The sequence below is a fragment of the Colletes latitarsis genome, chromosome 6 (genome assembly GCF_051014445.1).
Source record: "Colletes latitarsis isolate SP2378_abdomen chromosome 6, iyColLati1, whole genome shotgun sequence".
Lineage (NCBI taxonomy): Eukaryota > Metazoa > Arthropoda > Insecta > Hymenoptera > Colletidae > Colletes > Colletes latitarsis.
Window position 1 is genome coordinate 15,440,295 of NC_135139.1, and position 144,179 is coordinate 15,584,473.

Sequence of the window (144,179 nt, forward strand, 5' to 3'; positions counted from 1 at the left end):
AACCGTGGAGTGTTTGTTTGTTTGAATGAGTTTTGCAATTTTTTAAATATAGGGTTAGGTAGGTAGGTAACTTCCTTTCTGGTATGTGTGCTAAATCTAAGTAGGTAGGGTCAGGGCAGGGCTGCCACATTAGTTACTCGGGTAGGCGCGTTTTCGCGTGGCAGTTTTGTTTCTGTAGTTACGATTTCGAGGGTAGAAATCTTGCGGATTCAAACGGTGTATGCTGTTTGTTTCAGCTTTATTTTCGACTTCTCGAATCGCGCGACTTTTAAAGTCGCTCTCTCGCGTTCGCGGTCGTGATTAGATCCCTTACGAAACGCTCGTCCCGCTCGAAATTCACCACGTATGCTCGACCAACAATTCGTATATTGTTGGAAGACTACGTATTGCACAAAATCTCGAGCCAAGTCTTAAGTAAGTTTCAGGCATCGGCAGGACCGCCGAAGAAAGAAAAGGCTCTCAATGAGCTGAAGAGGCCCTGACAATCTATCTCAAGAATGGGCTACAACAAATGGCTTTTCATCTTCATCTTTGGATGAGGATGGAAAGTCATTCCTGTTACTACCTTGTCACTTAACTCGTCTGTAGTTGTAGTTAGTTTATTTTTCTGGCTGGCTCACGTATACATGTACTTCGTACATGATTGCACCATACATGCCAGCCATCCCTCCCCTGTATTCTGTTGGCTGGTTCACGTATGCATGTACCTGGTACATGATTGCACCATACATGCCAGCCATCAGGGCAACTCGCGTTTATGATATACATAGAGTTGCGAATATGCAATAATCGCGTTTTCTTGTAGAGTTGCGAATTCCTATTTTTCGCGTTTTATTTTCAGGGTAGTGTCGCGACTTGACATGATACGCGATTGGTTTTCTGCAAACTTAGGTACTAAATGTTTGCTTTAAAAATAGCGTTGCGAATTATTGATAAACGCGATTGCGAATTAGAGTTGCGAAATGCTATTTTTCGCGTTTGCTTTTCAGGGTAGTGTTGCGAACAATCACGATTCGCGTTGCTATTTTACTTTTATATATATATATAATGGATGTCAACCGCGTTTGTAATTTTCATGTTATAAATTAGCGTTGCGATCTTGATTAATCGTGCGATTTTTTATTTAGCGTTGCGATACTTTAAATGCCCAAATTCTACCCCAATTGTAGTACTAGTAGTAGTTAGTTTATTTTGTGGCCAGTACATGTGTATGTACATGTACCAAAAGTTCCTGATTAAAGTTAGAGTTGCGAATAACATACAATGTTCGCGTTTGCTCGTAGAGTTGCGAACAAATACTTATCGCGTTGATGTGTTAGTGTTGCGACTAAACACGATTCGCGATTGATTTTATGCAAACCTAGGAACCGGGAGTTTGCTTTAAAAATAGTGTTGCGAATTATTAGTAAACGCGATTGCGAATTTGAGTTGCGAATTACTATTTTTCGCGTTTGCTTTTCAGGGTAGTGTTGCGATTAATTACCATTCGCGATTGCTTTTATTATTACAAGTCGCGTTTGGAATTTTTCTATTATAAATTAGCGTTGCGATTGTTGATTTATCGCGTTGTTGCCCCGTAGTATTGCGATATTTAAAACGTCTAACTTCATCCCCATATGTGCCACTCTATTGTAGTTTGAAGTAGCTTGAAGTAGTTAGTTTATTTCGTGCATGTATGTTGTAGCTACAATTGAAGACGCCAGCACCCGATCCAGCATTTTTGGGCAACGCGATTTGCATTAGCGTTGCGAAGCATAAATATATTTCCATTAAAAATAGATTTGCGAATATACAATAATCGCGTTTGCTTGTAGAGTTGCGAATTCCTATTTTTCGCGTTTCCTTTTCAGATTAGCGTTGCGAATTCCATACGCGATTGCTTTTATTGTTATTTAAGAATAGCATTGCGAATTAACTGATCGGTTTGCCCTTAGCGTTGCGAATTATTGTTTTTCGCGTTTACTTTTCAGGGTAGTGTTGCGAATAATCACCATTCGCGGTTGGTTTTATTGTTATAAATCGCGTTTGGAATTTTTATATTATAAATTAGCGTTGCGATCTTGACTTGTCGCGTATTTTATTAATTAGAGTTGCGATTCAATGCCCAAAAGCTGCCCAAAACGCTGGCCACTGCACCAGGATCATCAAGAAGCAAGCTGGGATTCTGCAAAGCCTCGAATGGCTCAACATCATTATTAAAATTAGTGTTGCGCATAATTGAATATGGGTGCACGCGATTTAATTAATAAAGGAACCCTGCGTGGTTCATTTTACGAATAATAAGCACCACTCGCGTATAGTTTTTTATTTGATAAATTAGCGTTGCGAAAGAAAGAATGGTCCACTCACGGGTTGTTTGAATTTAAGACAAGTGGACGTTTATTCCAACTATCTGAAATATATCTTTTCTTTATATATTTCCAAAAAGAAATACTGCTTAAAAGTACTGTTGTAAATAGATCAATTGTTTTATTCTCCTTAACTTGTACAAATTTATAACTTTTATGTATACATTATTATTACAGATTTGTGATGCATTTAAAAATGCTATATTATGATTAATTTTATTGTAGATTGAATTTATGATTCCAATATATATATATATATATATATATCTATATCACTAATTATTCATTATTAGAGTTGGTAATTTTTACGGGATATAATAACCTTTGCAACTCAATTGTTATTTTTAAATAGTGAATTTTTTTATAAATATTCTGTATTCTTTGCATAAATCAAAGTTTGTTCGCGATTATTGTTTTAATTGATGGAAAATAGAATGCTTGCATCAAAAGGATATGCAAATTGCAATTCGATATTTCATATTGAGAGTTAATTTCTGCGTAGAATCGACATTTTCGCTCGTTATTACTTTTTCTGTACGAACCTAATTTAGTTTTCAATACAGTAAAATGTAATTATTGCAATGTATACGTCTTAAAAAATTTTTTATTTGATAAACGAAACGAAAAATAAAATCTACGGTAACAAATGAATAAAATTTTCAGTCTATTTCGTATTTATCTTAACACTGAGACGAATTTAACTTTTCATTCGATTTCACGTAATATTTATGTTTTTAAACTTTTTAATATCAATATTTACTCGTAGAAGCTTTAGCTCAAATATTAATTTCATATTTTTCATTCATTCGCATATAATTATTTTTTTCTGTGTCCATTAATACACTTTCATTTCAGCTATTAATCCTTTGAACAAGTTCTTGTTACAGAATATATAATCATTGAAGAATGGAATTGGAAATGGTACTCGGATTCCATCTTGATCGTTCTTAGAGATATATTTTATACAATTCTATTTATTGTTTGAGTTTATGTTTCAGGGAAACATCGTGGGATTAACCAAAACACAAAGAAGAAAATATTTCCTCATATTTCTTTGTTTTATACGAGTTATATTTATTGGATATGAGTTTTTGTTTTAGAAAAACATCGTGGGATTGATGAAGACACCAAGAAGAAAATATTTCCTCGTATTTCTTCGTTTTATATCGGTTCTATTTATTGTATATGAGTGTATGTTTTAGAAAACATTGTGGGATTGATGAAGACACCAAGAAGAAAATATTTCCTCGTATTTCTTCGTTTTATATCGGTTCTATTTATTGTATATGAGTGTATGTTTTAGAAAAATATCGTGGGATTGATGAAGACACCAAGAAGAAAATATTTCCTCGTATTTCTTCGTTTCCACAGATTGCGTTAGAATATAAGTACAAATGTATATAGATATAGAAGCGTTCTCTTGCGTTTTATTAAATACTACTGGAAACGTGTGCGTAAATTTAAGTGGGAATTATTAGTATTAAGGTATATATTAGTATTCTAATATGCAAGGTCCATACGTGCAGTTGCACATTTCTGGTTGGATCTTCAGGAACAATTAATAATAAAGTACATATTGGTACTTTAATAATCAGGATTCGTACGTGCAGTTGCACATTCCAATTTTATTTCTAAAAAACATGTGATGGATTATCTCACATGTATCAACATGTTGTTAGGTTTTTGATCTCTTCATCAGAGTTCGTACGTGCGGCTGCACGTTCCAATTTCGTTTCTAGAAAACATGTGATGAATTATCTCACATGTATCAACATTTTGTTAGGTTTTTGATCTCTTCATCAGAGTTCGTACGTGCGGCTGCACGTTTCAATTTCGTTTCTAAAAAACATGTGATGGATTATCTCATATGTATCAACATTTTATTAGGTTTTTGATCTATTCATCAGTCAGAGTACGTACGTGCAGTTGCACATTTCAATTTCGTTTCTAGAAAACATGTGTATCATCTCACATGTATTGACATTTTGTTAGGTTTTTCATTTCTTCGTTGAGCAGTTCTTTTAAGAACTCTGTCTTTGTAGCTCATTTCGAACTTTTCGATAGCTTCTCTCTTAGATAGGTATTCGTATTCCTCGCCAAAGGAAGGGTGGTTGGGGCGAGGCTAGGGTGGATCTCCATTCGCAGCAACCTTCACGTGGTGAGACCTGGGGATTATTATTTACTATGTAATTAATAATTGTATTAATAATATGAGTTGATGGCTGCGTTCTTCTTATAGTTTCACATATCTTCTTCGATTTCGAGTCACAAATACGTTTTTACCGAGTTATTTTTTAAATAAATGATATATTACAATTTAAAATAAAAATCTTAATCGATTGGTTACTCCAATGAAATTAATCGATTTATGCTCAATTCTGGATCGTACAGCTTTCATTCCGTTAAAAAATACTAAAATTTCTGTAATTTAATTTTCTGTCTTACTTCCTCTTGTGTTCACTTCTAAATCTGTTGGTAACGTTGCGAGTGAAACTGAAATGGTAATAGGGCTCTAGAGCCCCAGAAAAATCGTCTGTGATCACGGTAATTTTGTCACGAAAATAATTGAGACGCTCTAATCTAAATCGTTGAAATCGTTAAATAGTAATTTCCATTGAATGACCGGTCCATCATATATCTTATTTGTGTTGTTACCTTCTTCAAATAAAGAAACATTTCAAATCCATATAGTATCATCTGATGATACATGGATTCAGACAAGCTGCATTACCGGTAACGTAAAATAAACGATGTCATTGAAATCATGGTTGATTCCAGTACTATTTATCAGTCTTGTTTTAGTGCAGATGTTCGTAATTTATCAGGCGAAATTTGGATAAAAATAAGTCAAATTTTTGTTTACGAAGAAAGTATGCGGTTCATTAGGTAAATGTAAAGATACTATCTCCACAGACCAGGTATACGAGTAGACCTTTCACCTAATGTATTTTTTCGGCCCGTTTCTCTGGGACTCTAGAACCCCATTATCATTTCCGTGTCACTTGCAACGTTACCAACAGATTTAGAAATGAACACAAGAGGAAGTGAGACAGAAAATTAAATTACAGAAATTTTATTATTTGTTAATTTCTATTTAAATTTCTTATTAAAATACCTAAGGATGTATCTCATTGATACGTACATCGCAACTCACATGTATTCACATATGGACAGCTTCGGGAATTCAAGAAAGAAGGCGAATGTGAGTCTTTCTTTCTTGCTTTCACAACAGCTGAAATCCGATTTGTGTCAACCTGCATACGATTTTGAGTCTCAACTGGCCAGGCATTTTTATTTTTCAACCCACGTATACCTATTACACATAAATGAGGTAAAGAATAGACCTATCGTTAGTGGGATGAACTCTATCGCTGTACCACGAGTGTCTTATAACATAAGATACACTCTTCGAAAGTGAAACAAAATGTTAAAAAGATCATGTATCAAATTGTAAGGGGATCCTCGTAAGAAGGCTTCAATCTTCGACTTGGTCGTGGTTTTAATGGGTCGTTGGTTATTCGCTGGTCAACAACGATTAGGTAATGGTCATCGATGGTCAACAGTGAGACTGATATCAAGATCAAAGGTCCAGGAATCCAAAAGGTAGGGCCAACCGAAATAGTTGTTCGGTAGACCAAACTGTCTTTAACTGTCAACTTGGTCTCCGTCTCCCCACTCTTCCACCTTAGAAAGAGGTATAGAGGGTCACTGCTAGCGTACTCACTCAGTACCCCTGGGTCTCCCAGGGGGATCGGGTCTCGCGAATTCGGGGGCCTACCTCTGGCCATTAGTGAACTGAGCTGACTAGGACTGACCAGGAGTGACCAGGAGTGACCAGGACTGACCAGGAGTGACCAATGCTGACCAATGCCGGGCCGTGGTGAGTAACAGTCAGAATCGGTGAGTTGAATATGATTTTTATGGAAACGTCCTAACCGACATGGGTGACTGGTTGTGTACGTGTTCTCTTTGGCAAGTGTAATGACCGCGTGAGTAGTAACACATGTATATTGTTTTATCTTCGGATCTTTTGCTTAAAATTCGAATCTTCTTGCATACCGCGATTTTTGAGATGACAAATGCCATAGTAGATTCAATTATTTGAAATTTGACACTTATTTTAAAATGAATATATAACGAGTACATACATCAGTTTCTCTCGTTCGCTTGTTCTCTGGTTCTCGCTTTCCGAGATTATGTCTCGACTGAAAGGACCAGAGAGTTTTGCTCGATCACCTCTGTTTAATGGAATGAAACACGTGATCACCTGTGTAGTAGGTCTGATAACTCTAACCGCTTCAACCCCGGTGCAGCTTGGTTCAGCTTAAGTGGGGCCTTGGCGGAGGGATTATTCTCCTCTTTATCCGGAAAAGAGCATAACCGACGTCGAGAGGTCTTGATTCAGGTCCTTTCTCAGTACTAAGTCGGGTCCTTTTGTAATCGTGTGTTCTCTAGGACCCGGCGGTGTACGTAGAGAAGTAGAGTGACCAGTTTCAACCGTGACTTGCTTTTCTGATAATCAAGGCCGGGGGGGATCAATTTGATACCCACACTCACTGCACGCTATGAGCACGCGTCGCGTCGCGTCGCGTTTTATTTAAGCGTGCGATGTTTTTGCACGCCACGATTTTTAGAATGACAAATATTGTACCGTCGATCGAAAGTAGAGTCATGATTCTAATATCTTTTACTTGTAATTATATTCATCTTGAAATTAGTGTCAAATTTGTAGTTTCCGATTGTTCTTTATATTTCTCAGTAATTAAATTCACTTTCATGATTAATTTGACGACTTTGGGTACCTTCGATATCGAAGATAACCAAAGTCTTTCTTTACTTATTAAAATATATCATTACATTTACGTGCAAGAAGATATTTCGCGACGAATACATTGTAGAATCAAAGTAACATATATTATGTACTATTTTCACTTTGTCATTGCACTTGCCTGTAGTTGTAGTATCTGTAGTTTTACGAATGTCAAATTTTTGTTTGTTCTATTTCTAATCTATTAAATAAATTTCTGTTACAGAGCATATTCCTATGGAAGTTCTAGGTTCACAGAAGTAAAAATTAAGAATTGTTACTATTTTGTTTCATATTGTTTTGTTTGTGTTTCAGGAAATCATCGTGGGATAAACACAAGATATAACAGAAACATCAAAGATGTACATATTTTAATGTATTTTGTTAAATAATCAGATAGGTAGGATGTATATTAATTTAGATTTATAGTTAGGCAGGAGTTTAGTTGTCTGTATTAACTATTCTATAGGCAGGCTATATTTTGTTGTTTCGTTGATGGACATTTACAGGCAAATTCTTTCTCAGAAAACTCTTTTGTTGGTTGTTTCCTTCGTTGGTTGGATTTCCGTTTATTGCTTCTTCGACCAACGTTATCTATGTATATTAACTTATTATGTCAGGCAGGGTTCTATTTGAATACAAACTCTCGTTTTGATTCAAATACTCTCTTCGTTGGTTGTGCACCTTTCATTGGTTGCACTTTCGTTTGTTGCTTCCTCGACCAACGATCGTTGGTCACAGAAGCTCTTTATTAATGGAGGGTGGATGGGATTCGGTTAGGGTGGGTCTCCATTCGCAGCAACCTCCACGTGGTGAGATCTGGGTAATATTATTTAGCGTTTAATTAATAATCGTATTACTCTTAGCTGGATAATGCAATTATTAATTAAAAACTAAATAATATTAGCAAATTGGCTGCGATCCGCCTTGCATAGGTCATCATGAATATAGAGCTTCTTCGCTAGGTTAGTTTTGATTCTCATTGATTCATCAAAGATTCTAGAGTATTGTCTCAAACGAGGTATACGAGTAAATCTTTCACCCAATGTATTTTTTCGGTCCATTTTTATGGGGTCTTGAAACCCCATTATCATTTTCGTGTCATTCGCAACGTTACCAACAGATTCAGAAATGAATTTTAATCTCTTCCATAGTCAACTCACATGTATTTACGCAACACTATAGCTGTTTGCCTATCAATATTAATTCAGTGAATAGTTTCTCAACTGACCGCCATCCATGAGAAGGGGACACTAAAATCACCTCCGAATTTTCAGGTCGGTATGGCAGTCAGATTGTGAAAGGTCTACTCGTATACCTTGTCTGTGCTATCTCCTTCAGGTTTTGTTTCGTACGATACAGGGTATACTTTCTAATAAACATACATAATTCGTAGGTATGAAATTTCTCTTTATTCACTGTACAATTTCCTACATACAAACGTGCAATGCTTTCAAACAGTGGCTGCATTCAGAGCAGTAATTGACTTTGACACGCGTAGAAGGAATTCGTCTTTGCGCACGAACGCCTCACAATTATGTACACGATAATAAAATAATTCCATTTTTTACAACTTGTAATATTATATACAGTCTGTAGAATTAAATTCACATGGACATTAATCATAATATAACAATCGTTCCGAATAGAATTGCTGTGCATTGTACTGTATACTATCAAACAACATTATACAACACCCGACGTTCTAACTACGGTTAAATAGAGGAAAATCTACACAAAGCTAGACATTTGTAGGCAATTGTTGACAGGCAATCATCGACGAGTACGAACGAGAAAGTCAGATAACATTTTCATCCTCTCGTGGATCACACAGTACGCGTTTTAAATCGCAAACCATAAAGTAAATTACAAGAGAGGATAATCAATGAAATCCGAGTACGACTTCGTCCTAGCACCGCTTTGTATCGACGATCGAATTGACAATAATTATAATATTAGCACCTACAAACTAACTCATATTTTTACAACGCAATTCTACACGATCCTTTCGTCTTTATACATTGTTTTTCGCGTTAAGGTTTTCACTATATTACATTTTACATAACTGTTTGTCGTGGACAAATTATGTTGAGTTTAAATTTGGACAATATAGAGTAAAATTGTCAAGTCGCTTGATTGATGTTACATGTTTCGTTATTGTTTAAAGTACGAAATTTCCAAGATTTGAACTCAACATAGATTGCCTCTGAGGTACAAATACATTGTCTTTATAATTACAGAATCGTTAAACGAAGAAACATGAAATCACATCGATGTAAGTCGTACGATTAGCTCGCAGGAACGTTTTTAATGACGCAATCATAACTCAGTATGTTACTTTTCTTTCGGCGAGGTTATCGAGGCCGGCTCGAAGTTCTTGGCGATTTCTAACGCGAAGTATTGCGAACTGTCGCGATCGAAACGACGTTTACGAGATTAGTGCCGAGTTTCCTGTCGTTTCGCAATGATGCATTTGATTTTAATCGATAGTTACGAGGATTTTAATTACGCAAAGAGATACCAGTGTTCTTAAGAGATTTAGTGGACATTCACAAGAACATTTGAAATATACACGATTAAACATAAATTTGGAGCCCAATTTCATAATACTTTGTTCGAAGAGTTTCACGATTATTGTTGCTTTACAAACGTTCAGTGATATCGCTAAATTAAAACGCTATTGTCTCAACACCAATATCTTACACTTAGTAAATCAGGAACCCAATACTATCACACATCGTTCAAGGTCGTCAATGACTATTTCTTTTCCATAAAGTTTCGGTATCGCTACTATACATATTGTATACATTTACCAGATTTTTGTTATCAAACACAGGTACAGCTATCCTAATCATTTATCAGATAATTAGGATCACAATCATGCTTTATCCAAGTCTTCCTATGAACATTGTTTTCTTCGCCATAGCGTAGGCACCATTATACGCATATCTTGATTAGGGATTGCAATACCGATAAATAGCGAAACGTTTTTATAGATAATTCACCGCGTGAATAGCGTACTCGAGGTGGACAACGGTACTAGTAGAAACAGCGGTCAACGAACAGACCTGTCAGCCAATTCACTCTGTCTGTCCGTGGACAAATAATAAAAATCCTTGCGATCGGAGACGATACAACTAATTTGATTTTGAACCTATGCAAGAAAGGTTTAAACGCGCCAATTTTCGTAACGCGTATCGACGTGAACGTTATCCTTATTCCCTCCAGGCGTTTTCTCTTAGCGAGGATTCATTATCACGGCACGCGGTGCACCAGAAGCGGCCAGGAACAATCCAACCGCCGGTGGGGGCTTCATTCCGCGGGCATTTTTCCGCTGTGGGAACGCCGCGGGCAACGAGTAACGTGGTGCCGCCGGGATTTCACCGGTAATTCGAAAAATGCATAGGAATTAGCGGGAGTGGTATGCGTGAGTGCGGGATAAGGACGTTTCGGTGGCAGCAGCGACAAAGGTATTCGCCATAGGCACGTTGATGCGTGAGTTTATGCGTGCAGAGAGAGAGAAGGACGCGAAAGAATGAGCAGGAAGAGGGAAAGAACGACAAGGTGTGTGCGGGTCGCCAACACATCTCTCGATATCTCACGGTTCGATCTTTCTCGGTCCGGCCGCCCGTATATTTACATGTATAATTTATATATCCCGTGGCAAGAACGAGAAGGTGGTGTGTGCTCAGTCAGGGCGGGTCCTAACATCCTAACGGCCGCATCCTTCGGACGCATCCTCGCGGCGAGAGCGCTCTTTCTCTCTAAATCGCCATCGCGCAGGGTTTCTCGTGAATCGAGAAATTCGCGGGAATCCAACCAGCTGAATTCCCACGATCCTCCTATAATGTCGATTCTTTTGCTTCGCGATCGTGATCGAGAATAAATCTTCGAAGCAGCGTTTCCTGTAAACATGATCGCATGTGTGTTTTCCAAGAGAATAAAGATTTTTCTGAAAGATTTCGAAGCTAACGGTGACTCGGTGTTCTTCACCATTTACAAAGCTTGGCAACGAGTCGAATGAATTTTTATTTGCATAGTTTCATTACTGTATATTATTTTATCAAGTGTGGAGCTTAAAAAGGTTAAGCGCCACTGTTCTAGAGTTTTAAGTTAGCTATTTTTAATAAGTGTTTCTATACGTCTGATTATTCTCTTAGAGTTCTCCTACTATCCTTTCGTGCAAATTTTCCAGCGCAGCTGCAAAACGGGCGTCTGACCGATACAGGCCAATCTCACAAATGCGGAAGACGCTCCGGGTAGTTCGAGGCGGGCCTTAATTAAACGCGGGTACCAACGAATTCCATAATACGTTCCCGTTCGCGTAACACGGCCACGATAAGAACCACTCGTCCGACGCGGCGGCGCATTCGTGGGATTTTTTTTCGGCGAAATAATGCGCCAGCACCAAGCGCAGACCGGCTCTCCCTATCGCCATTGTGGCCGCGAGGGCGCAATTAATTATTGCGTGCCCGCGAGCGAGCGCATTGTTGCATCTGTTGTTGCACGCTCCACGATTCCTTGTTTGTATAGTTAACCGGGAGAGCTGTGAATGATTCTGCGCCGCGAAACGGTTTTCGGCGAACGTACGCGATTCTTTGTGCCCCACGATCGGGGCCTCCGGTTATTTATGAGCTCACGGTAGCTCCGTGCAATTTACTTCGACTCGCCGTCGTACGAGTACAATTAAGAGAAAAATGCGTGAGTTCGAATTGGATTGTTTTTGTTTAGTTTTTGGTGTACCATGCCGTCGTGTTTGTTTGATGTTGAAAAAGGAGAAAATGGGCTCGAGATAGATGCATGTTGGATTTAGAGTACGCTTAAACATTGGATTTAACCAGTCAGCTGTGTTTGACGGCTATATCCATCATGCGTAAAATTAGTTACTATTTGCTATTTAATCCCTTGTTAACGACGAGTCTGACTCGTTACAAGTTCTTGATTTCAAGTTTCACTCGTCATCGAATCTTATATGTATATTAAAATCAATACATTTTTACATTCACCAGGTATTCGTAAATCTATTTTTTTTTCGTGGGCATTCCTTGTACGAACAAAGTTAAATAAAATTAAATAGTACACATTTGAAAAATTATTTGAAATTAAATCGTTCGTCAAGGGGTTAACATTGTAATTTTAGCGAAAATTAAAATATATTCGTAAATTTCGATATGTTTAGATCTTTGGAGGTCGAAACGAAATAAAACAAACGCGCTCTGAAAAGAGGTCGCCACAGTTGACTGGTTAAAATGAGTCTAAGAATTTACAATATCCTCAGTGTGTTTAAATTGGCCCGAAAAATAAACACTTGGCAAGGATTTGGTCGAGAGTTTAAAACGAATGTGCTCGATACGAAGTGTTACCGTGGTCCGAAGGTGTGCGATGCTTGGGCGTCGACAGACAGGCGCAGGTGAAACACAAATGAAAGACGTAAACGCGGGCGCAGCGGAGAATCTTAAGGTTGAACGTCTCCTCGAGTTCGTGTTTTGTCGAAGGAACAATCGGGACTGTCCGAGGGAAGGTAATTAAGAGAACACGACGGCGACGATTAAACGAGTCCTGCCGAATCAGGTGAAACGAATTAATTCCACCATCGAACGAGGGTCGAAGATAAACGATTGGGGGCCTGATGGAGGCCGAGGATTCTGTTTAACGATTCAGTGACGAATACTTTCGCGCGACGCTGCGAAACGATCTTCCCTCTGTTGAAATAAAACTTGCCATGCGTCGTTTAACTCAAAGAAATAGATGCATATGCGATTGTATCCAAGTCAATTCTAGATTAACAATTTACTTCGGTTTATTGTTCTCAATAATTTAACATCGATAATAGATTGGACACAAACTAAAAGTTTAAGTTGACGACGTGACTATAGTTTTCACGTAACGAAATCGTAAACGTAATGTGAATATGACGTGTTCTAGTGAGTTCAATACGTGGAAGTATCTTTACCGGTAAAATTCACACGATACAGTAGAATTTCTTGGAACACGTCTGACACGAAAAATTCCCCAAAAATTGCGAAACACCAAACGCGATCACGAGAACAAAAACGACGTATTAACAGAGGAAGGACTGGTGCACCGCGTGCCGTTTGCTCGAAATGCAAAAGCAGAGCGGATGTTGCCGTAGGCACCGACTGGAAGCCCTCGAACGTCAAATTACGAAACACCTGTTCCTCGAAACGACTTCATTCCAAACGGTTTCGTGCACTTTCATTAGTAGCGTTCTCTTTGCTTCCGCGGGAACACCTTCTTACTTCGCGTTCGCGAACGAACCCTGGCTGACCGATTAAAGGCCGCAGAGAGCAAGTAATGCTCCGTGAATCCATTGTTTAGGCGTTCCTGGTTCTACCTCTGCGTCAGAGTAATAAGAACAATGCTCATTACGCGATACACGAGAGCGATACGTTGGTGAATTAATAGGCCCGGAGAGATTATAGTCCGATCAAAATCAATCGGCCGTTCGAGGTTACTTCCCCGACTGTGAATCGTGTGAAACGCGAATTCTAGTTTTGCATTGATTGCTTGGTCGTTGAAAAGGTTACGAGGTCGTGTGTCTGCAGATTTTAGGAAATCGATGAAAGATAAAAGGATGCGTTGTCGAATGGCCAGTCGATTTTGTTCGTACGATAATTCTACGCGGACACTCCATTCTCTGAGAAGAGAATAATAACTGCGAGGCTTGTACATGCGGTTTTCTGTTCGAAAGTCGAATTATTGCGTAATCTTTGCTGACAAATACATAATAACGACTCGTTTCGCAGGGAACGATATGTACGATGGAAACTTGGCCTTTATTCGCGGTACGCGAGAATGGCTGCACGGTAGCCTCGATGTTGGCGATTCTGGTCCCTGTAATTTCGACGTGATACTGTTCATTTAGGGTCATTACGCGTCGAGAGTTTTAAGATTCCCCGCATTACGTGGCGAAGCGAAACCGTTTCGAGTGAAACACAATCGTTTGTTCGCAAAACGAATGACGAACAGCGAGCTGAAAATACTTATGGCACTGTTGAAGAAGACGCGAAAGTTTACAACTCGTGGTCACTGATCGTATTCAATCATTCATCGTGAACTCGACTCGCTTTCATATTCGTTCTTTGTTACAGTGTCAAAGAAAGTGTAGAGTTCTCCAGCGTTAACGATTTACTTACTTTCGAGCCCTACTATCTTAACCCCACAGCGAACACTTAGGAATGTTAGGCACTCTTAACGGCTGATTGACTGTCGCCGCCTTTTCCATGAGCTCTCTTAAGCTACCTGGTTTGTACAAAAATATTCCTGAGTCTTGACCGTCGTTAAAAGCTTCAGTCTTCGAAAGCTCATGTGGCGTCACCTCCCACACTCGCCACCAGAGGGGTCGCGCTCTCACCGGCGCTCGACCGACCCCTCCGTTGCTATACTCCTTTCGTTTAGCGTTTTCAAACGTCATCAAGCACTCTTAAACTTGCTCAAACTTCGGTCGAAACACGTTTCCGCACGTACTATCTAACAGCTGTTGTCTTTGCGTCGCAAGGAACAGAAACACTCGTTCCGTCAAACTTTTCACCCAGTTTGAATCATTCGATTTCGTGTTAGATGTAGTCCGACGGCACCGAACTTTCGTTTATCGCCGCCAACCGATATTGTGGCGTCTCTAGGCCCTGCGGATTCAGATGGAGGTTCGTGTTGTTGTTGGACGATGCAGCCGCTGGCATCTGTTGATTCGCCGAGTTGGAGCTCAGATCGCTGTAGTAGGCGCTGCTCGGCGCGCTGCTCAGCGTCGGCCCGTCCGGTTCAGCATCGCTTCCGGTGTACGCTGTGTTTTGGTACGACGGATGCTCACCGTTCCTGCTGCCGATCCGCAAGTCCTGGTGATGATGGTGATGATTGTGGTGATGATGGTGGTGATGGTGGTGCTGCATCTGACCTGGCGGCACCGGCGTCGACGGCCCATTCTCGTACATCTCGTAATCCGGTTCTTGTAACCTGAAAAATATCGGATTACGGGACGTTAGCCAGTGTCAGCGATCGATTGGATCGTCCTACGAGTTTACGCCTCGTTCGTGGCGACGTTAGTGACAGATAAGGCTTTGGACGTCGTTTCCTGTTCCATGGTGGCGCCAAATGACTCGACACTTGTCCTTCTGTCTTAGAATTTGGTTCCGGGAAAGGTCCAGGTAGCTGGACCTTGAGATTACCCGAAGCTCGAAGACGAGGATCAGTGTCAAGTCAAACGGGCACTTTATCGATTCTAAGACTCGTAATCGAGAAGAGCAAAGTCACGTCTCTGGTATTCGTCGAACAGGTTGCATGTAATTAATGGAACGCGTTTGCAGTAACACTTGCTAATGTTTAACCGAGTCGCCGTGCTAGCGTATAATTGTCTATTTCCTTTAATGAATCTTTGATTGACTCTAAGAAATGCACTTTGACTGGATAATTATTATGCACGGTCTCGCAACGGTACATTTTAATAAGACGCGTTTACTCGTAATACGATGTTGTTATGCGACTGTCCGTCCTTCGAAAAGCGTAAAAGCGTGTGAAACTGACTTGGAAAGTTTGCCTCGAAACTGGTTCTGACAGTGACGTTACTCAAGGTGTTGCTCCATATTTTTTTTGCTTATTTGGAAAGGAATATTTCAGACAGGTAAAACGGTAGAGTAATTTCTAAAAGACTGAACAAAGTGTGTGCTTCATGATCGAGAAGTAAAAATTGAAAACAAAATTTTTTTCATGTTTTAAAAGTTTGAAATTTATTGCATAAAAGAATCGAGAATCAAAATTATGGTTTGTCCCTCGAAGCGACACAATCTAGTTTCTTCCATAAACGAGATCGTTAAGTGCGTTATCTTGTGCAAGGAGTCGTACAGCGAAAAATTTAATTACGAGGACTAATTTACCTTTTACTGTGCCGTGTACGAAGCGTGTCCCTCTGCAATGATCCGTCCTCGTTGCCAGCGCCGTAATGACGATGTAACCTCGCGGCGTCCAGCTCGTGGTATTCGTCGTCCTGTCCGCCGGAAGTTGTACCGTACGTCGAGCTTCCTCTCATTTGTAGTTGAAGATCGCTCGCGTAGCTCGCGGCTTGCGAGTCCAGTTCTGCGTAGAGCGCCTCGTCGGTCTGCATGTGGGTGTAGTGGTTCTCCACAGGGAGATTCATGGCCCGTCTATGTTGCGGAAGAGACAGAGGCGTCGTGACGACTCCTGGCGTACCACCGCCGCGTCGCGAGCCTAACCACGACCACACATTGTGCCCTTGAATCAAATCCCATGAATCGATAGGATCGCACGGTTCTCGGCGACTTGTATCGCGTACAATATAACCCGTATTTCAATCGCGAGAGTCTCTCTAACCCGTTCCCCATTGCGTTGGTCATCCATGACAGACACCGTACTGTCATCAATGACTTACAGGTAAATGAATGTATCAACGATCATATTCTATTTTAATCTTGTAACGAGCGAGTGAAATAAAGTTTCGATGTTATTATGTGTTAACCCTTAAGTGGACTCTCAATCTTAGTTTAGTTGTTGGGTCCATGTGAATTCATAAAGTTATCTCTCTCTTCCACTTACCATGCAATAGATTTTTTAAAATGCCAATTGTTTTATAGTGGAATAAGTTTAGTGAATAAATTATAAGTAAATTTGAAAGCTAAAGTAGGTGAGATTAACTTTCCTTTAAACATTTAAATAATAACGAGTTAATGGAGGATCACATAAATTTTCAAATATTACATTGACATATATTAAACAATTATTAGTTTAAACTTGCGGAGGGCCGCAGTGGCCCCAATAATCCACTTAAGGGTTAAAAGTCTAAATACATGAATATTGTAATAGATAAGGTATGGGTCCAAAAAGACCGGGATCAAGTGTTATTCTTTGAATGAAAATGGATCCAGATAAATGGATCATATTCAACACATTTGTTGTTGCGAATCTCTAAGACTTAACTCAAGATTTAAAGTGAGCGTCTTATATTTGTATCATATAACGTAAATAAAGAAAGTTACATACACTTAAAAGTAATTTCTACATGTGAAAAGTAACATTGAGTACATTTCTATTAAGAGAGACTCAGACAAATTTCTATTTTTAATAAAGATTCAAATCACTCAAAATTTTCAAGCAATATCATTTCGTGGACTATTAAAAAACGCAGACCAGAGGTTGAGAAACACTGATCTGGTACACCCAGAGACTTTCGTTTAAATTCGAATACGATCGTTGATACGAGAATTTCGACCAGTTTGATATCTACAATTCCCCCTAGGTCTATACTGGAACTCTGTCAATCGGTATATCAAAGTCTGGTTCCGTAATTCTCCCCAAGTTTACGTATCGGAGTTCTGTCAATCAGACTTATCTCGCCCCAATAACGACGAATACACATTGGAATATTTAGTTAACGATACGTACCAGGACTAGGCGCAACATCGTGATAAGGAGGCAGTTTGTCCAATTCGAGGGGTGGTCGGTCGGGTATAACGGACACGCCACCGCCAGCCCCGCCTCCGCCACCTGGGCCGCCGGCTTCCTGAACGTTCGAGTCCTCGACGCCGACGCTGCAGCAGCCCGCTGGAACAGAAACAAAAAAGGCAGGTCTTGAGGCTTGTTCCTTCGGAAAATCCGTTGGCGGGATCGTACGAGCGAATCGCGCTCGAGTTTCATCGTTGAAGGGTCGAGGACCCACGAATCGAAACGAAGCTGGTGAAGTGCCAGGTGAGCTTTTGGCCCCGGGAATCCTGTTACGTTGCGAGAGGCCCGGCGTACGCACGGAGCCTACGAGAATCCCGCGTATAGATATTTCTATATCGGTATATTTTACACGCACGTACACACGCGAACCCGGATCGCCGCATTATGACACGAGCTCGGTTTATGGGGAGCAAGAGAGAGATAGAGGAGAGAAAAAAAACGGCTGTTTTCTGTATGGCTTCATTGTGCGGCTGTCATCGCGCCGTCATAGCCCTCATAGAAACGCGGCAGGGTTCGGGGTGGTAAGAGGGCAGAGGTGGAGGAATCGAGGCAGAAGGAGAAAGGTACGAAGGGCAAGACGCAGGAGCGGTCGAAAATACAAAAAAAAAAAGAATTTGGAATTCATAGATCAGAAGCACCGCCACTCGGTAAGTAGGCATGAGAATGCTGCAGTGAAAAAACGAGATTATGGGAATCCCATGGTCGTGTCTCTCTCTTTCTCTCTGGTTCACGTCGGTGTACCTCATAACCTACGCACGTACGAGTCTCTCCTCGTGGTTTGTCGTCCTCGTCCTTCTGGTCTCTCGACGATGGTTTTCGTCGTCCTGTTCGGCGAGGCTGCGACGCGCCTTGGCGGCTGTCACTTGCCAGGAGATAGAGAGACTGGTTCTCGTTTATCGCGGTGCCCTTACACCAGCGGCACGCACGCGTGTGTGCCCGGCGCAACGAGGCACAATCTCCTTTCCTACCTGCGCCTCGTCTAGACGCTATTTTCTTCTTCTTCCGAGAAGCTCGCGAGGATAATTGCTGATGCGCCTCTGACGTTCCAGAATGAAAAGCAGGGTGACGTACCCGAGGAGAAATTTAATTCTGCCTCACGGAACCTCGCCGTTCCCGGTGTATTTATAACAAGACGTTACACCGCAATTTACATAATTAGGATCTATGCAATGTCCGCAGGATCGTCGGGTAATGGGAGGACACGAACGTCCAACGTCGCTCGAGAGAACTCTTTTGACGTATCGATTAGCGTATCTTAACGACGGCTAGCTGTTATCAGATGCATCGAAACTCTCAGAGTTTCAATACTACGAACGCTGTTCGTTCCTCTTTCGACAAAGATATTCGAACCTGTTCGAGATCGAAGACCAATTAGCAACCAATTACCAGTTTCCAACGCGTTTCGAAGGATTCAATTGCACGCCGCGCACTTTCTGCCTCCAATCAACCTTTCTATTCATTCGGAGCCACCCTGGGGTACCGGCGTGCTCCGCGACTGACTTAGAAATCCGAGAGCAATCGATTATGTCCACGAGCCGTGGTGTAATCATGTTATTTATTCGCGTACTCGCGGGTCTTAGCCATTCAGTACGAGCACGCTTGAACCGCGACCAGCGATTTAGCATTCCGTAGCAAACGTTAAGATCGTAAATAAAGACGGTTTCGATTTATCGACGAGCTGGTTCGTACCATACCCACAATTTCTCATAGAACTTATTTTTACAGACTCGTTAAAATTCTAAAGTATCTAGATTTATTTTCTTTAACGTTCAATTTTGAGAATTTATCTTCTTTGGCTCCTCAGTGAAAAGTCATGTCATCCATATGTGGAGAATTGAAAAAATCGAAGAATTCTCTTATTCTCGAATTTTGAAGCTTTAACATTTAAAAAAATGACAAAGTTATCGAACATGGATGTTCGTCAGAACCACGTCGATCATTAATCTCTGCTTGAAAAAATTATATATCGAATATATTCCTTTGTGTGTAATTCCTAGGGAATTCGGACAATTAGTTTGGTCGGTCCACGAATAAATTCTAGTCCAACGTGCGGCGTGGCGCACGATCGTTTCCACCGCGATTACGCCATCGTTCCCACCTATTGGACGAGGCGAGAGGTAATAGGATCCGTTCCTTTTCCAGCCTGTCGCTTCGCCTCGCACTTCCGTGGACGCGTTACACCGCGTGATTTACCGTATTAGATGGTTCGAATATTAATTGGAGGGCGAACGGGACGCGTGAAAATCGTGCCGTGTCGTGACAGCGGGGGGCAAAATGGTCGTCGTTCGAAGTAGATGATTCGAGGGCCCGGATTCTATTTCCTTGAGCAGCTTCGCGTGACCGCAGGGCCCGTTATGGGGAGCTATGAACGCGGCCGACCCCGATTCATTTTCGAGCATCGTTACGTCAAAAAGATTTTCGGTGAAGCGAGAAAATTGTACGTTAGGGCTTTGGCTTTTTGTGAAACCTCATGACGGCTGAACGTGTTCCCGCGTCGACCAGGATTCCGGTAATTATCTACCGTGCTAACGACCTCATCGATTTTAATTTTATAATAGGTTCAGTGGAACTTTACTTTCTCATATTTATAGCTTTCGTGAGGAGTCAGATCAATGTGTTAATAATAATTATGCATATTCGTATTTTAATGGCTTCGATCTATTTGAGACGGAACTATTTCATTCTACGTGTACAATGTTTAACCCTTAAGTGAACTCTCAATCTCAATTGAATTATTTTACTCAATGTTGATTCTTATCAAATTGGTAAATGGAAATCAACTTTCCTTTAAAGCATTTAAAAAACAATGGACTAATGGGGGATTACATACATTTTCAAATAATTACATTGATATATGTTAAACAATTATTATTTTAAACTTGCCACAATAATACACTTAAGGGTTAAACTAGTTATGTATGTTATTCTTGCTTTGGAGTCGATAACATGGTAAATAATTATAGAGTGATAAGTGCAACAAAATTCCGACTGGGGTAGACAATGAGGACAGGTATCAGGAAGGAGTGGGAAAGTGTATTTTAGAATTTTCAAGATGGAATAGAGTCAGACAGCTATGCACTGGGTTCATTTAAGAGAGTAGAAGTGATAAGAATAAAATGTACAGGGATTATAGGAGAAGAGGGAGGGAAAAGAGAAGCATTAGAGTATACAATACAAAATGGTGTATTATACAGAGGGCATAAGGTATTCGTAGAAACGAAATAGAGGACTGGTAAAGATTAAAGCATGCATCGTGAATAGTATATCCCGGACTACTAAAGAACGTACTAAAGAACGCCACAATACTATAGAATAACCATAACGGTCTAAATAATCAAGAATCAGGGCCCAGTCAGCGACACTTCTTTCGCAAATTATTGTACGCTAAGTGTCTTATAGTGTCCAGTGTAAAATCGAAATGTGTAAAAACCGGTCAAGAATACGCGAGCTTTCAACGAATCGTGCAAGATCCTGTCGTTGACTCTTTCAGGGCGCAGCAGCTGATTCGGCGTATCGGCCGGGGGGAACGCGCGATAAGCCGATTAACGCATTCGATTCACCTATTCTACCCGGCTCTCGAATCGCTATTGTGTCCCGTCGATCGTACGGGAACCAAACGTGTACGGGCACTCGTCGTTTTTTTTTCCACAACGGCCTCTTTCAGCCGTCCATTAACGCCTCTCTTGTCCGTTGGCATTCGCGCGGCGATTCTTAACGCCGATGGTCGTACAATTCGAACCGAGTTCCATTAATTCGTCCTTTTTCTGCGAGCTATGAAATTGCTCGACGCGCTCAATGCGCAACATCACCGTGTTGCTTATTTAACGAACTTGCCGCCCTTGTACTTTCCAAGGAGAATTCCAATTACATCCGTACGCGAGTACAGCTATAATTTCACCGCTGACAAGTTTACATACACGCCGGATAAATAAACCCACGGTGAACACGGTAAGCCCGCGACAGTGGTTATTGCGGTTGTGATGTAATTGATAGAAACTAAGAAGAAACGGAAGGGTTTAAATCTTCGCGACTCTTTCTGCGTACGAAGAGAAAACGACGATGCGGCGTTTAAAACCTTCTCGTTGCGTGGATTCGGAACGCGATCCTTTCGTGTACCGGATTCTGTAGAATGATTTAGATGCCCCGCGGATAAAGACTTTGATCAAGCTAGACCCTATTAGCCTTTCCGAAAGTGTAATTATGTCTTTGATAGAAAATAGTTCCTCAAATGTTAACGATGTAAAATTCTAAATGTCATTTTCCTAGGTTATTCAAATTAACATTTCGCTCGACCCTTATAAATTGTGTCTCCAATTAGTAGCACGTTGAAATGTTAGCTTCGCACGCTACACTTAACCCCGGCGATTGGCAGGGAATCGGTGTCTGGGCAAATAATTCCACCTATTAAACCTCTCTATGGTGCGGCGTGCAGACGTCGTCTACTAAATAGACGCCTCTGGCGCCTGCTCTCTGTAGCCATCGTCGGTAGTGGTCACGACATTTCGGTGTGAAAGGCACTTAAGAGGCAAATCGTGGATCGGTGGAGATCGACGACAGAGTCCAGGGAGGTTCGGTAAAACGAGTGTTGGATAATTAATTCGGGTGACCCTTGTATCCCGGGCCGCTAGTAACCTGCCCTTACTCCCTCCTCTTCAGCCCTTCTTCCCATCCTCGTTCGGTCCTCGGCCAGCCTCGTTCCTGTCTCCGTTACCCCGGTTCGTTGATCGTATCGTGCCGCGGGTGATTTTAAATCAGAAAGTTAATTAGACGCGTTTCACTGTCCTTTATGTCGCCCGTCCGTCGCGTCGCTCCGGTACCCTTTACGTGCACGAGAGCAACAGTAGCACGGCTGGATATACCGCCGTGAGCGGCTTTCATTATGCGAACTAATTAAACTCCAATCGAAGCTGACACTCGACGCCACGGCTCTACTATGCTTCTCGTTTGCACCAATCGACGCCGTACGTCGCGCGGCTGTGTGAGGCCCATGTGTCTTTCCTGCGGCGCAAGGAGAGCCCTGTGTTGGCAGAACGTCGCGGGAACGACATCCGGATACGTCTTCGAACCTCGGGACTCCGGTACGTGTCGGTCTCCCTTCTATTTCCTTCTTTCGACACGTACCGGAGTACACGTACGTAACCCTCTTCGTTCAGGGGAATCAAATCGATTCGTTTGTTACGTTTCTAGGGAGGATCGTTCCATTCGTCCACTTTGTAGGTGTTTGATTTGCTCAACCGGAGGCGGTCTCCAGTTGTTCTTGGTTCACTTGTTATCCAAGTGTCTTTAAACCTGTCTTGCTCCTCGGTTATACGTTTTTCATGCTTCCAATTAGGTTACGACAACTCTGGTGCTACATTAGTTACTTGCGTATTGTTATCCCAATTCGTTTGGCATCTTTAAACTTTGAAAGATCTACGTTCGTTAGGATATTTAATGAAATTTCAGAAAAGGTTACTAGAGTCTCTCTATTTATTTGTACGAGGCAAAACTACCAAAGTAGTCGAAATGATTCATTCGTAATTTCTAATAAAAATTGACAGAACAGATTGTAGGAAAATATGTGCTACCGAATAATGGGTACAGCATAATTTTCCAACAAAAATTTGTTCTTTCATCATTTCGGTGTCAACACACGTGGCCTTTTGAATACAAATAAGGTTTCAGGGAGCATTCACAATGGCGTCTTAAAAAGGAATTATTAGGAGGCGGATATCATATTTTAACGAGCAGTTAGGGAACCGTAGAATAGGTTGGGACTGCGAACCGATATCCCGGCAGGGAACTGGTATAATTATGAACGATTTCGAACATGACCTGTCAGCGCTATTGCTACGGGCCCGACACGCTTCGATTGACATACCTATTGTACCAATTTCGCATAATTGGAGCGTAATTATTCCAACTATACGTCATACTGGTCGCGCAGGTTTTGCATTTTTCAACTTCAAAAATTGCTCGGTAATTCTCGATCGCGCTCCATTCGACGACGACACGATAACGTTCGAACTAATATTCTCGAGTGGATTGGCATAATTTCAGGTGGATAATTTTCTAAACAGCGCTTGATTTTAAGCCAATCGTTAGCACGGCGTAATTTATTATATTACGAAAATGTAACAGACAGAAATTGTAAATCGTACCGATAGAGGACTGTAATAATAACTGGACGGAATGCATGGCTACATTAACCGTAACTTCGATAAGCAGCTTAAATATAATCCTATCAGCCGTATTAATAAATGCAACTCGAAACAACTGGTGAACCATAAGAACACCGGATTTATAATAATCCCAGAAGCTTTCTTTACCTCTGCCACCGGCGCTCTTCATTCTGAAACAGAAAATACAAACGGATCTATTAGACATTGAATATATATTGCCAGGTAGTCGTACAATATCAGAGAAATTATGGATCTTAAAGACTATTTATAATTTCAACTACAAGTGGATTAATTTCTTTCGTACCATTGACGAGTTGTTCATTCTGACCCAACATAAGTGGAACGTTAAAGCAGAATATGTACTTTTTTCAACGTTAATGATACATTATACTACAGTGTCGCGATTAGAGATACTAGCCGGATAAAACTGTTTCTTTATGTGTATTGAGGCGTAGTATCATTAAAAAAAATCTAAAAAACTTGATCAAAATTATATAATCAATTGACAGTTTTAATTTGGATAAATGTACGTACTTTCGCGATAAGTTTCAATTATAAATCTTTGATTTGGAATATTACAAAGCAGTTGTACAAACTATTTTAATAGTATTTGCTGCTATTCGCTGTAAACAATACGTTTCAAACGTTCTATTACCAAGTATGTAAATTGCCTTATCTAATAGAAGAATATTTGAATCCTGTGAAGTAAAACGAGTTTTATCGACATTAAGGGCAGATAAATATCGATATTCCTATTATCTAAAGAGTACTTTATATGGCGAGTCTCAATTTTTTACGAAATTAAGTCATAAGTTTTGTCCGGCTAATTAGCCATAATCACGACACTGTGCGTTGTTAAGTTCTCCAGTTATAGAAAAAAACAACTTTGAATATCCTTTGTATATTATTTAAGAATACTTGAATACAGTATTACCTAAAAAGTTGTACTATAATGACTTTCAAGAAATAGTGATCCCTCGGTAATGTTGAGATACTATTCCCAGAATTATTAACTGTTATTCACATTTGTCTGAAAGCTCGATCGTATTACGATTACTAGGACAAAGGTATCGCGTGTCTTTGAACCGCATCCTAACCAACAGGCTATTAAAATTGCGATGCAGGGCGCAAAATACACGATAAAAGTTCGCGTTAATCGCTTTACGAACGCGAGTCTTTGTCTCGATCGTCGGAGGAAGTGGATCGCTATAAAGATCGTCGATTTCTCGTCACGGTGGAACGAAGGGCTGACCGTAGTTACGGCTGTCCTTCGGCGTTGCGCCGCCGCCGCGGCTTTTTTCATTGTTTCCTCTCCAACTTTTTTGCCCTGTCGCACCACGGATTCAAATCGACCGATCTAGTTAGCAACCGGTTCCACCCTTCTTATTATGGTTCGGTTCCCTCGATTTTGATGCATTGCAGGGAGGTGGTAATTTAAGGGGGAATCGATCGGGGCAACCGGCCGCGAGAGAAGCGAGCTCTTGGCTAAACCGCGATCGTTTCGCGGATCTGGCTGATCGTCGATCCGTATCGAGATGCATCGCTGGCTTCTTCCTCTTTGTATAGATTTCGAAAGCAATCTCTCTCACGGAAACCGACCGCGTGCAGCTGTTTACGTTCTCATATTTCGATTCGAGATTCCGCGATCGAACGGATAAATTCCCTATCGAGCCGCGAGATTGAATCCGACGGAATCGCCGCGCTGACCGTTCGCTAAAACTACAATTACGGAATCGTACTGACCTCCGACAGTGTAGAAGCGTCACCATCACGACTGCACCGATTCCCGCCGACACTAGGGACACTATCACTAAGGTGAGCACCCATCCTAGTTCTCCGGGAGCTTCTGTAAACAAACCAAAATATACCATGTTAAACGTGAAGATGCGTCGTTTAGAAATTTAGGTGCAAATATGATTGCAAGCACATAGATTGAAAGCACCAAATTGCATTGCTTTCATATGTATGAAATACTGTGATTGTATTATAATATTGTATTATCATTTTCATCGGTAAAAATTTCATCAATTCAAATAAGAGAGATTCGCCTTGTCATCAGGAACAAAATTGAGTCACATAGCGAGGGACTACTGTCCGATTCACAGTAGCAAACGAAACATAAAAATATGCAAAACACCGTGTCGTGCAAAGCGTGCATTAACACGAAGACCCGACAGCGAACACTTTACGAAGTTGGAAAAAATGAATTGGCCGTTCAAGGCTACCGAAGATGAGTCATCTCCAACATAACGTTTCGTTAGTCTCCTTCTTCGAGCCAGCTGGTTTCGCACGAACCGCGCAGCGTGCAGAACCTCAATGAAGTCGCGTTAATTTGTCGTCGGTAACCATCCCCGACGATAATCTTTTTTCTTACCGGTCGACCATTCAACGGAGAATGAGAAACTTCACGTGACCACTACGATCTCTCGCAAACGCGATCGGACTACTTCCGAACGTTTCCATGACCCACCCGCTGGGACAAATTCCCGGGGGACGGTCCTGGATAAATTGACTCAGGGGTGCTCGCATGTAGCGTCGGAGCTCGCGCGAGGACTGCACGGTAATTGGGCCGCGGTTGCACTCGCCGCGTCCGGTTTCCGCACAGCGGGACGCGTCGCAGCTTTATTACGCGAGCTCCGGTATTATCTCTGCGCCGCGCCTACCGAAAGACTCCCTTCGGTTCCCTCCTTTTCGCCGTGGAACCTTTCTGATCTCGTGCAACGAGACACGAAATTATCGCTCGCGTGGACCGTGCGTCGGGTCCAAACATACGCGACTAGCAGTCGTTTCTTGACCAGACGATGCACATAGTATTTCACTTACAGAGGAAAAGTATAGAAATTGAATGGTTTTATTATTATATTTTGCATTCCTCCAATTCATCGCGAATATTTAGCTATTCAAGTGTGCAATATAGAAAATCTTGCATAAAAGTAAAATAAAATATATTTTTATTTCTCAAGCTCTTAATGTTTGTAATTTTTGTCGAAAATCAATAACTAGGATATATCATTAATGCTAAAACTACCGGATTTTTAAAAATTTACCGTAGTTCCGTATGAGGGAATGAATAAACGTTTATTTCCTTTGCATTATACATTTCTTCGAGAATCTTTTTAATTTCTTTTATACAAATAAATACACCGTAATTGCCTGGTAGTTGTACTGTTAATTTTGAATTCCACTGTTCAAAACATGCATTTTCAAGTGATTTAACTCGCAATATTTCGCAACGCGTCCAGGTAGAAATGTCCGTGGTTAATAGGGCGAGTTGTTCGCGAATGGCTTGAAAGTCGCTCGGAAGTCATGCTGCCTCGCGACTTGAACCAAATAATTTTCCATGCTTCCCTATCAAGGGAACACTGCCATTTAACCAGTTCTCGGTTCGTTCGTCCCCGCAATTCTCACAGTTCGTGATTCGCTTCTCTCGCTCGCGCCGCGGTCGATGTACGAGCTCGCGACGATTATTCCGTTCGTAGCGCTCATTAGCGAGCAGCTTCTGGCGATTCCCGGGGATATCTTAATCCTTTAATGAAACGTTTCTGCTTGATCCCTAATTTAGCGGCTTAATCGCGAGCGTTTTTCGCGGAACGAGTCCCCGTGGTCAACTTTTACTGCTCCCGCGATCATAAATAGACGGGAAGATGTAATTTAGTTAGGCGAGTCGTGGCCAAATAGCCGAGAGGAGACAGAAAGGAGCCTTACTTCGTTTTACAGTAGCACAAAGAATTCGCATTTACGGTAATCAATCGGTAAACGTACAGTCGAACAGTTGGACTTGTTCTTATCTATGTTAAATGTACAACATTATTACGTGCTATTAGGGTTACCTCGCATATGAATAAATAACAAATCTTCTTTTTGTTACCTTCTGTTAGCTTCTTTTGACTTAGAGTAACAGTATACATGGTTCGTGTTAACCTTCGAAGACTTGTATTCATTGAAACAAATAATAATAAAATTTAATCAGTAGATTCGAATCATCATTCATGATCGTTTAGGTTCATTGGACACCTAGGTTCACAATTTGAGAGACAGGGCAAAGTTTCAGATACAGTTCGTGGAATCATTCTGGCGTACTCTCGTATCAGACTTCGTAGGTGCCCCCGTGACGACGGCTAAAAGCGTTATTGTGCTCTGTTTATTGTATTTGTCGCCTGGTGCAGAAACGCACGCGTGTTTGAATTCGTCGATGTTCCGATTGTTCGCGACAGAGAGAACACGAAAGGGTTCGTTCGAGAGGAAAAGAGGGGCGCTTATAATCCGGCGCTCGACCCTGAGAATTCACCGCTAGACCCAGTCGCTCGTGACCGCGGACTGACCGGACAACGTTAGAGTCGTGCTCCATTCACGTCGGTGTTTGGAAGCTGCTCTCTAACAACTCTAGCTCTTTGTTCGATACTCGATCTGGTTTCTTTCGAAGTCTCTCAAAGGGTGACGTTGAAACAAGTTGGGCGAATTAAGTGTGTAGCCATCCATTGGAATTCTTTCCTCTAACCTAGTCTTTAGATTGTCACAAGCCATTACAAACAGTAAAGTCTAGCAAGGTTAAGATGTCTCTCATCTAAAGTGATAAATAATTCGATGAGTCCAATCAACAAAACGTGTGAATCCTTCGTTTCTATTTTCATTCTCTTGTACTCGGATTTGGATCTAGCCCTAGCGAGCGAAAACACTGACTCCTCGACGCTCTGGTTTCCGTTTCATTAACCGGTGCCGGGACAATCGTGTGAAAAGGGACGGGTTAGAGAGACACGACGGAAGAGTATCGAACAGAGGAAAAAAGAGATTTTTGACACGCCGGGCCTGTAAGTTTGAATTAACGGCAACAGGTCGCGTGGAAGTACACCGACAGAGGAAGAAACGAGCTCGAGAGACGGTACGACAGTGTAATAGAAAGGAGAGAGAAGAGAGCGGGCCCCGTCTATCAGCGTCACGTTTCTGACGTGAACATAACAACGTGCACGCCACGGCTGATAACGCCTTACAAGAGAGTTATCAATCATCTCCCGCGGGGACCGGCCACCTAGGATAATTCGTGTTAACTCCGAGGCGCGCGAACAGCCTCGCTATGCGTCAGGTTACAACGTTGTTTCGACGAGGAAGCGAAAGAAAAAAAGAAAGTACAACACCTCGATTTTTGGGAACGTCCCTCCATCTCGGATTCCCTGTCAGAAACGAACCAAGCGTACAAAAAGGGACACGTTTTCTGCGGTGTTCGGCCCTTTGTACGCCTGTCGATTTTGCGTCGACCGTACGAAACCATTCGACCATCGAGCTTTAGGATTCCACCGACCTCTGGATTTTGTATATTGTTACCTACCCGTCGTTCCCACTACCGTAAATCAATTTCTCGATCCTCGCTACTCGCGCAAAACGCTGTCTAACAGTCCACCAGCAGAGGACTGAGGAACCTCGAAATTAGCTTTCTTTATCCCAGATGGTGGTTATTTATTATTACATGTACATTCGATATCTCTTCTAATCACTGATAAAACGTCAAACCGTGGACATCGTCATACACATTTTATAATTACAAGCAATTTTTACTGTTTACTCGAAAAAACTATAACAATTTGCAGCAGTATTGAAACACGATGGGTAGGACAAGTAAAATAAAATAACCTTTTTTGCTTGTCACAGTCTCACGATCTAAAAATAATATTACAAGTCGCTTTTTTTGTTTGCGTTTCTTCGATGTCTCGAATGAATTTTCCACGCCGTGGATCGGGGCTTGCGAAAGAACAGTTCCTCTTAGACGATCCGTCGTTCGAGCTCCTCGTAAAGCGACTCATTTCCTTGGTTGCAAAAATAAGTCTGAGCTGGTCGATGGTTCATCGTGGCGGCAATAAACCGCAACGACTGCCGCGATGTTTGTCCCGGCGTTCGATCGTTCGATCGTGCTTTAACGCGCGATCGTTTCGTCGTTTTGCCATTTTCAGCTCGGCCGACGATCGGCCATTAACTACTGTAACATCGAAGCGACGCAGGATCTCTGCTTGGATATTCCGCGGTCGTTTGATGTCGCTGGTCGCGTTACTGACGCTCTATTGCGCGATTCCGCAATGCCGCTCGAGATATTAATAATAATTTACTCGGATCCTTCGAATTAATATAGATTACTATCATAAATATAACATATGACGCACTCTGGTAATCCGTAATTATTTCAAGATGTATGAATAGTCTTTAAAAGGCGAAAGTGGATGGAACTTTTTTTTCGCGTATTTGCACTACTTTGCAACCATAAAACGGAATATCAACAGTTAAGAAAATATATTGATCTAAGACTTTTCAATGCTCCGTTCGTGTACTGAATTTCATCAAAGCGGGAGATTGATGTTTCTGGTTAGACCAGCCACGTATTTCGTAACTCAGAACCCCGATTATTGGGACCACGAATAAATGCGTTCCTTTCGTCCCCTCTTTTCGTCTCCGTTCGTCCCGTGGTCCAGCAGAGTCTAAATAGTTTTTGATTTGTAAGCGTCCGTGGGGGGTCGACGCGTACGACGACGTGAACGCCATCGCTACACGCATTCCCCGACCCGATTTTACACGTGTTTACTGCCACCGGCGACGTTCACGCACGACACGCAACGAGTTCGCACTTATGCTTCGCAGAATTTATGCGAATATCGGCCATTTCGCGGGACACGGTCGCGAACAGGTGCGAAGGAACGCGATGAAAGGCGCACGATGTACGACCACCCTGAAGGTTGGATTCTTAAGAGCACTTTTCGGTCAAATCGTGTGTGAAAAAGCTTATTATCTTACATTGTTTCAGTTTAATACTTTGACTGCCACGTCACTGTAAATAGGTGACAGGATTTACCACTATGAAACTAGAAAAATTCATTCTCTAGTTGAGATCTCGAGGGGAATAAATTTAGATTTGTGAATTGTAGCAAGATTGCAAATCCAAATTTTAGTCTTGCAGAATATTATACGGTTTTGATCTGGCAGTGAACGCGTTAAGTTTGTATATCTTCACTCAAGGCTGAATCGGTCGAGATCACTTGTTAATTTGACGCTCGATCATCGAACACGAAAGCGTTGAATGGGAACGAACGAAAGATATTTCGAAATCTATTACGCAAATCTATTAATTTTAAGATGAATTCTGGTGCCCCTCTCGTACTCGAGAATTCGATTTGACGTTGTGGGCAAGTATCATCGAAACATTAATCATCAATGTCATCTAGATACGTATCGAGCCTATGACTGCCTGTATAGAAGCACTTTTATAGATTATCCAATATATGCTTTCCAAGGCCGTTCTCTCCAGCTGATTCCTCGCGGTAGAAATACAATAAAGCATAGGATTGCTATTAACAAACGATCCGCGGGATGTTTACAAATAAGTTCCTCAAGAAACGATTGTTGAGATACGAAAAACAAACTGAATATACGACGTCTCATCTTAAGATTATTTCAAAACAGTACATTTTGCCATTTAAATTTTAATATAACTATATTCACATTGTTTTTTAAAACGTACAATTCTATTCTAAAAGGAAACGTTTAATGGTACCAACGTCTGCTAAAAATAGCAAAGACGGTAGCTCGTTCCTTCGTCGTATCCTCGCTTAATCGTCGTTCTACCTCATTAGGTTCATCTTTCATTTTACAAAAAACGCGTGCACCCAGGCGCGTTGCTTATTTCGTACGCCAAAAATCCTAACTGGATTCATTAATTTTTCACGTTCCACCTTTGGCACGGTAAATCCACGCAGGGACTGTTTCGTTCCATCTTTGTTGGGAAATTACGCCGCGGTTCAATATGCGTAATTACAGCGACTTGTCATTATCTTTCCTCGGGAACATCCTTCGCGTCACGGACACGTTTCGCGCGAAAAAACGGACGCCCTAAGACCGCGCCACGATAATTAGAGATTTACCGTAACTTCGCTCGTTTCCCTTACCCTTCCACGGATACACGCGCGGACTTTTTCCTTCGCCAAAAACCGTGCCGACGGACTCCTCGAGCGACGGTTCTTAAAACACACTCACGGAACGCTGGTCGTCGTACCACCCAAGTTTCTTTCGCCCGCATTCCTCTGTACTTTTTCTAAAAACGACCACCCCATAACCGCGGTAATAGCGCGCACAATTATTCTCAACGTTTTCTGATGCCGATACGGTGGCCATCGTCAAAAGTTTCTTCTTGATAAATTCTTGGGGTTTGAGTTTTCGTGTTCTAATTGGGATCTGAACACACTATCAAAACTGGTGGTTATGTAAATGATCTCCATAGAAGAATGATATTTTATGGCAAAAAGCAAACGCAGGACTAGGAAAACAAATCAAAGAATCACTACTAGAGCTGTTCACTTTCAACTGGCTGAGTCTACTCTTTTCATTTTTCCTTTATAGTTAATTTACTTAATTATTTCTTTTTAACGACACATCTATGAGTCTTGGAAAATACTTTTATTTTAATTTGGTATATTTCTTTACAAAATTCGACAGGATTCCGTAAACATTTGTTTCAATCGATCGCATTCTAATAATTAATGCAAAAACTGTGAAGTTTCCGGATCACGATGAGCAAGATTGGCCGGTAATTCGATTATAACTTTATGCAGTAGCAATCTCATTTTGTTAGATCAATGATCGTTGTTATTCCGAGGCAGGGATTTATCCAATCGAGTTACCGTCTCACACCGCACTGTCAATTTCCACATAGCGGTCTCGAACTTCGCTGTTACCGATGATTGCACGCTATTCACCGCGCTTCCGCTTTAATGCCATTCAATCGACCAGGTACGAAGACCCCTCGCGCTTCGTACCATCCATCCTCCATATTTCACGCAACGTTTAATTACGGAGCGTTTATCGTGTCGTCGTCCGCGACGAAGTAAAAAAGTACGTTCACCGCTGTCGTTGCATTGTCGATGATTACGCGAGTCGCTGATGTCGCGGGACGAGGCCTACGGTGGTTTGGTATTCAGTCAGTGACAAAATAATTAAGTACCGGTAAGCATTCAAAGGCCAGGCGTGCTTCCACGACCACGATCGTTGAGTTACGACTGTGTTAGCTAATTACCGAGAGATGTTACGCAATGACAGAACTGTCCGCGTGCGTTCATTAATCATCATTAAGGAACGATTCGCGTGTCCTGATAACGTTTTGCCAGAACCGGCCTCTCGAGCGTCGTGAGATTTCGCGTCTTAAAAGGAGAACGCACGCAGTGCCTCGTCCAGGAGGATTTCACGGGATATTTTTTTCGCTTATCCCGTACGTACGGTCTTTGTTAAAGTTGCGAGCCAGTCGCGGGATGGTTCGTCAAAGGAAATGACGTAAACATTTATCGCGGGTATTTCGACGGCTTGATGATATATAAATAGCTCAGGATTAGTCTCCGAAGAAGGCGGTATGACTGACAAAAGTTGTCCAACTCTGTCATTTTTACTCTTAAAAATTTTCAAACTTTAATCCCACGATTGGGATTAAAAACATGATTTTTTGTACTGTTTGCCCATTTACTTTCTCTTGTTTTCTTTTCACGATACAGTTTTAATTATTTCGATAGATTGATCATCGATCAACTTCAGCAGTAAGTTCAATTATAATTGCTGTAAGTAATTGATTCTCTCGATTAAGACAGTTAGTTATCAATTTCAACAACGATCGACAACCAATCGATATAGCTGCTGCAATCATTTGATTTTCGCAATAGAAAAAGTTAATAACGAATTGCAATTAATAATCAACGTGTTTTCGACCGTAATGGTCAATTACCAGTTTAATTGCATTTCGCCAACATTGCTGTGGAGGCAGAAACGTAGCAGCGGCCAAATTAGCATTGGAATTCCCGGCAGATCTCTTTCGAAGTTCTTCCACGAGCGTATTTCGGCTTCGTTGGGACCGCTTACCGAACAATGCCACCCCGTACTAATTAAAAACCGTCCTCTCCGGGCTTTTAATTACACGATTTCGTGACAAACGAGACCCGCGGAAGGAAAAAAAGGCGAACCGGCCGCGCTTTTTACGCGCCCACGCGCAACCGATCGCGTCTCGAATCGCGAAATTTTGTCTCGTGCCGCGAACAACGGAGCACAAAGCGGCAATTACTCTTCGCGCGCCTCTCAATCGGTTTTATTTGCGATTTTCTGGTCGCTCGGGGCACCTCTCGTTCGATTAATCAGTCTCGAAGGGACCCACAGGAGACCTCTCGATAGGGAGGGAGGGATAAAACAAAGAAAAACACGACCACCGGATCTCGACCGAGAAAAATAGGCGGTCCAAGTGGGGAAAGAAGGAGAGAGAGAGAGGGAGGACGGAGGATCGGGCTTGCCTTGAATCTGCAAATTATACCGACCGATACGCCGTTGCTTCCCGGTATCTATCGGCGTAACGTCAATAAATATATCATTAACAACAATAATTTATCCGAGAAGACGGGCGCCGCTGGTCGCTCCGGGGCCCCGATCTTTTACCGATCGCGTCGCGTTCCATTGCGCCGCGTTTACACGCACGTCTGTCCGCGCAGGCGCGACGAGTCTGCGCGTTGGCGATAATTGAGCCGTCTCCCGCCGCCGCGGCAATTTTAATCGGTCTCGGTTTTTGACACCGCGGGCGAAATCCGTGATCCGCTGCTGGCCTCCTTTCGCTTCGACCGAACGTTCTTATCTCTGTCGATTAAACTCCTCTTTCTAGCCTCGGGTCAAAAGTACCTTCTGCAGACTCTCCGTTCGCTCCCTCTACCCCCGTCGTGTTCTTTCTTCTGCCTACCCTCTCGCATTCGTGCTATTTGTTACTCTTCACCGATTCTCGGTTTGCTCGTTTTTACTGTTAATCGTGTGCTTTGTAACTGTCCAAGGTCGGCGTGCTCGCGAACACCGGCACGGTCAATAAGGAAAGGGAAGCCGACAATTACGCGCTCTTAAGGATATCTCATCGGTTCGTTTTTCGGTCCGTGGCGCGGACTTCCTTTAATGAGCCTTTCGAACAGTTCGAACGGTCTATTCGGTCGAAGCAAGTTGTTGGAGTTTAGAGATTTCTCATCTACAAAGTGTCATGTTTGTGTCGAAAAATTAAAATTGTGTCGTTCAGCTTAATAAACATTCTACTTGAACTCCTAGATTATTTTCTTGCGTTCATTACGGGAAGATCAGAGTTCATTTTCCAAACTATTGGTGGGTAATGATTGCATAGCCTCTTCTGTGACAACTAATAAAGAAAATAAAGAAAAGATATTGTCGTGGATACGGAAGCTGCGTTTGACAGTTGATTTAGCGGTTACTTTCATCTTGAGTTTAGATGAAAATTCAACAACAGTTAACACATTCGTCGTTCGGGATTACCTTTCTCTCGTTCACAGGAAACGCTTCTTTGTCGTTGGAGCGTTCGAGCCCGCCTCGCCTTAAAAGGTGACACTAAATTTCGCGCGATTACTCAAGAAATTAGTCGGTTGGTCGGTCGTAAATAAACTGTCGTGCGATCGAGAATTTTAGGAGCGCCGTTCTCGATAGGCTGTCTCGTCTACCTGATGGCTCAATATACTTGCGGCATCGCCCAATTCATTATATATTCACGGCTTTATCCTCGTTTACTCTCTCGCTACCAGCTGAAAATAGTCACACGGAATAAATCACGGAAACCGCAAGCACGGCTGAGCAATTAAGCGACCACGTAAAGTCGGGAATGTCTTAATAGCGATGCGGTCGGTGTTATTTCCTGGAACAGTGATTCATAAAGAGAAACCCGTTCGACAATTCCATTGGGACTGTTAATTGATCATGCGTATTTTTCACTGCGATATAAAATTCACGTATTCGAGAAATATGTGTTAATTAACTACGACTCTTGTCTTTCTCAAGGATCCCGCACTTATCCTTTTCCTTTGTTCATTTTTTCCCCTGCAACTCTAAAATATTTCACGAGTTACAGATTTATTAAACCGTTTCGAATTTATCGGTAGTTCTGTAAGCGTTAATTACTGCAGGGATAGCTTCATCCCCCCAAACACCATTATGAAATTTTTTTTACAGATGCAGAAACGACGATGCCTTTTAAGAATGGATGCGTCCTGACAGCAAATCACTTTTACTTGTACTTTATGGGTCCCGAGCGGTCCACTGTCAGTGCAAAGATGTCCAAAGGGTCGATGGGATGCTCCCTTGTACCGCACACCCGGCTATTCGGACGTCAAAAGATATTTAAGCCCGGTGCTCGGTTCCTAAATGCTCATGTAAACAGATCGTGTTCCAAAAGCGACTGACGAATGTCGCTCAGAATTTACGGCACCGGTCTTTCAACGACAACTTATGGCCCTTTTGCGTCAGCTTTCCTCGTGCGTCCAAGTATTTTCGACCTGTTCATCTGTCGTCACCTTGTTCTTTAACTTACGACGTTCTTAATGGGGACACTATTACTTAAGTAGATTCTAAACTACCACCATTGAATTTAAACTAGCCTTTGCACCATTAATTCGTTTCATTTAATGCTGATGCATTTTATATATTTCGTTTCAAGACCCGTTGAAAAATAGAACTTGTGAAATAGCCATGAATTGAATTTCCAAAAGAACTCGTAGAAATCGAATTTAGCGCTATCGGACTGTCATAAATCGACGCATGTTTATCAAGGTCTATGTGTTCGCTAGCAAATGGGAATTAAGGGAACAGCATTTAAATACGAAATTCGTAAAAGATGCTCGAACCACTCTTACGAAGTAAACTCGACGTAGTTAATTACCAAAATACGTTCCATTCGCTGGCAGACGCGGGCCATTAACTCGCGACTTTATTGCGTCGTTCCAGGGTCTTCGATAATATTTCCGACAATACGACCGGTCCAGTAGGCATTTCGAGAAATTAGAAGTCACCGTTTCGGTGCGATCGTCTCCACTTTGGTGCAAGAGGCACGCTTCTCTTCGACACGTCGTAATTCACTCGCGAGACTTTCACCGCTAATCGTTCTGGCTCTGTCTTGTACGCTGAGCCCACGATAATGGCGTGTAAATCACCTCCCTGCGTCGATTGTTGCCCCGAATACGATTAGGCGACGCGTGTTCGACCAGTTGCCTCCCTAATTCAGTCAACGACCGTAACGAGTCAATCGAGGAAAGAAGCCAGATAGATGGATGCAAGACGAGTCAGAATCTTGCGTTCGTGTTTCGTGTTCGGTGGTGATCGGTCATTGTTTTACGAGCTATGGGAACGCGAGAATTCTAACGGAATTTTTCTACGTGGGAAATTTCGTCGATTGAGTTATTCGGGACTGAACATTTTTGTGATAATCTAGGTGTCCATTCCGATGATATATTCCAATGCACGGTACAGTAATGGTTCTTAAAATGAATCCAAACGTGATTCGTAAGTTGAATATTTCTGATTACTCCGAAGTGTATCGTACTTTAAGGCTCTCTATTGCTGTTAGAGATCGAACGAGCAAAAGTGTTAGTAATATTTTTCAAGCTCGCAGGAACGAACTACCTGGACATTACATTACGTCATATTAATCTACAATCAACGTCCGCGTTAATGGCGCAGCAATCGTGTCATTACTGTATCGCTGCGCGGTCATTATACCATCCGGACGGTCGGCGATGGAATTATATTGCTTTTACGGCCGCCTCAATTGCCATCTCCAAACTATAATCGAGATAAAGCCGTACAACGCTGGATCGTAGATTGTGATTGAAAATATGTGTAAGGTGTACAACGCGGCGCGTCCGGGACGAAGCGGACTCGGGGAAAAGAATAAAGGAACAGTCGAGAACAGATCCATCACTGGCCGGACGATCGATCGGTCGATTTATCCGTCATCCCATCTAAAGTTTGCCAGCCGTCGCTAACCGCTGCTTCCATGCGCGCCTTTGTCCGTCTATCTGTCTACGGAGGCGTGGCTGAGAAGGCAACCGAATTGTCGAACGTTTAGCATCCTCGAAGAATATAGAGTGTCCCTACTATTTTCAAACGATAACAATTTTATCCGACGCGGCGAATCGATCGAGTCCTTTGAATTTTTTGGTAATTGCAATTGCTGAGAGGATCTATCGGAACGATTTTGCCCAGACACGCATCTAGCCGTGTGCAAGCGACGAGTAAGAGGAACCATCATCCATAGTTGAACGCATCTTGTGCATCAAGAAAGCCTTCTTATGCGATAACGTACAATATGTTGTATAACCACGATAAATTACCCGCATTAAAGCGATGCGTCAGAGATCTATTTGTGGAGGGTGCATTAACGTCCTGGCACGACCATGTAGCGCTATCGGAATAGCTTTTCAGGCATACGTCGCGGTAACGAAGAGGTGAAGGACCCAACGTCGTTGAAAACGACCTGAGATTGCGAGAATGAAATCATGTCTTTCTGCAAAGTCTTCCTCTTATCGACTGGTATCTCGGTTGACGGGCTTGCTCGATTGATCATCGAACATGGTATTAGAGATCGCATCGATCGATTGGGAAGGCTAAATCTGCTCATGGGGAACACGTCGCGCGTCGATCTTGATCCGCTCCGGGAGTAGTCTCTCCACAGACGAGGTATACGAGTAGGCATTACAACTTATGGACTTTCGTGCCCAATCTGATTGCAATACCGATCTAAAATTCGGAGATGATTGAATACCTACAAAAAAGTATTAAACAACTTCTCCGTAGAGCATCAAACAAATTTAAAAAAAAAATCGACAGCCAATTAGAAACATTGTTGGTTAATACACATATTCCCGAAATCCTACGCAGAAGGATTTTAATGTTTCAAAATGGAAACAACGCGCATGTACAGCTTTCACTCCGTTAAAAAACAATAGAATTTCTATAATTTCATTTTCTGTCTCACTACCTCTTGTGTTCATTTCTAAATGGGGTAATGGGGGGTAATGGGAGCTCAATACCCCATAAAAATGGACCGAAAAAATACATTTGACGAAAGATCTACTCCTATACCTCGTCTCGACGACTGGAACCACTTGGACACGATTCCTCGGAAGAATCCAAAATTCTCAAGGAAGTACCTCCGTCTCGGAGCACCCTTCAATGTTTCCTGAGAAATAACCAGCGAGCTGTCCGAGCCGACATCGAGTTAACGGAATCATTCATACTCTACGTCAACTGTACGCGAACCCACGAGATCCGCACGAAGGCACTTGGTGCACGTCAACGTCAAATTCCCGTACTTGCCGCGGTAAAAGTGTAGGAATCGAGTCGAGTGGATAGGTTACCCTCATCCTCGTTTCGACTCGCGGTTTAGAGAGAGCAATGGATACTTCTTCTCGTCCGTACGCTATACACGCGTTCGAGAATGCTCGAGAGGCCACACGAGTAATCAGCAATGGTCGCACGAAAAGGGGCTGGGACGAAAACAAAGACTGCATTGTAGTTGTACGTGGAACTCGAACGCTTGTAGCGACTTCAACAGTTCAAGGAGCAATTATGATTTGATGGCTCTATTGCCTCGGTGTCTGCGCTCTACGGAGGGTCGATCGCGTGCGTCACTCGTGTTTCATGAGTGAAAACGTGAAAGAGTCTTTGGTTTATCCAACGACCGATCTTGGAAACGTTCAAGAGGTGAGAACCTAATTCGAGCTTGTTCCGAATGAACTCCTGGAGGTGGAAAGTACAGCTGATGCAACGTCATGGGAGCGAGCGAACGAATGTCATCAAATTCTTGGAATTACGAACGTTGTTCGGTAAATGAAGACTTAATTACGCGAGTTAAGAGACTATAACAAGGTTCTCTTACTCTTATAACAAAAGGTTTTTAAGTATTTCAAACCATTCGCATCTTCAAGAGTATAAGGGATGCAGTTTATGTTTACCTTTGTTCATTCGACGATCCTCGTATCTACGACGGCAGCCATTTGGGGTATCCGAAAAAGCGTCTACCTGTAGGCTGAACAGCTCAATCAGTCGGGGCACCCGATTATATTCCTCTCTGCGACATCATAAAGAGGAAGAATTCAGGGAAACGAAGCACGATGGTTGCTTGGGTGGTCACCGGGGACAAATGGCGCATCACGGTGGCTTTTAGCTAACGAGTGGCGCGTTACGAGAAATAGAAACGCAGGATCGTCGCGTATCGCCGTTTCGACGAACCGTGGTCAGTAGTCCGTGGCCCGTCGATTTGCCACGAGCATTTCTATCGCTTCTAATGTAGCGATACACGCCCCGGCTGTTAACAACTCTTTCCTTCTGCCTGTGAGCGCGTCCGTCGCGTGAAACAAGATAAGGCGAAAAAACGGTGGATAAATAACGAAGGCTACTTCTCGGCCATCCTTCCAGGGGACAGGAATTCCTAAACGACCGGCGGTATGTCACACATCGTGCGACGAAGAAAAGAGACGGGGCGCGAAAGAGAGAGAGAGTGAGTGAAACGCGGATGTTTCCGGAACCCGGAGGATGGTCCGTGTTTCGGAGATAAGGCGCCTAAGTTCGGGCATAGTTCGGTAAGTGGCGAAGATAAGAGGGCCGCCGGGACGACTCTGTGTGTTCGCTGACCGGGGTAAAACACGCGACAGCCTGTCTCCGGGTAATCGACGCGGCTTGTAATCTTAATTACTCGAAATACCGCGAGAGAATCGCGTAGGTCGGCGTGTATCGATACACGGCTGTCGTCTAGCTTCAAGCGAACGAGAAAACTTGTCGAGCGCGAGCTCCGTGAGAAATTTCAGTGTGTGCCGCCATAGTATTATCGGGAATGGGTTGATTCGACGATGGGACAGGTACACCTGCGTCCTTCTAGTTTCGAGACCTACAAATTGCCTGATATTAGGGACTTTTTTCTCGGAGAAAATTATTGGACGCATTAATTTCACGATACGAGTATCGCTAATTGGCTAGTCGAGGAAAATGGACGTCTTAGCTGAGCACGGAAACATTTTTTAAATACATGTTTAATTACTAAATGTCACTTAACATATAAAATTATGGGAAAAGAAATATTTGCTCCAATGGAATTTGGACACGATTAAGAAAGTCAGGTGTCTGTTGCATCACGATTGCTTTTATTGGAATAGTATTCAAATGAAATGTGCTTTAACGTTTTCGAATAAAATCATTCACCCTTTTTCCTCGGTTACTTGGAAGATTTCAATTTTAAATTGCAGCTTCTCGGGAGGAATAGCCTGCAAAGTGCTGCACGCTATTACGTATCGCAAATGACTTGATAGTAGGAAACAGGACGCATCTGCGTTAAGGATGGAAGGAATATTATCTTCGAGACAACCTTTCCATTCGACTTCTCATTCAAGGAACACGTAAACACGTAGCTCGAAATCTATTAACTCATACGAATATCATATTTACGGTCCCGAGGGAGTACAATTTTACGATAGACAATCATGAAGCGAATCGTTAGGCGTGGCCGGGTCGACTGTCGCTTGAGAAATTGTCCTCCCGTTCCTTAATGAACGCAACGTTGCTCGTGTACGCTAATTATCGTGTCCCAGTTATCTTACGCTTGAATTTATAGCAACACTTCTCTCCGGCTATGATTTACAGCCGTTGTTGTAAAGTAAACTTTGCGTAATTTACGCCTCGAGTAATTCGTTCTGCGAGCACTGTCAACGCGATAACTCGAGGGAAGCAAATAATTAATTTCGTTCCAATCATCGTTAGACTCACGAGAGCAATTATTGCGAAATCGGTTCGCTCCTTCGTCTCTACAGGCGCGATAGGTGCAGTAATAGACGTATCACGGTAGTGTTTACCGATCCATGTGTTTTATATCCAACGCCAAACGCGCTATTATACCAGTTATTTCTGTGCGTATTAAATGATTCACGCTTTCGTCCGAAAGCTGTTCATTTGCATAATATTAGCGCGAGCTGGCTCGACGGTTAATTAATCGCACAGCGGTCGGTGCGGCGGAATTCAAATTCGTTTCAATTCATCGTGCAAACAATTTTGCAATTTCACGCCGTTTTTACAACGTGCAATTTTACTGTCAACAGCGCGTTCGTTCCGAGATCATCAAAACATCAATTTCACGCAGGATGATTCGCCAGTAGTATTTTACGCGATAGACTCGCGATATACAGTATATCATTTTTTCTTGTTAAATACTCAATACTGAGTTCAGTTTATAAAAGACAGAATCGTCGTATAATCGCGTGTCGTTGCGGCGGAAAGGGTTAAAATCGACGCAGCATTTTTTCGTGCAATTTATTCGCATACTTTGGCCGAATCGAGGAGAAAACAATTCCTCGGCGTGGCGTGGATTAGCCGCGAGCGGGTCGATAAATACGAGCCGCGTGTAACGAATCGGGGGTACACGCAATCAAAGAGACGCACACAGGCTTACGGTAGCCCTACAGCGCGCAAGAACTGCTGCCAATAAATCTACGTGGGCGAGATCGCCTCTAAGATTAAAAGTACGCGGCTCGGGAGCATATAAAAGCCCGGGCCCTCGGGAGGGGCCTACGAAAAATTTTCGGTCGCACGAAAGGGCCCCGAGAGGAGACTCCGCTCTCGTTTGCATCCTTCCGGAGCTCGCACTTTACGGGGCGTGAACCTGCTTGTTCCTTTTTCGCGGAGAACATGCGACATCGTGGCTCCACGAAAAAGAACCACGAGGGAAGATGGATCCTTCGATTAGATGCAGAGCTCAATTAAAGAGAGGACTTTCCGAGACGTCCTTTGCGATGATTTACCGCCATAACTCGTTCGAAAGAATTCGTAAAACCTGCGAATTACAGAATTTCGATACTAGAAAAGTGTCAGATATTGTAATGAGTCTTCAAAGGTCATTAGATTATAGTGTTAAATACCTTGTCTGTTATCATAAGTAGAACAAATTTCTAACATTGTGGGGAAGAAGAACGTAGAACATTGCAGACTGTTTATTTTTGAAGTCATTGGCCTAGCAGTCTTGGTGGTTGATAACAGAGTGTTTCGTGCTATGGAGAAAGATTAATTGAACGAAGCAAAAAACAGTAACGAACAACGAGTAGGCGTCGACTGTCTGACAATTAACTAGAAAGACTGTTAGCTGCTCGCTGGCAGTGACATCACGGTATTAGATGAGATAATAGGAGGTAAACAAGCGGAAATAACCTGACGGGAATGCCAGATAAACGATATAGAAGAAAGCAGGCGCACGATCTATACAAATACTGTAATGGAAATCAATTTCTTTGATCAGAATCTTTGCACTGTGAAATTAAATATATCCGAGTGATAAATTCATTACGTGTTGCAACTTCTATTTGACTTATCCTACCGATATTATCGACGTATCGTGCGTCTATCAATAAGTTATCGATAGCTTATCGATAATCGTTAGTAGCATCACCGACACGAGGGCGATTGTCTGCGTCCTGAAAGGTGCGACATCGTAACTTCGCAGAGACAGGGGGTGGGGACCGAACGAAGCAACGAGGACGATCCTGGCGCGAGGGAAGGAGGGCTGTTGGGACGAGAAAAAGAGAAGAAGAAGCCTCGTTACGTGGTCCGGGATCCCGGGCGTATACGCAATGAGATAACATCGGCCCAATACGAATATACGTGGCCGCGGGCGCGTAACGCGAATTAAAAGGATGACTCAGGTGAGGACGGCGCTGGTTTTCAAGACGCAAGGATATCCTAACGAGCGGTCGATTAAACGACAAAGTCACGGACCGTTCGCCGGCCGATAAATGCCGCTCGCCGCGAGGAAATGAAGTTGTCCGCTCAGTTTTGCGTACAGGGAGTCTCTCATCCTCGACGAAACGACGACCAGACGCAGCCATTGCGTTCTAATTGACGCTTTGCAATCGTTTCATAAAGGGGGACCATTATTATTCGAAAAGAGAAAAAGGCTTGGGAGTTTCTTTTTAATACGTGGAATGTCCGATGTAAATTCTTTATAAATACATCGAATGTTCATAAAAAATCTGTATAGAAAATATAAACATCCTTGTTATACGTTTGCTAGTTTCCAATTATCTAAAAACAAAGTTTCGTTTTCGTGGACAATTTGAGGGATTCGATCTAGCAGTCAACGTGTTAGAAAGTTACAGGCAAATATTGACTGTTTGAAACATTGTTTGAAGTAGTATTTATGTGATATTTCTTGTCAGGAAACAATTCCTTGAGTCTAACGATCACAGTAATTGGTTTTCAGTCATCGTATACATCAGTATCGTGTACAGTAACGTATACAATTATTTTCTCGTTTTCACTTGTAGTTTATGCTTGGACAAAAATGGAAATACTTTGTATAACGATGGAGACTCGGAGATTCTGATCACGTACGGGACGCCGCGTAGATGCTTCGATCGTGTCAGCTCTGCTTTTCGCGGCAATCGATGTTACAGCGCGCACTTACTTCCGAGAGCGTGCGTGATGTTGCGCTGTCGATCATCGATGGTAAAAATGATGGTGATTTCTGATGGTAATTCACAGCCTCCGGGCAATTTTGTCTGCTTAGCATCCTGCGGGTTGCTTCTCGTGATATTTCGTGCTGATTACAGGAACTGTCGTTCTCGATACGATGATGTTCCTTCATAACGGAGACCTCATTAACTTGATTACGAAGTATACAGTTACATGACGTATGCAAACACGTTCTGTATGGATTACTACAGTGGAATTCGAATTTTTAATCTTTTTTTTGACCTCTGACGTTGCTGGAATTTTTCTGAATCTCCTTACAATACAAATTGGACTTGATAAAATCGTTCCAATACCACCTCGTACAATTATAATAGCTCCATGATTGTACACTATTTAGCTACTCCCGGACTCGAAGTTTAAAATAACAGTGCATTACCCCTCTTTTAAAAACGATGGATTATTTCTGGACCATCCCCCCAGGCAAACTTCACTTCACACCTTGGGAAATAAAAGAAGCGCTCGAAATGGTCGTCCGTCGAGGATGCACGCAGACAGTTTTTGCTGTCCAGCAGCAAATGCCACCCACGCGAGTCGCATAGGTGCTTGGCAACGAATCTCGAGCGGAAGCTAGCAGTCCAGGCCCCGTTGAAGTCACGACGATTCGCACGGGACGGAGACGTTGCCGCATCACGAAAGCAGCTCGAGAGCTCGAATTAAGTTCTCTCTGTCCCTTGCGTTTCGTCTGTTCGTTCCTCGCTTTCCGCCTCCTCGTTCGGCTCGCAGGCTCACGCTGGTACCACGGTCCGTGAGTCGGAGGCGCGATCTCATAATTATTACGTCGCGGAAGATGCGAAGTGACGCGATGATTGCCCCATCGCGAGGCTCCTTTAAAGAGCCCACCATCTCGCGGCGTTCCCTCCGCCCCTTCCCACCCCTTCAATTTATCCTCGCATTTCGCAGCGTAATTGCGTCGGTTTCGGCGAGACAATGGCGTTTCGCCGCGAATCAAGGAACGATCTTATCTGTACATGAAACGCGTCGTTCCCCTCCGTACACCGACCCCCCCTTCTTCTCTACCAATCGATGATTTATCGCTTTAATAACAGTATCGAAAGCGGCCGCATAGCTTATTACCGATCGTTCATCATTCGCGGGAGGATCTTTCGATTGCTGGAAATAAATTTCAATTTTGTTTTTCTCCGCGCGTCCGTTCGACGGTTTTCATCGTCGTCTCGGTCTTTCTGGATTCGCGTGTCAGGATTTGGTCATCAACGCGGTGTAACGACGTCGATGAAGGGCGGAATGAATCTCCTAGCGAATAAAAACACTGTGGAAACGAAGCCTTCGCCATTCATCGATGTAATTAACGGAATTTGATCGCACAATAGTCGAGACGAGAGTCTGTATGGAGCACTCTTCGACTCGGTAAAGTAGGCGGGGTGGCATTGCTTCTTATTGGCTACCGTTGAGACATCAAAGTCTTTGGAAAATCGCTTGTACGCCCAATAATAGATTTGTTCTTGCACGTAAATGAAGAAAGATATGAGATAGATATGTTTTCATTTGAAGTATATGTGGAAAGACTCGACAACTTTTGTGTTCCCTGATGTACGACGACACGTCGAGGGTATGGGCACCAGAAGAAAAAGAGGCGAGGGCTAAGGGGAGCGTCCTCCTCGTTGCACGGTAGAATGCGCCGGTCCGCCATTTTCGTGGCGGCGCAACAGAGGCGTAATAACTGCTGGAATTCATGGTAATGGCGATAATGCGTGCCTGGAACGATGGAGCCCGCAGGGGCTGAAACGAGGAGGAGGGCGAAACGAAGAGGCCCAAGACAGAGGTGGGGCACCCTGCCACGTAGCGGAAACTTACGTATGCCCTCGCGTACGTGTGAACTTGGACTCACCACGAGAGAACTGCTCCTCTGATTGGACGAATTCTTTCGACCGGATGTGGAGCTTGGCCTCTGACAACCGAAGGGGCCCTTTCGATCGTTTGTGGTTCGATTTCCTCGGAATTGAAACAACGAAACTTGATATTTTTGTTAGCCTTCACGCGGTCTCTTCGAAAATTGATGCAAACGTTGCTGTTAAAGTGTGTTGTTATTTTTATTTTGCTTTAAAATACCTGTATTTTTATTACATAGATTCCTCCATAGAATGTTTTCGGGATGAAGAGTGGGGGATTTTTCGAATCGATTCTTCTTCAAGCATGACGACACAACTTTGACCTCATCAATCATCAAATGAACAATATGTATTTACGGATTCTTTGAGCGAATAAAGATTTCACGTTGCGCACGATTGTCCAACGATTGTCGACGAGTTAAGAAGAAAAGAAATGGATCACGAGAACGATAGCCGAGGGGAGAAGCATAGGAGTGGTCCGCATCTGGGGCTACGATTGGTCGAAACACCCGGGCCGGATGTGGAGGTCGGGCTAAAACGAACCCTTGAATTATCCGTCTTAATTTGTCCGTCACGAGAATTAGCGCGAATCGAATGAAGGACAAGCAGAGCGAGAGAGACGAAGAGATGTTTTACAGGCACGAAGAGCTCGTGGGGCCTCCTATGGCGAGCCCAACTGCTGACCTTCGACCCGGAGGAACCAGCACGCTGAAAGACGCACACCTTGCGTGTTCGTTTCTTTTTTGCGTTTCGACCAGTTCCGTCGTATCGATTATGACATCGTCAACAGCTCCGAGAAACACGACGTTAATGTTCCACGCGACGATACACATTAGCGAGGCGAACGTTCGTTGCGTGTTCTTTTTTCGAAGGCGGCGAGCGAGGCTCGAGGATTGATCGATCGTTTCGCCGGCTCGTTCGCGATCGGGGGATAGTCAGCTTTTCGTTATTTAGTATTTGCTTTAGGGATACGTATCTTAACGTTCTATTACCTGTCATCAAAAGCTAATGGGCTGACTCGGCCTGCTCACCTCGTTTGCCCGTAATGGCCGCCCGGTTCGTAACGCCGTCGACTGTATCCCCAGCTGCCTAACCACCGACTTTGAGGCTCTCGTTGTAATGAAATCGCTAACCCTTTTCGTGTGTAAAAAGAGAAGAACGAGAGAGGTATCCCAGGATGGAACACCAACCGCCTGATAATAGGCATCGTTTCCTCAGTTGTACATCGTTACATCGTGTAATAAACTGATGCAAAAACGCGCAAGCTGCAATTTCCGACGGAGATCTCCAAAACACACAATCTCCAGAGGCGTAAGAAAAATTTACGAGTTTTGCACGAAACACGAGATCTCCCCGGTGCATCGTCACGATGGACCCGGGCGTCGACTACTCCGAAGTATCCACCGGACTAGAAAAGCTGTTTGGCGAGCAAACACGCCACAAATACGGTCTAGTGTGTACAGAAGGAATAACCTGGTCCCTAATGTCGCTACCAGCAGCCAGTTTCTCAACCCTTTTCGAGAGTGGTCCGGTTGAAGTGCTTGCAAGGGAAACGTCTTCGAGAAAAAATAATGTCACAAAAGCTGTTAATTTCGAGGAAGGAAAAATCGTCGAGTCGTTTGCTTAGGCGGGCACGTAGCGTGTTTGAGTTATCGTGCGCGAATGTGACGTTGGAAACGATAAACGCGGAGGCGATGATTACTGCATCGAATCAGAAAAAAACATGGACGCGGTGGTAAACACTTACCGAGAGTGCCGTCGAAGGGAAAGGGATGCCTGTCGTTCCTCCACGCCCACGAACATAAATCACAGGTGGTTAGTCCGTCGGTGGTGACACCCTCCTCGGGTAAATAAGGTGGTCTAGGCGGCGGTGGCACGAAGCTTCCTATCACAGCCCAAAGCGAGTCCACGTCGTTCCCGACGCCCGTGTAATACAGCAGTTCTTCCTCGGCTACGCCGGCGAACCAGTCCATGTCGTTAACACTGGGATGAACCGTGTTTGTGCTTGGTGTGCTCGTGCTGGCGACTGTCACCTGCAACGCAAACATTTTTATGAATCGAGGGATAGGGAGAAATGTATTCAATTTAAACGTTATGTTCGTCACACCACATTACTCAGATACATCGCACAGCATCGCGTATTCAACGTTTTGTCTACGGTTTCTTATTCTGTTCGAAAATTTGATCACGTTGATCAGGAAGTAGCCGATTTTGGAAAAGAGATGCCTAACGAGGTTACGTTTCCGTGGGGTACAAACACGCGAACGGTTCCAAATAAACACGGTTAATGGAGCAAACCGTGGAAACACTGGTGTTCTCAATTGGAAGTGCTCGAGCGTCCAGGAAGACAAACTGATGATCGCCTTCCGGCCGTGTTTCGTGAAATGTCGGTTCAAATAGTGTCGAGAACTGAAAAGTATACCGTTCGACTCGTTCCGTTCTTCGAAGCGGCGCTTTGTGAAGACGGCTCCGTTGTCCTAACTCCTACGACAAACAGTCGAAAACGGTGCGGGCGGCCGCAAACAAATCTTCCGTCCCTCCCCTCCGGGTTCCCTCGTCCCTTTTTCTCTCGCCACTCGGAAGTTTTACGCGCCGGATAAACCTCGATAAACAGTGACAATGCATTCGGTGCATCGTCGACTGAATAACTCGACGAAGCGCGTCCTTGAAGGTGTTGCTTGTAATTGGGGCAGCGTACAAAAGAACAATGACGCTGCAGCTTCGAAAATATTCTTTGCAGAGGCTTGCCAAACGCGTCATTCTTGCTGCATCGCGATTCATGGGCGGAAGACGCGATCGTTTGGCTCTTTTTCGTCGATTTTTTTCGAGCAACGAGAATGGATCTGGTCAGGCATTTGGGTATCAGCTTTGTTGTTTCACAAAATTAAATATGGAAATCAGTGATTTTCGATAGCTAAATACTCTTGTAAATTTATTTTGTTTTCAATTTCTGGTATTAAATAGAATTACAAATGTATTTGTAACCGTTTTGAAACAGTGACTATTTCAATTCAGATTTATAGAGTAGACTTTCATCGACATTTAGGTATGTCAGGTATTTTGCTACGGTATCTGTGCGTCCTAAGGCAACCGATGAAACTACCTGTAATACCGAAAAATAGCTGGGAATATTTTTCAAGAGGGCACCTCTTATTCTCTGTAAGCCTCGAGCATTATTAAGTGCAACAAATTGAGACACAGAAATCCCCGAGGGCTCCCATTCGATAATGGATAACCTTGCGCAAGTTACCGAGATGCATCGTGCGGATGATTATAACGTGATTTTATCCGATTAATGCAGACAACATTGTTGTGCCCCTATACGCAAAACGAACCACCCAGCGAGCACGCTTTAGGGAAGAACGATTTTGTGCGATTTTCTGCTATTGCTACCTACCCACGGAACTGAAATTGCTTCGAAATAGGTACCGGGGATCTTGCATTAGACTGTGCACGCCGTGAGCTATAAATTTCACACACGATTTCCCCTAAGTCGAAGAAACGTTCGATGCATAGCGAAGGATTATCTATGTCACGGTTGTTGTTGCTGTTGAAACGTACAAAATATGGGTCTCCGGGGAATCTAGTAATGAGGAATGAGCCCATACTATGCGTTTCCATAATTTTCATAACGTTTCTTATGATCATGGAGACCTGGAAAAATTTGTTTCGAAAAGAAACTCATAATTTCACTGTTGAATTGCATTTCATTACACCAAAATTGGTTTATTCAAAATAATAAGATGGTTTAATTTAAAGTAAAAGAGACCAATTAAATTTTTTAAATTTTGTTATATATCTGTGAGAAATATATGCTTTTGAACGATTACGCGGTTGTAAATTCGGTAGTGGATATATTTGTTTAATTTCTGATGATTAAATATCTCAAGAAGCATTCGATTAATTTTTTACATTGCATAAACGTCTCTTTATATCATAAAGATAATAAACATCTTTTAAAAAAGAAAGGGTCACCTTGAAGGATATACGTAAAAATATTTGATACCTAATTGTCCTAAAATATTGGACCTTCCGTCACAGTCGCTGGATTTAAACCTTTCTGGTCGACGGACACCATACACGTTATAAAAATCACGTATTTCATGAAACAGATATCCAAAGCTACAGGCGTGTAGCATCGAAGGTTTATGACACCTACCTAGTATCAGATACAACAGAACCACTCCTTTATTACCAAGGACTGAATGGGTCGAAAGAAAAATGTAAGCTTCGAGTTTTAATGACTTATAATGCTATCAATATTATCCAATTATCTGTTGAATGAGATTTCTACAATTTACTGTCAAAACATTACGCATGTCAAACCTAATAATAAGTATATTCACCTCGTGTAAAATATATAAGGGTGTCAAAAGTAGAAAATCGTAACTAAAATAGAATCTCCATACCACTGATGGTAGGATAGTCGAATAATTATTTACAATACCATGAACATAAAAATTTGTCGTTGAACACGAATTAAAATAAAAAATTTCTATTGTCGCAACAGGTTCACTTCGTAATAATAAACTCGACTAGCGATTACTAGTACAAGTAATTATCTTGGCATGAACGCGATAATTGCAAGGGGTGACTGGAGTCTCAACGTAAATTCTGCCCCAAGAATTGTACGAAACTGACATCGGTTGCAGTCACTCATGCAATCCGGTCTGGAAAATACCAGAGTGCTGGGTATATCTCGGTGTCCCACAGGACGGGGTGCTTTTGTGTCGAACGAAAGGGGTCCGTGGCCATGATTATGGATGGGCCTTAAGAGCCGATGGGGCCCCGCAATCGTCGTACAATGGCACGCATTGATCGGCTTAATTACCGTGATATCGGCGTAATTAAAGCCCCGTTGTGTCAGGACCCTTCTCTCGAAGGCGTCGACGAAACCCGTGACTGGACTCCTGGCGTCAGACTCGCGTTCTCCGTCGCCTTTACCTCCGCGTCCTTTTCTTCGTCGCGTCATCGCCGGTCTGTGACCGCTCTGTCACTTTCTCGCGCGGCTTGGCAACGCTCTGTTAATAAGCCATTATCCGCGGGACGACGCGCCTTCGACGAATCGCTGCGTATTCCACGCTTCGGTCGTCTTGAATCGCGTCGAGTTCAAAAAACGCGCGACTCGTCCCTCGGCCATGGTCACACCGGTCGCAGGAAAAATTTCGATGGAATTTTTAGCGGTCCTCGCCGCATGCTGTGAACACCTCTTTCAAGGTGCGAGACTGTTGCGAATTAGGAAAGGAGACGAAACTTTTTTTTTACTGGTTTTATTTGTACCAGGTATAGAACGAAACACCCGAAAGTCTGTCTTGAATAGCTTTGTTAATGATGCCTTACACAGATTTTCTAGCACTTTAGAGATTGCAATTCTAATATTCTGATAGCTCAATATTTCGAAAATTTGTAGTTTATTCTTCAAGATTAGACACATGATTAATTAACCCCCTGCTGAACAATGACGAGTCTGGGTTGCAACAAGTTCTTGATGTCAAGTTTAACAATTATGAGGCAATTATTTGTCATCAAGTCTTATACAGGGTGTTCGGCCACTCCTGGGAAAAATTTTAATGGGTGATTCTAGAGGCCAAAATAAAACAAAAATCAAGAATACTAATTTGTTGATGGAGGCTTCATTAAAAAGTTATTAACAATTAAATGAAAAAATTTCAAATCGTTCTGGAAAAATTATTTTCGGTTGCGGGGGTTAATTACAATCATTTTTGGTCATTACACATACCCCCGAAATCCTACTCAGTTTCGAGAAAAAAATTCCTTACCGAAAATATCATGTGTGACCAGAAATGTCTGCCCGAATTTTCATGCGAATCTTTAAAACGTCATAACTTTTGAACGGATTGGACGATTTTAATGTTTAAAAAAGCAAACTACGCGTATTTTGATGGAGAATATGTACAAATCGCAAAAATATTCGAAAAGTTGGTCCCTGACCCCGCAAAATGAGAAAAACTCCATAATAATGGTCCAATTTTCAAACAGCCATAACATCTACAATTGTGAATATATTTCAATGAAACTTGTTTCTGAAGTAGAGCTCATGGGTACCTACAGAAAAGTATTAGACGACTTTTCTGTACGGCGTCAAACAAAATTACTAAAAATAAAAAACGAATTTTTAAGAAAAATCGACAAGGGGGTAGGTGCCTAAATTTTTCGACGAAAAAAAAATTTTCCAAATCGTTCTAAAAAAATTATTCTTAGCTAGGGGGGTCAATTACAATCATTTTTGGTGAATAGACATATCCCCGAAATCTTGCGCATTTTCGAGAAAAAAATTCAGTAAGGATGGAACTTTGAACATTACTAACTTTTTAACGAAGCCTCGATCAACAAATTGATATTCTTGATTTTCGTCTTATTTTGGCCTCTAGAATCCCCTATTAAAATTTTTCCCAGGGATGGCCGAACACCGTGTATATTAAAATCAACACATTTTTATATTCACGAGATATTCGTAAAACAAAGGTTAATGTCCGTTATCAAAGTTTTACTATTTAAATTAGATTCAGAATGAAGGTAGCAGCTTCTTCAGTTACTGTAGAATCCAATTACGTAAGAAACGAATGAATTCTCCGATCGGCCCAAAGATTGTAAACACGTCGAATAATCGAACATCGTCATCCGCCATTTTTTACACGGGACGGTGTTACGTTGGTTTCGAAGTTCTAGAAAATTAATCGAGTTTCCGTCGCCCTTTATAGTGTCAGATCTTCTATAAATCTACCTTAAGAAATTAACGTTGTTCCATGGGATCGATCGCAGAATCATTTCGTACGCAAGAATAAAGAAGATCGATACTGTCCGGAAACCTAACCCAAATTCTCGTATCATCTTAATCTGAAGTTCGTGAACATCGTTCCGGTAAGTGAACGTAACATTTACCCGGCGTTCCGAATATGCGTGCGTAGATTGCTCGATTAAACCGTAAGTTTTTGAAATTACCGGAGTAGAACCGCCGACACGCGTCAGTCGATAAACCCGTTTAGAAAACGAGAGAAGTTGATTGATTTGCGATTCTATACTATCGTCGTAACGAGCCGCTCGAAAGTGCTAAACCTGCGAGTCACGGCTTTCCGATCTCGTCTTCGGTTTGCTCGTTACGTTCGAACGAAGCGTATCGTTATAATTACGAGGCGTTGGCGTTTACGAGCGAAGGGATGATGCCTCGTACCTGTTAACCCCAACATTCTCTTCGACGGTTCGATCGTTCTCAGGTCAGCTCGCGCGGCACCGAGTCGTTAAAAGATTCGTTAGCTTTGCGTACAATCAGCCAGCGTCGTATTCCCTTACTCTGTTGCTGACTTGAAATTACATCTTTAACGTGGCGATCAAGTCGCATCGAAATTGCGTGCAAACATTATATACTCTGTTCAAATAACAGTACGAAACGTTCGGTATACAAGATACTTCTTCTGTTTCTCTATCGTGCGACGACACCTTCTGGTAACTCGTTTTTTAAGGGACAAAGGATCCCTCGTAAAATCGAGCCTTTTCCACCGGTCCACGGGACCAGCGCGTCGTCCTTTTCCGAAACTCTTCTCCCCCGACGCGGGATAAATTCCTCGCTCCCAGCTCGAATCCATCTCCGAGAATTACACGGTGGAATTCGCGCCCTCTTTTCGCCGGCCGCTAGCTCCCTGTGTTTCGTCGGGTGCCGCGCTATCCATTTGCAATTCTGACACACTTCGCGGCGCGGCTATAGAGGCGATCGTCCCTGTGTATCGGTGGCTCTCCGACGACCGGAGGAATCTGTCCGCAGTTTGAAGGAGGAAGGTGCCGCGGTAGTGGCGGTAGCGTTGGAATACCAAACGATTCCCGGAAACCGCTTCTGCTCTGGTTCGATTCGCAGCCGGTCTACCCTTCCCTTCAATTTCGTCTTGTTCGTCGTTCGTGTCGTCGTCGTCGTCGTCGTCTTCGACGTGAAGAGGTCCCCGGGGCCCCGACGAAAGAGTTTTCGGCGCGATGCACAGCCAGAGGAGGAGGGGGCTGGACTGTGGCGAGGTTTAAGGGGTCGTTAAGAATGGGTTCGAGGGCCAGGGCCGTATATAACGGATAATTGACAGCCGTTCCGAGGCCGCCGTTTACTTTGCATGGACATTGAATCCGCGCGGCAACGGGACGAATGGATGAGCGAACGGACGGACGGACGGATGGACGAAACGAGACGAGAGAGAGACTCGACGTGGGGCCACGAAATTTGGCCGGCATCGACGGAACGCGAGGCAAGAGAAGACCGGACGGAGGAGATACGAGGAAGCCCGGGGAACGGTTAAGGGAGGCGCGGTGAAAAGGCAAATGTTCGCTCGGTCGGCCTCGTAAATTCTTCAATTCCGATGCTCGGAAAGGCACAAACGCGACCGTGACATGCTACCCTTCCTCCCGGTCCTGCGACCACGGAGTACCGATTCGGCCTTAATTGTCGGCCGCTGGAAAAACGTCCCGAAACCTTCTTGTGCCGGCATCGAAGTCTCCGGGCGTTGCGAGCTCGCTGCCGCTGGAATTGGAATTTTGTTGCGCCGCGGTCGCTCGTTGGGACGACCAACGGGATTTTTTCTGTTAATTGGCGCGCGCGACGCAGTTTCCGGATACTTGAGAATCTTTCGAGATCATCCATCGTTCGAATTATTTCACTCTTGACACGCTACACTTCGATAACACTTCAATATCACTCTCGTTTAGAATAGAATATATTCTCTCTCATTATTTCAATGAATATCGTATTTGGGAATTTCAATTAGTTCCTAATTAATTAACACTAAACCTACAACGACAGATTAAATAACCGTTTTTTAAATTTCTTGACGACTTGATAACTTTTTATATAGTATACGTAGAACGAATTATTCAATATTCACTTCTATTCTTATTGTTTGTTTGCTGAGAAAAATATGTAGTTTGTCTTGTCTAACACGACCGGGCATCTGAATATTAGGATTTATATTTGTTTGTAAAACACTGGACAAAATTTAGTATAAAATTCTGGTTAGATTCCGATGTAAATAGAAAATATACATATAGCGAAGATGACAGGAGTGTTAGAACAGTCTAATAACACGTATTAAAAATAATCAAACTTTTACTACTACTAGTATTACTATTATTACAAAACTACTAGTGTTTTCTCCATAATTGAGCCATTGTTAGAAATAGCAAGGCTTTCCCTTTGAAATGCGTTTTGGTTTATCTTGCACGTGAATCGTGACAGACGTGACCGAGTGGCGTAATGTTCACTATTTACTATTTACTTTCTAAGTAGGTCAATGGCTTCGCGCGCCGATGTCAACACTGAAAAGTAAACAAACACTTCGAACCCTTATATCTCCGGAACTAATTAGGCTACCGACTTGTACAAACACTCATTTTAAAGGGCATTTCACCCCCTATCCGATGAACATAACTACTGTTACAATTTATGCTATCTTCTACATTTATTTTGAGATTTACTTTGACGCTACATACCTACATAAGTTTCAGCAATTCCTATTGATTATACGATTAGTGTTCGACAAAACTAGGTTATAAAGTATTTATTTAATTGGAAATAAATTTAAATTTGTATACAGGATGTAACTGAATAATTGTTTTCTCCAGAATTAATTACGGTATTTATTTGAAACAAAATTCATGTTCAAGGGTGTCTTATCTTCTATCCGATGAAAATTAAAAAATGTGAACATAGTTTGTAAAGTTTCTGTACGAAGTTACTAAGTGTGCACATGCAGAGTAAGACATTATACAAGTCGCAAATACATGATACATCACTTACGATTAATATAACGAGTTTTGACAGAACCTACGTGTTCGTGATTTATACACTAAGCGACGTAGCAGGTGTTTTCGGGCAAATAAATACTACTTGCGTCGTGGTTGAGAATGGGATTTATATACCGTGAAGAAAAAAGATTGACGAACTCGCGCGCACCGTGACATTACTCGAATACGTGTTCCGCATTACATACTTGCGTCACGTATAATAAATAAGAATGTACAGTTACAGGAATGACAAGTAGAGCGGTCGCAATGTCCGTGAAAGTACGAAGTCTTCTTCAAATTACGTTGCAAATTACAATCTCCCGCTGTTCGCTATGCGAGACCCCACGCGTGCCTTGATGTACGTAGCGCCGAGCAACTCCCTCGCATTAAGGAGAAGTTGATGAAGTCTTTCGTGCGCGTTTCTACCAAGCGCCTTTTTTCCCCCCTTCGGCGCGTTTCTCACCGTTACGAACGAGCCAATCTGCGCCCCGGAGAAATTCTTTCGCGGCTGGTTCGTTTCGACGCGTCTGACGTACATTGTCGAGCGTGAACCTGCTTAAGGGGATATTACTATACTGACAGTTTTAAGAAATCGACTTTTTTTTGCCGATTCTAAAAACATACACGACGGTTTCGAAACAGATGGTCCAACTTTTTCTACTCGATGGAGAAAGGTCATATACTCCCATCAATGAGCGTTTGGACACCTGACAAACTCAGATAAATAGTGTAAGGTAGATGTTCGAATAATCGGACACTTGGCATGGTTTTGTTTAATATTTAGAAAACAGATTGCATTTGGCGATGTCTGTGAGTTTTATAGGATAATATAATAATTCCATGCTTGGCTTTCGTTTCCAAGCATTTCTAGAGCCGATGACTAAAACTCAAAAAGAAATGACTGCGAATCCTTTTATTACGAATTCACAAATACAGTGACGCAAAAATTCAATTAGAAATCTTAACACGAAGTAAAAATATTTTGATTCGATTCGAGGATTAAAACACAAGTTGAATGGATTTCGTGTGCCGCGTTAATTGCCGATTTCGACTGGGCGTTGGTATAATTCTTTCCACCGATGTTCGAACGAGATCAAAGGTGAATAAATTCGGAAACGCCGCAGGATATCTGCACTTGCCTCCACGGCTCTGGACGGGGGACAAAGAAAAAAGACGGGAAAATAAACGACCGGTAACGGGACGACACGCGATCTACCAGAAATATGCATTTCACCGCGGTGTCCGTGGGTTGGACAATATGTTAGCAAGATTGGTATCAGCCAGCAGCGATGGAACCGATTCCGCGAAAGAAGGTTGCCCCGGAGTCAGCCAAAGTGACTTGTCAAAAGATTTCTGGCGCTCTTCGAGAGCCAGGTAATCGATCGCGTGGCTTCGGGCAAGGATTTTTCGGATCCACGATCCCCCGGGTACCTGTAGTTTCTCCGTTCGTTTGTATTTGTCGCCCGGGTCTTTCGATCTTCCTTTCTCTATCGAGGCGAGGACTTGTCAGCTCGTTTGGCTTACACCGGCTTGGAGGCTGAGATAAAATCCAGTGGCGGCTTAGTCTCATAATAGCATCGGCGTGGAACTCGTCGATGGATCGGGACCGAATGTCATAATATTGTGGTACACTCTCGCGTGCAACGATGTAGATCTATCGAGACAATAGCTATATTCGTTGTATCAAGGTATTAAATATACGGGCTCTTATACGTTGCAATTTTTGGTATCAGCAGTTGTAAACAAAGTTGCAACGAGGATAATCACAATACGACCTTAGCAAAAATCGTACCGTGTATTACTGTGTTTTAGACGTGCGATCTTAACTTATATCGCACGATCACGCTTAACTTGGTAATACCATAAATTAGTTTCCGACTGTGGTAATGCATTACACGCAAAAGGAATAGAACTCATTAGCACGTTGCGTGCAACGTGTTGATCTTTATTGCCAACAGATAAAACAACCAAATACTACAGAATTTGATTATCACAGGCGATAATAAAGGCGTGTAATTCACGAGCTTCATCGGTTACAACTAGTTATAAAAGTTGTCAACCAACGTTCGCGTAATAGGACGGGTTGCGGCCACTGTGCTTCCTCAAAATAAAAACAAGAAACGAGGAAGGTTCATTTTCATCGTCGCCGATGCAAAAATAGAAATCGATCAAACTTTATAGCGCCCACTTACTTTTCCTTAACCAACATCGATATATTTTGCAATAAATAACGGTTAATTGCTCGAAAAAACATCGATACCCTTCGTCTCGACGAACCGACCGACCAGTCTCCTTCCGGCCGCGGTCGCGCCTCGAAAACCCACCAAACCCGTTAATAAATTTCCCCGTAACGAGTTCGACCGTTTTATCAACGTCCAAGAAAAAAAAGAGGAACAGGAGGCGATCAATTCCGCAGAAACGCGAACGACCGACCGGCTCGGAGAATTAGCTAACGCGATCGAGAAAGGATCCTTCGTCCTTCTTCGACGATCGGCCTCCTCGCCGTAGTCAAACTTGATGAACGCACTATAAACCAGTTCCGCTGTGCCTGACTATGAACGGTCGAACGAAGAGCGCACAGGGGAACGCGGAGACGGGCTGGAATAGGAAGAGGTGGACGATGAAGTGGACGAAGAAGAATAGGGACGAGGAAAGGATGAGTGCAGCGTATAGTAAGCACCGCGACTACTTTGTCCGTCTGTATACGTTGAATCATCCGGTCGGTTTCCTTTCACGAGCCGATGGCAGCCGTTCCCGCATCAAGCCCTGTGGTCTCCTCGGAGCAAGCATAATGACTCAATCCGCGATCCACCTTGCCCCCACCCTCTCCACCCAACCACGGGGGAAGAGATCTTCCTTTCACTCTCCTCCCCGCCTCTTTCTTCCGATCCCATGGTCTTTATCTTTCTCCCTCGCGCCAATATTATACGCCCGTTCGCGTTCCCTGCGAAACTTGGAGACCCTGGACCTGCGGTTTCTCTCGTCACCCTATCCTTTTCACCCCCCTCTTCCTCTCGCTTTTCACTGCCAGCGACCCTCTTCATTTTCGCCATTCAGCTTCCGTACAGTGGTCCCTCGCTAATCCCTCGATAACGTTCGCGTTAGTGAGGGATCACTGTGTACATTCTTTGCTACTTCGTTTCTGGTGAACGTTATAGTCGAAGATTCGATGCTAACTAGACGAGCCGAAGTCCGGTAGAACCTGCGGTTTCTCTCTTCACTGTCTTCTTCTGGACGTGGACGATCTTTCTTCGTTTCGATCTTCAACGTCTTGCTCTCCCTTGGCGGTGGGATACCAGTTGATGAAATCATCAATTTTGTTTGCTTTTGTCTTCATTGCCTACTCTTCTTCTTCTTCTTCTTCTTTTACGTTGTATCGACATCTGGGTCATTAGCGGCGTTTAACGGTGCTTCTCCTACATTTGTATCGTTAAATTTTGTGCCATAGATTTGAATCGTTGACGGATTTCAAGATGTTTCTTATATGGTCCTTAATTATTAGAGCGATATCTAACCTGATGCCATAAGCCTGTCTGCTGATCGATTACCAGTAGATGAAATCATCAATTTTGTTTGTATCTTCATTCCTCACTCTTCTTGTCTCTCTATTCTTTTTATTCAGTTTCTACCATTGGATTCATCAGTAATTAACGATTTTATTTATTTTTCCTCCAGTTCCATCGACGTCCTAGCTTGTACATAGTTTAAAACCTAAAATTATCGAAGAAGCTGCGGTTTCTCTTATGTCTGATTCGTCCTAAACATCCTGCACCAACTTCGTTCTACTCTTCACTGTCCTCTTTGTCTTGCCTTTCATTGTCACGAATCTTTTCCATTTCTTCGACCCAACTTGCGTCAGTTTTACTCGTATCACCTTCGGCTTCTTCCTTCCCGAGGCAAACACCGAATACCTTTGGTCCGAGCGGCGCTAACTCGCTTCGTTCGCGTGACGCGGTGCTGTTTGTAATGCTCGAAGACCCCACCCGTGATTACACCTTACGAACCGAGGCCCGCTATGACGAAGGAACCAGGCGACGAGACGCGGAACGTCCCTGAACGACTGGAACGAACCGGACGAACGCGTAAGGTCGGTGGCTGATTGCAGGCCGACCGTATCATTTGCGCGAACCGCGTAGAAAATCTGAGATTGCCTGTTACGAGTGTTAACCTTAACGTCAATAACCCAAGTAACTGGCTAAACTTTCCCATATTTCGTTTAAAAATGTTCAACGCGATTAACTTCGTTAATAGCCTGTAAGCTGAAACCATGAGAAGCTGAAGAACAGAGTTCGTCCTTACCTAACCTACCGCAGTATAGTGTATCATCCCATAATACATCGTAACCACCTTTGAGGTTAATAGCGAAACTTACAATTAGCGACGAGTCACCAGTGACTCCGGCACAGTATTTCGCGTTCATGATTCTCGATTTTGTCGTTTCCCGAATACGTTGGGAACCCGCGATTTAACCTCGTTAATCGATAATTTATCGAGCCTCGATGGGGACACGGAGACGTCGCGGAAACGACGAGGGGTTTCGTACCCGCGCCATGGGAAATTTTATCGGAATGCGGGATACACGGCGCGCGTCCAGTCATTCGGATTTTTAACGGTGGATCCATAGATTAGGAAGATACAAAGCGCGCCGTCGAGTGGAAGCTTGTACATATCACATGGAGCTTCAGCTCGACAATTTATTGCTAGGAAACGCAATGATCCAGCGACCCGTGGTGAGGAATCCGAGTAGCGATTACCATACGGCACCGTAGGTTGGTTATTCACGCCGCGGACGCGGGATCGCCACCGTCGAGACGACCGTATAACGTGAAATAGGAACCACCACCCAGCTATCAAAGTAATGTTCGATGTCCGGGGACGTCCAGAGGTTTCTCGTAAGACAGGAAACTAATGCGCCTATGAATTTTCAGATGGGCCTGAATCGAACGATACGGTAGCTTCAATGCCGTTTCGTACGTATACGCGTGTTTTTCACATTTTCAGGGAATCGAGCAAAGGGATCAAAGGGTTCGCGTAAATCTCGTTTAATTGCGGAAGGACCGCGTTACATGCAAGCACGCGTACCTATTTTCGCTGTAAAGTTCGTATGAAAAGGTAATCGTTTGACCATTTGCTTCGTTTTGACGAACATTTGGCTATACTATTCGGTACTTGAAATTTTTCCTGATGTCCCAACAAGTCCACGTATTTATGCACGCTGTGTATATTTTATTTAATAAAATATAGTAAAGAGAACACTTGTTGGAATATTAATATTTTGTATAGCTATCTATCACTGTTATCACATTATCGTACCAGATTATCCATCTCATATTCCATCAGCTGGAATTGTGAAATTTAAGTTACATTTCGTCCCTTCACCTCCAACGTTTCTCTAATCGACATTCGAAGAATCGGGACACCGAACGGTTATAGTACAATGATCGCTTAATTGAGCATAAGATATCAAACTATCGTACGGGGGCAACTTCGTTGCTCGAATCTCCAGTCGATAAAAATTCTGTGTTTCAACGTTGACAGTGGAACAGCTCTGAATGATTCGGCACTTCTGTCAAGGGGGGAATGTGGTTTCGAACCGGTCCACGCGCCACCTTTTTGGATTGCATGCCCCACGGTGGTATTTTGTACCGGGTGTTCTACTTGAGTTCATTATCAGAATAAATTTCCATCGACATTGTTGCCTTCTCAAAAATATCGGTAGTCGTCGAAGGGACCTGAACTTTTCGACAGCCTGTCTTGTCGAATTCGTTGAGACGCGTCCCTTTAATCTGACCTCTCGGGTGAAAGTACAAACATTTATTCAATTTCAAGCTGACATCTTTCTGGAGCCAGGGGCCACCAAACTTCGTTCGTTTCGTCAGTTTAAAAGTTGTTGATACCTCAAGAAAAAATTAAAATATTTATTATTATATCGTATAGAAATCGTAAGTTGCTGAGTATCGAAACATTTTCCAGAAATCCCCGCTCTTAGATTTTTAACATATACACTGGCTCAGTCCATAACGAAGGTGATACAATTAATCAAATTCGTCGACAACTTACGATCTCTGAATACTGCCTATCTCGATGGTTAAATAAAGAAAAATGGCCAAAGAATCAGCTTCGCCCGTATCTGGTAAACGTTCGTTGCTCGCGATTATGACAGACACGCACGGATCTAAGGATCTAATCGACCGGATCTGCAAAGCAATCTAACAAGCCCTGATAATCGTCCGACAGAGATGGATCAATTACCGCGAAAGCATTCGCTGGAAGCCAGCCCGGTAAACGACATCTGTATTCCGTTTCGCGGTCCCTGTAGTAATGAATCGAAGTATTATTATGATTTCAATGGCGTGGCCCGGCGATGCGAATCTAGATCGTGCAGCGGGTTCGCTATCGGGCACACCGATCGGTGCGATGATTGATTCTTCGGTATTCATGCGGATCGGCGGGCCGCGATATCATCGTCGTCATCGTGAAACTGGCGTTGGTCTGGCAAGGAAAGACACCACGCGAGATACGCACGGTCGCGGCCGCGCGAACCTCGTAAAATCGTCTCTACTTCCGATCGGCGTCAACGATCTGTCGATGTAAGGCCAACTCGCAAACGTAGGCTTTTGAACCTCTCCTCGACGCCATCCGAGCGAAACGACATTTTTCAGCAGCCGCGAGTCTCTCTCCTGGGAGAAATCGATCTGTGAAATATGGCTTCGATAGACCCCTCCCCCACTGCGCCCACGCTACGCCGCCTGGCGTCTTAATCAAGATTTCGGTACGATGAAATAATCGCCAACGTGCACCGATGAAACAATAACGCGAAGTTCCGCGCGACGTTGATATATGGTCCGTCAGGTATCACGGCGAACATTATGCCATCACTGGCAACGCGGCGCCCGGATAGGTATAGCGACACGGTAATAATGTATCGATGATAGGACGATAAGTCTGTCGTCGTCGGGATTGCTACCGTGTTTTGCACGCCGATGGACTTGGTGGCTGCTTCGATTGTAATTTGTTGCCGCGCGGCGATTGGAAGTTTTATGTAACGCGCGGTAACGATACGCCGACGCGAAGGCGAGTCTGTCGCGGTTTGATGCGGTTGGAATGCGTGGTAGATTTTACGATGCTTCTACGCGCTGGGGCGTAACGAAAGTGGAACTGTGGTGTTCGAAGCACGTAGATAGTGGAGAGTTTTGGAAAGTTAGGTTTAGGAATAAAGAGTCTACGTCGATCTGCGTAACATGATATTTTTGCAACGTGTAGGTGTGAACTGTTGGATGCAAGGAGCAGAATAGAAGCGTTTGTATGCGTGATCATTTCACGGCGAAATTTATTGTATTCTGTACTTGTGGTTTCTGTGCAAGTTAACGACTGAGTCGATAATATGCGTCTGTTCGTATGTATGCTTGTGTATGTCTGTTTCCTTGCTTTTGTGTATGTTTGTTGTATGTTTGATACGGGTGTTCTAGTATAAATTGTTCGATGGCATTGTTTCCTTTCCACATGGACTAATAATATGAATTCTAGTATTGGAGCATGAATAGGAATAAACGTAAGTCATGTTGGAAAATTATGTGTAGCTGATCGTCTACGACCATGTTTAACACTAAACCTACCACGATCGATCAAAGGACAGTTTTTAAAATTTCGTTTAAAATTTCTAACACACAGTATTATTTTAGCGCTATTTAACTTCACGATTTTTCTTATAGTATACGTACAATGAATTTTACAATATTCACTTTTATTCGTATTGTTCGTTCTCCGAGAAAAATATGTAATCAAATTCTGGTTAGCCTTCGACGTAAGAAATATACATACAGAAAAGATGAAAGGGGAGAATCTTCAGTTTCCGCTGTCTTACAACAGTCTAACAATCTGTATTAAAAAAACTAAAACTTTAGATGCCTGCACTTCCGAAACCACTAGTGTTTTATTAATTATTAAGCCATTGTTAGAAGCGGCAAGGCCTCCCCTTTAAAATTGTTTTTGGTTTTTGTCAATCCGACATTCCGTTTTGAAGATATCGTAATTTATATAAAGGGGTATTTTTAAAACTCCACTCTCCGTCTTAGAAAAGACTATAAACACGTATTAAAAAAACTAAAACTTTAGACGCGTGCAGTTCCAAAACCACTAGTGTTTTATTAATTATTGAGCCATTGTTAGAAGCGGTAAACCTTCCCCTTTAAAGTGGTTTTTGGTTTTTGTCGATCCGACTTTCCGTTTTCGAGATATCGCAATTTATGTAAAGCGTAATTTTTCAATTTCCACTGTGATTTCTCGCACCGCCTTAGAAAAGGCTATTAACACGTATTAAAAATACTAAAACTTCAGACGCGTGCAGTTCCGAAACTACTAGTGTTTTATTAATTATTAAGCCATTGTTAGAAGCGGTAAACCTTCCCCTTTAAAGTGGTTTTTGGTTTTTGTCGATCCGACTTTTCGTTTTCGAGATATCGTAAGTTATGTAAAAGGGTATTTTTCTTAATTTGACTATCTCTGTCTCCGTCTGACGCGTCGCGTCATACCTCCTTGTCTACTCCGCGTACGTGACTCTCGTGACCTAGTTCCGGGGCGTAGTATTTCCAAGAATTTACTACGCACTGTGTACTATCTACGCGCGCGGGGGATGAATGAACTCGCGCGAGCGCATCAAAAACGTAAACAAACTTCGAATGCTCATATCTTCGAAACTAGCCACCGCATCGACTTGAAACTAAAATCGCTATATCTCCGGAACTAATTGAGCTATCGACTCGCACAAACGCTCGTTTTAAAGGGCTTTTCATCCTCTATCCAATAAACATATCAGCTATTATTATTTACGCTGCCTTCTATGTTTATTTTGACATTTACTTTGACGCTACATACCTAAATAAGTTTCAGCAATTCCTATTAATTGTACGACTGGTGTACGATAAAACTAGATTATAAATTGTTTATTTAATTGAAATTAAATTTAAATTTGTATACAGAGTGTTTAAGTAATTACTATGCCATTTTTTCGTAAATAATTGTTTTCTCCGGTATTAACTACGGTATCGACTTCAAAGAAAATTCGTTTTGAAAGGCATTTTATCTTCTATCCGATGAAAATTAAAAAATTTCCACATAGAATATAAATTTTGTACATGAAGTAAAAGTACTAAGTATGCATGTTTAAAGTGAAAGTATTGAATATTTTTATAGATTCTTAAAATGTATGCTTTGAGAAAAAATATGCGACATAAAAGATAAAGATATCTTACGAATAAACTTCAAAACACAACTTTCTATACATATAATGCAAAAATTAGAAGTACCATTCCCTTGTAAGAAAGAAAAAGAAAAACTGATAATTTGACCATGCTGGGGGTGGGTACGCATGAAATATCAATAGATTTAGTGTTAATTGTTAGCGTGTTCACGATTTTCATGTTCCGACCGTGACACGTCGAAGAACAGAATCTATAAATATTCTTGGTTGATTTCCCCGCTTCTTGAAATCGCTAACCCGAGGAGAACATTTACATTGCATACTTTTGCATCCAAGGAAACAAGACTTACAGGTTGAAAACAACTTTTACCAAGTTTCCCTCTGTTAATAACAGCTAGAAAAGTAAGAAAAATAATGGGGTAGATGATTCCGTCCTTGGCAACCGTAGAAGAAAATCCAGTCTCGAATCAAATACGTATATACCATAAGCGTATATGTATAATTACAGCTCCGACCACGTGTCTCCTCGGAGTGTGTAAGCCGTCCGCGTTAACTTCAACAACCGCTCGTTAAGTCGTGGTCGTCGGTCCAGTCTCCATTACTATCCTGCGCGCAACATTCTAAACGCGGATGAACGGCTTTCAAGCCGCGTCCGGTGGAATCGTCGCGAGATAACGGCGGCGCGATCGCCGGAGATCCGCCTGCCGGAATCGCGACTGTTACGAGCCACGGTGCACTTTTATAAACTCGTTATTACGGACGGTATCGAGCCGCGATCGCGCCCGTTAAAGTCCCACCGAGTGCGCGCGAGCCTCGGCACAGGAGGCGAGCATTAAGAAAATCCGGTTCTCGTTTCGCCTCGATGATGATCCTCGGCATCGACGACGACGACGACGACGTCGCTGCTGGCTTAATAATGTCCTCGACACGGAATCGTAACTTTGTGCCGCGGCGCGGGGCGGGTGACAAGTTCGCGGCGAGATCCAGCGACGCCGCGAGACGCTCGGCGACCGTACGAGAGGGAGCGAGAAACGAGGAAAGAGCGACGAGAGGCGATCGCGTCGAACGAGGGAAAGAGGAACCTGTTATTTCGGCGAGGCTCGAAACTGAGGCGAGATTACACGCTGTCACACACCGTTCCTCGTCCAAACCCTTTCGGCTGGTCTCGCGCGTCTCCACCCAACCGATCCTTCGCCTCCTCTCCTCCGGCGTTCTCGGGGAGGCCGTTTAAGGGGGAAGGGGGACGAAACGCGGACGGCCGATCGGGGCCCCGGCATCCCGACGTCTTATTTGCGCGATTATCATCGCTCGTCGATTTGCGTTTCGTGGCCCCCGATCACGCTGCTTACCGCTTAATGCGGTCGTCTCTCGCCTTTAACTGATCGCCCTCCCCCTCTTCTCTCTTTCTTCCGGGGCAACAGGTAACGTCCGCCTCGGGATAATTATATTTTCTGTCGGCTGCGTCCTTCGCGAACAACGTCGCCTTCGTTTAATCGCAATTAACGCGCGTTATCGACGACTGGACGGCTTGCTCGCCGCGACGGATTTTTGTATCTAATGCGTCGATGAGGTATGCCCGGATATAGCTTCCTTAAATCATTTATTGGATTCTCAATCTCAATTGAATTATTTTACTTAATGTTGAAATCAAATTTCCTTTAAAGCATTTAAAAAATAATGAATTCATAGACGATTACATAAATTTTCAAATAATTACATTGACGTATATTAAATAATTGTTAGTTTAAACTGGTAGAGGGCCGCAGCGGGACCAATAATCCACTTAACACGTTGAGTGTCAAAACCGAAGTCGTAAGATTTTTTACGAGATCAAAACATTGATTTTATACAATTTTAAACTACATACATTAAAATCTGTCTTAGCACTTATTTTCGTAACCCAGCTAAATTTCAGCTTTAACATTTCTACCTGAGATTTAATTGTTTTAGTTCCATATTTTTTTTCGTGTCCAACCCCTGTATCAATAATCAAATAATATTTCACGTATTTACTCTAATTATATTATTATTATTGTGATGAAATTTAAATTTCATGTTTCTCGCTAGGTTTGCAATTTTGAAAGCACATCTTTTAAATCTTGAATTATAATTAACCGCAATAAAAGAAGTTATTTCCCATCCAATTTACGAAGAATTTAAAATGGAGTTTTATGTAAATTTTTTAAAACAAGGGTTAACTTCGGGGTGCTATAATATAATTTAACTATAAATGTTTTATACTTCCAAAACCCATATTAATTCCTTGAAAGTGGAATTCACTAAAAAAGGTCTGCACTTCAACATTGTTCAGCGTACGCCTTTGAAGCATATGCAAAAAGCATCGTCTAATTAAGATTCTTTACATCCGTTCATTAAATATTTTTCTAAGTTTCATTTTACAAGGTTAATTACAGCCCAGAGATATTCTTTTATCACGTATCGTAACGCAAACTCGTTTGTTCGACGCTGGCTGTCGTACTCAAAGAAACCATTATCGTGTTCTTGCCTACTTTCGCAGCCGCGACTGAACGCAACCGTGCGTAGTGTCGTTGCGGCGGGACTTGCATTTTCAACGGTCGCTTAAACGCGAGGGACAGCCGCATTAAATCGCCGGTAGCGTAATCAACGTCGAGCAACGCGACCCGACAAATGATAATAGTCGCTCGAGCAGATCGAATCAACCGAAACGCCGGGCTATTTGCGAACGTCTTACTTTCCACGCGACACCGCGCTGGCCAAAAATAGAAACGCGCTGACAGATTTAATTCGTTATTATAGGCGTGGTTGTACTTCAATTTTTGAACGCAGGTTCAATTCTAAACTGCAAATGATCGAATCATTCCGATAAAATTGCGTTAACAGTTTGCGCGCCATGTGTGGCTCGGCTTCCTACTCGCATGACTGCATAACGAATTAATAATTGCTGCTAGCAAATCGTAGTTCGTTAATGCACCTTCAATCGGCAGCCAATTAATGCGTTTCTCATTACTATCGCTCTGTAATATTGACACAAACGTCGTTGATTATACGCTAAAGGAATATAATTTATCCGTCATTGAATCAAGTGTTAATTGACAAATAGAAGCGATTAATATGTGCTTTGATATAATCAGTTTGAATACTAATAGCTGTGTATCACTTGGCGTGCCCCTTAAGAACAGTGTGTTATATTTCATAAAGCATGTATAGGAAGTTCTCGCTTAACAGCAGTCGATGCCAGTTTTCGTCCAACGATTGATCGAGAACACGTTTTAAAATGTATGTTAAGTTTGTAATTTCGACAACCATCGCTTAGATGATCGCGTTAAAGGAATATGATTTATCCGTCATTGAATCAAGTGTTAATTGGCAAATAGAAGCGATTAATATGTGCTTTGATATAATCAATTTGAATACTAATAGCTGTGTATCACTTGGCGTGCCCCTTAAGAACAGTGTTATACATATTTCATACAACGTGTATAGAAAGCTCTTGCTTAACATCAGTCGATCGGTGCCAGTTTTCGTCCAACGATCGATCGAGAACACGTTTTAAAATGTATCTAAAGTTCGTAATTTCGATAGCCATCGCTTAGATGATCGCGTCGGTCGCTTTGAAGGAATCCGTCCTGCATAACGATCTTCGGATGACGTACGGTCGAACTTGCCCGCCACGTTTCGTTCGCTCGATTATCATCGCCGACCGTTTATCTTTCCGTTCGATCGTGCGCGACTTCGAAGGCGTCTTCCGTGATCCGCGATTCATCGCCAGAAATCTGACGGACAGCCGGCGTCCAGCGAAACTAAACGGGAGAGACAGCGTGGCGGTCGCTAACGTCGAAGATCCTTCGCAGATTAAGCGATTTAGCACGAGAATGACGTTCACGGAACGAAAACTTCTCCGTGACTATTTTTTTTCTCCCCCCGTTCTTATTCAGCGATTCGTTAATTAAAGGATCCCCGCCTTTCCTCGCGAGTTCCGTCTCGACAGGAAATCGAGAGATTTCACGGAAACGATCGAGATAGCGACTGTTAAGCAACGTACACGCGAATATGCAGATCGAAACGCATATTTTTCATACCTCGCTTCTTGCCGATAAAGGATACATAAAATTCTCTTTTCTTCGGTTTCCGGTACTTCTTCCTTTTCAACTGTGCCCAGCGTTTCGTACTATTTAAGACCTCGCCGTGCTGTAAATCGCCAAGTTCCGCATGCTGCCGACGAGGAAAGAGCGACTCTTAAGGAATTATGCAACGTTTGGGATACGTGCAGGATAATTAATTCAGTTTTCAACAAATTTGATTAACAGATACGAAAAAGAAACAATATTACATAATTATAATTCAATTCAAGTTTCTTCGTATATCAATTTATTTATCTGAAAAATATTGTTTCGTAGAGGATTCATAATACTCTGTCAGAGTTTCTTCAGAGTATCGGTGGCCAAGTCAGTGAATCGGATGGCCAGTAAAATTCATCCGGACAAATGGAGTCGTATCGTGCAGCGGTTTGATCGTTCATTAAAATTTCATCGCCGCCGCGTTTCCCTTCAAACACGATTTGTCAACCGGGCGCGTGTAATTCGTAATCCCGGTGAACGAGTACACGTCGAATCGTTTGTATCCTGTCAAACTGTGACTGACCAACCATTACGCGGACCATTAAGGAAAACATCAAAAGGACACGCTTAACGAGACCAAGGACGAAGAGTGCGTGTTACCGGTCGCATAATGGTGCTCCTAATCTTTATTGCTCCACGGAACACGCTTCGCGGCCCATTAATATCGAGTCGCGTGCATTTTACGACAGTCAAACAAGTATCACTTTTAGTTTCATGTTTTTACGTCCGTCTTGGTTGTAAAATTAATTCTGCCGCTGGTCCCCGCGACGAAACTTTTCCCGCCAAGGACGTCGCTACCTGCCTCCGAAACATTATGCTACGCCGCCATGTTTAACGACGTTTACGTTTACCGCGCACCGCGATACTTCATATTCGAATAGATCTTTCGGAGATACACGGCTTCGCCGAACTTGTTCGGCCTCGAGTGCCTCGTATGTAATATTTCTCTTTCTTTTTTTCCTTTTTCGTGGGTACTCCCGTGTTCGATCAAGATTAGAACGGTCGACAAGAACCGACTCGGAGAAACGCTTCGACTTCGTAACACGGTTTTGCCTAAAAAATGACCGTATTTAGCGGAAACGTATTTCTCGTCGGTGACGTGGCCGGGATATTTCGACGCTACGAACACGCGAAGCGGAAACGCTGAAATTACGCTTTCGAAACGAATACGCGACATATTCAATGATGAAACTCTCTCACGGTTCGAAGTTCGACACCAATGTTCTGCAGGAAGCTGGATTTCGTACGATAGCCGGTTAGATATTGCAGACTTCCTGCTTCGCCTACGTATTAATTTTTCAGTTGGATCTTTTAGGCTCGATGTAGTGGAGCGTTGTCTAGATCAGCGTTTCTCAATCTTTTGCGATTTGTTCCCCACTTTTGAGTTTCATTTATCTCTGTACAGCGATCCCTCGTTAACGTTCGCGTCGTGGACTCGAGCCAGCGAACGTTAACGAGGGATCACTGTACAGAGATACGTAAGTGAAACTCAGAAGTGGGGAGTAAAGTGATCCCTCGTTAACGTTTGATGGCTTTGGATCCACGACGCGAACGTTAACGAGGGAGGTACTCTATTAAGGAATTGTTGACTCTTATCTCTGTCAGGCTTGATCGCATCGCAGGTGAAAATGAAAATTTTTATAATATTAATACGGTTACGAGTGTTTAATAGCAGATGAAAAATTTGACTGCAGTCAGGCTCGAAAAAATAAGAAGTGGAAAATTCTAGCATGAATTGTTGAATTATTTTCTAATTTAATTGTTATAACGACGTTGGTAATATTTTTCGTTTACATCTTCAATTCGAGTCTCTTAATAAATACGATGGTGACTTACTAGGAAGTTATTTGAAGTTGAGAATCACTGATCTAGACCAAGGCATGGAAAATTATGGCCTGCGGGTCAAATCTGACCGCCGCCTATTATCGTACGGTCCGCAAGGTAATAATGATTAAGGATAGCGTTTGGACAACATACTTTCATCGTTTTGGTCGTGCATCGTAAAATTCTATGTAAGCTCGTTACCACAGATCATTAAAAATTCATTTCCTTATTACGTACGTGATAATTAATTTAATTAAAGCAAAAATTATATAGTGGGTAATAGAATTTTTAGGTACGTGTTATTATTTGGTGGTTTCCTGACGTTTATGCTTCAAAATGTTCGTACACTACTATGTTCATTCCATCACGAATTGACAAACTATATTTTGGATGTATAGTTCGTGCCTCGTTTGTTTATACGAACAATCAAACGTTGGTCTCTAAATGGAAAATCAAATGAGAGAAATAAAAACATAATTGCGCACGAACTTATGTACAAAGCTGATTATTGAAAAATTATTAGAAAGAGAAAACTGTTTATTCCTTCTTTAAGTATAAAAAAGCTGCATATTTATGAGCTAAATTAACGCTCTTTTTACTTGACAATGAGTAATTGTGGTAAATACCTGTGACGAGAAATTTCTTTGGTAATTAGCTTGTGGATTCGACTATGTTAAACGTTCGTGACTTACCTGAAACAAAAAGGAAATATCGAGTTAGCGACAAAGAACAGGAGTCTTGGGATATTAATTATAATTAGAAAATCCTGTGTTTCAATTGATGGGATGGTCCAAGGAGGAACTTTATGTATCCTCCTCTTTACTGTATTTTGTAAGGGTACATTAATGGGAATAAATTACTTTCCCAAACTCAGTCGAAAACTCATAATACAAGTATATTTAAGACCTTCGATGTGGCAGATGACGAAGAAGAATATTTGGGATTCCAATTCAAACCTGTGCCAGTGTCGATGTATTTATTAAAAAACAGAATGTATTTAATGAAAATACAACTTTTTGATTTTAAAGTTTGTAGTGTAAACAAACGTTGACCATTTTTCTCTATTTCACTCTTAGTATTTCTCACTTTCGACATAGATAACAGTCGACGATTCCTAAAATAGTACACCTCTCTCGATAACGTTCACGTGGACACCCAAGCCAGCGAACTTTAACGATCGTTGTATCCTGTAAAGTCAGGGAAACGAATTTTCCCAAGGTCGATCGAATTTTCTCTGAATAAGAGAACGCGAGAGGGGCCCGTCGAGTCCCCAGGTTGGACAGGGACAGTCTTCGGGGGGAGAAAAGAGTTCTGTACCTGGCGGGGGGTGCCACAGCGACGGCGGAGAGAACGTCAGGGCGGAGAGAGGAGGGTAGAAAGGCAAAGGGAGCGAGACGAGAAAAGAAACGCCACATAAATAGATGAGCTGTCGGAGCGGCGGGATTACGTATGACGGGACACGAGGACGGCGGAGGCGAGATGATATCTGGTTCGGGTAGGCACGGTGATAAATCTGTGGGGCTCTGTCAGGTGGAGGCGCACAGGCTCCGAGCGTACGAAACGGACCGGCGGCGATCAGCTTCCTACCGCGCGCGCCTCCTTTGTCTCGTCGGGACCCGAGATAGCTGGAATCGATCAAATCCTTACGAATTTCGCCACCGTGGAACGCGTCGCGGACTCGTGTCTTTGCGCCGACCTGGCCCGGGTCCGACGTTCACGGATAACGATCGAACGATAGACGATAGCGATAAACGATCACTCTCGACGCTCGATGGAATTCGACGTGATGCACAGTGGGTTAGGATTTCTTTCCCACCGCGACGGAAATAATTGATCAACATCAGTGACGACTACACCCTCGATCGAAAATCTATTTTCAAAGTGTCTTAACAGGCTCACTGTCTATGACCCGTCTATGGTTCATAGCAGCATGCTATTGGATACACCGATGAGAGACTGGACAATGAACGGGTTAAATGTACTTTGTACTTTTTCAAATTGTTCTTTAATTATTACGAAAGGAAAATCATAGAAAACTTATTTATCCCCTCACCTGATAATATTTTAATAATTATCTCAAGTGTTATGAATTAATTTTCGTTTTCCTCAATTGTCTATAAAGCCAAGAGTATCTATAATAGGCCTTAATTTTAGTATATGATCGTTGATCACAGGCCAACGATAAAATTCATTTTGCAGTAACTATTTCATATTTATAAAATTTAAGCTACTTGACAGCGAGCAATATCGGTGGAATCGTTGTATATTTATGGGGATCAACTAGTATCTCTATAGAAATCTGACGATGCGTGTTAAGTAGACTTCCGCAGGATACTTCGCGTTATACTTTGATCTTTTAAAATAGTTATACTAACTAGGTACACATCTAAATCTCTATCACAATCTAAAGCGTAGAAATTAAAACGAGACTGACGCTTGAATTCCATTCCTGTTTACGTCGTGAAATATCTTCCAATCAAGACTGACTCTCCGAGAAATCGTGTTTGTTTCTTTCACGAGTTATTTTCCGCAGCGTAATTGGAATGGTCATCTTCGACGTGTTTGAAACGTCGCCTAAGCAAGGCTCGGCCATGAATCCTTTTTACTGTGCGAAGAAAATCTGCGGAACGGGAGGGACTCACCGAAGTCGCATAAATTTTCCTAGTGAGCATTCCAAACGACTTATTCCTGGATTTTCAAAATATTTGTGAAGACGGTTACTGGCGATTTTATAGATAAATTTTCATCGTCTAGCTTCAACAAATTCTCAATGTCAAGTATCACAATTATGAGGCTACTCACTCGTCATCAAGTCTTATATATTAAAATCAAACACATGTTTACATTTACAAAATATTCATAAAACAAATCCATTCTATTTCGTGACCATTCCTTGTGCAAACAAATTTTAACAAAACTGAATAGTATACGTTTGAAGAATTATTTGGAATTGACTCGTACGCCAATGGGTTAAAATCAACACATTTTTACATTCACGATGTATTCGTAAAACAAATCTACCCTTTTTTGTGAGCATTGCATGTACGAACTTTAAGGAAAATAAAATAGTACACGTTCGACAAATTATTTGGAATTAAATCGTACGTCAAGGGGTTAAAGATGTTTTACATTCTTCTAATGGCGAAATTTTCGTTCGTCATAGAGGGTCGCTGGTCGTCGACAGTTTTAAAGTCGATAGAACGGTGCTTGTTCCCGTCGATTGCGAGCAAGTTCCCCGAAATATCGTATTCGACGGCTGATCCGAAAAGATCGGACGTTTGTCAGGCGGACGACAGACGATATAAGAAGCTCCGCGGACCGGCCTATAACATCGAAACTCTCATAATCCCCGAAAAGAGAAGGCCGACGCGGGCAGAACGCAACGTTTTAATCCGTAAACACGTCGTTCGTCGACGACGAACGCTCACCGTGGCATTTCGAGGCAACGGTAATCTCTTCCTTCCAGCGCACGCACACGCGCCCCCATCGCGTCGAGCAACCCCCATCGTGGCGGTGACTTCGCGATCGCATTAGTCGCGCTAGCTCTCGGAGAATCCCGAAACGGAGCTCGGTCAAACGGATTCCGGCGACTCGAAAAATCCAGATCAACCGGCCGAGGCGACCGGTGGAATTAATGGGGGAATGCTCGAAGACGCGCTTTAAATTTGGAACAAAGCAGTCACGGACATCTTATACACCAGGGGTGTAAATTTATGTGCGGAATCCGTGAATTACGACGAATTCCGGATTATCTACCACAACGCGATTTTGTTTTTTCTTTCGACGATATATCAGAGTTGTTGCAAGATTAGGAAATCTCGATCTAGTTCCTGCCAGAAACTGGTAAACGAAATCACATTAAACGTATCATTAAGGAAATAAAATATTTCTAAATGTTGTAATATCTAAAATGTTTATAAACCAGGCTCAGAAACTACTCTAAAAGTCAATTGGAGTTAATTTATCGATTGTAAAATTTTGATGCACCATTCAACAATGTTGCAACAAATTGTACTTGTCTGTTTTAATGAACTGAAATTTCCACATCATCAGTGTAAAACGTATAGTGTCGCCTGTATGGCGATATACGGGTGCAAGGGGTTAATTTAGTCTGTCGTGACTGTATCCTAATTCTGCGTGGAAGTTCGCCCGAAATTCGCGTCACGCCAGATGGCTGGTGTCGCCCAGCTACGATTAACAGGAATTTCCACGTCGTCGGGGATCGATTCAACAACTTAATTTAGGATTCGTGGTCCGAAAGCTCTTCCCAGGACCCGGTCGATTCCCGGCGCGAGTCCGCGTTCGTAATCCCGCGTTCAAGGCGAGCCCGCCGGGTCGGAGGAGCTCGTCGATTCAGACATGAAACGGAGCCCCGACAAAAGGTGCTGAGAGAGTCGAACGCAGAAATCGGCGGCTCATGTGTGCCCGATCACGGCAAAGCAAACACACGTATCGTCTACCAAGAGTATACCGACGTATCGCAGGAAGAAAGGAAGAAGGTCGGTGGTACTTGTAGCCTGGCAGGGTATAAAGGTTAATGAGCGCGCAGGCGCAACCTATTATTTCAGTCGGTTGGGTTCCTGCCCCCTCACTGTTTTCTGCTAGTCATCCCCTCTCTTCTTCCCCTTCGAGCGGTGGCTCGTTTCATCCTTTTCACCCCTCTATCGACCGACCACGTTCCTTCGTGGCGTCTCCGTCTGGCGAACGCCGAACCGCCGAGGGCGGCACGAACAGACGGACGCAGAACGCGGAGGGACAGAGCGAGAGGGCAACAGGGACGGTCAGAGACAACGAGCGAAGAGAAAAGAGAGGACCTGGAGGGCGCAGTGTACACGACGAGAGGGAGAAGGAGGAAATCGGCGAACGACGGGAGGGGGGACGGGGAAGCGTTCCCAAGAGAAGGGAGAAGTGGCAGACCTTGAGCTGCCACGAAGCTCTGGACGTCTTCATCCTGCCTCAAGCTGTGCTCCGAAAGAGAAGGATACCGCTGCTCTCTCGTCGGGCGTAGTTTCACGAAATCCTTTAAATTCGTACGTACCGCGGATTCGAGACCGTCAAAGGATACCGGCTTTGATCAACGGGACTCGGCTGCCAGCGGCGACCTCGTGAAATACCCTAATTTCGCACGCTTACTCTCGTCTATTAGACGTTTCAGATCTCTAGCTTACCGTTTGTTTGTTTGACTCGCATTCTTCTCCATCGAGGCACTTGTTGGAACTCGAATAGAGTTGGGAACATACGCTCGATTTTATTCAGGCGTAATAGTTTCATTATGGTGGTATAATTGGTATAATTATTGAGACCAGGAATCTTTTTCTGAACTGTGTCGTAAGCTTTAAGCCTTTGGACTCCAAGAATTCATTTTAATAGAAGTAACTGGCTACTCGAATACAATTTTCCTTTTCCAACAGAGAAATTTATCTATGGTAATAATTTAATCCTTTGTATTCATATATTGTCTTTTATTTATTTATTTTATTTTATATATACGTACACCCATATAATAATAAATATAATAATATCTAATAATAAAATGTGGGATGACGACTATATGACGACGTACGAAAGGGTTAAAATTTCTTCATTTGTTTTGTTAGTTTGTATTACTATACATAAATGCTAAATCGAATTGTGGTGTATATTATGAATGCAAAGGGTTAATGTACTAAAGTCTAGTCAAGGTGAGAACAACCAGATATCTGTATTGGAACGCGTACACCTGGTTCGTAGGATGATTTTTAATACTTTTACCAGGTCTCTACCAATTCTGGTAAAAAGGTGGCAGAAGGTACGAAAGAGGCCTAACCCTGGAATTTCGAACAATCGTGATCATGGAACGCCCTTCCGCTCGTATCCACCGATTCTCTCAATTCGAACCGATCACGCAACGCAAATATTTTCCCCAATCCGCAATCAGTGGCGCCATTGTGCCTGATCGTCTTGCTCGAGCGCCCTCGATGTCGAATTTTTCGTATTCTACGTATTCACCGGTCCGATTTCCCCTTCAATGGTGGACGCTGGCAGTGGAATCCCCTTTGTCATTTGACGTACAAATGATTGAAAATCCCACAAAATTTCAAATTTATCACTGTCAAAATATTAGATCAAAAAATCCGTAAAACTTTGTTCAGTTCCGTTAGCTACTAGATGGGATCTGTGACGCCTAAAAATCAATGCAAAAATTCTTCTTATAGAAGACACTTTCCACCCTCGATCGTAGATGAGTCCTTTAACACTTTTCTAATCTCACTTATGATAACACAAATTTAATTTAGGAAATATATGAATAAAATTTAAATTATTTATTCTTAAAAGTCACATCACACAATTGCAATTGGTATTGCTCGTTCTTGGAGTGCAAAGGGTTAGTGGATCTATAATAGAACGAAACGTCCATTGTTACTCGTCACACTCTATTAATGTCTACATATCCCTCAGCAGTATCCACGCTATTACCAACTCCGGAATTTGAGGTTTAAAAAAAAGGAAGAAAAGTTTGGTGTCTCAGGTTTCCGACCACTGACCGACGAACGTCCCCCGAGTGTCATGTACGCGTCCGTCAATCGGGGAAAATGTATCTATTCAAGGCAGAGACGGCGTGTATCTGCACGCGAGCGATGCCATTGTGCTCCTCTCGGCGATCGAGGGATATCCTCGACGTGTTCCTGGGCCCCGACGACGTGTCGACGTTACAAAGGCTGGGTCGGGATAGGTCAACCGCGAGAACGGATTCTGGTCTTTCACCCTGCGTGCACACACACGCGCGTGTAGGACGTTCGAAGCACTTTCGAGGAGTAGCAAAAGTTTGACGGACAGTCGATGGAAAGCTATTTCTTGGGCTCGTCGTGGGAAATGGGAACTTGTGCATAAAATAAATTTTTTCGAGTCCGACCGCGCTAGGATTGAGCAAACTTAAAAGAACGTTGTTGAAAGAAACTATGGTGCAATCGTTGCATCTCTAATTCAGCAGGCTATTGTTCGATATGAAATAAGAAGCAGACAATGTTTGTATACATGCTAGTATGATTGATTTTGATTTAGGATGTTGCTGCGCGTTTCTCTCGACAACTTACACACCCGGGGAAAGAATTGAATGAAGATTAATGATCGTTTGTGTAATAATAAGGTACGCGTGTTTGAATTCGATAGACTACTGGGTAACGTTGGATAGCAATTTCAACAAACAAAACATTTAGCATCGATGTGATAGACGGCGAAAGAATCGAGACGAGATTAATGAACGTCCTGTCGCGAGTTGGAAAAATGCTTTCGCGTAATATTGAATGGTAATTTGAATAGATACTAGAGTGTTTGATCGCTGCTTACAATCTCATCTCGTGTCATTTAAAAATCAAAACTGTTGGTTGTCAAGTAATTTAACCCTCTTTATCCGGGGATCCACGACGGAGATTATAGAGGATACATACATCCTGTTGCTTCTTTATACAATTCGACGTGTAATGATTCGAATAGTAACATCTCGCTACGAAAGGCATTAAAAGGAAAAGTCAAAGGACCCCAAAACTTTTTTAACCGCGCGCGTCGAATTCAATGCCGCGTCACCTTTGTCTAAGACGCGTTTCTGACGCAGAGACGAAGGCAAACGTGAACCGTGGAAATCATTTCAAAGGGAACACCCCGTACGCTTTTTCGCTTCCTTCTGGGTCGTAGATCAGGTCGGTTTCTTTTGTAAGCGCGATACACGTCATACGACGCGTTGCATAGGGGCAAGGGTGCCAGAAGAGGGTGAGATTTAATGCAGCCTTTCCCCTCCGCGCTCCTATCTTCCACGTTTTCGTTTTGCTCTCTTGGCGCGACCTCGGAGTCGCTCTACGCGTCCTACGGCTTCGCTCGATCCGCCTTTGTGGCAACCGTTAAATTGGCTCTTCGGAGCGCGCATCTGTCGCTAATACACGGACCGGCGTTGCTGTTCAGAACCGTAAAAATACTGTTACTCTCTCGCGGCATCCAGGGCCGTTCTTTTGCTCGGTTCCGTCGAAAATAGACACGAAACCCTCGCGTTTTCAGCCTCGACCTGTCAAAGTTGATTTCCGAACGCGATGGAGATGACACGTCGGAGAAACAGCGTTTAAATCCCTAAAACCGTGTTCTCGGCGTGTTTGCGAGACGTCGAGGCTTTGGAAAGGATTAGAGACACCAATCAAAGTGTTTCTTAGTATTTCTTCTTCTTAGAAGACTCACGCGACGGTGGTAAATCATTGTTACCTCGTTATGGTATCTGCTGGGTTGCAATATTTATTTATTTATTGAATAAACGGCAAGTCCCATTAGTGTACAAAAATAGTAGAACATTATAGTCGAAGAGGTTGTAAAGGTAATTCTAACGCGAAAAGTGTGATCAACATAAGGATGAAATGTTAAGAAAGTTTAAATACACAATTTTTTATATTGTTTAATATTGTTTCCACAACTTGAGCACGGGTCTTTTTCTAATACAGTTAAAAATTTCAAGGTTTCGAATGCGATCGACGGGTGACAAAATTATATTATCAATTCTGTAAAGAAATAAAGGAGTTATTTCATATTATAAAGGGACTCAACAGCAGGATCAAAATGTGTCAAATCTATACATTGTCTGTATCATTTCAGTTACCGTTAAATTCAGAACATTTTGTCCACAGTAATGATTCTTAAAACGAACCCAAATACAGACGTGATCCGTAAGTTGAACATTTCTAACCTTCCTAACTGGGGGGGATCCTCCATGAAGCCAGTGAAGCGTGAAAGACATTTAAAGAACGATACAAGCTGAGGTGTCGGCAATGTTCATTTTAAGAATCATTATTGTATCTGATACTACGTGACACAAACACTGACGTTTGACCCTAGGTTTTCCGATGACTGTTTAACAATTTGTACGATTCCCCATTGACCGTATTAATAGCAATGAAAACGCTTCGGAGCATCGCGTTTAACGAATCGCGGGATGATGATGGCCCAAGAAAATCACTCGGCCTGGCAATATATACGATTTAATTAGCCGTTCTAATATCGGGTATTCGCATCTCAATTCCACGAGGTCAACGCCGCTGAGGAAGTCTGGTTAGCTTCTTTGCAGCCGCGAAACGCTCGTTATTACGATTGAGATTCCTTCGCCCCTCGCCCTTCCATCGTTCGATTCGCGTCCGATCTCGCGGCGATCGGCGTTATCTCGATCTCGTTTTCAACGCTCGAAACCTTTCGTCTCTATTAAGCGGTGCGTGAAGAGCGGATGCTGCCTCGAGAAAGCGAGCTCATCGCGCGAATTACATTCGCTCGTTCGTTTTTCTGATTTGTCGACAGGTTCGTATTAGTTGCTTCTCGAAGTCATAGCGCTCAGGGATACTCATGCCAGAAGTATGGTTCGAAAAGGGAAGTGTATCGCTGTCGTCTATTTTGAGTAGCTGTAAAATTTTAAAGTGCACTATCGAGCTTATGTATTTAAATATTATCTATTAATCGTAGTAATTATAACGCGTTTATGACGTCTCACCTGTCGAATCGTTTTATTCCAATTAATAATAAAAATGTAATGTAACTCGTTTTCTTGCAACGATGATAAACGATAAATTATATTAATGCTAATAATTAAAGTATCACTATATCAAGCTGATTGAAAGTCATTTAGAGACTGATACCCTTTCCATCTTGCAACTTAAGCCCCTAAACTAGGTCTCATCTTTTAGGTCCATAGATGGAAATCATCATACCCTTACCAGTGTATTTTTGAGGTAACCAACTTTTGTATCCTTATTAGAGTCATGAAATTTGTAAAATGAACGCGTGATTCGTAAGTTGAACATTTCTATCCCTCCCAACTATCCTCTTTGAATCCAGTGAAGCGTGAAAGACGATATTTAAAAAACGACACGAGCTGTCGACGATGTTCATTTTAAGAATCATAACTGCATTCAGCATAAGAAAGTCTTTCCTTGGATTATTATTGCATCCAGAATTTAATATAATTCCTAAACGTGACCTAGGAATTATATTAAATTCTGAGTAGCCTGCCTCGTATCTCTCTCAGGGATTCTCGACTACGGTAATCGTGGTCGATTCAGGACTGTCAGGGATTCCCGCCAAATTACGAGCGATCATCGATCGCGTCCCAGCCTCATTAGGCTTAGTAATTACGATCTGGTCGTGGCCGTCATTCCGACTGCGTTACGTAACGGGCGCACCTGCGAGATCGCGACGATATTTCACCGTTTTAATCAGCCTCCTGTCCTGGTATCGCCTCGAGATGATCGGATACACGTGGAAACCATCGGCCATTCCGTGATTAGAAAGGATAGACTTCCTCTTGGTCGACCCTTTTTCGCGATCAGTTGAGCGACACGCAGCTTCTCGGCCAATCGAGCTCGTGAGTCGTTTAGTCGTGGCTTCTCGTGCATCGCGGAAAATTCTTGTTTCTTTCGTCCGCGCGCCGATATCTGGAAAAGCGATCATCCGCTTCGCAGCATATTCTACTTTCGAGAATTACGGGCCTCGTTAACGACGAAAATGCGTGCGTAAATCGTGATCTCTATGAGCTTCATTAGGGAAACCGTTTTCGTGTCATTAACGGTTCCTCTTCCTCGAACGGAATTATGCACGTTAGATGGCGAGATTGCGATGCTTCCTCTCGCAACGAGGCAGGTAATCGACTCGGTGAGCATTCACGGGAGTAATGATCTTTATTAGAATATTCTATTCTTGATGGAAAGATTGTGATTCCTGTACGGTGTTGAATACGTGGCTCGCCGAAAGCAACGATCGCTTATTTGGATAATATTTATTAGTAAATTACTTTACCGTTATCTATACAAATGTGAAAATAACCTATATTAAAAAATGATATGTATTCGTAAGTTTATACGACAGTACAATCTTCTATGACTTATTATCTCAATCATTCTTAAAGGATAATCATAAGTGTTGTTTTCGATTGAATTTAAATGCAATAGATCTTGTTTTCATCTATCAAGATTATTGAATCAGTTATCAAAAACTATTTTAAACGTTTAGGTTCAGGAAGAAATTACACAACATATTTCGATCGCATTCAAATGAAATATAATAGTACCTCGATTATTGCACGAGAGCCTCGTTTATTGTATAGTGTCAATAAGTGGAGCGGATGATCGCTAAGCAATAAGATTAGATGTAGTAACGGAGATAGACTGCACAAGGCTACTAATCATTAAATTGATTGCCTCGACTATTGCAGGAAATCGAGGCTAAAAACTCCTGCAACAGTCGACGTAATCGATCCTATCCCCGACCCTGATTTCCTGCATTAATCGAGATTGTACTGTACGGGGCGTAACAAACTTACTGTCAAACATGATGGAGGAAGAGTTTTTATCTGTGGTTTGTTACACACGTATAAACAAATTTGAATGACTAAAGATCTTTTTCTGTCGAGTATTTCAACTATTCATGTGTGATTTTCTTATTCTTCGAGAACAACGCGTACAAAATAATTATTGTTACGGGAATAAAAGTCGCGTGGTCTCGGAACGTTTCGAGTTTCGATCAGAACATTCCCATCCTAGACTCGAGCAGGGTTCCACCGATCCAGTTCTCCGTTTCGTTCTACGTGGACCGAGTCTGGCCGCCTCTTTCCACGTAGACGGTGACGTAGGGTCCGAGGTCGTCTGCGATGCCTTGCGACCCAAGATCGAATGTGCGATCGAGTGTGTAAGTGCGAGAGCAGGCCACCAGCAGAGCTCGGACCACCTCGACCGCCGGTGCAGCCGGCGTATAGCCGCCCTTTCCTTCTTCTCGCTCTTTCCCCTCCATCGGTTCTCCCCTTCCCCGTCCTACCCTCGATGCCTTGTCCCCTTTCCTCTTTCGTCTTTTCTTCCTCGGGCCTCGCGGACGTTCCTCTTTTCTCCCGGGGCCCGCAGCAACCTCCTCGACTCCTCTCGACGAGACCAAAATCAAAAAGAGAAGCTGAGACCGAGCTCTCCGACCGCCGCGGAAAGAATGCGTGGGCCGGACATAATGATTCGGACTTTGTCGGCCGGTGGCGCGCGGCACAATCGCTTTCGTGAAACTAGATTAAAAGGTAAATATATAAATATTCATGAGGACCGAGTTCTCTCGACGAAACAGACGCTCGAATCACGAGACCAGAATCCGCGCGTGTATTTCCTGAATCGCTAGGATTTGTTCCTCCCAAGGATACAGGATGAGTTTCGTGAAGTCTGAATAAAATTTAGTGTGGATAGAAACTCGGGGAATCGAATCTCGATCTAGGTGGTCGTATTTACATCTTCGCAAATTTTTTTTACCTATTGTTGTTGTTTGATAATGACAGTAAATCGTTCTAAGAAAATTATTTTCGGTTGAGGGGGTCAGTTACAATCGGAAAAAAAATTCTTTACCGAAAATATACTGTGTGGTCGGAAATTTTTCTATAACTTTTTAACGAAGCCTCAATCAACAAAAGTTAGAGAGGGATTACAGGTTCCCTGCTAGGATACGTCACGCAATCGACATTTCAGCGACTAGCGATTAGAATAAAGACTTGGACTCGGTATACCTCTGCCTAGCTAAGTTTTCAAGGGCTTACAATACCTGCCTGGCAATCTAAGAATCCGCGGGAAGCGCTTCGCGTGTCGATCGTTGCTCGTTTTTCTATAACAGGGCTGCAGAGGGGTGTAGTTAATCGGGAACTCTGATTTAAGAATATCATCGACGCCGTCCCATTGTTCCAGCCGACGTTTCCTGACTCGCGGCCCCCGAGAATGTCGGCAGATCGAGCGCCGCGTGGGCGTCGATCGGCTCGCGCGAGCTGCCGATTGCGAGAGATCTCCTTCGGCAAAATCTCCCGGTACGCGCAGGGGCCATAAATTTCAATCGCGTACCGTAACTTCTAATCTCGGTGGTGGGCTGCCACGACGAGCACGCGAACGGTGGCTGGCGGTTCGGACGTGCGCAGGAAAATCGACGATCCCGCGATTTCCGTCGGTTTCGTGAGCACCGTGGCCGCGCGGCTTATCGTCTAATTACGTAATCGGCCGTGGCCGATCGAAAAAAGAGAGGACGTAGGGATTCACGGGCCGGCGAAGACGGTTGTTAATCAAGACGAGACCACCGTGGCCAATCCGGTGCCAGAAGAAGTCGCGAATTAAAGTCCCTCGGCAAAGCGGGGAACACGATTTTACGAGCGGCGAACGCTCGCGGTGAGACGGTCGACTCGCATTAGCCTAATCGTTCGTGGCCGGTCTACCAAATAAATTGGCTGATTTGCATGGGAATTAGGAATCCCCTGTGGACCATGGCCCAGGTATCTGTGCCGCAGGAATCTATCGCGCGAGCCATCGACGGTCAGTGTCTCCGATTCTTGCGGGACCTCCCCATTTAATCGGCCTCTTCCTCCCTTCTGTCCCTTTACGACCGCTTCCTTGCATGTTTGGTTAATCGGAATAATCGGTTCGAACGTATGCGCACGCGGTCTGATAAATAATCGGACCAACGTATTGTCGTATAAATTTGTTTTCTTTTTATTCGCATATCAAAGAGTTTACATTTTATTCGTAGTGTTTGAACAAAGTCGAGGGTATCGTGGATATTTATATCCACTTAAATTAAGCAGTTCTTATCTTACCGCCGAATCTGTACAAGTTACGCAAATCTGCCGTGGCAATAAGAATATCTTTATTAAGCGACGCCGGGGGAATGCGCAGGCGAGAAGTTGCCGAGTAAGTTTCCGTTTACGGGGATCGCGGTGTGTCGCGGATGAGATTCGCGAAAATAATGCGAATTGAAAGTTGAAGGGTCGTCAGACACATGCTAATATATCGACATTTTACCAAATAATTTTAGTTTTTTTAGAAGATGACGCATACGTCTTAATTATATAATGTTTCTGAGATATCCAGTAACAATATTTATGACAGTACCTTCAACCTGAAACATCAAAGTAAATGCCTTGCAGGTTTATATTTAAGAAAAAAATTCGATTCATAAAGGGTTAAGTCATCCTAATTCCTATGATGAAACGCTATAGGTGCTCAAGACCCTTCAACACATCCATCAAAAATATTAATTATCTCAATTTTAACCACCATAAGCTATTCTGAATTCGTTGACAAGTAAGGGCAAAGTAAAGGGCATTTAGAACATTTTCTCGGTACGCGATTGCATTTGAGACTTCGTAATGCCACTAATTTTGACTATTTCTCGTTGTAAAAATTTGTAAATATTACTGAAAGAGTAATAAATACATATGCAAAACGCCGATCCAAGAAGTTGCATAGTTTCTTTATAAAAAAAACACCAAAGTGAATATAAAAAAACGCGTTTTACAGTAGAGGACCCCCTCAATCTCAGAACTCAAGCGAACTAATACTAAGTCCATATCTCGCGCCATTGCTCCAATGAAATTCATTGATCATCGAAATTACCCACGGATCTTCTCGATTACCCGTCGATAATCCGCGCCTGAATAATTCATCGCGCGAGATACCGACGTGCACGGGTGATTAAGAAACGTTAATTACCATAATTTCTCCTCGGAACTCTTCTCTAGAACCTTGAATCGAGAGTTTTGATGCGCGTAGCGCGAAAGACCATCGTCGGTCGAAGCTAGCGACTGGGTTGTAGTGGTGAGGCGGACACGCGTAATGGTGGCGGGCGTACGGGCAATTAACATAATATTACCCATAACACAGCGTTCCTAATGGGATATTTATTGCGGGCTGGCTCCCCTCTCCGCTCCTTCGGCGGACCAAGTGTACGCCGAGAGATCGTGCGAACCGATCTTGGCTGGTTTCTCCTCGGCCCCTCGGGATCTTCTCGCCTCGATTATCGTCGATTTTTCTCTCCCTTCCTCGTTACCGTGCCAATTTCAAAATGTAAATCAGTTTACGCGCGAACTGAAATAATTAATTTGTCAAAAGAAAGTTGCGCGTTGAAATTTTAAGGGACCTTATCGTCCCTGCGACTACCTTATCTTCTTCAATATAAGATCACGATGTAAAGATCTTTGCGAACGGTGGCCAACATATTTAGGCAGATGAAATACTTTTGGAACTACATAAAGAGACAACGAAACAGTTCTCTAACTTTATTCAAATACGGTAATAAAACTGTAAATACATTTTTGTGTTCAGAAGAATTCATCGACATTGCTAGAAAATGAGAATGCTATCACGACTGAGACCGATATATCAAGCAGATGACATTGAACATGCACTTATTATTTTCAATTCCTTGCACCTCGTGTAGATTCCAGTTTATTATGTATACGAAGACTGTCAACAGTATTAACTTCCTCGGCGTCTTAATTATTAGAGAAGATTGCTTTTCTGTATCTGCTGACCGGTTCGTTAAACTCATTTCCCCATCTAACTACTCCATTAAACAGAAGATTGGTCAGATTGATAGTTCTTCTATCAGACTAGGAAGATTTTATTACTAAAAGGTTTCTCGAGTTCTCATCGTCCATAATCTGTCCTTAATTCTCTTTTATGTCTAATAACAGCCATATCCATGGAGAAACATCTTCAAACGTCTACAAATTTCACTCGGTTGCACGTTGAAGATTGTTTCTCGTATACATTCGTTCCATTTGCACGTGAAATAAATAAATTTCTGGAAGAATACCAAGTTGCTCGAACTCTCCAAGTGGCGTTTCGAGTCGTTACGAAACATCGTGAACTCTCCGTTGGTACCTGTTCGCGAAGAGGAAACCGCGAGTCCATTAATTTGCTCGTCGAGGCTCCGTGGCGGCTCTGATTTTTGCGCTAGCCACCGTGGAAACGATCGTTTCGAGCGTTTACGGTGCTCGCGGGAAAAGTAGGCGGGTCACGAGGGTCCGACGCTGTTTTACTGCGGTTTTACGGGTGGCATTATCTGCGCCCGGATTCCCGAAACTCTACGAACGAGGATCGGGGAGGAGAGAAGAGGGACTCTCGAGGGTCGAACGAGATAGAGTTCTCGTTAAGCGGGAACAGAAACGAGGACACGTTCCCTCGAGTGTCCTTTCGAGAGTACCATGCACCAGGGTCTGTGTGTCTCTGGCGGAGAGAGAGAGACCGGTCGCATCTTCCTCTCGGCGGAGCGTTGATAACGCTAATTAGGCACGGAGAGACCGCTCTCTTCTGGCCAGGATCTGTTTCTTTTTAAAAGGGGTTTAAGTGGAGTCGCGCGTCGCTTGTCCGTGCCGCGTTCAGTCCTTTTATAGCGGCTTTTAAGCGCTGTTTCCCTCGCGAGAACGCTTGTCGGCCGGCGGGTCGAGCGTGTTTCGTTGCGCGAAAATTGTCGAGCAGGAATTTCGATGCTCCACCCTGTTATGTTCCCGGCGAGGTTGATCGTTTCTGGCGACACGTTCCCCGGAGACTTTGTTTGTTACGGGGCAGCGGAATTAAATAAAACTGGTTCCTTCTCGAACGAGACTACTCTGACAAGGAAACCGCTCGACCTACCCCTCCAACGATTTTTAGTTACTTATGCAAGACCGTAGATTGCGAGTTCCTGTTGCTACGCGTACTATATTCGATCATTTTAGTAACGTACGTAATTAAATATCACGATATATACAGTATTGTTCTCGTATTGTTGCAAAGTTATTCTTAATATATTATACTTAACATTTGACACGTAATTACAGCGGTATGCAATTTGTCATGTTGCAGAAGTGGGTTAAACTTGACGTGAGAGAAGTTGAGTTGTCCCTTTGTGAGAAACGACCACGATGATTCTTCTATTTTATTCGATTCTTAAATTTTGTTCCCGAGTCGTAGGAAACGAAGCCGTACGTATAGTTTGGCGTATTAAATTGTACTGTTTATAACGAGGCAGCTGTTCTCGATATTTTAACCGACTGTCATCGTCTTTCCACATGTTCCCTTGGCCACAGGGGACCGGCTAAAAAAGGGTTCGGGGGCTCGCGTTTGTATAAACATCGAAATGAAACGCGTTGCTTACGAGACGCGTCTGTCGTGTTTTCTGTGTGACACAAATGACGTTATGTTTATGGCCTTAGTCCTGTGCGCGAGTGACTGTTAATTAGGAGCGAATAGTCATCACCGGGCAATTTGTTGGAACGTGAACTTTCCTTGGAGAACCGAGTTCACAATTTACTTAATACGATAGCTTCGATGTAAAAACCTATTTCAAACAGTTTCCCACGTAGAGAAGGGAACCATTTTATTTTCAAAAATAAGTATATGCTTTGTAGTGCTCTGGGTGGTCAATTATGAAATACTCGAGCATTAATTCTCCAGTTTGCGTATCGCTTCGTTGATGAATCTATAAATACCCATGAGAAAATTTTTTTTTAACGATAACAGAAATTCATGTAGTAGCTAAATGCCATGTGTGAAGAGAAACCCTTGATAGTTGATAAGGAAAATGTCAAGTATTGGTCTGGGTTAGGTTAAATTGCTCCAGACGCCGTACCTGAAACTCTATTTCATATTTAACACTAAATCTACCACAACCGGAACGATTTACATTTTTTTTTGTAAAAAACCGGTATCAAATTCTGGTTAACTTTCGATGCAAATAGGTTTATATCAAAGATAAAAGGAAAGAGTCTTTAGTTTCCACTAACAACGGGTATTAAAAATAGATAAACTTTACACACGTACAATTTCGAAACTGCTAGTGTTTTATTAATAATTGAGCCGTCGTTAAAAGCGGCAAGGCTTCCCCTTTAAGATGCTTTTTGGTTTTTGTCGATCCGACTTTCCGTTTTCGAGATATCATAATTTATGTAAAAGGTAATTTTTTTATCTTTGTCTTCGTCTGACGTGTCGCGTTGGACCTCCTTCTCACACATTGACCCACTGACCGAGTGACCGAGTGACGTAGTGTTTACTATTTACTACGATCACGTGCGGTCAATGACCACGCGACGTAAACAAATGCTTCGGACCCTTATATTTCCGAAACTAGCCACCGCATCGACTTGAAACTAAAATCGCTATATCTCCGGAACTAATTGAGCTATCAACTTGTTCGAACGCTCGTTTTAAAGGGCATTTCATTCCCTATCCGATGAATATAATTACTGTTACAATTTATGCTGTCTTCTATATTTATTTTGACATTTACTTTGACGTTACACACTTAAAGACGTTTCAGCAATTCCTATTGATTATACGACAAGTTTGCGATAAAACTAGATTATAAATTATTTATTTAATTGAAAATAAATTTAAATTTATATACGAGATGCTTCTGTGGTTACTATGCCAACATTTTTTTCGTAAATAATTGTTTTCCCCGCCTATTCTTTTTCCGATCGGTTATCGAAGGTCGATCCGACGGACAGAGTATCGGTGCGTTTGCTTGCGCGCGTAGGCTCGTGAAAGCATGGCGGGGAGGCGGCGCAGAGGCTAAATACAGGTTCGAAAAGGAGAAACGAATTACCTACGAATCGGCTCCGCATCCCCTTTTTATTCGTTGCTCCGTGGTCCAGTCAGAAGCGGTCCCTTTCATCCTCTTCTTCCACCTCGCTTGGGAAAACGACCGCGGTCCTTTCGCCCAAAGCGACCACCACCACTTCCAAACCTTTTCTCGTTTCTCTCTCGGTCGCTCCTGACTCTGTCTTTTCGTTCTCCTTCCGTTCTACGAACGTCTCCATTAGAAACCGTCGCGCCTTCGGGCCTCGCGGTCTCCTAATTTGCCTACCGATCCGCACGATTTCGCTCCGGGTAGCACGAGAGGAGGGAACAACCTAGCCACGCCATCGGTCAGATCAGTATGCGAGACGAAGCCTCCGCTGCACCGAGCAATTTATTTTTTGAATCCTTGGCGTGCACCTTGTACGTTTCGTGCCACGGGAGAACACTTTTGTCGAGACCCGGCCCCGGCCCTCTCTGCGGTTCCCTCGAACGAGATCGGCCTCACCGGAGGGTCACCTCCCATTCATCTCTCTCGTTAACCACCGGACATCTTCATCGGGAATCAATGGGGCTCCTCCGATGTCTCAATAATCCGGTCTGCGAATTATACCGATGTCTGTCCACCACGGCCGTCATCTTCGACGCTCGCGCGTTCGCGTGATCTCGTGATTACCACCGGGGTACCAGCCAGTCGTCTGCGTGCTATTCTTTCCCTTCGTTGGGCATGTTTTTCGACCGCGAAAAAAGTCTCGTCTCTCTGAAGCGTAATTACTCAACGCGGATCTACATGCATTAAAATGCACTCTTCTCGAGCGTTGTTTCGGGCAGCAAGTTGTAATTAGACTATTATTTGGCGTATATGTTCCCTAACAAAACTGTGAAACATTATTTGTTTTTTATAGAATTAGTGATATGGCCACTTCGCTTATGGGTTAATCGCTTATCGTTAATATAAACCGAATGTAAAAACTGGATTGGTGTTAATGATTCGAGTGGTTGTAGCTTGACTACTCTCTTTAAAGGAGCAAGAAGAGACGATTTTTGGGTGATAAAAAATTGGTGGGAGGAAAGTTCCAGGAACAGGACACGGCTGTTGACCAAGTGTCGACTGTGAGTGGCGGTTTATGACCTGCGGCGAGGTTCAGGGCACGTGCTTCGTTTTTGCGATGCTGGTTTGCAGACGATTGAAATGTACTGTCTTTCCTAAATGTATGTGCCATCGCGAAGCAACGACTCCAATTCAAGGACATTATGTTTCACTTCCCCGGGATGACTTCGGTCGTATCTCACGAACGGACGTCTCACAGACTTCTCTGGCAGCTGCACAGCTTGAAGTTTTTTTTACCTATACACGATGACAGCTTCCCGTCGTATTCTACGAAGACGTTGTTGTTGTATCGTGTAACGTGGCAATTGAACGTAGGAAGGTGATCATTCTTTTAGTACGATTCTCATTTTAAGTGGTCAGACCACCTTGATGCGTTTCAAAAATACTTCCTTGGGTAAAGGGGCAATATTTTACTAATAAAATTTTCTAAAAAACCATGGACAGGTATACAAAGTATTTTTGTTTCCAATTTTTCTTTAAAATTAAATGCAACGATCGAGAGTATCCCATAGCGTGCACTGCTTGGTACGAACTTTTTGATAAGTACCAGTTTGTTTGTGTTTGTACAATAACTTTGAGGTTTGGTTGAAAAGCAACTTCTGTGCCTCGCCATTGTGCAAGTTATTCTTTATACAATATATGTACACTGCATTTATGTTCAGAATGAAGACGTATAATAATAATAGTCTCTGGTCACGGAGGAATGTTTTTGTCGGAGTTGATTGAGGTAATCATTTCGAGGCTCGTTAGTCCTTCGGATTGAAGGTTAAAATTCATTCAGGTTTTGCAGAAAACGAGGTAAAGACTTGCAGTGGGCTACACAATAAGCAGAATTCTTTCCAGCGTTATTTTGTATCAGTAATTGAATACTCGTTCAAAGACTGGTGTGTCTAGAAATACTTGTATACAAGTAATTGGTATAATCGCAGAATAATGCGGTGATATTATCCGTGGACAAATGTTCTAAAATTAATAATGACAAGTTCCTTCTTTTTCTGGATTATGGAGACGTTATTAAAGAAATGAATAATCGTAGAATAACGCGATGACCTTATTTATGGACAAATGTTCTAAAATTAATAATGACAAGATCCTTCTTTTTCTGTCTATGGAGACGTTATTAAAGAAATGAATTTTTTATGTTCAGATGAGGCCAAAAACACTCTTTTAACATAATTTTCCGTTAGCTAAAAGGTTGTAATAATGCAAGAAATTTAGAAAAGTGATCGATTACTAGGATGAAGCCTATTACTCGTGCATTTGCTTTAATCCAGCCGACGTTGCGTATCACGTGGCCAACGATTTCACCTTTCCCCGAGGATAAACGCGCATGAAAATCGATAATCGCTCATCATGAAAAGCGGTTGGTCGATCCGATGTCCTACTTCTCACCGTATCTCGACGAAATGTCTCGTGTGCATCGTTTGAATTACGGTCTCTAGTAAATGATACCGTCCAAATGGTGGCATCGGAATCGAATCACGAATCATGGTCGCGAAACGGCGCTGAATAAATTACGATCAAACAATTACATCGTCAAGGCAAAACGAAGACTCCACACGTAAGGGAAAAAGAATCGAAGATAGTCCATAAAAATCTTATTTTTTTGTAAATTAAGTCTCAGAATGCATTGATCTTTTTCAATAACGTAGTATATCGCTCAGGATACTCATTCCCGCAATTAAGGAACGAGGTGTAATAGTTCAGCTTGCCATTTACGTCACGAGCTTCGCCCATGCGTTTGGCGCGTGTATCGGGGGAAAAATGGGTACTTCCAAGTAAAGGGTTAATGTTCCTACGAGAAAAGGTCCGCAAAACGACGACAGAAATACTCAATCTCTACGATTCTCGTGCACCGCGCATTTAACGAAGTCCAAACGCACTATCCGAGCGGCTCAAAGCACCCAGTGCCATTAACGAAACTCATTAATAGAGTTTATTACCCGCGCTACGACCGCTATTACTATTCAACGTCGCCATAAACGCGAGCTACAGCATCAAGCCTCACCGGCGCGTCTCTGTACGCTCAATACGTCGATCTTGTCCAATCGGTCCGCCGTAGAGGTACTTTTCCCCTTGAACTTGACATAGCCTTGACTCGTCTGATATAGGAGAAAGAAAGCACTCGAAGGAATTGCGATTCGCCTTGGATCAAACGTTTAGGTCTACCTTTGTGAAGCTAGCGACCGACGGGAAACGTTTTAATGGGAAAAATAACCAACGAAAGGGATGATTCCATTACCAGGGTTAGAAATTGTTAGTTGGTGCAAGAGAAAATAATATAAATGTTAGAACGTAGGTGATTTAATAATTCTTAGCGATTATTTTAATATTTCTTCTTCGCGATTCGAGCTGGTACAGCTAATTTGATTCGTCGACAACTTACTATCTTTGCATAGTACGAGTTGATGCTGGAATTGGAATTATTAAATTAATCCAACGAATCGTTGTTGGTATGTTTAGAATTTCAGAAATTCACTGACCTGATAAATGTTTGTTTTCTACTAAATTTTATCCTCGTCAATTTGAGAACATCGAATATCACGAACAATTTGATTCATCGACAACTTACGATCTTTGCATAGTACGAGTTGGCGCGGGAATTGGAATTATTAAATTAATCCAATGAATCGTTGTTAGTATGTTTAAAATTTCAGAAATTCACTGACCTGATGTTTGCTTTCTACTAAATTTTATTCTCGTCAATTTGAGAACGTCGAATGGCACGAACTCGTGGGACGACCTAATAGCATTCCTCTTCGTCTAACGTTAACCGCCGTACGCTAACGAGTTTTGCAGCTCGCGGAACAGTAACGAGGGGAATATTAGCGGCGAATATTATCCAGTGGACGCGTCGAGGGTGAGATGAACCGCGGCACAGACAACCAAGAGAGCCAGAATTTCCTCTAGCTCGAGCGATTAGCGTTCGCGCGAGGAACTTCCTTATGCCAGGACCGGCGGTGCTCTCGGGACTCTCGGCTCGCACTTAACTCGAGTTAAGCCTTAGTTAAGTCAGGCTAGTGGGTATTCTTCGGAGCACATCAGTCCGTAGCGAAACGTGCACACTATCCTTCACCGCGGTGGAATGTTTCGCTCCGCTTTCCTCTTCGCCTTTCGATCGATGCCTCGAGCCACGAGAAGAGTTTCTTTACGCCGGAAAACGTGGTTTCACGAGGGCGAAAGGGAACGACGCCGCTTAACACACGGTATATTTATACATCATCGTGCTCGTAAAGCGTTGCGAAGGGCGCACTGCTTGGAAACGTTTTAACGCGAGTCGGTCGTTCAGCGGAGGAAGTACGATTCCGAATTAACACTTAAGGGATTACGACAGGGCTGATGGCCTGAAAAATAACACGGCTTTCAGGCATTTTAGTCGAACACCATTACACGTAATACGAGCAAATATTTATCTATTACACAAGTACATACGTGGGTTCGTCTGAAAATACAATTCTTTTTATTTAAGAATGTCCTTATTCATCTACATTGTATTTTTCGATGAATATATAGGTGGTTGATCGAGTGCTTGTGAGAAAATACAAGTTGAGCGTTGCCCTTTGTTGACAATTATGTGAAGTGTCACCACATCTTCAACGGTCTGGTTGCATCTAACGAATATGATGCAAGTAGACATTCTTGAGCTGATACATTCGTATGAGTTATTTTCCATAAATCTGGTAATTTCTTACGAACAGCTTCATGCAGACGACGCAAAGTAACCAAATAGTATTCTTCATTAGTATCTTATAAAGTAACAATTTATGGAACACATCACCACGACTATCAAAGAAAATACAATTTACTCAATTAACTGTGAAATTTATGTGATTACAAATTTACAAAGATGTACTTCATAAATATTATCTTTAGTGAAAATTAGACGAGACCTATATGATTTGAAAGGGATCAATCGTTGCACAATCACAGACAATTTGATTTTTCTGAAAAATTCGGAGGAACTTCTAGCCTAAGTGGAACAAAGACGATAGAAAAAAGCGAGACAGTACGGAGCAGAGCCAACTGGTTGGTTTCAGTTTATATGGCAAGCGCTAACGTGACTTCAGGGACTCTCGACTGGGACGTGCGCGTACCGATCACGAAAAAGCGCGTGCATACACGTGTTACGGCCCTAATACGGGGTTACACGTGTTGCACGAGTTACACCTTCGAGCGTAGTCGTTGCACGTAACTCCGACACCGACAGCGAAACGGCCTACGTCTTAATTTCATACTCGATAAAGCTAATAATTCTACGCCCTGACGCTGATCGCGTATCGCGTTCGCGAGCGTCGATTAACACATAACGCTCACGCGTGTTTTCCCACCACTCGGATTGTTTATATGCCTATATAGTCCATCGTATCATGCAACGATCGACGAGAAATTCGATTACCGGACACGAGCAATTTAGGAAGAATTCCTTTAATCCTAGACGTTAGGTTAACTTAAACCTGCATGATTCCAGTGTTCCACGTACCTGCAATTAAAATGAACGTGTAATCTTATCGAAGCTCTCGAGATTAACGTTTGTTATTATTCTTGTTTCATAGTTCCGAGGCGTGGAAATTTTGCCCACTTTGGTCAAACCACTTTTAAATTATACTGGAAGATTTCACAAGTCGAAACCAATGCAAACATCTTGAAATTGTTGTTATACAGGCGAAATTGAGAATTTTGTTTTCGTTGGAATTACATTGTATTTCGATTAACTTGAGATTTTTAATGTAGTAAAAATAAGTACTATTTAAAGTGAGATTAAATTTGATTAAAATTAAGTTAAAATTAAAATGATTACTACTCATTGCAATTTTGAATCCTATATGGCTATCAGACGTCGAGTTAAAAAACATAATCAACGCGATATTGAGCAATTTAAATAAAAGTCTCGCAACTGCTCGTTGTGTCGCTATCGGATCATCAAAGACACAACTGGAGGATAATTGGGCAGAAAGAAAATCCCATTCCTTTGTGTTTCACCCAGAACATCTATAGCAAAGTATGCGAGCGTAAACGAGTCGTCGTAGAAGAAGACACACGCCCACGCGTTCCGTCGAAAGATCGCACGCGAAAGTCTGGGAGGCACGACGAATCCTGGCGGATGCTATTCAGCGTTCATAATGTGGGAAATTATGATTTTTAAAAGGGGGAACGCGGCGGGATAGTCGCCGTGCAACAATGCGTTTCCATTTCGCGCGTTTCTCCATTTGGCCAAGGAATTTCCGCGATGGCATCGTTTTACGATCGAAATAACTCGCATGCACTGGCAGATGATGCATATCAAGCGGAGAAGCGAGGCTAGTTCAAACGGCGCGGTAACAATGCGTTTCTCTCTCGACGTCTCGGGAATCTGATTAAGGAAATTTACGTTGATCGTCGTCATTTCGCGGGGAACTCGTGTGTCGCGACGTCGAAGGAGTTTTATCGTTCGTTTGTTCCACTTTGCGAGCGCAGAGAACTCCCTTGCGCCCTATTTGGTTCGCTAACTAATTCTTACTACCGAATACGAAAACCCAACAATTTCCGTTCATTTTTGTGGCTCTCGAACCAGGGTACATCAAAAGATATTGCTCGTTTCGAAACTCACTTTATCAGATATTTTGTGAGTAAACCGAAACTCGTTTCTAAAATTAGACGTTGGTCAAATTTAATTTGAACATTGTAAATTTTATGCACTGTATCTAATTTCAAACTCGAATTTGTAATTTAAAAGTATCTGTCACTTTTCTTCTGAATCAAAAGAATCGAATAAAATTTTAATGACTGAAAATGGATACTTGTCACTGGTCCACGACATGGCAGCAAAGTGCAAATTGTTTCTCGAAGTAAAACGAGTTGGACATGTTTGCTCTACCACCTCCATTACGTCCACATTCCGTGCAGCAGATTTCAGATTGCACATAATTCGCGTAAACGCGATAGGGCTCGATCCTCCACAGAAAATCTCGCCGATTGCTCCACCTAATGTAATCGTTCCTACGTGTCCCGTGCATTTTCGATCGCGGAATATCTAATCACCGGTATCAAGCTCTTACAACATTGTACGTGTCCGTGGTGAATGGCGGCATTTGCGCAGACCTGTCATTAAATGACTCGCCTCTGACGCGTACGATGGTAAGAACTTCCCGTATAATGCTGTTAGATCGTACCGCTTTCAGCGTCACGAGCGAAAAGAATTCCTAATTATCGAATTTCCTGTATATCCCCCATGGGTGTGCAATTAGGGATACTGGTAATACACGTTGCTCCGATGTATCGTTTTCGAAAAAGCATGATCATGTACGGGAGTTTCGAGAATAGCTTCATGAATTTATGTAAAACACTGTTCGTTATATGCGAAGAATATGCTTATCGTCGAGCGATAATAGAGTCATAAACGAGACCGCGAGGCTCCTTATGAGACTATGCGTGTTGCATAACGCAAAGAAAGTGTGTGAAAATTCTTATGCCCGAGATATGGATCTGTTATGCACGACCATGTGAATATTCAATTAGGCAAATTAACCCTTTGATCATCGTAGCGAACGAAACGGTTCACCGAGGAACGCGAGAACACTTTACGAAGATGAACAAACTTTAAAGTCGCAAAGATTTTCTCGAATACGAAGCCACGGATAAAAACATGTTATACCAAATTTTTTTTACTATTTCATATAAAATCATTGCTCGGTTGTGCTACGAATTCCAGCCCACCATAAATAGAACTTTAAAGCAAAAAGTTAATTCAGAATTCCAGCGTACCGGCGTCCTTACATCAAGTCTCCGATCGCGCTGACTTTCAATGCAGCACTTTACATACCTCCCTACTCCGTTTCGATTTCAACTCATGACCACAAGCAGCCCTCCCGTGGCCGTCGTGGCGCAAAAAACCGCAACAATTTCGCGGAACGTCGCAACGCGAGGAACTCCACTGCAAAAGAAACGACAACGTCCTCGACCCGATTAAGCCCCGTCGTCACAAATACCACGAAGATCGCGACGCCTTCGAAGTTCCTCCCCGAACGATTAACAATTATAATTATCCGCGCGAGATTATACGAGAGTCGCTGGAAGCATTCCACGATTTCACGACTTCGCATACTCTCGGTGGGGCTTTCGCGCCAGCGGTTGCAACCAATTTGCGTACTTCTATAAATGCTGGTACCGGTGCCACGTACCGGGCGTTCCAGTAGCCAGTAAATGTTCCTAGGCGTCCAGTACCGGGTGTATTCCATACTATACATAATGCATGAGCCGGTACACGGTGTGCCTCTTCCTCGTTCCCCTGGATCTCTCGCGATCCCCTCCCCTCTTTCGTCGCGAGAACAGCCGATTCGCTAATTAAGAAGCCGCTGAATTTATCCGACGACGATTACGACCCATAACGTCGCGAGACGCGGCCGCGGGGTATCGAATCGTTCCCTGTGCACGCCGTTTATCGCTGATAGTAGTACCCATTGTGCTTGTTTCGCCTCGTTTAGCCGCGAAAATGGCGGAAACTGCTCGTAAAAGGGCCAGGGTGCATCGAGCGCATAATTTACGCGCGGCGCATTATAATGTTTGAGGTAATAACGCGGTGTGATGATAAGAATTTCTTTCGAGTTTCGTTTAATGCTTCGTAGTATTATGCGAGTGTAAACAATTTGGAGTACATCGAAGTTACTTTGATTGTAGTTATAGAAAAAAAAGTGTCAGGCAAAAGTTGATTGATTTCAGGGGGCACATAAAGGGATGGCAATATTTTTCTTAAAAATAGTAAATTCTGATGAGAATGTCTGCTCTAGAACATCCTTAGATCCTATCTCTGTCTAACATTCGCAAGATTGCTACTACTCGCATTGCCAAGGAACCTAATGTCGTTACAATTCTCGAAGGCAAATGCAATTATCGTGCACCGCTGTTAAATCAGCGACTACGCGGAGCTCGGGGTCTGGGTTAGGTCTTCATTATCCCGCGCATAACGTCTACCTGCTACGTCCGAGTCCGTATCCTTCCGTCGCGCGAGCGTCTACCGAGTTAATTAAGAAGTCGTTGCGATGATTTAACGAGGAATCTCGTAATAATGTCGGCGCCCAGCGTGATAGACAACGCCTACGAGCCCGAAGGCGCGAAAGTCGCTTTAACGTGCTCCGGGGTGTCGCGACGATGCCTGACAATGATTAAGTACTGATAATGACGCGACCGCGCGATGCAAGTCGACTCCGATTCGCAAGCAGTACGCTTCTATCTCGCGTCGAGGAAGATAAATTTCCCGCGATAGCTAATGGCATTTCTTGCCCTTGCATTCATCTTACGAAGGCGTTACCCCCTCGCGATGATCCAGATGCGTTATGTGCCATCAGCGTCGCGAAAAGAAAACGCCGTGCATAAATATGCATGCATCCGCCCGGTGGCTTCTTGTTACTCTGGCCCTCCACCACCTCCGGATTTTTGTTAATTCGCGAACCACGTTAAAAAATGCGGGCCTTCCTCCGTTCCGTCGACAGAAACATTGTACCCCTGTTACCGATATATCACCGGTTATGCGGCGACACACTAATAAATTAGGCGGCCGCGGTGTTGTCGAAATGGAGTACAAACCTGCCGCGCGATCTCGCATTAAGAACGCGTGTACACGTGATTTACCGTGCCTGGTAATCGTAGCTTCGCGAGGTAGCGGTTTCTTAATTAACCCTTTCGCTCGTGATATTTCATTCTTTGAGATAAGAATTTTATTTCTCGCGCGTACACGCACGCTGAATTATTTCGAATTATTTTTCACGGTCGAACTCGAGTTCCTTCATTGGTTAGGCAGCTGAGAGTTTTATAGCGTGTTTATTAAAATAGCGTTTATTATCTTGGAAATATTAATGTATCTATCTCAAAGTTTCTGTATAGGAGTCTTCTTGACTAGACTATTAAAACTATTCTTCTTTTGGAATAGATTAATCTTTCTGTAAAAATAACAAACTCTAGTGTGATGGAGGAATTTCTTCGAAATGAAGATAGGAACAGTTATTGCGACGTATGGTACGGAAGGAACGCCACATATTTGCATAAGTTTAACGAACTTCGAACAAAGAACCTGTCTTTTACCTTGACAAGCTGCATATTTGCATCAATGGGAATTGTTCTCCTGATCTATAGAGAGGAAATAGCTGATGCAAATTAGTCTTTTTTTGGCACAAGTCTGTAAGGTCAATGGTCGACAACTACTGGTCTCCTAGATACCTCTAACGTTCTCATGCATTCCTTGAAAATATTCTAAAGTAACGATAACTAAATAATATTGTTATATTTTTTATTTTCTTTATTTCACTTATAAGAAACTAATCACGTTTTATAGTTAGAAATCTCGTAGAACCTCTGAGCACAGACATTTGTCGATGTCTCGAACAGAGCTATAACAAAATCCCCAGTTTCAAAACCTACTTTCAAAGTCACAACAATACTAACAAAACATCCACGTACACAGAAACAATCGTGTTTCACAGCCAGAAATCTCGTAGCACCTCCAAAGTACACGCGTGTCCGTCACCAAAATGGCGTCTGTCGACGTCTCGGATGGCTCAATCGTTCGGAGTAAGTATCCAACAAGGACCGTAATCGAATCTCGGTCTACGATCCTTTCTACCCACGAATCTGACCTCTGCATTCCACTGAATCGATCCGAAAGACACCGACGACCACCAAATATTCGAGAATCGCTGCGTAGTGCAGCGGCGAACATTCGTGTCCGTGTTATCGATTCGTCAGCTCACAAAGGGCCACCGCGATATGTAAATAGATTCGCGGTTTCCCGGTGGAACACGGCCCCTGGCGAGGGTGCATCGGTACACGTCGGGATACTTCCTTCTGGTCACCCGACGGTTCATCGGGGTCGCGGGGGCCACGCTATCGCGCGAATCCGTGCACCGCGGTCCAAGAATTTCCAGAGAAGCTTCGTATGCATATGCATGCCGCCGCTGCGTATACGGCGACGCCGGTAAACGTCGGATAGGAAATAACTGCCAATTAGCGTGAGCCCCCGATGGAGGAAACCCGAGTGCAGGCCGCCCCCGCATCCTCGGTGACTCACTTTTCATTCTGCACACACTACGGCTCATAAGTGTTTGTCCACCCTGTATTTTCAGAATGTGTCATAGTAACGGCACTTACAAAAGACAGTATCGTATTCCGTTAAATATGCACGTTGTCGCGGACAATCGACAACGATTCGATATTTTATGAAAAATCAACACAGAGACGAATACGTTGCAGTATTTATTGATACGTTAATACTGTTTTAATTCAAGAGTGGTAAACGTTATTAATATGATTTCAGTATGCAACGAATGAGACTTTTTTTTAGACAGAATGAGACTTCTGAAAAGGTTATCGTACTATTGTTCAAAATTCCACGTCATACATTACGATGATTAATTGCGCGCATGAAAACGTATTTTACGAGCGAAAAGATATGCTCGGGGGTAATATTTATAGCTCCGTACAGTAGTCGAGATTTTTAAGAAAACGTTGTCGTTGTTGCAACTATTTCTATTCAAACGTCCTCAGGTTTACAGGGCACACTCTCTCTAATGTTTCAGCTTCCGAAGACGTCGATAATATACTTTGCGACAAACGTGGATCTTTATAGCGCACTATATCAAAAGGAACGCAAACAGATTCGCTTTTACGACGAGCAGAACTGTTCATAAATATGAAACGGGACGTTCGCTGGCCGCGCTAGAAACAGCGGGAGTTGACGCGCAACGGGCACCTACGGGGGTTATTCCGGACGCTTAGAACCAGAATAGCGTTCATAAATAATTTATCCGTTTAGAAAGAATAACTGTATGCACCGTGGTCTTGTTTCTACGTTTACCAGTTGCTCGTTCCACGTCCGGATTACCGCAAGAACTGGATCTCCGAATGATTCCGGAGGGACGCGTGCGAGATGGAAGAGCGACTTTCACTGGAACGCGAAATCGTCGGTGGAAATCGCGATTTCTATGACCGCAAGATCGAAACGCAGAAACCACCAGGAAACGATACTCTTTTTTTTTTTAATGATCAGATTTCCTCGCGTGGATGTCGATTTAATAAATTCTTCAGTTCCTAATACAAACGTGATTCTAAAGTTGAATGTTTCTATTCCTCCCAACTGGGGTGATCCCTCTTGGAGCCACTGAAGTGTGAAAAACGACATTTAAAAATGAATGCGAGCTGGAGTTCATGGAAAGATGAACCTACCATTATCTATCCATTCTTTAATACCTCCACCTTTTTCTTTACAATTTAATTAGATATAAGATACTAGCTCACAAATCCAGCTCGTATCCCATTTTAAATATCGTCTCTCACACTTCAGTAACACCAAGGAGGATAGAAAAGTTCACCTTACGAATCACTCGCCGTAAAGCATCTTATTCCAAATACTTAACGTCGTCCCCAATGTTTACCTCAGCTCTTTACTTCAACAGAATTAACTTGCCACATAATTGTAACGACGTTCCGTTTATTTGTACTGTCCGCCTCCCACAATTCGAGGTCTGGATATCGTTCGAAAATTGCTCGTCCGTGTCGCGACCTCCCCTCGAGAGTCGACGCAGCTGTTCGAAATGGAAAAAAGCGTCCAGGGAAAGCTCGCAGCTTCGTAATTCTCCGGTGTTCCGAGGACACGCGCGGCTGCTTCGCGGGGAACGGCACCAGATGCGTAGAAAATTTGTGCGATCGAGGGTGATACTGTAACGAACCATGCGATCCACGGAGCGAGCCGTTCGTGATCCACGGTGATAAAGTTCACCGCGGCATATGGCGTTGCGTGATCACCGCGTATTTTTCTCGCATTGATACATTATGTGCCTCTCTCCGTCCGGTTCCCGTTTACTGTTTATTTTTAATCATTAAGCAGCGTGTAATTCGTGTCGCGGTTAATCGATAGCTTGCCCGAGTTCCTCTCGCGTTAATTAAATTCGGTTGGCGTAATTGACCTCGCGAAAAAATAAAGAACAATTTACCCGTCCCCGTGGCTGGCGTATGCTCCGGTTGAACCGAGGTCAACGCAATATCGTTCGTGCCGGAACGAACTCGAGTAATTACCCAGCTACCATCTACACGTAAATCTATAAAGGTAGAATATTTTTAATTTTCTTTTTTCTACAAATTATCGATATTCTCGTCTGCCTATGGTCTTTATAATTGTTACTAAGAATAAATTGTTAAACATTTCTTGGAGTTACTGAAGAGTGAGAAACGAAAAATAGGATACGATCTGGATGTGTGAACAGGCATTTTATATCTGCTCTGATTAAATTGTAAAGAAAAAGACGGAGATATTAAAGAATGGATAGATAAAGATGGTTATAAATATTTTGAGATTAAAAAGAGTCGACTATTTCGTCGTTGATATCTTCAAGCAGTGAATTTCTCGTTACGTTCTGACCATTCATGTGGGGTGAGAGACACAATTATATTTTCTATCTATGAGTTGATCCAAATGTATAAAGTTCATGAATTTTAGTTGTTTTATTTTAATTTAAGGTTAATTTAATTGTTTTATTTAAGGTTTATTTCTGACAATTTTTGATTTTTCATGCAATGAATTAATACCTTTTCATTAATACTATTTCATTAACGTACGAATTTCCATTATCGAGCATATATTTACAATATAAGGGACGGTAGTACAATATCGAGGGAAAGAGTAGCGAATGCCAGCGAGGGATTACAATTTACAGTCCCTCGCGGGAAAAGTTTGCCGACCCCCGCCGCGGTGTATCGATAATGGCTGGTCCACGTGTTTCTTCCCACCGTCGAGGCCCGCACCCCGATGCAACTCGATACGCGATAGTCCATTTTAGCGCGACGAACCATAGGCGGTCGGAGTGTGCGTGCATACACGCAAGATAACGACGTTCCCGGAGGCAGATCGCGACTGAGATTTATCTGGCGCGAAGACCGGTGACGGCGTTCCCTCGCGCCATCGTGGATCCTCCCCTTCGGCGATCGCGACGCGCCCCGCTGAATTTCGAATGCGTAGAGACACGTCCGCCGCGAGAAAAGAAAGAACAAAGCGCGTGGCGTCGGCGGTGGAAAGGATAGAGGAGGATCGGAGCCGATTCGGATCAGAATTCAGAGCGCATTTGTGTCGTCGCCGCCGCCGCCGCCGCCGCCGCACGAGATTTACGAATTCGCGTTAGATCTCCGCCACTCTTCGGTCCCTTCGTTCCCTGCAGGACCGCCGTGCATACGCTGGCCAGCGTAAGATAATCGCCCCGGCCCCGTTACAACGGCGTCGTTTTCGTGAACAAAAATTCCGGGAGATTATACGGCGCGTGAGCAGAATACGCGCGGAAGAAGCCAACGACGATCGCAGGTTCGGCGCGTGGCTTTGATACGTTTGGAGCGAACTGACATGGCATACGTAAACGATCGGGGGTTTCGTTTACTTAAGGGGCCTTTCACCTTTAAAAACGCTGGAAAGATCGGTTACTTGTTTTTAGGGGTTCCGCGTTTTCTGTTGGCATAAAGCAGGGCTGCTCGAACAGTCGAAATATCGTTTTCTTCTAATTATTTGTGATTTAGTAGTTTTTTAACCGATAAATGCATTGATCGATATCAATATTATGCCCCTTTAAGATGCTAATAGATACTCCAACTACACTACAACTGATAAATATTCCGTATCTGTTTACTTTTTTAACATTAGAACTACAATTATGGTGTATTTATTTGTACCAGAGAAATTGAAACAATAGATACGTGAAGAAATGTATTATTTATTTATTTGTTTACGGGTTTGTTGACCCTTTGATATAAAACAGTTACAATGAAATGCATTGGAAATAAGACTATCGGCCATAAAGGGCGCTATCCGGGGGTCTCTCTGTACCGAAAATTCCCAGATAATCGCGTCGCCGAATACGCCGGGCGAAACAACGCGCCGTCGCTGCGTAGAATTAACGCCGGTCCGGCCGATAAATTTCCGTTCGTACGCGAAATAATTCTCGTGCCGTGAAATACGAGCCACGATATTCGTAATTTCACGACGGCAATTTACTGATAGCTGTATCCTCTGAAAGCTACTCGTAGACAGGCAAAATATTGCGCACGCCTCTGCATCTGCCCACCGTGATATAAATGCTCTCGCCGCAGATAGGTGTACGCTTGATCGCGGCGAGCATAAGCAGGTAGGTCGACCCGGTGAAAATTGCATCGAAACGATCGCCAAGGGTAGTCATCAACGTCCCTGTGCTTTCTTGCGCGATAGTCGCCGTGGAAAACTACGAAATCTCGTTGAGCCACGGCGATGTCGCTCGCCCAAGTCCCCATCGCGATTGTACGTCCGAAGTTAATGTCTCAATTCGCGGAAACGTTACACGCGCATTACGGGCAGAAACGAGTAACTCGGTCGTTTCTGCGTTCCCTCGTCCTTTGAACGCTGGCGCCGTCGTGTCATTATCCGTGCCATTTGTAAGTTTCGTCTTTTAAACGCGGGTGCTTTTTCCAACGACAGGCCATCATCATCTGTTAGCGAAATGATGGAGCTCTGTGGGGAATACGTATGCACTAACTGGTACTTTTGCTTCTAGTTAAAGGAATAATAGTACGCGCGAAAGTTTAGTCTTGAAGAAAATTAATATTGAGCCCTTTCTTTGCTTCTAGAATTCGCAAATGTAATAGTAAATTCATAAAACGGAGGATTTTCTTGGTTCGTAAAGCAAGAAATATAAATAATACACTAAAATGTAGATAAGTAAATAAAAGGATTAACAGAGCTGGCTTTGGGGGCTAGAAGAATCGTCTATTTCTTGTGCTTGTTCGCTGTCGAAGAAGTTGAGAATTTGTGAATCTAAGAGTATAGTTGTCGTATTATGACTAAGTGAGATTAGCAAAATGAAAAATGTGAAATGAGAAGTGAAAAAATGAATTAGAAAAATGTGAAAGATACGTCGTTCGTGTAAAAGTTAACGGTTGAAAGGTTATGTCGGGTAAGATGGTTCGCCAAGAGTATCGAAGATTTCCACGTGTGGTTTTAACGCGATGATTAATGTCTCTGAAATTGCGTCATTACAGCAGAGGCCAACAATGTCATCGGAGTTTACCGAGTTCGAAACGTTCAACACGTTCGACTGCAATTTCCATCGAGCGAGCCGTAGTCGCCGTGCTTGCAATTTCACGGCGTGTTAGAGGCGATCGTGGCCCAGGGGCATGGAGTTCCCCCGTGTGTAGATCGTCGGCGCGGAACCCATGTACAAGAAAATTTCAAGCGGGAAGCGGTTTTAAAATCGCGATGCCAGACGAGAAACGGCTATTAAACGATGGTGGTTTCCGCTAATCGAGTTGTTTCTCTTGTAACGTGGGAGGTTGGGTATATGTACATTGCGCGATTTATCAAGTTGAGTTCTCAAACAGGTTGTAACAATATTGGTATAACGCGAATCGCGAAGACCGTGAGTAAGATCGATGAGTAAGTTGTTTAAACAATGAACCTGGTCGAGCGGGGCGCGTAATTGTAGCATGACTAATTAAATTATTTATTACGTTTACCAAGTCCGCCAAAATAAACTGTCCACCATACAATATCTAGGCTTCGATTTTTGCAATACAAGTTTGATGTTGGAGGTAAATTTTGGTTTAATTTTTATGTCACATTCGGGAATTTTTATATAGCTGTTTATATCAATCGTGCTTCATACAATATTGTTTGTTTGATGAAAGTATAAACTTTATATTTATTTATAGTTCAACCTTACAATGTGGATTAAAAAATATTTTAAAAATAATATAGACCGGATTTATTGAAGACAATATGTTATTTTATATGATACATTCTAGGTAACTGTGTAAACTATCTTGTAGTCTTGTTGGGATTTTCTATTGATTCTTTCCGATTGATGTTCAATAAAATATCAAATTGGAATCTACTGAAAAAGGAATGTGCAATCGCTATACGTTATATTTGCCTTTAGATGCTTTTGGATGCAAGAGATTGGCCTCATAACTTACATTAGAAGAGATTGAGATTACGAGGTATTGAGTGCACACAAGCTAGTATTACCGAAGGTAGTCAATCACTTCATTAAATTACACGTGCACTGCATCTAGAACACCTAGTGGGTCTCGTGAGGAGCCAGTGTTAGGATTATTATCGCCTCTTTAACTCGTATTACAAATTAAAAATAAACAAAATCTGTGTTTTCAGTTAAAATTAACACGTATTGGAGAAAATACAAATAACATTTCGTTGCATAGTAATATTACTGCACAAAACACTGATGAGTCAAACGTCTCTCGGCATGCATATTCTCACGCGTTCGCTGAACTAATTTCATTGATGGCTCCTTCGATATCTGGTTTCAACTTCTTTCTTGCAATTTCTGTCACATATCTTCCTTACCCGTAAGTATAAGAGCTTAATCGGTTTGAGATCTGGACACTGGCGCGATCACGCCTTCTTAAAGTCGCCCAGCTTATCCTTGTTCATTCTAATAATTTTCAGACAATTTTCAGCTCTTAAGATCAAAGTTTGGTTAAACATTACCTAGAAACAAAACAAAATCTTGTGTTTTCTTTATTGATCTAACAAATTTGTCTTTTTATCTTTATGAAACGTCATTGACGATCCAATATTGTACCATCGTCAGCCATCGCGTAAAGTTGTGGCGACACTCGCCAGTAGAGGGCTACGCTCTCTCACAAGTACTCGATCGACTACGTATTCCTATACATACACTCCTCGACTGGTGTTTAACACTTTGACTGTCACATCGGCCATGTATGATGGGTGACAAGACTTTACACTATAGAATTAAAAAGAAACTAATTCTTAAGTTGAAATGTCAAAGAAAGTAACTTCTAATAAGATTCATAAATCTTTAAATTTTTAAATTGACTAAGTACTAAGTCAAATTTTAAGTTACGCAGTTTACAATTATCTATAATCAAAATTTTGGTCTTGGCAGTCAACGTGTTAAGTTTAGGGCCTGCTAAGGTTGCCTCACTAGCAGGCCCAAAGTGCAATTCTGATCTCACACACGAAGTTTGCATGCCATTAAAGGGGTAAAAAGCATCGAGACTGAAAAGATTACAAGATCCAGGACTAAATATTTCCAGAACAAGAACAGGCCAACAAAAATGGCGTCCGCGCGTGTGATCAGTCTTCGAAGTCCCCAAGGAAAGATCTTGCCAGAGCCCCGTCGGTCGGCGTTTTGTTTCACGGGGGGTAACGATTCCACGAGATCTCATTTACAGTACAAATTAGTCGTAGGTTGGTTCTTGGTCCTTAATGGTCGTCCGGCACGCAAAGAGGGTTAGGTTTAATGAAGACCGCGCTTTATCCGTGACGAAGCTCGTCCGCGCGACGAAGCTCGTGGCTCTTAGCGATCCGCTCGCGTCGGCCAAGCGCGTACACGTTCGGCCGTATCGTCGCCGTCCTCTGAATGCGAGTTAAACGAAGATTTATGCTGCGACGCGTAAATATAAACAACAATATGCAATCCCCGCCTCATTGTCCCGAGCGAACAAGGCGCGAGAGTCGACCAATGCCAACTAATAAGCGCACCGTGCGCGAACGCGTCTGCTGTTCGCACACGCTCGAACACAGCCGCGAAGCACTTCTATTGCCGCGCACTTTCTCAGGACTAATTGACCGACTGGTGGGACGTCGGAGTCCTTTTGTCCTGAGAAGCATTTCCCTCGGATGTTGGCCGACACTAATGCATGTCTCGATGGAAGAAACGGACGAGTCAGAAATTTGCGTGATTTGCGTCGACGGGACGGGTATGGGACGCTTCCAGGCACTTGGATTTCTTTATCTTCGTGTATTTTGTCAAAGGTTTTAGACATTTTGATTCCATTGCATCAGTGACGAAAAGGGTTCCTTCAAGTTACCGAATTACATATGTAGAATTTTGTATATTGAAAGATTTGTGATCTTGTTAAAAGATAGCATCGTGTAGTGGATACTCAACAGTTTTCTGTGTATTTTGTTCCACCAGGTTCATATACAATTGAATACAAAAAAAAAATAGGGAAGGGTTGTTTTACAAAAATATATGGATTCCTAATGTTATCAGAAATATTCTTATTAGACATTGCTATGAATTTCTTTGTCTAGTTTTCTCTTAGTACCAGGTGAATTGAAATGATATGTTTAGGTAGTGTAGACATAGGATTAAAGTTTTATCTTGACTAGACACCGGATGTTTATGCAAATTTGTCATTTATGATACATATTTGTACAGGATGCAGATAGAGCAATAGGGCCTAGATAGACAATTGTAAAAATATATTTTTTATTTTGCATTTTTTGCGTAAAAGAGTACCTACTATAATGAGTCCATACATTCACAAATTTCATTTTTGGAAGAAACTGTTGGAGAATTTTAAATTTTAAGCTATTGCTAGAACATTTTCCAGAGATCTACCTATATGCAGACCACAGGTTAAGAACCAGTGTTTTAGAGCAGCTAAATTCATTCATTACTAATTATTTCCAAAGATCAACGTTTAAATAAAATACTTTCCGCCCCAATCAAACCGGAATATCTGCCAAAACACTGTGCAATATTTTTCACAAGTCACACGAACAATTCCAAGTACTTATTCACCCCGTTTTAAAAAGAATTGGTACGGCATCGAATCCGTAAACCGATCCTAAGGAATTCGCAATAGACGAGCGAAGAGAAGTTCCATCCGAGATTAGTTCCTGTTTAGCAAACGTCTTCTGCGACTGGTTACAAATTATAATCCCGCACGAAGTACAAGCAATTCAGCTACTTGATAATAAATCCTACATGCGATCCAATCAGATGGTCTGGCTCATTAGGATCACGTCGATCACAATCAACCCCTTTACCGTTAACGCACCGCGCGCGCGTTCCGTTTCGCGGAACTTTCTTTACGACTCCGAGAGACCCCATCCTCGTTCGCCGCGAAAGACCGCAAGGATGATCATCAGAATCGTTCGAGCCCGAGCGCGTCTGTCTTTCCTCTCAAATTTTCTGCGAGCGCGTAATGCGCGTGCCTATTAAATGAACCGGTTTTAATGAATTTGCTCCTCCGTCGCGCGGCGCGCACGATGCTCCAAGAGCGTACGCGAGCGCGTTGCCTGGCGAGGAGAAGAGAGAGCCTCTCTCGGAAGACTAATCGACCAGGGCGTAACGAGCCACCGACCGATGCTGTACCCTTCTTCCCCAGAAGAGTTTCGTCTCCGCGAGCGGACGCGTTTTTTGCGTCCAAGGTTCGGAAATTTGTCTGTACGTTCCCTTAATACGCCGGCTGTCACGCGCGTCGACGCTCATCCATCCAGAGTACTTCTGGCAGGTTCCTCCACGCGGGGTCCCTCTTCTTTTACGACTTTCATTTGCCGGTTCCCACGTGCGATTTCTCCGCGCAATTCATCGTACAATCTTTATCTCGCGACCCTTTACGTCTCCTTTCGGGATCTGTTTTGCCTCCGGTTCTGCGCGATACGAAGCAGAGGATAACAGGATCACAGGAAGTTGTTAGAATCCGAGATACAGTTTCTATTTTCTAATCTAGAGACTCTCAGATTAGTCAAAATTTTTATAAATTTGAACAACAAAACTGCTGTCTCGTATTACCACCACATTTTCCAGAGGTTCGATTTTATGTTAATTTAAAAGAAAAAATGAAAATTTCATAGGTTTCGTAAGCTCCACAATATTTATATTAATGAGAATGTGAGACACTAATGTTTTAAGTTATATGCAACACTACAGAAAAATAATGGTATCTCGTATAACCACCCCATTTTCTAGAAATTCAATTTTGCATTAATTTAAACAAAAATGAACAATTCGTAGGTTTCGTAACGTCCAAAATATTTATACTCATGCAGTTCATGTGAAATAAAGTGCGTAAGTATTAATATTGTGGATCTTATGAACCTATGAATTTGTTACTTTTTTTTAAATTAATGCAAAATTGAACTTTTATGATGTACCATTAATTTTCTGCTGTGTTGCATATGGCTTAAAACCTTAGTGTCTTATATTTCTACCCTATCTGATAATCCTACCTTTTCCTCTACTTTACTATTATAGATAACAGAGGTTATAGGCTACCATCCACAGCATGCTTCTCTCAGTCGTTTAATTGTTCAGTCGAGCAATTAAAATAACTCTGATTGGTGTTCAGCGATCCACGACACGTGCTAGGCGATTGGCGGCCAATGGTCCATGACGCGAGATATCTTAACCTCTTCGATCGTATAATGCTACTTGAGGACCAAATAGGGTAAATAGAAGTATGTAATGGCAGTAGTCAATATAACCAGATCTTAGACCTAAATTTGCTACCATTGGATACTCGTGTAACTATTGCAAACATAACTTTCCTTTACAATTTAATCAGAGGACATACAAAATTTCAGCCTCTCTTACAGTCACTAAATTTCTATGCACCACCGATTTATACTTCTAAATATGTAAATCTACATATTGATTTATTTCATAAAATTAACAATTTTCACCATTGTCTGCATTCAAGGGTTACAGTAGCCATTTTTATTAATTTTATTTTTGTTTCTCTGATTTTTATCTTTCCAACCACTAAACCAGGTCAAGACTGTAGCAATCACTATTACTAAACGTAAACAAAAACAATTTTACACTACCGAGCATCGTTTTACAATAATAACAGTGATCACTATAAGTATAAAAATTGATCAAATAAAGAGTATAAAAGTTACTATAGAAATTGATTAAATAAAAATAAATATAAAGTCGAATTGCAGTTCAGATTTTAATTAGTCCTCGGTTAAGCTCGGTCAAAGTTCAAAGTTCCGTTCAGGAAATCGGTTTTAACTTATCCAACAGGACGGTGGAACATCCGTAATCCCGACTAACCCAACTTCTCAATTAGACCAAGACTGGGAATCAGGTCTGTTTACCCGGTCGAAGTTCTATTCATTCTTCTCGAATCACATTCCGGCCAGGAAATCGGATTTAAACCCTCGGCAACGCAAAGATCAAACATTAGTTTAAGACCGTGCCTCGACCAGTCCGCGTCCTTTCGTTCGAGAGTTTTGTTCGTCGCCTTTGATCCGCGCTTTGTCCGATAAATCGGATTTTACTCTTTCGGGGACGATCGACGAACGTTCGTTGAATAGAATGAACGTCATGTGACAATTTTCACTACCTGTGCCTGGCAACTCGGAACTATCGGGATACTCGTACACGTTCGTACAGACTGTTTTATTTGCAACGCGATGCATTTATGTGAAACGCTGAGAAAGATGTCTATCTCCGTCGTGAATAGAATAACCAAGTTTCAGAATATATGCATTCGACCACCGACCGATACTTTTACTCGAAAGGGTAAAGTATCATTTATATCGAGTATCGGGTACCGGTATAGGCATAATAGGTAGAGTATCAATCGTTCGTGTACGGTTATCGATTAGAGTTGACAGCTGCCAACGGAATCAACATATTCAATCACCTACGCGTACGTCACCCTTTCAGCAACCAGTTCCCCACCGAAATTCTTACGTAACGTCAGAAGTCTTATGTAAACGACTGTTTTAAACGGAATTCTTAACGCGTTAGGCGGTACACCTGTAAGGAACACAAAAGGTCGTGGATCCGCGATCGAACGATCGCCTTTCAGCGGATCGCGAGTCCTCTATCTGCACGCTTTCTAACGATGTTTGTTTTCGAATAATTGCACATCTCGTTTCGATACACAGTCTGACGCCTTACTCATGCGCATGCAAAGCATTCCTCTTGTAATTACGAACTATGACGTTGCGCTGTTCGATGATCGTACATCATTTTCGTAGAACCTGTGATTACGGCGTGCTTACGTTTAGACGATCGCCGAGGTGATTCGTGACGTGCTAAACAATTGGCCAATGCTCACTTAATCGCGACCCACAGTAATAATATCGATCATTCATAAGCGATGATACCTTTCGGAAGTATGAATTTCACGATTTTTTAATGGTTTTCGTCAAAGTCTTTCGTACACAGTGGCTAGTACTGAAAGTCGTGTATAATGTTTGACATTCTACCATTGTTCGTAAGATGTAATACAAAATAGATACTTTTGCACAGAATTGAAAAATTTTTAATTTATACTGTCGCTTGTTCTACTTTCTACTCTAGTCGATTCTGACTTCCTAGGATGAACCACGTAATAAAGCGTAATAAAAATAAAAAACGTAAATCTACGTGGCCTGCTCTAAAAAGTTAAAATGGAAAAACGTAAATTTACGTGACACGTCCGTTAAGTGTTAAGGTAGTGAAAATATTGTAAAAGATTTTTGACGAGTCTAATATCCACGAACGAGCGGTTCACAAACATTGGTTCATTAACGATCAATGAAAAAGTGAAGTTAAGGAAAAAGCCATTGTTAATCGTCGAATCACAATCAAGGAAGTAGCTGACAAAGTTGGTACCTAATCCGAAAAAATTTTCAGTGATATGCACATGAAACAAGTGACAGCGGAATTTGTTCTGAAACTGTCGAATTGCACCACGATAAAACATCAACTTACGCTTCGATGCTTGTTTGAAAACTTGTATTAAAAAATGACAACGTATTAATATCACGATCACCGTAGTCACCGATTGTGGCCTCTTACGAAAGTTATACCACAAAGTGTATCTTAAAAAAAACGTTGGCGCCAGTGCGTTATACCTGCTGGAGATTAATTCGAACTTAAATTTTTATTGAACGAAAATTTCGATCGCATCTCGTCTCAGGGATTACGATGATTAACTCAAGTTTCTATTTATTCATTGACAGAATTTTGTAATACTTTGACTGCTACGTCATTGACATTCCCAAGTTAAGATGCAGAGAGAAATAAATTTGGGTAGGAGTTGTGAATTTTAGCAAAATTAGAAAAACAAGTACTGAAACAAATTTCAGATTACGTAGTTTACAATGGCCTAAAATCAAAATTATACGGTTTTCATCCGGCAGTGAACGCGTTAATAGTCGTCGCGAGCGTGTTTTACTCGTACGCAGAAGTTCCTATCGACCAGCGCGATTTTCGTAGCGAAGGACCGTGCACCGTAGAAAAGCTATGATATACTCACTATGTCCTCCATGCTGCGATTTCCGGCGTGCATTAATCCGTGATTCGTACAGCTTCCCACGAGCGTCGTGCGAAGCGTAGCATATATGCACACGCGCGTTACTATTTCCCGGGTTCACTCGATTGCTTTTTCACCGTCGTTCTACGATCACACGTTTCTGGGTTCATCCGACGACGACCTCGCTGTCATTCCCGCGATCATCGTTCACCGAACTTCGATTAGAACCGAACATGCCACTCTTTCAACAAACCGATTCCTCTTCGTCGCTAAAAACAATATCGCTATCCTTCGTAACTTTCCTCGCCGCGACTCTTGTCACGTTTCCCCGTCGTTCACTGGGCCACACTGATACCGATCTACTTGGTACCGATCGCGACGAAATCGAAGACAAGTCGTCCATTTACACAGCACGGAGCTCGAGGCGCGGGGGTCGCGATCTCACCGCAAGATCGCCGCGAGGATCGTCGTCACCGGTACACGGTGACGACAACGACAGTCAGGGTGGTCCGCGGAGTGCGACATCCTCGTACCGGTCGTCGAAGTCTCCGCGTGCTCGTTGCTCGCTCGACTGCTCCCCGAGCGACCTTCCGCCGCGATCCGTGTCCTCTGGTGCTCGAATCCACACCGTCGACGACCACGGATCCCTTCCGGACACTCAACACCGTCGAACAACCGGGCGATCCCTCACCGAGAAACACCCGAACCGTTTCGATCTTCGGGTGTCGCGCTCGATGGTCCCCCCCCTCGATCGGCCGGTTCGATCGAACAGAGTTTCGTTTTTATCGCGTTCCTGGAGAACCGCGCGCCCGGTGGCGGAGCCAGAGGACCACACACGCTCGTCGGGGGGTTCGTAGAACACGACACGGCGAGTACGACGAGTGCGACGCGACGCTGGCGCGAGCGGATGCAAAGGACGCGCCGAGAGCGAACCGTTCGCCGGCTCGGGCTGAATCTCACTGACTCGGTTGTTGCGGTGGCCGGCGGGTCTGGCCGCGACGTGTTGCGTCCGAAGGAGGAGGGAGCGAGATGCAACGCGAGTAGAGGGGGTTGGGGCCCTTCTTCCATCGCGAACCCCTCCACCAGAGGCCTACCGGGTGCCCAGGGCTTCGACCATTATCTCTGTTAGGCTGCGCTCGCCCCGCTTGCGCCGCGCGGATCTTCGAACCACGAGGGAAAGAGGGTTCTCCGAGGGCTTTATTATATTTACGAGGCGTTATCGAGCCAATCCAACAATATTGATTTCGCGCCGCGAAGAGATCGGCCATCTTAAAGAACGCCCAGTCGACGGATTCCCCCCCTTTCGGTTCGCGGACGGTACACACGCTTGCCACGCTACCGGAGGGCTCGCGGCGCCCTTATTCTTTCCGCTCGCTATCTCGCGCCTCCGCCGAATACGGCGCGCGATCGAATCGCGCGGGCAACGTCCCCGACGCCGTGAATTATGCGACCGACCGATCCGGAGCTTGGGACCTCCGGTCGCTTCTGTGCGAAGAGGTGCTTGGGGGAGCACTGTGTGAGGTAAACGCGTCTTGTTCCGTCGCTGAATCGGTCATTTCCCTTTAATTATTTATTTATCTTCTGCAGGTATGACTAGGTGTGAAGAGTGCATGTTTATAGTTTATAGAATGATTCAGTTTCAGTTTTCCTTTATTAGGGTGCGTAGGTGATATACATACAGCCCTTTGACACCAAATTGTATATTTTCTTACATGGTTTTCGTTCTCTTGCACTTTTTCTCATTATCCTCTCGTCCATTCCTCCCTTTCTTACCCCTTTTCCCCCCATTCTTCCTTACGCTATGTACATCTTATAACAAATGTGAACACATAAACACAACGTATCAATGTCAACACATTGTGGTCGGGTGTTTTGTGTCGATGCATTATAACTGCAGCGGTTAATTTATTGACAAATTTAATTGTTACAAAAAAATCATTGAGTCCTATATAATCTGTTTTTATACTTTTGTTTTAACATGGTTCCACAGATGAAAACCAAAGGACATCGAATCTGGGAACCTTCTATCTTTCACTTCGCCAAATTTAGTAGTTATTTAACACACGCTTCGCGTCACTATTACAATCTCTTACTTAATCGTATCCGCTCTCTTCCCACTACCATTTCCTTTAAGCATGCGGCTAATACCTTCATCCTGAATCATCTTTCATTGTTTTAACCTATCTTTAGCTACATAATCTGTTCGTAAATCTTCAACTGGCCTCCCTATACCCTTGTAGATTATTCTTAATAACAGCGTAGCTACGCTTCGCCTATTGCACCATTCTGTATAATGGTATAATATTGACGTTATTATTCATATTATTATTAGTTACACTTCTCAAAGTAAAAGTTTCTGTTTTTTTTCGTAGCAACAGTTCTTAGAGCCATGTTTCTATACACTGTAGAGCCAGTAATTCCAGTGGTTAAGCTTCTGTGTCAAAAGGTTAACCCTTAAGTGAATTATTGGAGCTGTTGCGACCCTCTGCAAGTTTAAACTAATAATTATATGTCAATGTAATTATTTGAAAATTTATGAAATCCTCCAATGGTTCATTATTTTTTAAATGTTTTAGAGGAAAGCTAATTTCCATTTACCAATTTGGTAAAAGTCAACATTAAGTAAAATAATTCTTAGCTAGAACTAGCCTTAACTAGGTTTAACCATTTCTGACATTTTCTTACATTTCAATATTTTTATCAAACAAATTGGAGACCTAGAGGTTTTCCCTATTGGAGGGAGGAAAAGGTTGAGAAACATAGATCCTAATAAATACAGAATGATAATCAGTATTGCTAAAGGTATTAAAATTTCTATGTCATATGTACATATTTATTTATACTTTTCACCTAATTGGCACAATATGGGCCTACCCTGTTGCACGGAGCTGCAGAGAAGAACTAGTTACTTGAATCCTCGTCTCGATCCTCTTTCCGGAGGCCTGTGAGGACACGATGCGGGTTTTTGTCCGTTTAGATTTCTCTTGATTCGTCGCGAACGCATAGGGGTAACCTCCGTCGACCATAATCTTTTTAGATAGGTCGAATTGGATAGCGGCGGTTGTCGTAAGAGAGGCGTTCACGATTCCATAGCGGCGGAAGTTGTGAAACTTGGTAATTTATTCGTCGTCCGGCAGCCGTTCTTTTTTCCTTTTTTCCCCTCTATCTAAGATGACTTGTTTCTTATAGCGGGAATAAAAAACAAGTTTCTCGTATGAATTAGATATCCTTTTGAATTATCGTACCGGTCCGTACCTGACTTGCTTTCGGGGTCATTGTCTTTATAATCCCAGTTCTCGTTCGAGCCACCCCGGGTCCGTATTATGCTCGTGATTTAGGTGAACTCTATTACGACGCTCTCTCGGCATACATATTGTCATATTATAGGCGAGATCTACTTTACATCGGCATCGTCTTTCTAGTCACGATGAAAGAAAAAGTAATCCGTTTATATTTATATCTCTCTTAATTCTCGAGCCTTTTCCCTGTCTACAGCCTTCGAGCTTCCTCTTCCTGGGATCGATAACAGTACATATTAATTATTTCCGGATGAGAGTTGCACGCGACGACGTATTGACAATGACGTTCTTTGATATTCCGAATCTGGTTATTTAAACGTTCTGGTGTATTGATAGACGACCAAAGATCTAGGAAAGACACGTGTTTCTTTCGACTTTTAAGGTACTGAGTTGAAATTTTAATATATAGAGATCGTTTCTTAGATTGGAGAAGGTGTGAAATTTTTCAACGGAAAAAAAAAATTTCAAATCGTTTTGGAAAAATTATTTTCAGTTGCGAGGGTCAATTACAATCATTTTTGGTGAATAGACATACCCCCGAAATCGTGCGCATTTTCGAGAAAAGAATTCAAATTGGTATTCTTGATTTTCGTTTTATTTTGGTCTCTAGAATCCCCCATTAAAATTTTTCCCAGGGGTAGCCAAACACCCTGTATATTTGCATATTAACTGTATTACATAGTTTTTCGAAAATTAAAATTTCCCATAAATGCATGAATATCTGCAGTCCAGTAATAACAGTCGACAATTCCTGGAATAGTGTACCTCCCTCGATAACGTTAACGAGGGCTGACTGGTGATTCGAACGCCAGAATAACAAAATCGGTACACTACGTCAAGCGTATCCATTTCTACGAAAGACGCGTCGTTTTGGGTACTTTATCATTACGGTGTCCATCGATTACACGGGATTTCGGTTCTTAAACGTTATCAAAAAGTACACGGCGCTGTTCGAGCACGCATCACGACGACAAGCAGGAACACGGCGCGTCAGCGTAATAATCGCTATATAAAGAAGTGTCCCGATTATGTCTGGCGCGGTGGACTGGTTACGGACACGTCTCAACGGGATCGGATGCCTGGTGCACGAGCGAGACCGGGTCCGGTGTGTTCAGGTGTGCAAGTGGGTGTGTGGGTGGGCCGCGTAACAGCTGATCGTCGCCGTTGATCGGAACGCCGGAGCAGGAAGCCGCGGACGTCCTCGTGCTGGCGTCCATTTGTAAGCCCGCTGCCTTGGAATTTCATCCGTATTAGATTTAAGTGTAACGATAACGATACCGTATCTCGGTCGTCCTCCCACTCGCTGCTTCGGCTCCCTTTTCGCGCACAGTATCCCGCTTTCTCGTGTCCTTACTTCCGATCCTCTGCTTCCTTTCGGTAACGTGCGTTTACTTTATTTTAAAAGCAATTATTTTACGCAGGGTGGTTTTAGAAAGAGGCAGAGCTCGTTTCTTTTACAGTGTATGTATACTCAAAACTGTTCTTCAAATTTTCGTCATTCTATATAAAAATGTTCCACCATGAACATTTAAACATTTTATTGTTTCCTTATATTTTTCATTAGATTCTCATATTATGTACCCATTACACTCATTTAACTTTTATGTTATCGATTTGATACTCAACTGGAAGCTGCAATTAAAGTTCAAGTTAGGAGGGGTTAAATTATTGTTTCCTTACATTTCTCGTCAGACTTTTACATTATGTACTAATTACACTCGTGTAATTAGTTGTTATTTTAACTTTTCTTTCATAGATTTGATACTCAACTGGAAGCTGCAATTAAAGTGTTCAAGTTCGAAAGGATTAAATTATTTTGATTATTATTTTTTAATTCAGTTTGTCTTCTCTCCGTCATTATGGAACTTGAAACCTCAAGTTCCCGTATCTCCATTGATTGATTCCTATCTCCAGAGCTGTTTCCTTCCCATATTTCGCATTGACCTCTTGTGCCCCTCTGTTTCTTGCGTCGAGTACAGATATCCCTTGGCGTTTCCTTTATTTCTTGCTTCTCCGTTTATTGAGTAAAACCACCTGTCTTCATCTTTCCTTCTTGCTTGTCATTTTCCCTTCCACTATTGAAGCGTTACGGAACACAGGATTCTCTCATCTTGTGCAGCTAGGAAGCATTAATCAATATAAGAAGATGAGTGGTATTAGGGCAAATGAGCATATCCTACAACAATATTAATATTTAACATTTCGACCTTGGTGGGGGCTCTGTGTGGAGTATCAATTTATTTAGTTAGTGAAGAGGAACGTATAATTAAGTCAATGATATGTGAGTACATGCACTGTGTACTTTCTTACAAGTAGACAATCTTTTAAGGCGATGATTTTACATTCCATAATAAGACGAAATTTGCGTTTGGAAACTCCTAATCATAATTTGAAAATTAATATAAAACCAGCGAAGTGACTTTAAGAATGATAAATACTGTGATTACTTTATAGTAGCGCTAAAAGAAGGCAATAATAACATTTCATTTGATACAGATAAATTGCAAAGAAAACAATGAATAGGAATTGCAATTACCAGCCATTTGTTGAGTGAAAGATCTACTACTGATCAATCTATTTAATGCAACTTTGTATAACTGTTAGTAACTTGTATATCCTATTAAAAAATACTAAAGGTGACGATAAATCGACCTATCAACCGTAAAAGGGTTATTAAGTAAAGCATAAATTTTATAATCGCCGACTGGTAGAATTTGCCCACAGCATTCGGAACCATTTTTACACGAGCTTTAATTGTACTCGATCCACAATGGAGTATATTTCAAAGCGATTACGCAGGAATTCGAGAACGCGTGGATGGATCTAAAAGTGAACGCTCCAAGCAACGCGATGCAAGCTGGTTTGTTAGGTCGCATGACACACAAGAAGGTACTTAAGCAGAGCTTAACGAGATCCGTAATTTTATAGCACCATTATTACGGTACGAAGTTTTAGAAAAGTTCTACTATAACGTCAATGATTAATAACACATTCGTGAATAATTAACTAAGCGGTGGTACGGAGAGTTACGGACGGCAGTTTATGTCTCATTAAATTATGTATTATTGGTAAAACGGTAAGGGTAGAAAAAGAAACCTTGGAAAAAACATACGGTATTACTTATTCATATTTCAACGTTCAGGCATCACACTTTTCATACGATTCTGCAACGTGCCATTATGCATTCTTTACGCGATACCGATCGATCTAAAAAAGGAATACATTAATAATAAATACATGGAGGTGTCTGTATGCGACTCCGTCTGCAACAAAAAGTTAAATTTTTCAAAACGAGAATAACAACCTTACTCTTAATAACAGCGTTTGCATTTCTCAAGTACGATGCATTTTTCAAACTTTAAAAACCGAAGAGGCTTTCAAGACCTTGCCTTATTATTTTATCTCGATATTCTCGGAACTAAAAACTTTCAAAATACCTAAAAAAGAAATTTCAGGAATGCCTCCCTAAAAAATACAGTGAGAAAATGGATCGAAACAATTTCTAGGCAATCGGAAGCGTCGAATCATCACCTCTTCTGTCGTAACGATCGCGAGAGATCAGGCTCTTATTCTCCTCCCCCAGCCCTCTTGATACGCGGTTCAAAGCGGTGCAGGAAACGAGGATACAAATAGGAAACTCGTCCTCTGTAATCCCCCGTGAAAGCGCGCGCGCTGTGTGCCCACGGAAGGTAAGGGAGGAGACTTGATGAACTTGCCTCGTGAATCACCTCGCCTATAAAAATCGGCGCCGATGCGTGAGAGAGATAATAGCGGGGAGGAGCGGTAACAACAGGTTTGCTTATGTACGCACGTACACCGGCCCCGATGGAAGAGGAACGAGCGTCGAGGGACTCGGTCAGCGCTCGAGGAGGACCGCGAAGACTGGAGAAAACGAGAGGGAACGATCGCTGGCGGGTCGGTGCGCGACTGCAACGCGTGCACTCGAAGCGGGAATGCGCGATGCACCGTCGGGTGCACGCGTGTGGTGGACACGAGGCGCAGGTGAGAGTCCGTGTGCAGTACGCGGTGCACATGGCTCGATATCGTCCGAGTTCCGCAGGTTGCGCGAGGGTGGCGTTCCGTCTACGTCGTGTTACGCTCATTGGCGGCGCGCGTTACACGCCGAACACACCGGCCAGGAGAGAATGCAGCGTATGAACGGCGCCATGTGGCTCGTTGCTGAGAAATATGTGGCTCGGATGACGGTGGGAAAGCCTATAATCGCGGCAGAATCAATTTGCGAATCCACCGCGAATCGCGTTGGGCACCATTAATTCCCTATTCCACTTTTACGCGCTCGATAACCTTCTCTGCCGGAGGGAATGTGTACTGTAATGATTCTTTAAATGAACACAGGTCGTGATTCGTAAATCGTATGTTTCTAGCCCAACTAGGGAGCCCCGTGAAGCGTGGAAAACGATATTTAAATAAAATATGAGTTGAAGTGTCGACAATTTGTATATAGTAATGATTCGTAAAATGAACACCGAGCGTGATTCGTAAGGTGAATATTTTTATTGTCCTTGAAGCCACTGAAGTGTGAAAGACGATATTTAAAAAAGAATACGAGTTGGAATGCTTGTGACAATTTGCATACAGTAATGATTCTTAAAATGAACACCAGGCTTTATTCGTAAAGTGAATATAGAACATTATCTCTTCTCAATTATAAAATTACACAAATAAAAGCATAAAGTAAACGCGTTCGATCTTGACATCCGTAAAACGGTATCCTCGATAATTATTATTTTATTTATTACACTAATCATCGTCTCGAAAGGAACAAATTGTATCTGAAATATTGATACGAACAGCTAGTACAGTAATTTCTATCAATGAAACAGCACTTACGGTAATTCGCGGCGCAGGTGATTATCGCCGACAGGCTATTGTCTGTTCTAACGCCGCGCGGAGCAACCAGCGGCGATAATGAGAAGCCGACGAGGCGTAAAACGGGCCATGATGCACTTTAATCCGATAAACCGGCGTTGAAAAGTTTCTCGATACGGAAAATCGAATGGTTACCAACTAACGAGCGATTCCTACGCTTCCCTATACCGTTAAATAATCCAGCAGCGTAGAGGCACGCCTCGGGATCGATCGCCGCGATCATCGTTAATTATACGCGAATCCCACACGCGAAGTTCCATCGATTCGCATTCAATTAGCCCGGTCGAATGCTCGGGCGCACCTTGAGCCACGATACTCCGATAGGACGCTTTCGAGGGGAAGGACCATAATCGATTACGTGCCAGGACGATTGAGAAATCTCCAGCCATTGTTCGCCGCTGTTGGACGGCGCAACGGATCCATTCCAACGAATTCTTTATATTCGACGAGAACTTCTGATTCTGCAGATGCTGCGCCTCACGTAAGCGTATGTGCACGTTGCGTGTGTACGACTCGCCTGCACGGCCAACTTTAGTTTAGTTCGCTGCTACGAAGGTGAACGGTGGGACGATGGGAATTCAATGGAATCAATCTACGCTCTTGTATCAGGTCGATACAAGAAACGTCGGTTGCATATGTACACACGAAGTTTACTTGCAAGCTTTTAATACCGTAACTAAGTATTCGGGAATTTTACACGATAATCGTAAATAATATTTGATCTTTAGTAATTGAATTTTAACACGGTTTTAAAATAACCTTTTCAATCGTGATAATCTGATACCTTCTTTATATTATATATTGTCTACAGCGTTCGATACTGACTCGTTATAAATTCTTTATATAATAACGTTCGCGTTCTGGATCCTTGCGAATATTAACGAGGAATTACTGTACCAAGTTTCACAATAACAAGGCTACACTCGTCATGAAGTTTAATATATTAAAATCGACACTTTGAAACATTCACAAGCATTCGTAAACTAAATCTATCCTGAACATTGCATTTATGAACAAGCTCAAACATTTATAAACAAGCTCATTTATAAATATACATTTGAGAAAATACTAATTAAATCGTAGGTCAACGACCGACGCGTGGTTCAATTGTACAACCAAGTAAATATTAACAATCGCGATGTTTGAATTTTGATCGAAGCGTCACGGAACGACGATAAAATCTACCAGAGGGAAAGTTCGATTCGTTATCTCCCGGTTGCGCAACATTCGCGGGTCTGTCGTAAATTTTGTCGTCGAGCCTGAATTAATATGTAAAAGCGATTTACGACGTCGACCGTTCGCCGTCGCATCGGCGATAAAAAATCGCCTCGACGTTATCGCGGTTTAAACGTTCTCGATTTGAATTTCGATTGGCTTCGGGTGTGACTGTCCTGTGAGAATTTCACGTGGGTGTCGCGAGACTAAAAATCGACGCGCGCGCGATCGTTTAAAGCCGACTTTTGAACGACCAGTATTTCTCGAAGAACAACAAAGCTCAAATTCCTAAACAACTTGGACAGAAAAAAAAAGAAATGTATATCGTTATTGCCCAGACCACGATCCCAGGGGAAACGAGGAAGTCGAAAACCAGTTGGAGGTGGCCACGGTATCGAGTCGAAACGCCGACGTAATAAAATACATTCTACGTTCTGAACGCCTCTTGACGTGCACGCGGTGAAACCGAGGAACGCGCTTAATAACCGTGAAAAACGTGTCTCTGTTTACCGTGTCATTAGTCGGCGCGTGTAACGAAGATTAAACGTTTCGATCCAGTGGGAGTACACGAGAAGATATGTTTTCCGGTCACAACCTTTTCTCGGGAAAGATAAGAATTGACGGATAGAGGCTCTCCGTGTCCTAGCAAATAGGCGATGGCAAACATTCTACGAATACTTTCGGCGATAACCTGCACCCATGTCTTCCTGCGCTAATCTTTTTACCTCTCTAGACGTTGACTATCGGTATTTTCCGCTAAGTTCCCCATTTTTGGTTTGAAAGTAACCTTTAGACGCAAGCACGGTTTTCAAATAGAGTAGAACATGGGTATTTGGATAAAACAATTTTCAAAAAACAGTGAAAAATATGATTTAATTCTTTTTAGCTGCCAAGTTAAACAATTTTTTTAACAGGTTTAATTCGTGAAAAACGTTGAAGTATGTCATTATTATTACATTGAAATTTTGATTTCCATTCAGAATCTTTTTGATGTACGATAAGACCAGATATGTATTGGTATTCTTAGTCTACTGAATGTTGCACGTTGCTTTCGAATTTTTTAATTATTCCGTGTTTCGTTTCCATAATTAGCACCACAGGTTTCCGACATGGCGACATTACGTGCTCGTTGCAACACGTTCTCGACTTCCCGGTCCATTAACCACGTTTTTCAATCCACGCGCGGTCTAAGTTGCCTTCGAAACGCCGAATAGCGATCGCGTGGGCGTGGAGGATCGCGTCGCGGATAGGCACAGTCAGCACGATCGTTCGATAAGTCCTATCCGAGTCGTTACCGCGTACTTGAACTTCACCTTGCACGCGAGCGAGGCAGGGATGGTGTCCAATAACTGTGTTACTTAACTGGTAATCCGCTCGTCCTCGGTAACTTAAAACTAGTCGCTCGGCGTCAGGGCGGAGGGAAAATAGAATACAAGGTGGCGCGTGGGAGGCGTTAATAACAATCGTAACGGGTTATACGACCGGTGGCGAAACGGTGTTCGTTCGGCGCACGATGGAACGAATTGCGACACGTTCCGTGACGGCTGGCCGGACATCGAACGCATTTCCTTATATAAACGACTGCTTTATTTCACGGCGAACGGAATCTCAGTGACTCACAGGGGAGGTTCTACAACCTGGTCACAACTAGAGCAGTTTGCAAGATATTAGACAGAAGGAACAAATGAAAAAGCTGGTTGTTCTCGTCGAAGGGGTGAAATTACTCTTTAAAAAAAATTATTTCTTGTTGAACATCTCTGTAACATGAGAAATATTGGAAAAGGATAAATTAAACTAAGGAGAGGAGTATATTAGAAACGTAGAAATAAATAAATGCCTGAAGCAGGCCATGTGCTTCTCCTTGGCACGTTTCCCCCTCTTAAAGGAGAACCGCCAAGGGTGCCCTCACGACCCTGGTTTTGTGTTAGGGTACAGAATTGTATTGGCTTTTGCCGTGAGCACATATTCCTTTAAACCTAACATTCATAGAAATAAAAAGTAACACACGTACCACAACATACGTAAAATCGAAAGAAACCCATGTGAGTAAAATTTCGTACCAATAAATAGTGTTGTTGCCATTCTAATCAGCGAAGGACCAGCGTCGCTGTGGGGTAGAATCATTGATGTTATCCTATATACTCGTAACATATGGCGCCGTCAAATACTCGGCTAGTTAACGATAATGACAGGAATTTTCAACGACGCTTCGATAAAATAAGTTAGGACCGTTTAAGATACCAGTTATGGAGGAAGATTGTAATTCCCTGGGTGAACTTAATAGCACGTGGGATAAGCTTACGATAAGGTCACGATAAGAGCGTGTCGATATGTAACTGCACGATCGAAAGAATGTATAATCGAGGCGCTGCAATATTTACGACGCGATACGCGTCGTTATTCGGAGTTACCGTTATTACACCGCGGGAAGATGGTACCGGCGTTGTGTACGAGGCGTTCATGGCTGCCTTTTTGTGCTCACGAAATCATCACTCGAATTCGCGAGTTCACGACGCGTTCGAAGAAGTAACAAAGTAATGCAGCCCGGTCGGGGCAGCCATGTGTGATTAATCGGTCGTGCAACGGTAATTATAACATGTGTACGAATGATTACAACCCCGCGTAACTATACGTTGCTCCTCGTCCGGCAATAAGTCATCGATACACGGTAATGTTTGCAATACTTTATCGCCCAACGCTTTTAAACCGCGAGGACGCGTGGCCGAAGGTCTCGACTATAGGGAGGCCATTGGCTTTAATTGGTGCGTCACGAGTGCGCGACTATGGTGGTACAAAGGATCGAGCAGCGGATAAGAGAAATAGAAGATAAGATCTACCAAGGTGAAAATCTGTCTACTCCCAGATTCACGCCCTCGCTTTATTCTACAGGGTCATCCATTAACGGTGAAACGTCGGAGAAGTAAACGATCGAGTTAAATTATTATTAGTTTCATGTTAGAAACATTGAAATAGATAAATGCCCGAAGCGGGCCATGTGCTTCTTTTTGGGCGCGTTTCCCCCTCTTAAAGGAGGATCGGCCAGGACACTTAGACAAAAGAGGGCCGTACTGTCAAGGGTGCCCTCACGACCCTGGTTCTCTGTCAGGGTACAGATTTGTATTGGCTCTTGCCGCGAGCAGACACCAAATATAGTTTTCCAAAAGTCCATCGTGTCTTAAGTTTTATTAAAACGCCCAACCGCTCTCCTGACCGTAATATCTACATTCTTACATTCAATTTATTTAATTCTTGCATAACTGCATTTAGGGTCGTTGTCTTGTATAAAAACAAAGATTTTGCCAATGAGTAATATCTGTAAATAAATATACATTTTTTGGTGTTTATAGGCATTATATGACCGTCTAAGATGAAATCTTGAACCAGATTTATAATAGGGGGTTGCACTAATATTATAATTCACAGTTTTACAATAATGTCCAAATACTTATGCACTTACTTTTATATTTTCTTCCCACGCGCAAAAATTAAGTTTAATTTACAAAGTTGCGTCTACGTATGATTACCGTAATTTATCCAAGAAATTCTTGGAAATCGTTGAAACGATACGCAACTTCCCACGCGCAAAAATCAAGTTTAATTTCTAAAGTTGCGTCTACGTATGATTACCGTAATTTATGCAAGAAATTCTTGGAAATCGTTGAAAGGACACGCAACTTCCTGCGACTGGATCATACAAACGCGCCTCTTATCGGACCCCCGTGTCGACCGGATGTAGAACAAAACTCGCGTTTAGGATGTAACGCGAGTATCGAGGAAACCAAACAAGCACCGCTATCGACGAGGCGATAAATCGCGCTGGAGCCGCGAGTGTTAATTACAGCCATTAAACCACCGAACGGACAAATCGGCGACGGTGTGTGGCCGGGGTACCCCTAATTGCGTCGATCTAGCGGCCGGTGCCCGCTTTGTTTCGTTCTCTACGATACGATCGGGCTTCGCTGGCGCGACGAAGGAATTCCGTGAAACAGATATCTCGCGGGCCCAAGAAGAAACAGATATCGTGTCCGCAAGAAGGAAAGGCTCGCGCGCGATTCCCCGCCGATCGTTTGTTTCAGATCTAGGAAACCTACCGCAGCGCGCCGCGATACAGTAGCGTAACTACGCTTCTTTAACGAGAAAACCGAGCGTACAGGCCTCGGCCGCGGTTATTTATATGCGCCGGATCGAACGCTCCGCGGCGCAGAGACATTCATTTCGACCGCCTTAATGTCCCGTTCACGAGCGTACGCGTAATGGCGTTTTACCTGTTCGAGGGGGCTGCCCGGCTATCTTTCATCGTGCGCTTTTGTATTCCCGTTTCGAACCTGACAATGCTTTCCCTGGGAAATATATGGCGGGGAGACTTCTGTTTTGAATCCAATGGACGGAACGCCGACGATCGCGCGGTACTTTTACGCGGATCGGCACCGGGGGCCTTTCGTAACTTTTTCCTGGCTTGGAATCGGCTCCGATACGTTCCTAGATCGCGACTCGACGCGAAATCGGGGCGGAACGAGCGACCTCTCTCGGGTCTTCACGATCGAAAACTGGCCCTAGGTCGTAATACGGCACTGGCCCACATCCGACGACGCCAGAGGCCCGCGTTGGGGCCAAACGAAGAGAGGAGAAGACGGCTCGACGAGCATGAAAGTCACGCGACCGCGATACACCGGGGCTTCTTTTTGCCGATTCGTTCGTGCACCGGGCACGAGCACCACGAGGAGGCTCGGCTCGATCGAGGACGAGGGAAAGGGCAGGAAGGAGGCGGTCGAAGGGGATCGAAGGGAAGGCTAGCACGTCGAGAGGGCCGCGTCGACGGAGGGGAATACCGTGGAGGCGGAATAAGAGCTGAAACACGGGATTTACACGTGTATTTGCTAGCGCAGCACTAACGCGCATGCACGACCCGTCGAGTGTTTATGGTAATCTTCAAGCAGGGTGGCCTCCCTTCCTTTCTTGCACTGTTCTCGGTTACGGGGCTACGCGTTCTATCCTCCTTTTTGTACCCTTTCTTCTCCTCCTGCGCTCCTTTTTCTCCTCACCGGGGCCCTCCTTTCTTCCTTTTTGCCTCGCCCGCTTCCTCGGCGCCGATACTTGTGCTCGTTCACGCGGCACTTTCCGCAGAGTAAATTATTTCAAAGTGCCGCAATTTTTCTCTCTTAAAGTTATTTGACGCGAAGTTATCTTCCCTGGCTGAACCTCGACTGTTGTTTCCGACACACAGTGCACGATGGGGTATTTGCACCGAAAAGCAGGACATAACTGTTTCAAAAGACTTACTCGAACTTTAAACTGCTATAATTTTGTTATTAATCAGACAATTGTGGGATTCCGTTGATGAGATGAAATAGGAAAGGGAGAGGGTGTTTCGTCCCGGATCTGTTAGTGAACTCGTCCTAGCAGTTCGGCCACACCTGGGAAAAATTTTAATGGGAGATTCTAGAGACCAAAATAAGACGAAAATCAAGAATACCAATTTGTTGATTGAGGCTTTGTTAAAAAGTTATTAACGTTTAAAGTTCCGCCTGTAGATCGGCAATGTGCAAACAGCTACTAGTGGTTCTCACTCACAGAACTGTAAGGGTGCGATACGTCAGTAAGTAGAGTTACTCATGCTGAGTGAAAACCACTACTACAGGCGGAACTTTAAACGTTAATAACTTTTTAAGGAAGCCTCGATCAACAAATTGGTATTCTTTATTTTCGTCTTATTTTAAAAAATAAAATAAAAGATCGTCCAAAATAAATTCTTCGCCAAGTAATAGCAATCTGCAAAGTGTTACAACCCCTATTCAGAACCGTGAATGACTTGCACGCTTCTATGCATCTTTTCCTACGCAACGACAGCTTTCATCCGCGTCTCAAACAAACGTCACTCAAATAATTCACCGCGTCTCTAGGAAGTTCTATCGATCGTCAACGAGTCGTGAATGCCGTACGACAGGCGCATCCGAGACGCAACAAAATGATCGAACTTTTCCATGGACGATGTCCATTAATCCGACGGGAATCTCGTATTCGCGAACGTCCGTGCGCAACATTATTTGTCAGTTTTGATAGCAGCGCTACCAATGACGCTTCCCTTGGCATTTTTACCCTCTGCGTGCCACCGATAAATGCGCAACGACGTCCGGACCGGTTTTACCTGGCGAAAAATCCCGATTCCTAACGTAATTATTGTTACCGCGGCATGATCACGGTGGTGGAACGATGAAAAAGGACAAGGGAAGAGAAAGAGAGGAACAGAAGCTTCAGCGGCGCGTAATGAGACTGATGATGCGGCGATCCGATTCAGTCAGCTTCGTTAAAAGCGTTCTAATAAAACCCGTCCAACGCCGCGACAATAAAAATTTCCATGCTGGATCGTACTGTTGCCGTCGTATTTAGATCTACCAAGAACGTTACGACTTAATCCATGAAATTAATCGCGGCGTTTATGCGCCTGTAGAACGCGAAGGTTTTCCGATCGGGGCATATTAATCACCGATTTCCGGTGATATCTCTTGTATCTCTTTGAATTGTGTCTGTACGATTACGATGACTGTTAGCAATGAATGTTTATGCATCACTTGCCCTTATAATTGATGTATGATTATATGTTTTTACATATAATTACTAAACTGTTTCTTAACTACCACGGCTGATAAGATAACCGGTTGAAGGATTTATATTTTTTTGTAAAAAACTGGATAAAATTTGGTATAAAGCTCTGGTTAGTTTCCGATGTAAATAGAAAATATAAAAAAAGATGAAAGGAGAGAATTGAGCCATCGTTAGAGGCGGTAATAATTTATGTAAAAAGGTATTTTTCTTAATTTAACTATCTCTGTCTCCGCGTAACGGACCTCTCTCTCGTACGTGAGTCGTGATTGTCGTGACCCAGTTCCGTAGTGTTTGCAAGAATTTACTACGCACTGTTTACTATCTACGCGCGCGTTCATTGACCTCGCGGACGTAAACAATGAAACGTAAACAAACGCTTCGAACCCTTATACATATCTCTCAAACTAGTCACGCGATCGATTTGAAACTAAAATCACTACATATCCGGAACTAATTACGCTATCGACTTGAACGAACGCTCATTTTAAAGGGCATTTCGTTCTCTACCCTATATATATGTCTGCTGTTATAATTTATGCTGTCTTCTATATTTACTTTGATACTTATTTATATATTTATACATAAATGGTTGTAATTTAACGTCTGTGATGATAACTTCAATTTTATCAGTGTATTATAAACTAAGTGACTTTCATTAATGTCTATTGAAAACTCTCGTGAAACGAACGTCGTAATTCCTCGAGAAAGGAGAAATCAGAATTATCGGAAATCTCGAGAAGAAACACTGGTTCGAACGTGATCTTTAGAATGGATCTTTAGGTTTGTCCTTAATTCAAGTTTATCTGACGCGGTAAGATGTTTGCGAATCGAACGAATCTAGATGGTATTTCCGATGGAGTTCAGTACGCGTACGGTATGCGATCCCAGACGATTACCCTGGAATGTCTTTAGTATCTTTAGACTAAACACACATTCCTGTAGTAGGTAGTAGATTTCGACGTTATTTTGTTTATTATCTTCATTTCGCAGGTGGATTGCTTTCTTCCTGTTGCTCAGACTTCAATGACATTCGGAAACGCGTGCACGTTTTGGCCGATGACCATGCGTGTGCTTGCCTTATTATTGTCGCAATTTGTACCGTCCCTTTATTATTCCCGCTCCAGTAAACTCGTTGCCAGTGAACGTATCATTTTGTAACAACTATTATCTTTTTCCACGAAAGGACATTGTCGATTATCATTGTGGAGGAAGAGTCTGGTAATTCAATCAAACGTTTTCGATTTGGAAAATTAAGTTAATTCCAAACTAGTGTGGGGATCCAGGCCCCAATCAAACCCATATTCCTTTCTCTAGTCACTTCTCATGGACGCACAGTAGAAACAGCGAGTAATGATCAGACGCTCCAGCCAAATCGAAATCAATCGTACTCGGGTACGATAAATTTTCAAATAACATTTTAAGAAATATTCCATGTAATTTTATTTAAATTAAATGAGGTATTTTATGAGCACATCAAGGTAATTAATTTCCTGAAAAGGGACATTAACATAGAATGATTGCACATAATATTTGCAGGAGGATTATCTTCGACTAAAAATTGACTAAAAATGCAAAATTTTGTCAATACACAAAGATAATCTAACCCCTTAATATTGAACGTAGGTCACAGTGTGGGCCAGCAATGGTCTCCAGTAACGAAAAGGTTAAGTCCCCGGTGTCGTGTTCGCATGTACGTATGTAGGTCAACGTTTCCGTGCTTTTCCACGCGAAATGGTGCACGCACGTTAATCGCAATCGCACGCACAGTTATCCGTGTATCCGGATAAATCGTCGCGGAATGCTCGCCGCTCGCCTAATGACTCCATCCCGATTACTTGGTTGTCGTGATGGGACGACCTCCCCAAGGAGGACGAGGTGGCCGTGAATCGTTGCATTAACGCCGACCTCGGCTGGGGATGGCGCCGGCCGACAGTCCACCGCGCGCGAGCACCGTGAATAGAAAGGCCAAAGAGCGAGACGTAATTCTACAGTATCGACGCAGGATACGGGAAAGCAGTCATTAGATGGTAATAATAATCCGAAAAGGAACGATAGAGCATTGGCATCACGATGCTAGAACACGTAGCTAATCGGAAATGCCGGTATAAACGTACCTGCAAGCTCGAATCTAACTGTTCTTCGCGAAACGTTTTCTAAGGTTCTCAAAACAAACGAGAAAAATTCGACCATGCGTCAAAAGTTGAAAAAGTAATATTAAAGGAGCACATGATGGCTATATTTTAGAAGCTTTATATTAGAAACACGATTACTTCGAAATTCTTGTCACGAATTCTGAGAGCACAATCTAACCCAAACGTTCGGTACATTTGACGATTAGATCCATGTTTTGAAACTGTAGAAAAATTTTAGATAAATAAAAATTGACGTTCAGCTAAATTTGATTAACTCTCAGAGTTCCTATATTTATAAAAAAATTACTAAATGATGGGGAAAATTTATTTTTAATTAAATATTATGGTTGAGTCTTGTATAAATCTTTAAAATAATTTTAAATGAATTTTGTCCAACGCATAAGTCAAGTAGACGAATAAAATGATACAAAAATCGGATTCTGCGAGTAAAAGGAACTCCAAACAGCCTCGATTTGCGCTAAATAAGAGAAAGAATAGTAGTCCCATGATTTTGGGTCGCGTTTTTACGATTTGGAAACACCGTGGCGGCGGTAAAATGAAAGTGTTCTGAAAATGATCGACATTATGTTTATTGGTTTCTTCAACGAGCACTTTGTTGTTTGTAACAGTGACGCGCAGTATTTCATGCTAAAGAATTCGAGGTGGACACGTCGAAATCCCGTGCACCTGCGGGAGCGTTGACGTTTATTGGTCGAACGCGCTGTAACGGGTATCCGAGCTGTTTCGCTACGAAAGCGCGTCGGGGCCCCGTAACCGTGCTCCAATCCCTCTGACACGCGTACTTTATAGGTGTAATTACGAGTCTTAAAATTTAACCCGTACGTATCGTGACAGCAAAATTGCGCGAGACGATGATACGATAAGGGTCTTCGGCACCCATAAATTCCCAGGAAGATAAGGGCCGATCCGTTCGGCGGTTTTTCTCCTCGTTGCGCTGCCAGAAAAATTTCTTTCTCGTTACCGAAATCGACGAACCCGCGGCTCGAGATTATGCGAACGTTTCGATGATTTACGCCTGCTCTCGAATTTCGCGTACTGAACGATGGCTTACGGCCAGTTTCACAGTGGAATTGTTCGTCTCAGCAATGTAGAGTCTCCATTTTAAGTAATAGACATGGGAACAATTTTGGGACTTAATCTTTTATTTTATGTATTTTAAGAGAATTTATTTTTGATAATTTTATTCGTGATCCAGGTGGTTTTGACGAGCGAGGAAATTAGGATCTGACTATGGTACGCGCTAAGTTAATTTAGTTAACGCTCTCACGGTGAATGGTGGGTCTTTTTGGACCCAAATAACATTTGTTTTTTTCATTCAGCGTATATTCTAAAAGGTTAATGTTTTTGTCATTTATTATGCATTCTGTGACTCTTTATATTTCATTGATATTTTAACCCTTGAATGCATAGTGTCTTAAAAATTAAACACTGTCTTTAACTCCTAACCGTAGTGAAAGTTTTATAGTAGTTTATACTTAATTGTATTAAATATATTCACACATGTAGAGTTCACAAAAAATGGAGAAACTAATTTTGCAAATAGTTCGAGAAAGCGGAGACGTGTAGATTTTAATATACAGGGACTTCTCACGAGTCAGACGAGGGGGTGAATTTTGTTTTATCCTCAGAGTTTATAGACTCACCCAGTGAGTGTACTACTTGGAACGGTGGATTGCAACTAGTGGACGCGAAATATTGTGCATCGAGGTCTGACGAATCCGTGACGTCCCAACTACAGGTGTTTAGACGGACGAGTTATGCGGCGCAGGTGGAAAGTTATCTCTCAGCTATGTAATGACTCTATCTTGAGCGACGCGTTCTACTCGGGGGACCGCGGTACGAAGAACCAGCGATGTTACGGTAATAGTCCGTGACTCTATGGTTGACCGCGACTATCGTGCACTTGGAAGGGATCAACGGGCCTGCAACCGTTCAGCCACGGGTGTTTTACACGTACTGGGAACGCGTGCAGTCTCGATCGTTGTATACCCGTGCGACCGGGTTTTACTTTCTCGTTTCTGTTGCGGCTTTCAGAGCTCGACCACGTGCCACGTTTGACATAACGAATGTAATACCGATTTGTTAGCGCTACGGCGTACGCGCGGTTTGATCTATCTCGCCGGTTGTCTTGTTTGGAATTGCTCGTGCGAGCTGCATTACGTCGGCGGAATTATTATCGGACTAGGTGCCAGAACGAGAATAATTGCATAGTGGAAGTGTCTTTGAGGCTAACAAGAGTAGAACACAACTTACGATTCACTTCTTTTCTTGTATTTATATAAAACTCTTTAATGTTAACGCTAGAACTACCGACAATTATGGCATATTCATTTGTACTAAAGGAATTAAAACGATAGATACACGAAGAAACGTATAATGCAATGGAAGTAACTGTTTATTCAATAAATTTGCAAATATTCTGTCGAGTACATTTTTTACAAGTTTCATTAGAAATGGGTAATTTTGATTGCTTTGGTAGTTCTAGTGTTAACGATGCTTAGATGAGTAGGGAACCTTTCTATATATTACCTTAAAACGTATTGAACCACTGAATTAGATATGTTTACTTGAAATTTGCAAAAATTCACTTGGTAAGTTGTTCAAAGATCGTAAAGTGTCGAACATTTCGCTCCAAACAAAGGTGAAGCACAGAATCGAGGATCTCGATCGTGCAACTTCTCCAACAATACCGATCGAGTCGTGATTTCTTTGCCTACTCGTCTAGGTGGGAATTTGAAAGATCTTTCCGACGAGAGGGAAGAAATGGAGATGCACGTAACATTTAACACTGGCGTGCAAACTAAAGGGCACGTCGACACACCAGTATCGATTCAGAGTATCTAATTAACTCCGCGGATGGAATAAATAGTCTGCATATTGAAGTCTGGATACACAGAGCGCCTACTTACCCCGTGTCGGGGCAATTAGCGGCAGTGATGGGTTAATTGGTCTCGGTCCTCGTTTTCGTCGCGTGACGAGCCTCGGAGATGGGGAGATTCCTCCTGAGCGGACAGCTCGCGAGTGGAACGTAAAAAGGGCACCGCGGGCGCTCGAGAGTTTTAAGCCAACCGTTCACTGAAAGGATATTCTGAACGCTTGGCACTTCATTGGCGCCACTACAACGACATACATAATATTCACCGTAATACTAATCGGATTAACGGAATAAACGATAATGAAACACTTTCCGAACCAATTAAATTTTTTAATACGGCAGAGAAGAAGAAGGATTCGATTCTTAAATCAACGTTATACTTTCCAACGCGCGAAGAAATTAATTATTTTCACATATAATAGTAGCTGTAACGTTTGGAGTGTATGTTAATGATGTGGTTTACGTATGCAATAAATAAAATTTAATGTTTGCGTTAAAGAATAAAAAAGGAAATATACAACGAAATAAAAAAGAAATTAGTCTTGGAATTGGTAATTGCTTGCATAAAAAAATATGTTCGTAGTGGAAAGAATAATCTCGTCAATTTGTATATGAATTACTGGTAGTAAATGTACTTTTCACATCGAGAATTGTTTAAATACTGACCTCGTATAAAAATGTTTGGAATCGTTACTGCTTGCAAAAACTACAGGATGGTTTTACGTCTCGCGAGTATTTCTTCCAGGAAGGAATTTTACACTGAATTAGTACGAACGGACAAGGTGGTCCTCTTATTCTGATTATTACAGATATCTTTGTCGACTATGGGAATCAGTTTGGTCAAACGAGGCGAATTTCTTCATCAAAATAAAATATAATAATTTTCAAACTTCGTAGATTTCTATTACATTTTCTAATAGTACTGTATAGATTCATGCACACGTTTATTAAAGCTGTAAATATACATCGAAACTAATTTTACAATCTAAACAAATTTCTTGATTCTACTTTTAGCAAAAACAGTTTATTGTCAAATAATTTTAACTAGTTTATTATGCATTTTCTTGTATATGCTAACACACCCAAAAGTTGTAGAAATTCTATTCAATATTTAAAAAAAATTTATTTCGTCAACTGTGTCAATTGTGATCATGGGACCATAAATATAATTTAATGCTTATTAATATTTTTTCTACCCCATCTTCTCATCTTTTGGAACCATACAAAATCAGATACCAAATGACCTTTTCTTTCCGAGAACATTTAATCATAAAAACGTTTTGGATGTTTATTTTTAAAAAGAGTCTATATCATTTGCACAATTCTTCCCCTCTCGTAACAGTCGCATTCAGCTCGCGCGTATAAAATTTTACGATTAAAAGAAAAAAACCGTTCGTCTTAATCCTCTCCAAAAAGAATAGAGACATTAAGGCTGATGACGACAAATTCTCAGCAGGGAAGTATTGAGCATTTCTGCGCCGGAACGCGAAGCAGTTTTAATTCTTCGGATGCAACCATTCCAGGAAAGAGGAGAATGTCTCTGTCCACAAAAAACGAATTCGTTCGTGGGCCTTAAGCCAATCACACACCGAAACAACTCGTGAGTGTAGTTTATCAATGCGTTCCTCGTTATATACGCGAATGTTTCTTCAACTATTTAAACACCTTCGAAAGTACTGGTCGCAAGTAATAATACGAAAAAACGATTGGGGCGCTCGAGAAACGCGAGGCAGTTTTTGCGCCTGTAAAACGTTTCTTCCAGGAAGGAGGAATGTTCCTGTCCACGCAAAAATGAATTCGTCCGTTTCGGTGAAACAAACCGCGGGGAGAATGAAGACACGATCCTCGCGCGTTCCCACTTCTCTTTCTCGAGAAGTTGCTCTCGCCCACGATCAGCGATCTTATCTTCGCCCGTATCTCGGGCCATTTGCGCCTCCACGAATCACTATGTGCTTTTAATCGCGGCGTCCTGGTGAACACCGTCGGCCTTGTATTATGGGGGATTGCGAGGCACCATTTTCCTTCGATTCCACCCCCTTTGCTGCTCGCGAAGCCAACGATTTTTCAGTCAGAGCCCCTCAAATTGCACGATCGAATCCACTGATTTCAAATCTCTTGCAATCTTCCAACCTTTTATTATTTTAATAGTTTTATAATTTACAGTATATAGAATCTAAACCTTTTAACTCCCAAAGGCCTTTATCGGGGAACAAAAATTTGTCTAGTATATAATTAATTTAGAAATCTTCCAAAATGGTAGAGCTTTGGTACTCTTTATGTCTAAAAAAAGAATACGAGTACTTTTCTAGACAAAATTAAATCTCTACTTTAAGAGAATCGAAATATGAAACAGTCTTTATTGTCAACTGCTTCCTTCGTGTTTCAAAGTTAGTTTCAAAGCGATAAAGTCATCGATGCATTCATTAGCTTCGTCGAAGCGTGAGTCGGCCAATAATGGTGAAACGACCGGAACAGGTGGCAATCAGACGGGGCCCAAGTCTGAAAAAAGTTCTCAGCCAAAGATTACGTTCTTCGTCACCTGAACAACGTGTGACCAAGCGTTGTCATGCAGCATTATGACGAGTAAATGATTCCTTTTAGATCCAATTTAATGCAAAAATAAATATTGTTGATAACGATCTGCCGTGACTGTTCATGCGATTCAAATTGGTCGTAATTGAGTACATCTGTCATGTTCCAGCAGATGTATTATACAATTTATGTGAGTTTGATGTTAACTTGTACCTTCAAAACCACGCGTGTCCTTCAATATTTACTATAATTATTTTCGGTGGAGGTATAAATTTATTTTTATCTCTTTATGACAGCTATATCGATTCCTCCGTGTCTGTATTTGAATTATGTTAAGAGCAACAATGTCATCATCGTTCTCGAAATCCTCGTCTGTTTCTAGTTGACCAATATGTCCCGTTTGAATAGTCTGATCATAAATTCTTTTCTCAATCGTTTTATGACACTCTGGGGAAATCGAAAATGTTGACATTTTTGTTCTCGGATGAAAAATTCATTAGCAATATTAATGTGAATACAAATTACACAGTTTCTCAGCTATTCTAATTTTTAATTCGAACAAATTTCAATCGACTACTATCTCTGCATAAAAGTTCGTGCATTTAAAATGGTAATTTACAATATTCTGAAATGGCAAAGAAAATAATATTCGTTTGCAATTAATAAAAACATAAATTTTAGTTTATTTAGTAGTTTGATGTCTATGAAACAAAATGGTGATCGCGTGTAAAGCTTCTGGGATGTCGATGGAACACAGTGGGCTGTGTAAGATTAAAAGCACAGAGACTGTTTCGTATAATAGATTCCTTTTCCATAGACATTTCGTATAGTTACGCAATGGCGCATGTTTAAGTAGGAGAGACCACGATTTAACACTGCCAACGGTTGTTCTCGATGAATCGGTCAGGCGGAAAGCCGGTAGCAAAGCCAACGCGACTCGAGACCCGTGAAAGAAACTAGAAAGGAACGGCTAAGTGGAGCAAGCGATCCGGTATCTCCGCCTCCTATTCGCCCCGAAGAAACGGAAGGGATAAGAAGGGGTATGATACCAGTGGAATAATGTCTCTATTCTCGCTTGGGCTGCCACATTCTCGAGCTCGTTCTACCTGATAATTACACGTTACCGAGGCGCCCTTCAATTAGGCCGAGGAATCATCTGCTTCCATGTCGACCGACGAAAAACGCTCCTTTGTCGTCGACCGTAAACCAGCCCTTGCACCCCTTGGGGAATGTTCGTCATCGTGGACTCATGACCGTTTGTTTGCTCGAGTTTCGGTTCGATGGTCTCTTTGCTGTTGTAAATTGAATCTGCGAGAAGGGTACATACCGCGCCCGTAGCAGTTTATTCGGACAACCACTCTTTTTATTTAGATTTAACATTGAGTAATTAAAGTTCTTTCAAACACAGGCTGGACAACCTTGTCTTGGAGATTGTAATTTAGGGTCGATTGCAAACGTATGTTTTATATCAAAATTTCTCTTGCAGAAGAAAAGGAGCAGTAAAGAATTTTTCTGATCTTCACTGTTAGATTAAAAAATCTTTTATTTATAGATTCTACGGTCACTCATAGCATGCGACTCAAAGTCAGGATTTAGAAAATAACTAATGCAAATTCAGCATTCCTCGTTTGAAGTTACTAATAATAAATAGAATAGCAAAAATGCTTCCTGGCTTATTAAAGATCGTATTACACACCTATTCGAAGATCAATACCTCGACGAACGAATTAAAATTAACAATGTTCGTTCTTTTCCATTCTAATTTACGGAAGTCCGTACTTGACCGCGCTTAAAACGATCTCAGATTACACGACCGTGGATTACTACAAAAAGAAATCTCATTAACCTTTTTCTATTTCGCATCCTTCCCTAATCGAATCGCAGCAAGAAAGTCTTCTAGCAGGTCAACGCAAAAAGTTCACAGGAAACATAATTAGTCTTGGAGCGGTCTGCATATCGAGGCGATTTACTTGCCTCGTAGGTAATCTCTCGTGCAACAATTTCGAATCGATACGAATTATCTATGATTTTCTTAATTACCGTTCTCCCCGGAGAGCGGTAATCACACGTTTCCCTGCGTCTTGCCTGCTACCAAGGATATCATCAACAGAACGTCTGTTCAAAATTGTCTTTTGTGGCGGTTGATCCGCGACTTCTTCGACGACAGGACTCGCCTTAGATAATGGCCACGTTCTTGTCGAAGAGCGTTGCGTGTGTGGCTGCACGACAGGAACCATATCTCAATTACGGGATTAATATACGAGCCATAAAAGCGATACCGCCTGTGTCTCTTGGTCCGCCGCTGCGTCCTCCCGCGAGCACGCTCGTATTCTTTCTCAGCGCATTCCTACGGCGCGAGTGTGTAATCCAATTAGATCCGTGCTCGCTGTGATTCGTTCTCGCCGATAGCTTCTATACTTTCGCTCTAAAATATATACGCTCGCGCGTCGTACGTGAAACGAACGCCAAAAGGAGGAAAAGAATTTAATAGGCTCCGTAGATCAAGATTAAAACCCGCGTTAGTAACGGATCGATGTTTAATAATATTCTTATTAATAATACGCCGCGTTCTACAGGTATCGATAGATATCATGTACGATCTATACGCGTTCCAATTAGTTATACGAGGTGCAGGGCTCAAAGTAACGATACGAAGGCTGCCATCTTTGGAGATGTACTGCTCAGAGCTGGAAAGTTGGCACTTCAAATTATTGACGATCTGATTCTTTGTTCTTATTGAACAGCGTGACAGAAGCATCAAGAACTTCAAAATAAACAAACTTGGCCAAATTTTCAACTTTATGCAATACTATTCACTTTATGTAGTGACAAAGGAAATTCACCAGCTTTGATATTAATAAAGACGCCTACTGAGGAATTTTGCACCCTTTTTTCTCTAACTTCAGTCGCCATTTGAGCGTTCTATGTGATTTATTCAACGAAATAGCCCTTTTTCCCAGGAATATTTCTATGCCTGAACACGCTATTCTTAAGACAGTAAAAGTCGCGTCCATGGCGGAATTGTATCAGACTTTAACAGTAAAGATGAGTCGAGAGAAAATTTGTGATGCTAAGTAGAGTCTGGTGGGTCCTTCGTATCGGTTTCTTTACGACTCTAATAACGACGAAGAAGCTAGTTGTTTCGAGTCGAACATCTTCTGATACCGGGTACGCCAAGAGTTGGAATACGCTCGTGATCTTCGAATCAAGGAGGTTATAGGTTTCTAGCTTGAGATCCGGCCATTAAGATCCGGCAAATGAAAGAGTCGATTTGGTAGGTCTCCCGCCAGTTGCTCCGTCCGGGGAAATTCTTTCACCTTTTATTACCTCGACCAGGCAGTTCAGATGCTCGCAGCAGCATTCAACGGATCCAAGTGGGGGTTCATGTTTCTAGTAGTTGTTCCCAGAGACGGGGAAAAGTTTTGCATAACAAGTGAAAAAGATAAACAACTCTTGCTCGTTAAATGGAAACGAAAATCACAAAATTAAATATTTTTAAATAAACCTTTAACGGGGAAACAAATCACTCTTTTTTAGGATTGTCAGCAATGGGTAATCGCGGAAGAATCCAAATCTGTCTAATTTTAGCACTTCCCCTGTACAATGGACTTGTCATAAAGTGACTTCCTCGTTTTAAAATCGCCTCAGCATCTTTCCTTTCGCACCTTGTCGATCGTTTCTGCAAAGACAGGGGACCTTTTGTCCTCGAGTTTGCGTTTTCAGTCTCCGTAAATAGCCACGAAGCAAATTAACTAAAAATGTCTTATGCAGGATGTTTCTTTCATCGCGAAATTACTGCACAATTTTTGTAAATTTCGGTGACGAATTTTAGGTTATTATCTTTTTCTATTATTACGTTTTTTTTTTAAACAACTAATTCGTATAAAAGCTCAAAGTCAGTATTGAGTCTCTGTGAGACCTGCACTTTAGATGACTGTCTATTTAACTTCATGGTAGTAATTCTTGGAATTTATATTACCGTTTCAACTAGGCAATAACAGAAAGGATCTCGTGAAAATAGACCTGAAATATTCCTGCAGGTTCCCAGGAACCCAAGAACCCAAGGATCGAAAGGATGAATGAGGAGATGGAGGGTGCTAGGTTCGAAAGTATAGTGCACTACGTGATGAAGAACATGAGGATCACGTACTCGCGAGCCGGGTTTTTGGTGATGGAGGTCCTGAAGGCCGGTGTCGCTCTAAGAAGGATCAAAAGGACACCTCAAGGCACCTACTTTCTAGCTGCAGATAAATCCGGGCCCATCGTTCACAAAATAAGAGAGCCACGATTCAGCGATCACAGTAGCGACGAGATCTCATCGGAGGACAGCTTCTGACCCCTTCGTCATAGCGTTCATACTAGGTCTGGGGACTCCTTGTTCGATTTCTCTTACATTTCAATATTCGGGAAATATAAATTCGAATGCCATTGAAACGCTTAGTCACTTAAATACACTGGTGGACTAGATTATAAGACACCCCATTTACTCTTTAAAAGCATATGTATGATAAAGAAACACAAAGCGTTGAAGCATTTCCAAGAAATGTAATGTTTTCATTCTCTGGTAGGAGAAAATTATGACACTAATGTTAGTCAATTACAGAGACAGGAAAAACTTGGTATTTTGCTTGTTCTTTTCAAGCTTGAACATTTTGTGAGAGTTAAGAATGGTTGCTCTTTACGTCTGATGTACTTTACAAATGCGTTTCAGACTCTGTTTAATTAATTATTAATATATTAATTAATTATTAATATATTAATTAACGGTAAAGCGTAGTTCAGTGGCAACAGATCTCGTCTGAGGACAGCTTCTGAGCCCTTCCACTTGCTCTATTCTTAGCGTGAACGGTGTCCGGGCATTCTAATCCATTAATAAAATGCTAATCGTCGAATGTAAATTAATTGAGCGCCTCATTATCCGACGTCGTAATTGAATAATTGTTCCGGCGCTCGTTCCCCTCTTGTACGCGTCCTGTCATTACAATACTAATAGCACGGGCTGCGCGCGATGCTCCTTTTACCCTCCCTTTTTCGTTCTTAATGACTCGACGATCTTCCTCGGTAAGCGTATTCCTCGCAGCTGAAACGCACAGGGTCGTGGATGCGTTTCGTCGGCGACGAAGAAATCGTTTTCCCCGGGCCATTCGGTTCTTGCCGGCAATTTCGAGGGATATTTCGCGTGGCTGCTTTCCGGCAGGAGTGCACGCATCGGCCCCCGCTTCGGTAATTGATTCGTTTTAACTGCGAGCTCGATGGTTATGAATTTATGCCTCGACGCGTAAGATATAATTGGCTGTCCAATTAATATCTCGATAAAAAACTCTTGCCTCCGCGAGATTCTGCCCCCTTTCAGGTCTCCTCCTTCCCCCATCTCGTGAGAGTATCGTTCTGTCTCTCTCGATAGCCCCGTTTCTGTCGTTTAACTTCTCTTTCCCTGTTGTTGGCTCGCTCGGTTCGCCGCGTGCTCCGTCAGCGGGGGTCCAGAACTACCGAATACCCTTTCGGGAGAAGCGTCCGGCCAACAAGAAGATCGCGATTGGGATCGACCACCGGACGGATAATTGATTTTCCACCGAACTAACGTCCCACCGAGCCACACGATTCGTTGAACCGCCGAATTATCTGTTCCTTCTTTTTTCTTTCCGGTCTCGAAACGCGCGATCGGATATTTTTTCCCGTAGTTTGGAAACTCGTTACAGGATGTCCTTTAAGAGGTCTCTACTGTAAACGATTCAAAAAATGGACTTTTTCTTTGCATTTTACAACACAGTAGCACATTCGAGCATCCTCTAACACGTTAAATAAATAAATTTTTCAAAACACTGTCCACGTTTACCGTTTCAATGAAGAATATCTCAGTGCACCAGAAGAGCTCGTTGAAACGCGCTGACGGATGAAAGGAGCAGGAAATTGTTACTCGGGGCGTGTCCCGTTTCGATAACAGTGGGTCATTCGATTCGTAATCCGACGTTCCATTCGAGCGTCGTCGCGAAGTCTACGAACGTGAGTTATATATTTCACCGTGGAACTCAGCCGGTTGTCGGTACTTTGCAACAATGTGGAGAACGTCCGCCCTTCGCGCCACGTCCTTTGATTTGTGTCCCTTTGTTGGATAAGCGTTTTTCATGCATCCGTGGCCTCTCACCGGAACGATGTAACTCGTTTCTCCTCGGGTACGTATGTTAAGGACCTTTTAAGACGTCTCTTAAGTTTACCCTGTTGCGCTACCGGTACCAGTTTCCGTTCTCCGTGGCGCGCTACACATAGACGAGCGCCGTTGCTATTACCTCCGCGAGGAACCCGCCTTTCTGTTCTCTTCTTTCCTTCGCCTAGGCCCCCGGGGCCTGGTTCTCCCTCCCACCTTTCGTTCACCCTTTCACTTTCCGTCCTCCTTACTCCCGATACGCCTTCTTCTTTTTCGAGGTGCTGCAGGTGTCGTGCATTGTCCGCCGTCGCGGCCTCTAAATCTCCGTCCCTGACGTTCTGCGGCGTAGCTGCGCCGAGCCGAGTACTCCCAAGATACATACGACTGTCGGGAAGTTACACGTTCCCGCGACTCGTCTTATTGCGAAACCGCCGTACTGATAACGATCTTTTCGGGAATTTCGGGCCCTTTCATAAGTCTCATCGCCGCGACGTCGCCGACGAGCGCCGCGAATAGCGTTCGTACTAGGTCTGGCTCGTTCGATTTCTCTTTCCAATATTCAGGAAATATAAGTTCGGGCCATTCCACGTGAAATCGAACACTTTTTGGAGCTTTCAAATTACGTTCGACTTTGGATACGTTGTTTAAATGTATCTCGAAGGATTTTTCAGAATTTTGTAAACTGTGGAAGTTACAGATGTGTAAAGACGAGTAATACCCTTTTTTCAAAAAAACTATAGCTGCTATATACAAATAAATTGGAATGCACTTTTTGCTGCTTGTAGCGAAGACGTTAGAGTATCAAATAAAAATTGTACCGATTAAAAAAAAATTGATTTTTAGTATTTATAGAATGACAACATAGCCCCATTTATCCTCTTGACTCGAACTCGAATACCATTTAAACGCTTAACTACTTAAATACATTGATGGACTAAATTATAAGACACTTCATTTATTCTTTAAGAGCATATGTATAAGCTCGAATACGTAGCAAGTATTATGAAGGCATAGAAGATTAATATTTTGAACTCTACCACGATATAAACAAACACAAAGTGTTGAGGCACTTGCAAGAAATGTAATGTTTTAACTTTCTGATAGGACAACATTATAAGGCAGTAATGTTAGTCGACTAGAGAGACAG

General features: G+C 42.7%; 2 protein-coding genes across 2 annotated transcripts; one reads left to right on the forward strand and one right to left on the reverse strand.

Moving 5' to 3' along the window:
* Positions 1 to 14,732: 14,732 nt before the first annotated feature.
* LOC143342586 (uncharacterized) lies at positions 14,733 to 113,984 on the reverse strand. The gene is made up of 7 exons (XM_076766632.1): positions 113,324 to 113,984; positions 47,709 to 47,994; positions 25,530 to 25,632; positions 23,934 to 23,956; positions 17,566 to 17,724; positions 16,044 to 16,398; positions 14,733 to 15,126 (listed from the first exon to the last, which is right to left on the reverse strand). Exons 1-7 carry the CDS (start codon positions 113,354 to 113,356, stop codon positions 14,733 to 14,735), a joined length of 1,353 nt encoding a protein of 450 aa, XP_076622747.1. The 5' UTR covers positions 113,357 to 113,984.
* A 26,975-nt stretch (positions 113,985 to 140,959) lies between these two features.
* Positions 140,960 to 141,223, forward strand: LOC143342829 (uncharacterized). Its single transcript, XM_076767094.1, has one exon. The coding sequence runs from the start codon at positions 140,963 to 140,965 to the stop codon at positions 141,221 to 141,223; it is 261 nt and encodes an 86-aa protein (XP_076623209.1). The 5' UTR covers positions 140,960 to 140,962.
* The last annotated feature ends 2,956 nt before the right edge of the window (positions 141,224 to 144,179 follow it).

Excerpts from the sequence above, each read along its gene's own strand:
- LOC143342586 (XM_076766632.1), bottom strand. The coding sequence starts at position 113,356 with ATGCACGCCGGAAATCGCAGCATGGAGGACATA. Across the intron at positions 47,995-113,323 it reads ATCGCAGCATGGAGGACATA|GTGACAGTCGCCAGCACGAG; the intron begins GTGAGTATATCA and ends TTTGCGTTGCAG. Across the intron at positions 15,127-16,043 it reads CGTACACGGCACAGTAAAAG|GTTACAAGAACCGGATTACG; the intron begins GTAAATTAGTCC and ends GATATTTTTCAG.
- LOC143342829 (XM_076767094.1), top strand. The coding sequence starts at position 140,963 with ATGAATGAGGAGATGGAGGGTGCTAGGTTCGAAAGTATAGTGCACTAC.